The sequence below is a fragment of the Schistocerca serialis genome, chromosome 10, assembly GCF_023864345.2.
Source record: "Schistocerca serialis cubense isolate TAMUIC-IGC-003099 chromosome 10, iqSchSeri2.2, whole genome shotgun sequence".
Taxonomy (NCBI): domain Eukaryota; kingdom Metazoa; phylum Arthropoda; class Insecta; order Orthoptera; family Acrididae; genus Schistocerca; species Schistocerca serialis.
Window position 1 is genome coordinate 145,278,348 of NC_064647.1, and position 144,179 is coordinate 145,422,526.

General features: G+C 40.7%; 1 protein-coding gene across 2 annotated transcripts; it reads right to left on the bottom strand.

The window, feature by feature from the left end:
* Positions 1-20,416: 20,416 nt before the first annotated feature.
* On the bottom strand, positions 20,417-91,145 carry LOC126424809 (signal recognition particle receptor subunit alpha homolog). Of its 2 annotated transcripts, XM_050087599.1 has the most exons (13): positions 90,937-91,145; positions 90,137-90,334; positions 75,352-75,526; positions 67,253-67,306; positions 63,537-63,687; positions 52,781-52,928; positions 51,899-52,065; positions 48,576-48,720; positions 45,155-45,346; positions 39,234-39,405; positions 35,562-35,689; positions 25,429-25,605; positions 20,417-22,512 (listed from the first exon to the last, which is right to left on the bottom strand). In XM_050087599.1, exons 1-13 carry the CDS (start codon positions 91,051-91,053, stop codon positions 22,387-22,389), a joined length of 1,950 nt encoding a protein of 649 aa, XP_049943556.1. In that variant the 5' UTR covers positions 91,054-91,145; the 3' UTR covers positions 20,417-22,386. The 2 variants fall into 2 exon arrangements, with proteins under 2 accessions (XP_049943556.1, XP_049943557.1); XM_050087600.1 differs by lacking the exon at positions 67,253-67,306.
* Positions 91,146-144,179: the final 53,034 nt, after the last annotated feature.

The window sequence follows — 144,179 nt, forward strand, 5'->3', positions numbered from 1 at the left end:
CACCTAGTGAACAGCAGCCATAACTCGAGGGAGCAGCAGTGGCTCAAAATCACAGAAAGTGGTACCAGGTTCTCATGTGGTGTAGAGGTTTAGCAGTAGAGCATGTGGCTGGAAAAACAGAGATCGTAGGTTCAAATCCTGGCTGGGTCTTTTTTTTTTTTCTTTTTTCTTTTTTTTTTTTTTTTTCTCTGCCTGTTAACATAGCTTTCACCTCTCAATGGTCTGGAGATATGCATTTCAACATATGGCAACAATTTCAGACTGCCAATTTCTGCTCCCCTCAGATTTTTTGTGATCTTACGAAAGCCTTCGACTGTGTAAACCACCAAATTCTTTGGAAAAAGGCAGAATACTATGGTTTAGGTGGTACTGTTGGCTTGTGGCTGCAATCATATCTACAGGATCGGAAGCAGACTGTAATGCTAAATGGCTCTTCTGGAGAACCTGCCTCGTCTGAATGGGGCACGATAACGTGTGGTGTGCCTCAAGGCTCCGTTTTGGGCCCACTGCTTTTCCTCATCTTTATTAATGATCTTCCTCTTTGTTCTGAGACAAACAGCAAATTTACCCTGTTTGCTGATGATACCACAATTCTAATTGACGATTTGATTGATCATGATCTTGAAAAAACTACAAATACTGTTTTTAATGACATCTTAAATTGGTTCTCCTCAAATGGTCTCTCGCTCAATGCAGATAAAACTCATTATATGATGTTCCATACATCACAAAGTAATCCCGATGAAATTAACATAAAATGTAGAGATCAACCAATACAGAAAGTTGAAGACACAAAATTCCTGGGTGCTTACATAGACAGTAAATGTAATTGGTCAGTTCACATTCTTCATCTATGTAAAAAACTTAGCTCGGCAACATTTGCACTACGGGTAATTTCTTCAGTGGCTGAAGTTGACACTATTAAGGTTGCCTACTTCGGCTACTTCCACTCATTGATGTCATATGCTATCATATTCTGGGGGAACCAACCACTTGCAAAAAAAGTTTTCACCATCCAAAAAAAAGCAATCAGAATAATGTGTGGGGTCCATCAAAGACACTCTTGCAGGCACTTGTTTCGGAAGATAGGTATCCTAACAACTGCCTCACAGTATATTTTTTCCTTGCTCACCTTTGTGTGCAAAAATTATTCTATCTACCAAGACAACAGTAAATTCCATGGTTATAACACCAGAAACAAAAACAATCTACATTTAGAAATGAAACGTCTCACTCTGGTACAAAAAGGAGTTTACTACTCCAGCATTAAGCTGTTCAATGCTCTACCACTACATATCAAATGTGTTCATAAAGAACTGCCAAAATTTAAACAAGTTCTCAAAGATTACCTGACAGAGAAATCTTATTATACTGTGGATGAATACCTGAAAGAAAATGTATACCATCACTAAACGTATTATGTCTAGAAGTAGTTCAATTGATTTTATTGTGCATTTGGGCATTAGCACACTTTTTGTAACAACAGATTGACTGTACATGTATTTACTCTTGTAGGCCTAATATCTGATTTAACTTTGTGCTCTTATCTTTAACCTTTATTTGAAACTCCTTTTTCTGTCAAATGGTAGTTATGTTATCTAGCTGACATTGTATCTGTTACTGTATTTATAGTATGTCTTACTTAAACTATGTACAATTTGCCATTGAAATGCCCTTGTATTTATTGTAAGTTTAAATTGAAACCTGTACAATTTGACACGTTCCATATCCTTGTGATTGACTCACTAACTGGATCTACGGAACAAGAAATAAATAAATAAATAAATAAATAGCAATTGCAATTCATGCTTTGAATTCACTGCAAATTCTTTGAACAACAGGCAGCGAGTTACCAAGATTCAAGGGTCATAATAAATATGACCAGCAATAAAAAAATAACTGTCTCATCAACAGGGTGTTATGCGAGACTTACAGTTTGAAATAATCAAATATTTTTAACCAGTAGATTCCCTGAAATCATTTGAGAACTACATGTAAAACATTTTCTGTAAAACTACTTCAGCAGCTTTGCTTCATTTACATTCAGTATGTTCTTTCAGCAGTGCAGAAGATGACTCAACCTTTAGCTTTCTGCCTTTTCTGAATCAAACCTAGATGTGGATGCAATTCTTTGTATGGCACAGTGAAGAAGTATGCAATAAAGAGTCCACAACAAAGAATTGCGGTAATGAGTCTCAACAGTACATCATAGTGAATATTAAGCTGCACAAGAGGAGTGCTGTAACACAAACTAAACATGTACATCATGTGTTTTTCTTATTTTTTTATTTTATTTGTGCCACCTCAGTCAGCTTTAGATACATATTTAATCACTTGCACAAGTACACTCACGAAGACAACATTTATGTCAATTGCAAACATGTTACTTACATCACAATGTGCTCCCATCAGTGCCATGAAATGTCACTCCGAACACCAGTTCAATATGGAGCACATAGCATTCATCCCTCCAGACAACTTACTTGTCGTGCACAGCTTACATCATGTAATTTATATGAAAGTGGTGATGTTCAGTTATTTAATGTTGTTCTCTGAAATTTATTCGTAACTCTTGGCAGTGGCTCGCAGACAAAATGCACTATGCCACACAAGTCATCTGGCTGTAGTTACTCATTGTTATCTGTGAGAAGCTGGGCCAAGTTGCTATGTTCTGCACAAAGAACTCAGTATTTATAAATCTAAAAAATACTTTCTTTGAAACATACAATTGCAATCTAATAAATATTAAGGTGCCAATATAACTGTGGAGGCAGCATTTTTCAAAGTAGCAGCTTTCTTACTAATATATATGACTATATTTAGACAGCAAAAGTGTGAATAGCACTAAGTAATATATAATGTTAGTTCATTGTTAATACATTTCTACAGTTTTCTTGTTAATATACCTAGACTTGTGCCACATCCCTGTAGAATTTCCTTCTTCACGGGATCTATGGAACACGATGAATGAATGAATCAATTTGCATGTAAGCATACATCCACACAAGCATGCATGCACATCTTCTGCAGTGATGTACTAAACATACATGCATTGCCTAGTAAGTTGCAGTTATTAACAGTTTAGCACAGTTCGTAAGTCGGGCTACAATGTGATCCAAATCTCATCTACTGTACACAACTATAGTACCAGAGGAAAATCAAACATACATCAAAAATATCACAGAACAACCACCTATCAGAGGAGCATAATTAACATTGGTGTTATACTACACAATAAGATACCAGAGGAAATAAAAAGTGCTACTCATCCAATATTTAAAGCTAAACTAAAGGCATTTCTAATAAAGGAGTGTTTCTGTTCTGTCAGAGAATTTCTGAATACATAACAAAATTAATTGTAATAGGTACCTATTTTTAATTTGCCTATTATTTTGCTAATACTATGTATTATTGTAACTTATCTTTGACCTGTCCAATATCAATCATACAATTTGTGCTGTATGATAAAACTGGACCAATAAACAATCATATCAAATCAAATTCATTTTTAGCAATGTTATGAGACCACAAGTAAGCATAATTTTCATACTGCACATAAACTGTGTAATTTTAATATTGGACATTAGGCTGCAGAATACACCAAACTAATGAATTACTGTATCAGCAGTTCACCACACTCAAAATTATACTCATTCATAATCACATTTATTGTGAGTTGTATGCCCCATAATATTCTATCTCTATACAAGCACTACTGTGACAGTAATCATTATGCTAGTGACTGACCCTTGTGTCTGACACGGCAATCAAATAATTAACTAGCAAGCTCCCTAGCCTTGAGATTAACCTGTGAGTTTGGTGTTGGACTATAGTAGTTGTTGATGTGGATAGCTACACATTTTTGTTCATCTCTTGCTCACTGTTTGTGGAGGATGCTGTTGCACAATCACATCAGAATCATGATTAATCTGAAATTTTAGCAACACAAACATACATTTCTTATGAAATGAATTTTAAAAAACAAATAATGACAGAAAGAGCAGAAAGGATGTTGGGAAGAAGATTAAAATTATCAACATCTCAACTGACCTATAATGAGAAGTTCCAAAACAAATGAAAAATTAATGGAATTTTGCTGGAAGACTGACATCTGAGCAACAATGTTCACAAACATGGCGAATACTAACAAAGGCAAATTTTACGTCAGAACCTGAACAAAATAAAAGTGTTACAAGAATAACTCTTCAAAACAAAAGGACAACTACAAAACGATCAGCTCGACAGCATTAACTAATTTAAAAAGAACCAAACATGCCGCAAAATTAAGTCCTATAAGAAAACAAAGCACCAATCAGTTGGAAGACTAAAAAAGCATGAATAAGTGTAAACTGAAAACAATGCTGATGCTTTCCTTGTATAAATTAGTACCTCAGGACGAAATGGTTGGAATACTATATTGCAATTCGATATGAGGTGAATGAATGAGTAAACAAATGAATTTGTGGAAGGCTGAATCTTTTCACTGGAAGTAGGCACATTTTTGTGTAGAATTCTCTCCTGTTCTCTACTCTCCTTTGTACTTACCCCTCTTACTAGCTGCAACTGACGTCCTCCATAAAAACAAAAAATAGATGGAAAGCAACACATTTTCAGACTTTGGAAGATGCAAAAGTAGCAATAATAGCCCTACTGAAAGGAGTTTGTTACTTTGAACAATGTGACATGTATCGACACCTATACCCACGTTCCGCAAAGTGAAGTGCAAACCAGAGGGGACTTTCCAATGTAGCAGTTGCTAGGGCTTCTTCCCATTTCATTCATGTCTGAAGTGTGAGAATAATGAATGCTTAAATACCTATGTGCATACCACAAATAATCTAATCTTATCTTTGATATGCCATAGGGAGCAATACATAAGAAATGATGTATATTTCTTGATTCATCGTCTGTAGCTGGTTGTTGAAACTTGGGCAAATGAGCTTTCTCCATATAGTTTTTGTCTATCTTCAAGCATTTGTCAGTTCAGTTCTTTCAACATTTCTTTTACATTCTCTTATGGGTCAAACCCATGAGCATTCATGATGCCTTCTCTGTGTACATTCAGTATCCCTTGTTAGCCCTCTTTGGTATGAGTCACACACACTTGAGCGATTTATAAGAGAGATCACACAAATGTTGTGCAATCAATCAGCTTTATAGATGGATTGCATTTCCCTAGTGTTCTACCAGTGGACCGAAACCTGTCATCTCCTTTACCTAGACTGCGCCTGTACCATTTCATATTTCTCCAAATTGTTCCACTCACACCGTATGAGTTGACCAATTCCAGCTGTGATTCTTTGATATTGTAGACATAGTATGCTACAAAATTTCACACTGCTGAACATTTAAAGCAAGTTGTCAGTCTTTGCACCACTTTACAATCTTATCAAGATCTGAATGAATATTTGTGAAGCTTTCTTCAGAGAGCACTTCATTACAAATAACTGTGTCATCTGCAAAAGTTCTTTGGTTACTACTAATATCTGGTATTGTCACAGAGTATCACATATGTACAATTTGTGAGTCTCTTCTGTATGAATTGCTTTGGTGCCAAGTGTGGATATTGGAGAGGGACATGTAAATTGCAGATGTGGTTTCTGACCTGAGGCACCATTGCTAGGAGTTCTGACGAGTCTGGTGTGACAGTGCGTAATGCATATTCTGCTGGCAGTGTGAGTGTGTTGCCATACAGAATTTCCACAAGCAGTCAATGCAGGTCGCCCTTGAACACTGTGCGGATGCCCAGGAGCACCCATGGAAGGGTCTCAGCCATATGCCCCTGTGGCACATGAATGCCATCTTTGTTGTGCAGTGCCATCTTACCACCAGGCCATTGCTGTGAGGATGATATGTACAACACTTAGAGCAAGGGCCCTGTCACACATTCTTGGACCACACTTGAAATGACTTCTACATCTTCATGATGACTCTCCATCCAAGATAACATGCTGTGTCCACTCTACCAAGAAATCCTCAATCCAGTCTCAAACTCCACTTGATGTGTGGTACTCAGTCAAGTGCTTTTTGAGAGTCAAGAAATGCTACACCTACCTCTGCACTGATCGACAGGTTTCAGAATCTCATGTGAGAAAAGAGTGATTTGGTTTTCACAGGATCGACGTCTTCAAAATCCACATTAGTTGGCACAGAGAAGGTCATTCATTTGGAATACCTCACTACATTTGAGCTCAGAGTATGTTCTGCAACTCTACTACAAATGGATGTCAAGGATGTAGGTAGTTTCCTTAATGTAGTGGAAAAGAATGTACCAGTAATATGCAAACACAGACATTCTTGTACAAAACATGCACAATACAAAACAGACTAAGACCTGCATGGACTTTGTCATTGAGAATGCACAATACAAAAACATCAATCACAAAGTATCACCCAATACAACCTGCCAGTGTAAGGCACAGGCGCTCCACACATCCATTTGGCTGCAGCTGAGATATTGCACACAGGTGGTACAACATGAGTTGTAGCAGGAGGTGATGTGGTTGCTGTAGCATGAAGTGGTGGAAACCATAGTTAATTCTGCCTCTGCTGTTAACAGTGCTGGAATGCATTTGGGGAGTGTGGCGTAGCTGTGGTTGGGAGGGTGATCTTGAGCTTACTTGCCAGAGAGATTTGTGATGATACCACTATGAAATCCACTGTTGTAGTAGGTGGAAGGTCTGGACCGTACTGGTAGTGATCAGTTTTGTCATGGAGTCCAGCGCCACATGAGTAGCTTCCACTGAGTGAGAGGTCAGTGGCGACCAGTTTGACATCAACTTCATGTGGTTGAAAGTCATGGACATCAACTGTGAGCATTTCTGGTTCAGTGGATTGCAATCCAAGTTGTGTGTGAGATATCAGAATTGTTGTTGACCTGAAGGTCATTGGACCCTCCTGCCCCCCTCCCCTCCCTCCCCTCCCCCCCAATGACAAAGTCCATGCAGGTCTTAGTCTGTTAATGAAGACCATCATAGGGTTGCTGTTAATGTCAATATTGAATGTGTAGCTCCTGCATTTTAACACTCTGAATGGTCCACTGTAGGGTGGCTGTAAGGCTGGCCGTATGATATCATCGTGGAGTATCACATATGTACAATCTCTGAGTCCCTTCTGTGTGAACTGCTTTGGGGCCAAATGTACAGAGGGGAGATGTAGTTTTTGACCCGATGCATCATTGTGAGGAGTTCTGATGAGTCTGATGTGAGGGTGGGTAAGAGAATTGTGATGGCAGTTTGAGTGTCTTGCCATACAGAATTTCCATCAGCAGTGCATGTAAGTTGCCTTTGAACACTATGAGGATGTTGAGAAGAACCCATTGAATAGCCTCAGCCATGTGCCCCCATGGCACATGAGTGCTTTCTTCATTGTCCGGAGCCATCATACCAGCAGGTCATTGCTCTGGGGATGGTATGCCATTGTGTGATGGCAGAACATACCACAGAAGTTGCAGAGGGTGGTGAAGAGTGCAGATTCAAACTGATCACCCTGATCCATTGTGATTGTATATGGGCAACCAGAATGTTATATCTAGGCCATTACAAAGGCTCTGTCCATGGATTCTGCTGAGATGTCTGTAACAGCTTCTATCCAGCAGGAAATGCAGTCGATCATGGAGGGAGAGTATTCTATTCCTCCAGCTCTGACAGAGGTTCCACGAGGTCTAAGCGTACATGGTGGAAGCGCCCACATATTGGAACTGGTGAGGGTGGTTGGTATGTGTCGTCCCACCTTGCCTCCCTGGCAATCGAGGCATGCCTGAGTCCATTCACAGCAGTTGTGCCTGATGCCCAGCCAAACAAAGGATTCGGTGACAGGTCAGATCGTCAATTGAACTCTTGAATGCACAAAGTTGTGTAGGCAATCAAAGACTGTCCATCATATCAAAGTGGGTAAGGTCAGTCAAATCCTGTGCTGTGATGTGTCACAAAGGACATTGGGCTCGGAACACGGAATCGATTGCAGCTCATTTTGGAGATTGGAAGTAATGTTGCTGAATAAGGCCTCAATTGGTGAGCCCTGCTCTTTTTTGTCTTTTATTATGCTGTAATTGAGACCAAGGGACATCATCTACACTCGTGAAAGGTAATTGGCAACAGTCTGCCCCATGCAGGTGCTAGATGTTGGTAGAGTACAGGGTGCTAAGGTCAAGACGGTGGAATTGTTGTGTGTTGACAGTTGTTGAAAGAGTTGTATGGTGATAGTCAATGGTTTGTGGTCAATATATACGATGATGTTGTATCCCTATATGTCTTCTCAAAAATAGTGTATGGCTTCATATACAGCTAGCACCTTGAATACTGACCATTTTGTTTGGAAAGCTGGTAAACCTGGAGAAGAATCAGAGGGACTGCATGTCACCTGCCATCTCTTTCTGTAGAACTTCCCCCATAGCATTTGTTGTTTGGTAGAGGGCAGAGCTGCTGACAGCTGCTAGAGGTGTCGCCATACTGCACTTGATACCGACAGTGGCCACTCAGTCCAGCTCCAGCTGTCACCTGTGTCACACCTTTTATAGTTTACGTCTTCAGTTAGTCTTTTTAGGATATGTGCATGCTGCGTGTGGATGCAGAAGAAGCTGGCTGCAATTTGTGAACAGTTGGATGTGTTGTTGGCTATGGTCAGCTGCCTTCAAGCTGCTGCCTCAGGGTATAGCCGTGGAAGAGAATCTTGTGCATCACCTCAGGTGGCAATTATTTCACCCATGGGCTCTGCTGCTGAGGCACCTGATCTGGCGGATTTGCCCCCATAACAGTGTGAGTGATGGGATGTAATGTGTTTGCATCACTCGAGGCAGAGAGCCAAGGTGGAGGCTGGGCATCTGAACTTGCTTGTTCAGCCTGTGAGTGAGCAGTTGGCAAGATCCGAGCATGCACATGTAGGTAGGGGCTTGCTAGTTATTGAGAGCTCCAGTGTTAGGCATGTTATGAAGCAGATGGCATTCAGGACTGTCTTGCTTCTGCGAGTGTGCAGGGTGCAGTTGTCTGCAAGAGCACGTAGGGTGAAAGTTATCTGACGCATGTCACATGGTTTCTGAAGTTATCCTCAGTTCATACATGCAGAGGTAGTGATGGCTGCTGGCATCATGTGTGGAGTGCAAACAAGTTTGCAATTTTCAGCATCGTTCCCACAGTTGATTGAAGTCCTGTATTTTGAGCTGAGTGGAGGGTCTCAAACTAAAGGCTTCATCAACTCTGTAAGAGTCTTGGCTGGAGATTTTTAGACCTGTGTTACAGGTATGGGAACTGTAGGACTCCGCTTGTTAGGTCAGGGTTGAACTACATAAAGGAAGCAACTACTCAGGAAGCAGAGTATTTGGGGATTGCTAACGGTGGATATTTAGGCTACTTGGCAGTTTGAGGCATTCTGATGAACACTCACCAGTCGATACGCAGATAGACATCAGATCGTGTTAAGAGAAAAGACACTTTAACTGCCAAAATTTATCTGTAAATTGTCTTACTGTCCTTTGTGAAAGTTCTCGCACTAAAATTATTCTTGGGACCAAGAGGTGGCTAAACCCCAAAGTAGAAAGCTCTGAGATATTTAGTAAGTCACAGAACATTTATTACGAGGACAGATTAGACACTATACGTGGGGGAGTGTTGATTGTAGTTGACAAAAATTTTCTCTCTACTGACACTGAAACTGAGTGTGACAAGTGAAGTTATCTGATCTCATTTAACAGTCTAGGTGAAACCAAGTTAATTGTTGGATGTTTTTACTGGCCACCTGATCCCACTGTGACAGTTTTAGGGTTACTCAAAGAAAGTCTCTGGTCAGTAGTGTGTAAATACCCAAATAAGGCAACACTAGTTGATGACAATTTTAATCTACTGAGTATAGACTGGGATGTCTGTGGATTCATTGCAGGGAGTGCAGACAGGCCTTTGAAGCATCTTTGAACATGTTTTCCAAAAACTGTTTTGAGCAGCTAGTTTGGCAGCCCACACACAACGAAAATATCTTAAACCTTGGCTGGACTATAAACAGGCTGACCCTTGTCAATGGCATCAGTATAGAGATGGTAATTAGTGATCATAATGTCATCATAGTGACTACAGTTATAGAAGTTAATAAATCCATCCAAAAGGCTGAGAGACTGTTTCTGCTAAAAAGAGCAGATAAGTAGTTGTTAACATCTCACTTAGACAATGAACCGCAATCATTTAGTTCCAGTATGATGGACATAGATGAATTAATGGCAAGTTTAAGCAGACTGTAAATTGTGCTCTGGACAAGTATGTGTCTAGTAAGTGGATTAAGCATGGAAAAGACCCATCATGGTTTAGCAGCAAAATTTGGAAAATGCTAAGGAAGCAAAGCTTGTTGCACTCTCAGGTCAAAAGAGAATGTACAAATGATGACACGCCAAGATTAATAGAGATATGTGTGTCTGTGAAAAGATCTACATGCGAAGCATGCAACGACTACCACCATCATACCTTAGCAAAAGATCTGGCTGAGAACCCGAGAAGATTCTGGTCCTATGTAAAATTGGTAAATGGGTCTGAGGCCTCCTGGTGTGGCAGCTCAAGGTAGCAATACTAAAGCCAAAGTTTTAAATTCTACATTTAAGAACTCATTCATGCAGGAGAATCGTACAAACATACTGTCATTCGACCATTGGACTGAGTCCTGTATGTGGTAATAAGCATCCCTAGCATACAGAAACAACTGAAAGATTCGAAAGTAAATAACTTGGCGAGTCCAGATGGAATCCATATTTGATTTTATAAAGGGTACTATACAGCATTGGCCCCTAACTTAGCTTGCATTTATTGTGAACCTCTCACCCAGTGCAAAGTCCCAAGCAACTGGAGAAAAGCACAGATTACTGTACAGAAGAAGGGTACAAGAACATAACCACAAAATTACAGATCAATATCCTTAACATTGGTTGGCTGCAAAATTCTAGGACGTTTTCTAAGTTTGAATGTGATAAATTTTCTAAATATGGAAAAGCTTATGTCTCTGGATCAGCATGGTTTTAGAAAGCATCGCTCTTGTGAAACTCAGCTTGCCCTTCCCTCACATGATATATTGCAAAATATGAATGAAGAGCTACAGGCAGATTCCACATTTCTAGAGTATCAAAAAGCATTTGACACAGTATCCCACAGCAGACAGTTGACATAGGTACAAGGATACATAATAGATTCTCAGATATGTGAATGACTCAAAGATTTCTCAAGGGGATGTTGTCCTCGATGGCGAGTGTTCATCAGAGACGAGGGTATAGTCAGGAGTATCCCAGGGAAGTGGGATAGGACTGCTATTGTTTTTTATATACAAAAATGATCTGGCAGATAGGTTGGGCAGCAATCTGTGGTTGTTTGCTGATGATGCTTCGGTGTACAGGAACAAGTCGACCACGACTAACTATAGGATGATGCAAGACAACATGACTAAATTTCTAGTTGGTCTGATGTATTGCAGCTAGGTCTAAATGTGGAAAATGTAAGTTAATGTGGATGAGTGGGAAAAACAAACCCGTAATGTTTGGATACAGCATTAGTGGTGTCCTGCTTGACACAGTCATGTTGTTTAAATATTTGGGTATAACGATGCAAAATGATACGAAATGGAATGAGCAGGAGAGGATTATGGTAAGGAAGGTGAACAGTCAACTTCCTTTTATTGGAAAAAATTTAGGTAAGTGTGTTTCATTTGTGAATGACACCCCATATAGGATGCTAGCAAAACCTATAAACCTATTCTTGAGTACTGCTTGAGTGTTTGGGATCCACACCAGGTTGGATTAAAGAAAGACATTGAAGTAATTCTGCGGAGAGCTGCTAGATTTGTTATTGGTAGTTTGAATAACACACAAATGATACAGAGATACTGCAGGTACTCAAATGGGATTCCATGGAGGGAAGGTGGCATTCTTTCAAGAAACACTCCTGAGAAAAGCAGAGCAGAAGTTCCCAACCTTTTTCAAAAACATACATACAGCTGACATGTATAACATGTATTTCCAAGCAAAAAGTTTAATAACATTAAATTAGCTTTACCTTTAATGGTTAAAATCTAAAGCTACTATAGTTGTGGCTTAAAAGTTACACAATGTGTAGGCCTAGTTGCACTAATTAATACAAGTTTTCACTGTAATTACCCACGTCTTCCTTGGAATTCAGTGAGAAAGTTGCACTTGTTATCCGTCACACTGATCTTGAAGTCAGGAACCACAGAAGTTAAATAAAATCTCAAATCACTTTCAGCACAAAGTCTGTTTCTTTGCTTACTTTTAAGATAGGCATATGAAGAAAACAGTTTTTTGCACAGATATGTGGATTAAAGGATTAATAAAGCCATTATGACTTATTTACTAACACTGGGAAATTCTTTAAACTTAACCAAAACTTAATTTATGGCAAAGATTTATAACTTTCCGTAACTTAAAATCAGCGGAAATTTCAAGAAGTTGCTCTTTTTCATTCATACTTAATGTGGATACTAAAACTTTTGACTCTTCAAAGGGATTGCAATCCAACTGTTATTGGACATAGCAGGAAAATATTCTTCGAAGGTTTTTCAAAGCCCCTTCAAACGTTCTTTAACCATGTTCTTGACATTTTCGTCCAAAAAAGGTGATTTTCCTCCAGGAATTCGCAAAGGGTATCAAAGCACTCATTTTGATTCCTATTGAAACATGTCTTGCACAATATAAACATTTATGATTGACCCAAGAAAGATAAGTTTAAACTATTAACCTTTAAGAAAATGTCTGGCAAATAAGCAAAAGTCTCAAGTCAGATTTTATCTTCCATGGACTCTATGTTTTTCTCAACTGCCAGACCTTTTACAAAGCAAACTTCATCTTTACACTCATACAGTTTAGACATAGTTCTGCCTCGAGATAGCCACCTGACTTGGTATGAGAATGCTTCCCATTTCCTCTCAAAGACTGGAAAGGATGTGGGAATTTGTTGGCTGAGCATTAATGAAATGAATTATTTTCACTGCATTGTCCAGCACAGATTTCAATCCATCAAACATGCATTCAGAAACAAGAGCCTGTCTATGAATGCAACAATGTGCCCAAGGAGTGTTCAGTGATACCAACTTCACTTTCATAACAAAACTAGCATAACACTCTGTTATAGACTTTGCACAATATGAACAAATGCTTACACAGAGAATCCAGTCTATTGAATTTTCACCAAGGTATTCAGTGGTTATCTGAAATATATCTCCTCCTGTAGTTTTCCTCTCTTTTAAGGATCTGCAGAACAGTAACTCCTCTTCTACAGACTCCCCATTAATATAATAATAATGGCATGTGACGAGGGGCTCCAGTCGGGTAGACCGTTCGCTGGGTGCAAGTCTTTCGATTCAATGCCACTTAGGTGACTTGCGCGTCGATGGGGATGAAATGATGATGATTAGGACAACACAACACCCAGTCCCTGAGTGGAGAAAATCTCCGACCCAGCCGGGAATCAAACCCGGGCCCTTAGGATTGACAGTCTGTCGCGCTGACCACTCAGCTACCGGGGGCGGACCCCCATTAATATAATGGACGATAATTAACAAAATGGCTAAATTACCAACATCAATCAATCGATTCGTCAAATTGACAGTCTGTCGGGCTGACCACTCAGCTACCGGGGGCGGACCCCCATTAATATAATGGACGATAATTAACAAAATGGCTAAATTACCAACATCAATCAATTGATTCGTCAAGTTGAATCGCAAAAACTGGACTGGCACTTAACTCTTTCCAAAATTTTAGTTTTGATGTAATTTGACGTTTTTAATTCTGCGTTTGATTGCATTTTAGGACAATGGTACCATATTGACTTTTCTGAGAAATATTCTCCAAACATGCACTGTACTACATTATTTAGACTGCACTAAATCTTCAAATGTTGAATGAGGTTTTGCTGTTTTAGTAATTATGTAGATAACGTGACAGAACACTTGAAGAGCATCCTCATTGTGGCAGTGGATAAAGAAATAGTCAAATTATTTTTCCACTAGTTATCCTTTATGAAAAAAAAGGCTGATTTCTGAATGAGATTAACACTCTGCAGCAGACTATGCGCTGATATGAAACTTCCTGGCAGATTAAAACTGTGTGCCAGACCAAGACTTGTACTTGGGACCTCTGCCTTTCGTGGGCAAATGCTCTGTCATCTGAGCTACCCAAGCATGACTCATGCCCCTTCCTCACAGCTTTACTTCTACCACTACCTCGTCTCCTACTTTCCAAACTTTGCAGAAGCTCTACTGCGAACCTTGCAGAACTAGCAATCCTGAAAGAAAGGATATTGTGTGGATGTGGCTTAGCCACAGCCTGGGGGATGTTTCCAGAATGAGATTTTCACTCTGCAGTGGAGTGTGCGGTGATATGAAACTTCCTGGCAGATTAAAACTCTGAGACTCGATATCGGGACCTTTGCCTTTTGTGGGCAAATGCTCTATCATCTGAGCTACCCAATCATGACTCAAGAGAGGTTCGCTGGAGAGCTTCTGTAAAGTTTGGAAAGTAGGAGATGAGGTACTGTCAGAAGTAAAGCTGTGAGGGCGGGGTGTGAGTCATGCTTGGGTAGCTCAGATGATAGAGCACTTGCCCACAAAAGGCAAAGGTTCCGATTTTGAGTCTCAGTCCGGTACACAGTTTTAATCTGCCAGGAAGTTTCTGATTTGTTTATGTGGTTGGGGTGTTTAGTTTCTAAATGATGTTTAAGTAGAAAAGGTTTCAGACTACTGTTAGCAAGAATGTTGCACAAACAACACACTGTGGTCTTTGACAGTCGTTGTCACCTATATATGAAAATCCAAACCTAATTAATTTTTGTTGTACTTTCTTTTCTTTGCACACAGTTCACCTTTGTCGGAATGACACATGTCACTAGAACCTGAATGACCTGCTGACACAACACTAACTTGCAGTTTTGTTAAACCCTGTTTCCCTTTCAAACTTCCACTTTTCAACCAGTTATCCATTTTAATGTGAATGGAAATGATTCTGATACACAACTGACAACTTACTGCATTTGCACAAGGAAAGTAGAAGTAGGCTATTGTTGAAAATAAAAGGCCTGACAATGATGTAAACCACTCCATAGTGGGATCACAGTACTGTTGTTTGCATTATTACAACACAAAGAAGCTGGCAGACTAAATTTCCATTTTAGCAATAATGTTATTATGTAACTATAAATATTAATTTATTGTGGAAATAATGTGATAAATTCCTGATGTTAGACATAACAAGTGGCACTATAGGGTTAACTTAATTTTAAAATAATAATAATAATAATTATTATTATTATTATTTGTATTATTATTATTATTATTATTGTGACAATGCTGCAGAAATAAGGAAACAGTAATAGGCATAAACCCGCCATTATGGAAAATAGTTCTGGTGAACCCCTTGAAAATTTTCCGAACCCCCTGGGCATTCCCAAACTGCAGGTTGGGAAATGATTTATAGAACTGTCATTTGAAGCTGACTGCAGAACGATTCTACTGCTACCAACATACATTCTACATAAGGACTGTGAAGATAAAATACAAGAAATTAGGTCTCATACGGTGCCATGTAGACAGTTGTTTATCTCTCACTCTGTTCGCAATTGGAACAGGAAAGGAAACCGAGTGAGGTGGCGCAGTGTTTTGCACACTGGACTCGCATTCGGGAGGACGACGGTTCAATCTCACGTCCGGCCATCCTGATTTAGGTTTTCCATGATTTCCCTAAATCACTGCAGGCAAATGCCGGGATGGTTCCTTTCAAAGGACACGGCTGACTTCCTTCCCTAATCAGATGAGACCGATGACCCCGCTGTCTGGTCTACTCCTCCAAAACAACCCAACCCCAGGAAAGGAAATGACTAGTAGTCATACAGGGTACCCTCTGCCATACACCGAATGGTGGCTTCTGCAGTATGTTTGTGGCAGTAGAGGTGGTATGATCAGCTGATGTGGCATGGTAGTGTGGAGCTATATGCATTCTGTGTGCCGGTGCTCTGGAAGGGGCCCATGACATCAGTTTCGTGCGAGGTAGGGAGGCATCGAGGTTGCTCGGGGTATGTGCCTGCCAACCGAATGGCAGGGAGGGCACTCGAATTGATGTGCTGCCTGCATTGTGTAACTGACAGCCGTCTGTCCAAAAATATGAGTTTCTTGTCTAACAGTTCCATCTCATGCACAATCATTGCGAGCTGTAACTAAAGTGCGAGTTTGACAATCCAGCATCAAGAGCATGAGGAGCCTGATGGGGTTTCCACACTGTTGTTGAAGGCAAGAACAACACTGAATGGAACCCAATGTTGAATTCAGAGCAGTAGAGCTGTGTGGGATGGTGAATAAACCGTTTTGTGTACAATGGCTGCATTATTACTGCGCAATAAGGAGACTCAAGCTGAAATTTCACGATTATTGTGGTGTTTATTGCAGTTGGGGTCATCAATGTATGTAGTTTCCTCAGTATAGTGGTAAAGAATGCATCAGTAATATGCGAACACAGATGTTTTGGTATAAAACATTTATCTGATACTGCACAATACAAAAGTGTCTGTCACAGGGTCCAAGCCAAGGCACAGACACTCCATACCTCCACTTGCTTGCACTGGTCAGCAATGTCATTTCACTTTGTACTCCCAAAAGCAAATTGGATGGTTTGGATCACCTCCACATCCGTTCTTGTAGACCAGCTTGACCTATGCTTTCTCCCAAACACTGGACATGGCTTTTTGTTAAGTGGATTTATGGTATGTTAAAAGTGCAGTTAACTCAGCCACAAATGTGGTATAAATTCTGATAAGATACCATGAGGCATTGGAGCTTTGTTCAGTTTCAACAATTTGAGCTCTTTCTCAACACCACTAACGTCAATTTCACTGATTATTGCACTGATTTGAAAATTAGATTGGGGCACTACTCATGAATTATCCTTTGTAGAGGAACATTTGAAAACAGATATCATCATGTCTGCTTTTTCTTTGTTATTCTTAGTTTCAGTTTCTGTCTTCCATGAATGTCCACACACCAACTTTGGTTTCACTAACAGCCTTTATACACATCAAAAAAGTTTTACATATTCTCCGTTCCTAGAGTTCCAGAACCTGTACAGAAAATTGGAATAGAAATCAACAGAAACACCATTTGCGCCCTTTATATTGCTCATGAAAACCACACATTCCATTCAACCATACAGCAGGACCTTCAGAGGTGGTGGTCCAGATTCCTGTAAACACTGGTACCTCTAATACCCAATAGCATGTCCCCTTGCATTGATGCATGCCTGTATTCATCTTGGCATACTATTCACAAGTTCATCAAGGCAATGTTGGTCCAGATTGTCCCATTCCTCAACGGCGATTCAGCGTAGATCCCTCAGAGAGGTTGGTGTGTCACGTCGTCCATAAACAGCCCTTTTCAATGTATCCCAGGCACGTTCGACAGGGTTCATGTCTGGAGAACATGCTGGCCACTGATGTCATTATCCTGAAGGAAGTCATTCACAAGATGTGCGTGATGGGGGCTTGAATTGTCATTCATGAAGACGAATGCCTTGCCAATATGATTGCACTATCAGTCGGAGGATGCCATTCACTTATCGCACAGCTGTTACAGCGCCTTGCAGCAGCATATGTCGACCCCACACAATACCACCCCAAAACAGCAGGGAACCTCCGCCCTGCTGCACTCGCTGGACGGTGCGTCTGTGGTGTTCAGACTGACCAGGTTGCCTCCAAATAGGACTCCGACAATTGTCTGGTTGAAAGCATATGCAACACTCATTGGTGAAGGTAACATGATGCCATGTTGTTGGACCCATCTATATCGCACTGCATGGTGGTGTGGTTATAAAGATGGACCTCACCGTGGATGTCAGGAGTGAAGTTGCGCGTCATGCAGCCTATTGCGCACAGTTCGACTCTTAACACATCATCATGTAGCTGAACGAAAAGCATTATTCAACATGTTGACATTGCTGTCAGGGTTCCTCTGAGCAATAATCCACAGGTAGCAGTCATCCACTGCAGTAGTAGCCCTTGTGCGGCCTGAGCGAGGCATGTCATTGACAGTTCCCGTCTCTCTGTATCTCCTCCATGTCCGAATAACATTGTTTTGGTTCACTCTGAGACGCCTGGATACTTGCCTTGTTGAGAGCCCTTCCTGGCACAAAGGAACGATGTGGACACGATCGAACCACAGTATCGACTGTTTAGGAGCAGTTGAACTACAGACAACATGATCCGTGTATCTCCTTCCTGGTGGAATGACTGGAACTGATTAGCTGTCGGCCCCCTCCGTCTAATAGGCGCTGCTCATGCATGGTTGTTTACATCTTTGGATGGGTTTAGTGACATCTCTGAACAGTCAATGGACCTATGCCTGTGATACAATATCCACAGTCAACGTCTGTCTTCAGGAGTCCTGGGAATTGGGGTGATGCAAAACTTTTTTTGATGTGTGTATATGACCAGAATTTCTTGGGGATTTGTGAGATTTCCTTCAATAATGTTCTGCTAATGCATTCTTTGAAGGCTTCATGCAAGACCACCTTGACAGGCAAATGCATTTTGTTCAGTATTTTTCTATCAATGGCCCTATGATTTGTTTTATGCCTATTATATAGTAGCCTGTTTCTTTTTGGCCATATCCGTCCAGTGCATGATGAACTATTCTTTGAAAGGTGAATATGTTCAAGAACTAAAAAATTGGGGTCTATTCAACTTTGAGAGTCCAAATGAGAAGCTACTCAATACAAATATTAAGTAGTAAAACTGATTTGCAAGCCATTTGAGACACACCAGACTGAAAGGTTTCCACTACACTGGGAGCAATGCGAATGTTGAAAGGAAACTTTTGTAATTTCTGTATTTAACTGAGACTAAGATGATTCTGAATATAAGACAACCCTCTTCTTTTAAAGAGGCTCTTTGAGAAAATTTTATTTTGAACATATTCTGATTAAGCTTATGGCATTTATTGACTGTCTACATTTTGACAGTACAGAACATGTCAGTTTGGATTAGTTTTTACCTTCATTTCCATGTTTGCTCACTATCTAAGCCAGTCGTCTGTGGTATTACCATTTTTAATAAAAATGATATTTGCACCTAACCAATGAGATGAGAAAAGAGACAGTATAATCCTACATACAAGCGGCAATGAAATTTGTAATCTTAGTTTTCATAAATGTTAGGTTTTTCTTCTGAATATGTCACAATTTCGAAGTTGTGATTATGTTGGCACCTGAGACCACAGCTCTTTTTCCAAATACATAGCAGATTTCATATCTATACTGACATGATAATATGACTATAATTTCTTTCATTTCTTGTTTCCAAATACATCTTCTGCCCACTGCTCTCTCAGTCGGAGAGTATAAACAGCAACCGACACATTGTCGTTTGTGCCCAGCCTACCACAACACTACTGCACGTAACATGTACATACGGCACTGGCCCCTATCTAGACTTACCGTCTCCTACAGATATGCCTGCTACTGTTGAGTATTTGTCCATTTTCATGTCAATTCAGTTCCGACTACAAATGAAAACGCAGGTAACTTGCAAAAAGATGTAGTTACTATCCGTTTTTCATCGCAACTACAAAAATAGTTGCATTTTTTCCTTTTGATAATGTACAATATATATCGGTAAAATCAATGTTACAATTTTTTTCAAACAGAGCTAATTAACAAGTGTTATTAGTTTTTTGGTAACTTTCTCCGAAACAGTAGAACAAATTCTATCCTCTATGTGGCATTATGGAGCTCATCCCCTCAACATCTGTGGAATGTGCACGAGAGGTGCGACAGTGGACAGTCTATGCTATGTGGAGGATAAACGACAATTGTCTGTGGCACTCACCTGGTCTCACATGAAGTTAAATAATAATTAAAAAAGAAAATCCATGTGAATGAAAGGATTAAATAATACCCCAGTTAAACAAATCTTAGCAAAGTTAGACATTGCCAGTGACTGCACCTGCAGCAGAAGTACAAACACTAGTGTCAGCAACTTTGTGACATGCTTCAGAACCGTCCTGAATTCTTCAAAACAAATATTCTTGTCACCTCAGTTGCCAAAGTGTCAGTAAATGTGAACTGACCTCTATATTAATCTATACTGCTACATAAAAAAAGGTTAATTCGGGAAAAGTAATTTAATCTGCAAATGGAAGCTGACCAGTATATTCTGAATGACAAATTTGGGGAAAAAACCTCTTCTTATGATCGGGTGAATGTCTTAACTACATTACCACACCCTTCTTACTTATTTACACCACCTTGACTATGCAGACTACACGCAAAACAAAACGTATGACAGTGTTTCCAGACAAAGAGCTTAATTTTTAACACAAATGGGGCAATCTCTGATTTTGTTCATGAAAGGAAAAGGGAGAATTGGGAATGTTGGTGACAGAGCAAAAACAACTCAACAAAGAATGCTATTTTTGATTTATTAATGAAAAATATGCATTTTCACATGAATAAGATAACAACAGATGTACAATAACAAAACTTTTTATAGGAATCTATGTAACAAGACATCTTGCACTGAGGTTAATAAGCCACCACCTCCAACATTTGCTGAGAGAAAATTAACTTCAACCGATACGAACAGCATTGGAAGTTAGTCATGAATCTCAAACAAAGGGTCTGTTTTACACAGTACCAATAAAGTGGGTTCCAAGTTTGCAGGAGGCAACAACATAGTGAATACTAAAAATGATATTAACACACATGCACTACACATATGCTGAAGCTACCTAACAAATAAAATCTTACGACACTTGAAAAGTATATACTTATAAATATCACAGTTTGAAAATAAAATTGGATACGACAGGTAACACAATACAGGTGCACTGAAATTGCTCTCCTATACAAGAATTTAACATATGGACTGTTTCTCAGAAGCAATTTTGTAGTTATTGTCAGTTTTATACTTATAACTACCAGAAGTAGACTATTTACGTCACACCTTTATTATGTTTTGACACTGATATAGCGGAGAGGAAAACTGGAAGCAGATTTACCAGTACAATAATTTAACATAAAAACTGCCATTTCTTTACATATGCTGTGAAAAGATACACAAAATATTCTAAATAATGTTTTACACAATGTTTATATCTGCTTCACAAGCAAAAGGATACAAAGAACCATCTTTAAAGTAAGCAAATGCTCTGTTCCACTGTAATTCTTTATTTACAAATCTCTGAAGTTCTTTAATTATAGTCAATGTTGTGGCCTACAAATGAGCAAATTTGCAGTTTCTGCATGAATTAAGTGCTTTTGGCAACTGCAGAAGGTACTAAAAATTGTAAATCAACTAAGCAGTTAAAGATCCTTTGCAAGTGTAAACTGATATGAGTAAAAGCTGCAACTGATATTTACCAAGCTTGCAAACTAAAGCAGTACTTCTTTAAATTACATTTTATAATCTGTTGTATAGACAACTGTCAACCTAAGTTTAGAAGGTTAAGTATCTATATGATCAATAATATTGGTTTACATATATTCAAACAGTTCTTAACATTTCTTATCACAATCACAATTACATAACTTCAAACTCTTTATAAACCGGAACTAGAGTGCTTAACTGTGTTGGCTGATACTTATGACAGCATCACATGAGACTAGAAAAACAATACCTAAATCTGTATGCAGGATTACTGTACTCAATTATATATTTACAAAAGTTAAAGAAATTCTCTCTCTAAGGACCTTAAAATCATATATTTTTTAAAGCATCAAGTTTCTGATTATGGTTTAAGAAATGGCAGTGATTTAAGTATGGCAGCCAGTTTGTGGTTCATTTGATAATCAGGTTATTTTTCATACAAGTTTTTCGAAAGTGCTTTGCATACTTCCTAGATCAATCAATACATATGCACTTTTAAATTCATTCAAATTGCCACATAAGAGGGGAGAAGGAGAAGGACGAGGAGGAGGGAGAAATAGAGCAGACTCCTGTCAAAATTTCTTAGTCACTGAAAGTGGAGATTTAAGAGGTCATTTCATGACACATAAGAGCACCCAAAATTAAATTATAAAGTGGCTTACTATTCACTACAATAACGTGAAGGCACTGATTATATATAATAGCTCTCAAATGCTGTTAGCTCACCAGTGCACGATTTGTTTTAAAAACCACTTCAGTAAGTACTTAAAATATCACGAAATTTCAAAACAAAAGGGCAGGGACACTAAAAACCAACCTTTCAAATTTTATATAATTTCCTGTAAAAATTTAATTCAGCACCTGTGGTAGCAGAGACAGTAAAATACGGCAGAATGGCACAAATCAAACACTGGCAGCTAGAGAAATTGCTTCTGAGATACTGACAGAATAATAGACACACAGAGGCTTGCAGAGGGACAGGGAGCTGCCCAGCTGTCGGCAATCACTTCATGAGCGCGCTCACCACTACTTTTGCATTGAGTGACTTAAGGTCAGTGTAAGTCTGACCGGTACCCACGAACACTATCGGCTGTCCAGTGATGTATGTCATGGATATAGCTGCACCAACCTGCACAAAGCAAATTGTCACTATAATCTCTGTAGCAGCACATTCTTACCATCTAAGTTATAAATAACATAGGTTGGATCAGTAACTTTTTTAGAAAATATAGCAATTAACATATTTTGCTTTTTGGGAAAAACTCTCCAGTCAATCCGAAACACAATTCATCGTGTTACTTTACACTTTTTTTATACGTAACAGCGTAGGGTAAAGCAAAGGGAAAGGCTGAGTGGGAACTCGGCACTTAACCACACAGGGCATTGTTGTAATAAAATGGCAAAGGTTGCAAATTTGTGCTGCACTGGGACTCAAAACCAGATGCTTCACTTCTTTAGAAGGGATTCCACAACTGCCTAGGCCATCAGGACATGCGTTCAGTCCAGTGTAAATTCCCAACTTATCACATGCTGTCCCTTGTCCACTAATCCCCTTACTCGCAAATAATTGATTCCCGTAAGAGCTCAGAAGATATTATTGCACCCACACTGAAACAAACATCAAGGAGCCTCACACTCTTACACAACTGTATATACATGCACAACAGAGCAGAGAACACTCAGATATATGTATTTCTGTAAGAGGGCAACAGCTCCACGGTATTTGTTTCAGGGCGGGTGCAGCAATATCATCCAAATTCGTACTCGAGACAATTAGTGAGTAGGGTGGGGTAGGGTGGGGTGGGGTGTTAGAGGAGGAGTGATACTGCATTGCAGCGAGCGATAAGTTGGATCAGGTAGAACCTGAGTCCTGATGGCCGAGACGGTTAAGGTAACTGCTCTAGCAAAGTGGAGCATCCAGGGTCGAGACCAGGTCTGGCAGACATTTTCTACTTTTGTAATTGCATTACTACAATGCCCTGTGCAGTTAGAGGTCAACTGCTTCCCACCCATCCTTTCCCTCCACTTCCCCATCTTCATATAAATATATGCACCGGCCACATCATCACGAGTAGTGTCCATTCTGTCAGACATATCGGACAAATGGACACCACTCAGATATACAGCCTGCTTTCCACTCTCAATATTAACATTTTTCTGTTGGATACGATAGACATGGCATACGTGACTTATTCCGGTTCAAAAGCTACTTTGTTTAACACTGTTTATGTTCCTCTCTGTCACGCTGACTACTGCTAAATCGCACATTGTCTTTCCCCGGTCTGTTCATTATTGGTATGTGCTTCCTTCTCTTTCTCCTATTTCCTAGTTGTTTTCTCCTAAAACAAATAATCAGTTCTTAATATTTCATTTCTTTCTGTGCCTTTGTCAGCTCAGTTTCAACTTTTTGCAAGAAACACACAGGCAACGAATGATGAAAAAGAAAAAAGAAAAAAATTTCAAGGGTAGCACAAAATATGTTACACACCATCGGACAGAAAAGTGAAGCACCCAGAAGATATAGTTGGGTGTCTCTGTAACGACTGTATAGATACACACGATTGACATTTATATAAATGATTACAGTTGAAATTCTCTGTGACAGGTAGAACATCCACCAGAGCACATGAGCAATGTTCGTGTTTAGCTTGTTACAAGGCCTGATAGGATACATAAATGCTGTCAACAGTGTCCGACGTTGAAAAATGCTGGGCAGTGGCGACAGTGGTTTGATGTTGGACTGCACGGGAATACGAGGGCAGGCATATTCGCCAGCACAGTTCTGGTTGACCAGGTCTGACCACCACATGGTAGGATCGCTACATTGTGCACCAAGCACATTGTAGCCCCTTCACGTCTGTGCCTGGCATCCAAAAATGAGTAATGGACTACCTGAAACATTCTGTGTCAACCTGGACCATTGGTGGGAGAGTAGCCAGGCTAGGGAATTACTGCCCCACTTAAAACTGCTAGTAACACCATAACACCAACAGCTGCATTTGGAGCGGAGCTTTGACTGCTGATAAATAGCACTGCACTGTGTTCAGTGATGAACCGCAGTTCTGTACTAACACAGGTAAGCATCAGCAAGTATGGTGTCACCCTGAGGAAAGGTGGTGTTACTCCAGGCATTATGGCGTGGGGAGCAACATGGTGTGACTTCAGGTAACAGCTGGCAGTGATTGAGGGAACTCTGATGGCACAACCGAACATCCTGTAGCCCCATTTGCTACCCCTCACACAATTTTATTGTAGCGCTGTTTTTCAACAGGACAACGCCTGCCAACACAGGCATGGCAAGTATCTATGAACTGTGTGTGATGTGATGGTACTGCCGTGCCGACCAAGATTCTCAGTTCTGTCTCCAACTATGTCCAAGTGCCAGTACTGGCATATCACGGACAAATTACAATGGCTGTGTGCCAGCAGGAGAGGATACATCGGCATTATGACATGACAGTCTGTGCAAGCACCAGGCTATAGAATGTGCAATGTCATACTGACAAGTGGGCTAATGCTGTGAAGTTCTTTGTACATGTGACATGATATTTGCAATCACTGAAATAACATCTGATAGCCTATCAACATATGAAGTTTCATTTTGAGTTTCTACTGCTTGTCTTCGTGCCTGTGCAACCCTCTCTTGGTCAGCAATGTAATCAGATCTTTCTCCAACTGATAATATTCAGAGCATTATGGGCAGGGCCCTCCAAAGAAATGTGATTTTGAAGATATAACATGCCAATTTGGCACGTCTTCCTCAGGACAGCACGTTATTGACTTGCTCAATTTGTGAAGATTTTTCCTCTTTAATAAATCATCAGATTTCCCTGAAATTATCATAATTTGTTTGTCTGTACATGTACACAACATCTTACATTTCTGTCCCATTTGGATAATTTCTTCACAGCGTGCCCCCCTCCCCCACCCTTTTTTTTTGGAAAAAAAAAAAATTGTATTTAATATCAAGAACAAATTTATGGAAGATACCGCATCACGGATAAAATGCTAACTGGAAAGTGCACAAAAGCTCCTCTTTGCTTACCTTGTCATCAATAGTATCAAACTTGGTGAGCACTATTCCGTCGACCAGGTGGGGGTTGTCCATGGAAGAGTAGTCTGCAAGAGCCTGGTTGAATTTGACAAGCTGGTCCACAGCCTCATTTCCAACCAGCGCCTCACCCACAAACAACACCAAGTCTGGTTGGTTCACCTTGATCAGCTGCAACAACGTTAATCAGAAATGTGACATTTCTTTTGTAAAACCATAAATGCAGATGCGAGCAGCATGTTCTGGAGTATTTATCTAAAACTGATTGCTGTTTACAGTTTTCACTATAGTTTTCCCTCTTAGATAAGGTTATAAGATGAACTACAACAAAGTATAGTAAGGGTAATGGATGCTGAGGGAAATTTGTTAGGAAATGAGACACTACAAGTAATACACGAGTTTTACTATTTGGTCAGCAAAGTGATTGACAATGGCCTATGTAAAGAGGAAAAAAAAAATGTAGATTGGGAAAAACAAGAAAACCATTTCTGGAACAGGGAAATTTGTCAACTCCTGATACAAATTTAAATGTTAGAATGTTCTTTCTGGAGCTGTTTGCTTCGAGTGTAGCCTCATAAGGAAGTGAAACATCGACAGTAACCTTTTGAAACGTGCTCTTACAGAAGAATACTGAAGATTTGATGAGTAGATCAAATAACTAATGAGGCGGAACTGAATCAGCTGGGCAAGAAAGAAATCTAGTACACAATTTGACTAAAAGAAGGGCACAGTTGACAGGACACATCCTCAGGCATCAGGAAATTGTCAATCTGGCAATGGAGAGAAATAGCTAGGATGAAAACTTTAGAGGACGGCCAAGAGTTGACTACAGTAAGCAGATTCATATAGAGGTAAGTGGCAATAATTATATAGAGATGAAGAAACTTGCACACAATAAGATTCTGCACTGAGGGCCACATCAAACTAGTCTTTGGACTACAGACCACAACAATATTTTCGCACAACCTGGAAGTATAAACAGCATTTGAAGAAGCAAGAAATATAGCCAAATGAGGGGAAAAAAACCATGAAGTCAGAAGAAAGACACTTAGATTAGTGGTCAGCAACATTGCAAGATACAACTGTCTTACCATTTTTGTCAGCAATACAATGTTTGTCCCAAAAGTTTTGAGAATAAAATTCTCCAGTGAACTAGAAGGGCTAAGGTGATGGAGTCATTGGCACAGATGGTGGTGAGATGTTTTGGCTAATGAATGTGACTTGGTTCAGTTACCTATGGAAAGTGACAAGAGTGAGAACTGTGTTTTGTGCATAGAGTGTCTTCATGATACGTCAGAATACAAGATGCAGTAGTTAATTGAGGAGTAATAAACAATCAAATTTTGCATTAAACTAAAAAATCGGGTTCTGAGTTGGTGGGCCTAATTCGGGAAGCTTTCATGGAGAAAGCCTTGTCCCAGCCAAGAATTTACAAGTAGCACAAGATATTCCAGGAGGGTTGAGGAAACACTGATGGCAACTGTGTTACGAGCATCTGTCATGTCCCAAATGCACCAAAGTGTACGGAAAGCAGAAAAAGTTTTTACACGGGGATCAATATCTGAATAAAAAAAAGATTACAGCAGTAGTTTGTAATATGCCTAAATCTAATGTTTACTGGATTATGAGAAACAAAATATTAACAGAAAAATGTTCGCAACAGTGCTGACTGACGAACAGACGGAAACACGTGTTGAAGTGTCATGAGTTGTTTAAATGCAGCAGAAGTGAGCATAATTTTTTTGAACATAGTAGTGACAGGCCTTTGAGAGATGCTGCCTTTTTGATTTGTGATATTGTGATGCTTCGGGCACAAAATTGTCACTAAGTGCCTGCTGTTCAAAAAAATGGCTATTGAAAAAACTTGACACCTGAACACGAAGTGAGTCGCTTAGCAGCAGCATTGCCACATCTGCAGCGGCAGCATATTTGTTTTGTTTTGTTTTGCTTTAGGGTGCAAAAAATAACTGGAGTCAAGTCAAAACTATAGAATATGAACACAGAAAGGCGTTTAACGACTATTACATTAGTAGCAATTGACGGAAGAGAAGAAAGCCAAAAACAGGCACTTGGAAAAAGTGTTAATAAAGACACCACACAGAAACTGAGGTACAAGACTAAAAATTAAATGGCCTTCACCATATTGCTTCGGCGGATAAAAATTAAAATGCAATCGACAGCCCACATGTCATTCGCTAAAATGGCTCATAAATCAGACAGCAAACCCAAGCTGGAACATTAATGGTTTAAAAAAAAAAATAATAAAAAAATAAAAAAAAATAAAAAAAGAACGGCATTCTGTCAGGAAGTGGCAGACCGTTAAAATTTGGGCACAATGTGTACAAAGTGGTTGGGTAGCGCCACTTAGCAAATGACGATGGCTATGCAGCCAAGTTAAAATAATCTCCTCCTGGCAGGAGGGCTGAGAGGAGTTCGTCCAAGGTGCTGGGAGATGCTTAATAAGCCGGCTTATTGCCGTGAAGAGAGGACGATTGGCGATGCCAAAGGGACACCACCACCTGCCACTTGTAGACTGAGGAAAGAGGACTGCAGCCTTGGCAGCAGCGTCAGCATCATCATATCCTGGCAGACCAACATGAGCAGGAACTCGCAGAAACATCACACTGGCTCCACTAAGAGTGAGCAAGTGACAGCTTTCCTTGACCCGCTGCATTAAGGGATGGGCAGTGTACAGCGCACATAGACTTTGAAGGGCACTGAGTGAGTCTGAGCAGAGGACACAATTGAAAAGGCTGTGTCATCGGATGTCCTCCGTGGCCTGCTACAAGGCGAAGAGCTCGACGGTAAATACTGAGAAGTGTGCTGGAAGCCAATATCGAAAGACACTGGTGCCAATGACGAAGGCACACCCGACCCCATGGTCAATCTGAGAGCCTACAGTGTATACAAAGGTACTATCGCAAAGTTCCATGCGAAGGTCGTGAAACTTAAGGTGACAGACCGAGGCTGGAGTAGTGTCCTTAGGAAGCGAATGAAGGCCAAGGTTAACATACATGGGCCGTGCCATGAAGGGTTCAGACCTATGGGGAAAGTTTCACGTAGTGTGAATGTAAGCCACCATAGCAAGTGCCGAAAGTGAACTCCAGGAGGTAACTGAGAAGAGGGATGAGCCCTATACTGACGATCAGAGGAACCATCAAAGAAGGAGGCATAGGAGGGGTGGAAACGCATGGGAGACAAACGACATGCATAACTGCTGAAGAGAAAGTCACAGCGGTACGACAGTGGTAGTTCAGCAGCTTCAGCAAACAGACTCTTAACCGGGCTGGTGTAAAAGGTGTGCCTGGCCGAATGGATGCCTTGATGGTACGTAGTGGTGAGATGGCGTAAGAGGGATGAGCATGCAGACACACAAACAAATCACCCATAGTCGAGTTTCGAACGGACAAGTGACCGTTGCAAATGGAGGAGGTTGGTTTGATCGGCACCCCAGGAAGTACCACCGAGGGACTGCATACACGAGCTGCCAGGTAAGATACATGGGAGGACCAAGAGACTTTCCTATCGAGCATGGGCCCCATGAATTTCATAGTTTCAATGAACGGAAGGGCAACAGCTGCAAGATATAGAGGTGGTGGGAGAAACCATTTGTGCTGCCAGAAATTCATACAGACGGTTTTGTCAGTGGAAAAGCGAAAGCCATTGTCGATGCTCCAGGAGTAAAGACGATCGAGATAATGCTGAAGACACCACTCAGACAGGTGCATGGAGAATTGCAATAGATGGCAGAATCATCAACAAAAAGGGAGCCAGAGATGCCCGGTGGGAGACAGGCCATTAATGCGATAGCAAAGAGGACGATGCTCAGGATGTAACCTTGAGGCACACTATTTTCCAGGATAAAGGTATCCAACAAGGCAGAACCCACACACACCTTGAGAACTCGGTCTTGTAAAAACACCCGAAAAAAAAAAAAAAAACATGGCAGGTACCCACGGAAGCCCAACGTGTAAAGAGTACGGAGAATACCAGTTCTCCAGCAAGTGTGTAGGCCTACTCCAAATCAAAAAACATGGCCACAGTCTTGGATTTCTGCAGAAAACCATTCATGACATGGGTGGACAAAGCAATGAGATGGACAACTGCAGAACGCCGCGCCCAAAATCCACACCGCATTCGTCAGTAAATTGCGTGACTCGAGCCGCCACACAAGCCAGGCATGAATCATACATTCCATCACCTTGTAAACGCAGTTGGTAAGGGAGATTGGTCGGTAGCTAGAAGGAAGGTTTTTGTCCTTACCGGGCTTATGTATGGGTATCATGGTGGCTTCACACCAGTGTCCAGGATATGTGCTCTCTGCCCAGATGCGGTTGTATGTGTTAAGCAGAAAGTGTTTGCCCACAAGAGAAAGGTGCTGCAACATCTGAATGTGGATGGAACCTGGCCCTGGGGCAGAGGATCTGGATGAATTGAGAGCATGATCTAGCTCCCTCATAGTAAAGATGGCATTGTAGCACGCACAATTTGGAGAAGAGAAGGGTATCGCCCGAGCCTCCTCTGCTCGTTTCCGATGGAGTAAGGCAGGATGATAGTGGGAAGAGCTTGAAACTTCTGCAAAATGGCAGCCCAAGGTGTTGGAGATAGCAACCGTGTCCACGATGACATCGTCAGCTACTGTCAGGCCAGAAATTGGAGGATGGATCTTGGTTCCAGAGAGCCATCGGAGGTTGGTCCACACGACAGAGGAAGATGTGGAGCTGTTAAAAGAACTAGTGAATGAAATCTAGCTAGCTCTTTGGCTATCCAAAAGAACACGACAACACCTTGCAGGCATCTGTTTATAATGAATGCAGTTGGCCAGCATAGAGTGGTGGTTAAAAATGCGGAGAGCATGTCTCCATGCACGAATTGCGCTGCGGCAAGCCTCAGTTCATCAAGGGCCTGGGACATTACATGGTAAAGAGGAAGTTTGGGGGGGGGGGGGGGGGGGGATGGGGGGGATGGAACGTTCTGCAGTAGTAAGGATAACGTTTGTTAGATATTTTACATGGTGATCACAACTGGGGAAATCTTGTTCTTCAAACGTCACCAGGGAGGAGTAAAGCTACCAGTCAGCCTTAGGAAGCTCCCATTTAGGCGTGCACGCGGATTTGGTTGGAGTCAGCAAACAGAAATCGTCGCTCGAGTAGGTGTCAGAATGGACCACTCAAGACGATGGGCAAGCTGGACAGTGCAGAAGGAGAGGTCCAAATGGAAAAAGGTGTGTGAGGAGTCGGAAAAGAAAGTGGGTACCCCAATGTTACGGCAGAAGACGTTAAGTTGGTTAAGAAGGTCGGTCAAGAGGGCACACCTCCGACCGGTCCTGGGAGAACCCCAAAGGGGAGGATGTGCATTAAAGTCACCGAGTAGCAAAAATGGGGGAGGTAGCTGCCCAATAAGCTGTAGAAAGTCTGCCCTGCTGACAGTGAATGACGGAGGGACATATATGGTACAGAGGAAAAAAAGTCAGGTTGGGAAGGAAAAGGCAAACTGCAACAGCTTTAAGACTGGTAGTCAGGGAGATGGGTTGACTATGAATGTCATCCCATATGAGCAGCATGACACCCCCATGAGATGGAATGCCAACCTCAGGGGCAAGAACAAAACGAATCGGTAAGAAATGTGAAAGCTCAGAGCGGTCGTGAGGGCGCAATTTTGTTTCCTGAAGGCAGAGTACAAGAGGACGTTGTGACGCTAAAAGCAGCCGTAAATCCTCCTCCTGGGACCAAAGACCACAAACGTCCTATTGGAGGAGAGTCATGATGAGAAAAAGATGTAGGGGTGTCACCTCAGCGGCTGCCGAGTGACAGCTGAGGCAGAGGCACTAGCACAGGGCACAGAAGCAGGATCCTGCTCCATGGGACCCACAGAAGCACCAGCTTGCTTGTGCAGCCAGTCTGTGGATTACAACACTGAAAAACGGTTATTGATGTACACCGGCGACACAAAGGCTGCCTGGGCTAAGGTATCACGCGGCAACACTGTCGAAGAGGGGTATCACGCGGCGATACCATCGAAGACTATCTTCGATGTGGTGAAGGAGAGGACCGTCTGCCTGTGGTGGACATCTTCCAGCCATTCCGGTTAGATCAAGATTCGGGTGTTTGGCCGAAGGGATGGAGGAAGTCATCACGGGAGTAATCCTGTCCTTTCCAGCCTACCTGTTGTGTAGCTGCTGGCTTCGTCCCTTGAGGTGAGAGTTTGACGGCTTGTTACAGAGCTGGCTGGCGGGATGGCGAAGCTACCTTGACGCTGGGCGAATTCACAACTTCAGAGCTGAATTAGAGTTTGCATGTCTGCATGGCCATGTCCTTCATGAAGCAAGGGTAACAAGAACAGAACTATAGGTATCAGATGGGAGAACGCTGTGTTTACGACTAGCCAGTAACTTGTGAGCAACTGGATAAACCACCTTTCCCTTTACCCGGATCTCTTGAACAGCCTGCTCATCAAGATACACTGGACAATCCCGAGAGGAGGCAGCATGGCCACCATAGCAGTTGATACAGAGGGAAGAAGGAGGTGGACAATCGCCCTCTTGAGCATCCGTACCACAGGTGATACATTTGGCTGAGTGTCGACAAGACGTTCTAGTGTGGTTGAAAAGATGACACTGGTAGCAGGGCATCGGGTTCGGAACGTATGGCTGGATGGTGATAATTTCATAGACTGCTTGGAGCTTGGACGGAAGCACCACTCTATCACAGGTGAGAGAGAGTGCAAGTGGGCACTAAGGAGCAATCAACTTTTTTTCATTACACGATGGATGGCAATGACACCCTGATCAGAAAGGTAAGAATGGATTTCGGCCTTGGTTAGACCGTTCGAGCAGGCTGGTGTAAGTTACAACACAGGAAGAATTCTAAGTTCTATGGGCCTCGACATGAACAGGGTAACCGTTGAGAAGCGAGGCAGCAAGCAATTTTGCTCTAGAATCAGAAGTGGTCTCAAAAAGAAAAGTGCCATTCTGTAAACAAGAGCAGGATTTCACAGGACCAGCAATTGCATCTACACCTTTCTGAATAATGAACGGATTTACTGTGGCAAAGGACTGACTGTCTTCAGCACGTGAGACCACGAGGAACTGTGGTGCAGTGGGAATGGCTTTGAATCATTAGTCTCATTACCCTTACTTTTCTTAGACGTTGAGTGGGAAGATGATTGACTTATCATGAGGAAATCCCCAATGATTGCCAGCATCTCTGATGGTGTGCTCCTTGCAACTGGGGGGACCCCCTCGCAAGGGGGAGCACCTGCTTTAGGTGATTGTTCACACCTCATGTAACACCTTCCGAACACCTGACAGAAGGACCAATCGGCAATTTTGGAAAGTTACAGCTTCTGGGACTAGCCTGTAGCAGGGGGTACGCGCGAACCCTAACTGTCGACCTGGGCCTGGGAATTATGCATTACCCAGTCACCTGTAACATGTCAAATGTGTGAGCTGGGATTCAGGAGCACACAGGGAGGAGGAGGAAGAGGAAGAAGAAGAAGAAGAAGAAAAAGAAGAAAGAGGATCCTCAAATGCCAAAGTGGAGGAATGAGAGAAGGGAAACATAGAAAGGAAAAGAGAGTGAAAAACAAAGGGGAGACTGTTTGCACGTCAGCGACAGAATGCAGAACATTCCCAATAATACCCCAGACATGGTCCCCAAGGGAGGGGAAAAAGAATAGCAAGAGGATAGACATGCAGCATGGAAGAGAAAAAATTCTGCAAAGGCTGGGGCCCCCATGGTAGCCAAACATGAACCCACCAAAGAGTGGCGAGCCCCCTTGGAGGAATGGCAGCACTACGGCAGTGACACGTTCCTTGGCAGAACTGTCATGGGTAGTGAGGCATGAGTTGCTCACAACTGAGCAGCAGTCAATCTCTTTGATCAATTTGTAGTTCAAACAGACACTGCTGTTGCATAAAGTGGTGTGCTTGGTGTCTGGGAGAGGAAGGGCATTCTGTTCATTGGCTTCCTACCCAGAAGGAATCAGTGATGGGAAAAACCGCCTGGTGGAAACTGATACCAGTATTTTACTTCTAAAAACCAGCATTTCTCAGTATTTGTAAGATCTGTGTTATAACAGGTCTGTATTTTTTACTAATAACTGGATAGAAGCCCATTTTATCAGTGTGTCATATCAGTGGTGCCAAATTGTTTTTTAATAAAACTTTCTCTAAAAACGAGTAATGTTTATTAGTAAACTTCATTTTAGTTAAACTGCTGATATCAATGAGCTGCAAACACACAAGAATTGGCACACCACTGCTGAGGCAATAATGCAGCTGTTGCTGTGCGAGGTGGCCTCTTAGACAATGTCTGCAGCTCTTATAAATGCATGACTTAACATGGAAAGTTGAGTTTTCACCCTTTGGCACTGACTATTCATAATGCTCAAATAGCGGTATGATCCTCTAATGTAAAACGATTTCCGAGATTTAAAAAGAATACAATAGTTCTGGGGAACCACGCGACCGCTATGGTTGCAGGTTCGAATCCTGCTTCGGGCATGGATGTGTGTGATGTCCTTAGGTTAGTTAGGTTTAAGTAGTTCTAAGTTCTAGGGGACTGATGACCTCAGAAGTTAAGTCCCATAGTGCTCAGAGCCAACAATATTTCTGGTAGTATTCAAGCCCTCATTACTTTTGGAGATATGCAGCGAATGATGTACAGACTTAGGTTTTTTTATTATCTATTCTATTTGACATATCTTTAAATGTATAATGCAAAAGTGTGAGGGAGGCAAAAAAAATTTCAGTCTTTTGGTGTCTATGTTTATTACTTAAAATAATAGTAAGAAGAAGCCAAAAATTGCTTATTTCTGAAACTGGTTATTTTGTGCAGTTTTTAAAGTTGGACTGGAGATAAAAAAATAAATTACCGTAACTGAAAACTGGTTGCTTCAGTGATAACAATCACCCCTAAGGTGAACCAATGAATGTTAGACATTATTGTGAAACACTGCAGAAATTTCCACAGATCAAACAAAACTTTATGTGCTGATATAAGGCAACACTTGCCCACATATGGCTCAGTGCACAACTAATGTTCTGAACGAATTCAGCTGGGAGCTCTTATCATCCACTGAACAGTACCGACTTTGCTCCCAGTGATTTCCATTTTTTCTTGTGCCTGAAAAAAATTCCTTTTCTCCAGTCATCATTTTCACAATGCCAAAGAGCTGAAGACAACTGTTACGTGCTGGTTCCATTCCCGGTCAGCAGAAATGTACAGCACAGGAACACGCAACTCTGATCCCAAGATATGACATGTGTATCAGTTCTGATGGGGTAAAAGTCGAAAAATAGTTGATACATCACTGTACCTGTTGCCAATACAGTTTTTCATACAACTTTCTTTTAAAGGAAGCAAAGAACAGGAAAATTTAATTTCTGGGCCAATCTCATAATTCCTTTTTAAATTATGAACTTCAATGTATTATTATTAGTTCTTGGCATGCATCTCCCCACATCGAGGTATCAGATGGTCTAGTGAAACATAACAGCTAGCAGAGTCTCACCCACTTTAAATTAAGAGGATACATTGAGTCTTGTTATGGTAATTCCAAACAGAGAAGTATAATCAATAGGTCATGTTAAATATTGTACATGCATATTTCGTGAATTTACTGTGAAGAATGCTATTTTAAGTATAAGTTGACCTTGCTACCTACTGGCACTATATTTTGTGATTGACATTGTCAAAATCAAATGTATTTTGTTAATTTGTTAAAAAGAAAAGTGATTTACATTATTGCAAAACATGTATATACAGACCCTGCAAGGTCACTAACTTATGCCAGTTTTTCCAAGTGATTTCAAAGTGGTCACCATGCCACTGAGTTTTGTAAAAATAAGAGGACACTATCTTTTGGATAGAGATCTTTGGAGGTGGCAGAGGAAGACTTTCTTTTTTGTTTGGTGTGGAGTTATAATGGCCGTACAGTAGTATGATGGCTTTTCTAAAAAAAAACAATATGTGTAGCACAAATTAGTGACATGCAATTGACTGCCTGGCCAGTGGTTGTATCACCAGGAAATCTCTATCTTTTATACAGCTGCCAAAGCAGATCAACTCACAGCACCAAAGATACAGAAACAGGAGAGGAAGCTTTTCAGTAATCACATATGGTACCTTGGCTAGCGCCCTCATTAGTGGCTCATTGTCTTGCATACGCCCTGCTGTGTCCACTAGCACCACATCCAGTCCCTGGTCCCGGGCATAGCCAATAGCCTCCATTGCAATCCCAGCTGCATCTTTGCCTGTCAAGATGAAGTAATACAGTGAACAGAAGAAATGTACATGTACATAGCAACATTTACTGTCACTATGTAACACCTGTAAGAAGAAATATTTCAAAAATAAACTACTATTACACAAAATAAGTTAGCACATACTCTCACTTGTTGACAGAACCTACTGATTTTGAGAACTAGCATTTAACACATTTATACGAGCCAGCCTACACAGCTGCAACATATGTATTTTTTTTTCAATTGTAACTGAAGATAGTTTATCTTAGACAATACCACATTATGAACGTATATTCACATTTGTTTACAGCAGAATGTTTCATATATCAAAGCTACCTGTTACAATTATTGTACAACAGTAAAAATTACAAAAAGGCAGTTTAAAGAAAAACATGAGTACTATACCTTGATCAGACTACAAAATGATCGACATCTATCTGTTTACAGGGCTGCCACTGTAGGAACATCCAACCAGATAACACAATGGTCGCACCTTCTGTTCTGGTCACCATTGTCAACTGTCTTTGTGGGAATAACTACATCCAGTAGCAGAAGACTGTTGTGACTGGTAACCTAACAGTTGTGTTATATTCTGATTTCTTTGTTTCCCTCTGTGGCAAATCTGTTTTGAACAACTGAAGGCCTGAAGCCTGTAGCAGATGTACAATGCAAGTGTGGTTGTTACGCATAAAGTTCAGCGAGCTGCTCAAGTTTTGCGTGGTCGTACACGTGAGTGTGTGATCGGTGTTCTAACATTTCAAGGAGGAGAGAGATACAATGTTGCAACTATTGCCTCCAACGAAGGTAGTCAGAACTACTGCAGATGCTTTGAAGTTTCATAAAAACACAGTTGTCCAAGTCTGGAAGTAAAAATACTGTGCAGGACAGGAAAGGGTTGGTTTGTCAAAGGTAAGGATGCCTGTTAAAAAGAGGAGAGAACAATGATTAACATACTTTACTTCACTCCAACAAGGTGCAGTTTGTCACCACATATATGGATATCATGAAAGGAACGAACATCTAAGCATAAAAGACTGTGCATTACTCTTTGTTTGGCACAATTATTGTTATTATTAAACTATTTAGTGGCAGCAAGACTTCTTAACAGTTGTCAGAACCTTCCACTTCCAAACAAAAGTCTGCCCCAATAGCTGAACAGTCAGCGCGTTTGAATGCCACGCACGGGGGCCCGGGTTTGATTCCCGGCTGGAGTGGGAGATTTTCTCCCCTCAGGGTCTGGGTGTTGTGCTGTCATCATCATTTCAGCCCCACTGTTGATGCGCAAGTCACCCAATGTGGCATCACACTCAAAAAGACTTGCACTTGGCGGCCAATCTTCCTGCCTGGGAACTCCCGGCCATTGACGCCATGCAATCATTTCCATTTTTCGAAAAACAAAAAAATTAATGCATGTAAAATTATAATGGAGACAAATGATACTGTTGTGCAGCATTGTCAGTTTTTAAGAGACATTGTTAAAGTACCATCTCAAGACACTGTGTGGCTTACCTAAACATAGATAAGTGACACTAATTCTGTCAGGAATGACTGAACAGATGATAGTATATGTTGAAGCATTGCTTTTCCCTTGGGAAAGGTTGCAAGAATCACTGTCTTGATGTGCTGGAATTTCATCTGGTTTCATACCAAACTGTCATCTGGTTTGAACGCCGGGGAAAACAAATGACTATCATGGTGAGACAAACCTCAATAGTTTTCTGAAGCAGTTGAAGTGGATCAACTGTTGGAAAACTTAAATTGGTCATCTGCCATTGTAGAGGCTAATGCCCCACACCACGTTAAGCAACAAGAGTATTACGATCCTGTAAAGCGAACTCAATACTGCATGTCAACAGGAAGTGTGAGAGGTTAGTACAGAGCAGCACAGCAGTTGGGCTTATATGGCCATACAGCACATGCACACTGCAGCAATCTGACAACATTGCTCCCTTACACGTTCAACTGTGGTTCACTGTCAATCACTTTGATGTTCTGATCAGGGTATAGGCTTGGTCTTGTTGAAATAGTTACCCCACCCTCCATGTTCATGGGTTTAGAAAAACTATGGAAAACCTAAATCAATGTGACTGGAGGTGTGTGTAAATCTGGACAGCCACTGTTAAACAGATCACATGCAGAGCAGAAACAGTTCTTAAGGAATGGAGAATTACACTAACTAAAGAAACAACTGCAACAAAAAGAGAACAACAAAGTAGTTACTGCAATAATGGTACGTCCTGGGCAAAAGAGATACTTTTTTAGTAAAGATAACAACTCACCAAATAATAAAGGTGTTGAGACATTGGAATGCACAAAAAACAAAATTGAAAACTTCCCTATTTTTCAGGCAAATCCTTTTAGGCCTAGAGTACAAATGCAACAGGCTGAGGGAAAGCCTAATGCATGATGAAAGAAGAAGAAGTAGTACAAATGAAATGAAATGATCATGTGGCACTGATGGTCATGAGTCCCCACCTGGGGAAGTTCGCCTGCCAAGTTGCAAGTCCTTTCAGTTGAGGCAAGACTGGGTGACTTGCATGTCGATGATGATAACACAACCCCCAGTCCCAAAACGGATAAAACTGACCCGACTGGGAATCGAACCGGGCCCACTGCATGGCAGACGGATAGACACTGAGCTAGCTTTGCTTACTTTTATTCCAGGAAATTTTTGATGTTCTACTTAAGACTTTCCATTGCCAGACTCCTTGTAAGGAAAGAGTTCAACAACATAGTGCTGACTAACTAACAAATGGTAATATGAATTAGTTAACAATATTCTCATTTATAAAATGAGATGTTTTTCAGATGTTAAAGTGGGTGAAAGTTAAGTGTGTGTTTCAGAGAATGCACAGGTAGATGTCAAACTACGAATCTGTCAGCCTTGGCAATAGTGAATGAGGAAGGAGTACTCAAGTCCCGATTGGTACTAAGATTTTTTTCTGGCTTTCAATATTACTTAGACCAATGCGAATGGTTTATACCATGAAATTACACCGTGGTTTGGATTTCACTTTAAACTATCGGTCTCCTTATAACTGTTCCATTCTTGGTGTATCTTGCATGACATTGTCTTCCTGTGGCTTTCTGTAATTTTTTTCTTATCAGATTTACCAGTTTCTGAGAGCTCATCAATTGCATTCTGGAATTCGACTCATGGTTGTTAACTATTGATTTACCTCTACTTCTGACTCTTATCTTTACTCTCTTAAACAAGATGTCTGAGTGTTTTTTTTTTTTTTTTTTTTCTTTTTTCTACTACCTATATCTTACACTATCTTTCCACTCCTGAAATTAGTACTCCAATGTTTCCAAAACTCGAGCTTCAATATGCTTTCTGAATTCACTGGCCTATATTTGCAATAGTTCTTACTTCCTAAGAGCCCATGAAATACACACCCTTCATCTGTGTAAATATCAAATATTTCTTATCTACTGATAAGATAGTAAATACGATAAATTTCTTGCATAAAAATAATGTGAGTAAAATCACTTAATTGGGCCACAGTTGTAGGCACGAAGATAAAACTGCTTTGTGTCCAAAAATACGTACCATATCCTTTCTCATAGAGCTGCACCATTTGCTTCCCACCATGCATCTCGGGAGGATGCAGATTATTCAATGAACGAGTGTGCGTACGGAGCTGTTCGACAGCACCGGCACGGAAGGTGTCACAGGCTGCGATGAGCACTCTGAGGCCATTCTCAACGAGCCAAAAACAGATCTAGAAAGAAGGCAGTCAGTTGCACTAAGTCATACTCTCACATGCTAAAAACAAAAATGATCAGTTATTGACAATATAATGTAAATGGATAGATAAAAAATTCACTCACCAAGTGGTGGCAGGAGAAAACACACACACACAGGTTTAACTTTGGCAAGCTGTTGGAGGAACTGGCTCCTCCTGGCAGAAGAGTTGAAGGGGAAGGAAGAGGGATGAAGGAAAAGGACTGGAGAGGTTTACTCTTTCTTTCTCATCCTGTCTGGTAAGTCTCCCTGACCCGGGGCTCTGTGTAACTTTTCTAAACTGTGCCCTTTTCCTTAAACCTCTCTAGTTCACCCCTCTTCCTTCCCATTGAACTCTTCTGCCAGAAGTAGGAGTCACTGGCTCCAAAATCTTGTAAAAGTAAAATCATTTTGTGTGTGTGCACTCATTCCTGCTGCCACTTGCTGAGTAGACTTTTTATCCACCCATTTCCATTAGATATGTAGCAGTGTGTAATTTATAGAAGTACACACACTTCCTAGCTTTCAGAACTATAACTTACTTTCTCAGGGAGAAGGAAGAGATAGCTTGGGAACGTTAAAAGGGAAGGGAACATCACACAGATCCCAGGATGAGAGGGACCCACCTGTATTGAGTTGCAAGAGAGAAAGACAGTGGAGGAGGTTCCAGAGATAATAGGTCAGAAATTAATGACATGTAAATAAAGAAGTATGTATAAAAATATAATGAAAAATAATGATAATGAAAAAAGGGGGTTAGTGGAGAAAGTGTTAATGGAAATTAAGTTTAGGTGGATGTCAAGATAAGAAGATGCACTGGAGAGACAGCTCCCATCTCCAGAGTTCAGGAAAAACACAGTCGAGACGTCGCAAGAAGATCCCCGACAGCTCGCAGCACTGTCACCATCTTTCAACTAATAAGTGTTAACGGTTGCAGGCGAAAACAGCGGCCATCTACAGAGCTTCAACAACAATGAGGCACTGCCACAGAGACGTTTATAAAATCACATTATGTTATCGGTTTAAGTAACTCTGCAAAAGCTGCCGTGCCCAGCCCGCTGCAACTGCCAAGGATCAGCTTAAAATGACAACTGTAATATCTTGATGATGGCTCCAAATAGCCTACGTGGTGTAGCAGCAAGCAGGCATTCAGGTCCTTGTGCCATGCTATAAATCACATTTAACAACTGTGTGCTGGGTATCCCCAACTATAGACCTGTTACTTCTACAATGAAGGTAAGTACACAGTCCAGCCACATTGATGTGACCACTTGTTGAAAGCCTGAATAACCACATTCTGCAGCACAGCCCTGCAGGAAGAGAGAGTGAATCAGGTTCTGGAAGGTACTGATAGGGATGTGCAGCCATGCTGACTACAATGCTGTGGCCAGCTGCAACGGGTTTCTGATGGAAGTGGTCTCACAGAGTCTCGATTGAGCTTAAATAAATCTGGCTAGTTTGATGGCCAGGGGAGCACGGTAAACTCATTCTGGTGCTTTTCGAACCATGCACGTACAGTTCGAGATGTGCGACATGTTGCACTGTCCTTATGATAGATGCCATTGTGCTGAGGAAAAACAAACTGCATGTACAGGTGGACATGGACCACAAAGATTGAGGCATAACTGTGTCGATCCATTGTGTCTTCCAGAATGACAACATCACCAAGGGAACACTGAAAACTTTCCCCCAGACCATAATACTCTCTCCTCAAGCCTAGACCATTCCGACAATCGCACGGCTGTACCCACCGATGGCCTTCTGTCCAATGGAGCATAAGATGTGACTCATCTGAAAAAGGCACCCGTTGCCACCGAGTGGACGTCCAGTTGAGGTATTGGCATGCAAATTACAACCTTCGACAATGACCGACAGAAGTCAGCACATAGACATTCATACAGCGCCTGCTGTAGAGTTCAGTACTCGACATTTGTTGAACGATCGTCAAGGAGACATTGTCGATCGCCCCTTGGTTCATGTGGGTGGTCAGCTGCTCAATGGTTGCATGTTTATTCACCCATACACATCTCCACAAGTGCTGTTCACCTGATCATCTATGATCTTGGTTTTAGATGGCACCATTTCACCAAGTACGGCATACTTTAAACAAGCTTTCGCAACAAACTGTTGCCTCATCAGGAAAGAGGGAAGGAGAGGGAAACACGAAAGGATGTGGGTTTTAAGGGAGAGTTTAAGGAGTCATCCCAATCCCGGGAGTGGAAAGACTTACCTTAGGGGGATAAAAGGACGGGTACACACACACACACACACACACACACACACACACACACACACACACACACACGTGTGTGGATGGACGTGTGTGTGTGTGTGTGCGTGTGCGTGTGTGTGTGCGAGTGTATACCCGTCTTTTATCCCCCTTTCCGCTCCCGGGATTGGGATGATTCCTTAAACTCTCCCTTAAAACCCACATCCTTTCGTCTTTCCCTCTCCTTCCCTCTTTCCTGATGAGGCAACAGTTTGTTGCGAAAGCTTGAATTTTGTGTGTATGTTTGTGTGTCTGTCGACCTGCCAGCACTTTCATTTGGTAAGTCACATCATCTTTGTTTTTAGATGTATTTTTCCTACGTTGAATGTTTCCCTCTATTATATATATGATGATGATGTTGTGGTCTTCAGTCCTGAGACTGGTTTGATGCAGCTCTCCATGCTACTCTATCCTGTGCAAGCTTCTTCATCTCCCAGTACCTACTGCAATCTACATCCTTCTGAATCTGCTTAGTGTACTCATCTCTTGGTCTCCCTCTATGATTTTTACCCTCCACGCTGCCCTCCAATAGTAAATTGGTGATCCCTTGATGCCTCAGAACATGTCCTACCAACTGATCCCGTCTTCTGGTCAAGTTGTGCCACAAACTTCTCTTCTCCCCAATCCTATTCAATACTTCCTCATTAGTTATGTGATCTACCGATCTAATCTTCAGCATTCTTCTGTAGCACCACATTTCGAATGCTTCTATTCTCTTCTTGTCCAAACTATTTATCGTCCATGTTTCACTTCCATACATGGCTACACTCCATACAAATGCTTTCAGAAATGACTTCCTGACAAATCTACACTCGAGGTTAACAAATTTTTCTTCTTCAGAAAAGCTTTCCTTGCCATTGCCAGTCTACATTTTATATCCTCTCTACTTCGACCATCATCAGTTATTTTGCTCCCCAAATAGCAAAATCCCTTTACTACTTTAAGTGTCATTTCCTAATCTAATTCCCTCAGCATCGCCCGATTTAATTAGACTACATTCCATTATCTTTGTTTTGCTTTTGTTGATGTTCATCTTATATCCTCCTCTCAAGACACTGTCCATTCCATTCAACTGCTCTTCCAAGTCCTAAGCTGTCTCTGACAGAATTACAACGTCATCGGCGAACCTCAAAGTTTTTATTTCTTCTCCATGGATTTTAATACCTACTCCGAACTTTTCTTTTGTTTCCTTTACTGCTTGCTCAATATACAGATTGAACAACATCGGAGAGAGGCTACAACCCTGTCTTACTCCCTTCCCAACCACTGCTTCCCTTTCATGCCCCTCGAGTCTTATAACTGCCATCTGGTTTCTGTACACATTGTAAATAGCCTTTCGCTCCCTGTATTTTACCCCTGCCACCTTTAGAATTTGAAAGAGAGTATTCCGGTCAACATTGTCAAAAGCTTTCTCTAAGTCTACAAATGCTAGAAACGTAGGTTTGCCTTTCCTTAATCTTTCTTCTAAGATAAGTCGTAAGGTCAGTATTGCCTCACGTGTTCCAGTGTTTCTACGGAATCCAAACTGATCTTCCCCGAGGTTGGCTTCTACTAGTTTTTCCATTCGTCTGTAAAGAATTCGTGTTAGTATTTTGCAGCTGTGACTTATTAAACTGATCGTTCGATAATTTTCACATCTGTCAAAACCTGCTTTCTTTGGGATTGAATTATTATATTCTTCTTGAAGTCTGAGGGTATTTCGCCTGTTTCATACATCTTGCTCACCAGATGGTAGAGTTTTGTCAGGACTGGCTCTCCCAAGGCCGTCAGTAGTTCCAATGGAATGTTGTCTACTCCGGGGGCCTTGTTTCGACTCAGGTCTTTCAGTGCTCTGTCAAACTCTTCACGCAGTATCGTATCTCCCATTTCATCTTCATCTACATCCTCTTCCATTTCCATAATATTGTCCTCAAGTACATCGCCCTTGTATAGACCCTCTATATACTCCTTCCACCTTTCTGCTTTCCCTTCTGTGCTTAGAACTGGGTTTCCATCAAAGCTCTTGATATTCATACAAGTGGCTCTCTTTTCTCCAAAGGTCTCTCTAATTTTCCTGTAGGCAGTATCTATCTTACCCCTAGTGAGATAAGCCTCTACATCCTTACATTTGTCCTCTAGCCATCCCTGCTTAGCCATTTTGCACTTCCTGTCGATCTCATTTTTGAGACGTTTGTATTCCTTTTTGCCTGCTTCATTTACTGCATTTTTATATTTTCTCCTTTCATCAATTAAATTCAATATTTCTTCTGTTACCCAAGGATTTCTACTAACCCTCGTCTTTTTACCTACTTGATCCTCTGCTGCCTTCACTACTTCATCCCTCAAAGCTACCCATTCTTCTTCTACTGTATTTCTTTCCCCCATTCCTGTCAATTGTTCCCTTATGCTGTCCCTGAAACTCTGTACAACCTCTGGTTTAGTCAGTTTATCCAGGTCCCATCTCCTTAAATTCCCACCTTTTTGCAGTTTCTTCAGTTTTAATCTACAGATCATAACCAATAGATTGTGGTCAGAGTCCACATCTGCCCCTGGAAATGTCTTACAATTTAAAACCTGGTTCTTAAATCTCTGTCTTACCATTATATAATCTATTTGATACGTTTTAGTATCTCCAGGGTTCTTCCATGTATACAACCTTCTTTCATGATTCTTAAACCAAGTGTTAGCTATGATTATGTTGTGCTCTGTGCAAAATTCTACCAGGCGGCTTCCTCTTTCATTTCTTAGCCCCAATCCATATTCACCTACTATATTTCCTTCTCTCCCTTTTCCTACACTCGAATTCCAGTCACCCATGACTATTAAATTTTCGTCTCCCTTCACTATCTGAATAATTTCTTTTATTTCATCATACATTTCTTCAATTTCTTCGTCATCTGCAGAGCTAGTTGGCATATAAACTTGTACTACTGTAGTAGGTGTGGGCTTCGTATCTATCTTGGCCACAATAATGCATTCACTGTGCCGTTTGTAGTAGCTTACCCGCATTCCTATTTTCCTATTCATTATTAAACCTACTCCTGCATTACCCCTATTTGATTTTGTGTTTATAACCCTGTAGTCACTTGACCAGAAGTCTTGTTCCTCCTGCCACCGAACTTCACTAATTCCCACTATATCTAACTCAACCTATCCATTTCCCTTTTTAAATTTTCTAACCTACCTGCCCGATTAAGGGATCTGACATTCCACGCTCCGATCCGTAGAACGCCAGTTTTTTTTCTCCTGTTTATTTTAGTTCTGATTAACTAAAGGAACATGGCGATATTCTTGGTTGAGGTACCAACTAAATCATTTATAAACTGATGCTATAAATAATAGTTTTGTAAAAGTCAGATAATTTCCTGTCAAAACACTAGTAGTTGTGTTAAATGGCTGTCAGCTCCACTGACTTCCCTACTAAAGGCAGACTAAATTCTTCTACTACTAACTTAAAGCCAAAGTTACAGTAAACTGTATTTATGAGAGTATCTATTACCTTTGCAAGATTTGTAGATTTCCCCACACCATTGACACCACAGAAAGTGATGACAAAAGGCCGCCCCTGGCGCCGGGCCTCCAATGCATCTCGCAGCACATCGACACGACGTTTCGGGGACAGAATGCGAAGCAGAGCATCAGTAAGTGCTGCACGGACCGTTTTGGCGACGGTATCAAATGTTCCAACAACCTGCAATGTGCAGCAGACCAACAATTCTCAAACTTACAGCACAGATAAATTAACAAAGTAAAGAGAACTTACTGGAAAGGCATTTACAATGCAACTAAGAAAAACAACAGATTCTGCTGTGAACTGCAGTACCATATAAATGGAAACTGTTTAAGCTTATCAATTCCAGATATTTTACAATGGATGGCTGTAATGTAATTAAATATTTATACAGAAAGCTGCAACCAGTCACTTGCAAAATAGTTTTTTTTATTTCCATGAACTAGTTTATTAGCTTTTTCAGCATCATCTTCACATGGAGCATACAAATGTTACATACTTATTCTTGTAGGGTGATGCCTGTTACTTGCTCTGTGACAACAAGACAGCAAACACTATTGCCATGAGTGATAGTTAAATAGAAACTTATGTTAAAAGTGAATTAATTTACTAACTGCTCAATGCAAAAAGGCAATACAAATGGAAGCTACCAAGTGGATATTAATAAGTGTACTGCCCACGCTCCCACCATAAGTGAACAAATTCATTGTTCAATCACAACTTGCCATATAACTATTGCACATGACGATACATTAAAGTATTTACTGTCTTTGTGACAGTTTCTGCATTCCGCACCTGACGTTAAGTCTGAAAAGGCTCAAAAATTAGTTCGTGGAAATGATCAAATATTTCATAAATGACTGGTGGCAGTTTCTGTGTTTATATTCACTGAATATAAATTGTCAAAATGAGTTTTAATAAACAAAATTGTGTAAGTTCAGAGATGACCAAGTCTGATCTAAATTTGTGTTCAGCTCTGTTGAGTGTATGAGGTGGACACCGTGAAGAATCAAATGGTGAGTGTTTTACGCAGCGACGCTTGCAAATGTTCTAAAAATTTCTACTTTTTTTTTCCCCCTAACCAATGCTGTCTTTATGGAGAAGGTGCTGCAATTTACTGAGGAGAACCAACGATTTACAATTAGAGAACCTGGCAGCCATTATACAGTATGAAGCAACACTGATCATTACGTGAAACTGTCACAAAGCATCTGCTGTTCCAAAAATTGTGACTTCCTAAAATCATACCTTGAAATACAGTCAATGCTGTCTGAAATGTTGCCCAGTACAGCTAAATAGCTTTTCATTGCCCCCTTACTCACCTTCTGCCCCAATCTCTGTGATACCCTGTTACGACCCCAAAGTCCTCCTCCATCCATTTGCCAAGCCTATAGCTCCTACCCCTGAGCCCATTCCTGCAGTAAGGCTTGAACTATGCATGCTCCTACCACTATCTGTTCCAGCCCTGTAACTGGTGAAACATAATATTAAAGGGAGAGCCACCTGTGAAGCAACACACATTGTGTACCAGCTGTCACTTGAACAGTGTTAAACCATTTACAGTGTTATGACTACCCCCAAGTTACTAGTTAGGATAAATGAGCACAGACAGAGGGTGTATACTGCCAACACACGATACCATAATGCATAAAATGCTCAGCATCATGACAGTCATGAGTTCAGTGCCTCTCTCACCACAAGTGCCATCTGGATTCTTCCTCCTGACACCAGTTTCTCAGAATTCTGCAAGTGGGAACTGGCATTACAACATGTGCTTGGTTATCACTGCCCATGAGGTCTAAATTTACATTAATTTCTGTAGTCTCAGCATTTCCTTTCAGCTACTTTTCCTTATATATTTTTCCAATCTATTTCTCCATTCCCCTCATATATTTACCATGTAAAATGCAATTAGCTTCCCGCTCTTACATGATGTTTTTCAGTAATCTGTGTCTTGCCTATTACCTATGTTCCACATTTAAGTTCTCAGGTTTTAATATCTCATCTGGTGCAGGCACCAATGATCAATCGTTTCTTCTTATTCCATACAGAAAGTCTTCCCTGATCCCAGGTTACGGGCAACTTTTCCATAATTCTCCCATTTCCTTAACCTCGTTAGCGGTTTTCCTTCATCCTCCTTCCTTTCCTCTCAGCCCTTCTGCCAGGAGGAGCCACTGGCTCAAACCTTCCACATCTTTTGTGTGTTTTTGTCTATCCACTTATATTTCTACTGGATCTGATACCTTCTCTAAGAGAATGTCCAGGGATACGTTAAAACATTCCCACTATTTTTAAATGTGCTCTGGTACTTTATTACACTTGTTTCAATGCTTATTCTTTACATCTTCATTTTCTTTTAGTAAATGCTTATCATACTGACTTTACACATTGTTATTGCAACATTTTATTTGTTAATACAAGGTGAGTCTACAAAGTTAGGAGAACTGTCACAGAAAAAGGAAACAAGAGTTACAAATAAAATACCTTTACTGTCCTTAAAAGTAATGACCGTCAGTTACAACACATTTCTGAAATTGGTTGTAAAACTTTTGCAAACTGTCAGTGTACAGTGCTTGTTGAAGTGCTTAAAGCTCCAATGGATATTCCAGACATCTGAGAGTGTTCTTGAACAATAGTGCGTACACTGTCTTTGCTTTTCTTTAACTCTTCTACTCTCACCAACCATCCGGAAGCATCCATCACACTCATGTTATTGGAAAATGGAGCAAAAAAATGGAGTAAAACATGGACATGATGTTTTGCTTCAACTTAAGCAAATGGTGATGAAGACTCACGGAATGTTAACGTGAATATGTGGTGTTGATGCGGTGAGTAAAAAGGGTGTCTTCTGAATGGTTTAAATGCTTTAGAGGCACGAAGTATGGCGTTGTGGATGAGCCGAATTTGGGTCAACATGCACAATCCCAGGCAACAATGAATCAATGCAATAGATGTTTGTGGATGATTAATAGCTGTGTCTGACAAAGAGAGCTGAAAAGTTGAAGATAAGCAACGACAGTCTAAACACTATAGTTCATGAAATTGCAGACTTTGGAGATATCTGATAGTGTGCGACCGCGGTACTTCGAGCCATTCCACAAGATGCATTTGCTGACAGTTTCCAACTGTTTTATAAGCGATGTCAGAAGTGTGTTGTGACTGATGGTGATTACTTTGAAGCTCAGTAAAGATGTTTTGTTTGTAAATCCCGTTTCCTTCATTTTCCGAGACCATTCACCAAACTCTTCAGGTGCACCATGTATTATACACTGTTTGCTGTCTTTAAGCTTCATTCACTCTTTAGATGTAGTTTCAAAACTTGTTACTCTAAACGACAGTATCAAGTTATAAATTCCAAAAAGTTATACTGGTTGTTCTAAGGAAGACCTGCATTACAGCTGACAAGTACCTTTCCTTCGAGGCTGGTGGCTACAGAATCGCAGAGCTTCCCTGCAATGTCTGCAGCGACGTTCTTTGCTATCAAGTGGTCCTTCAACTTGTCCAGGACTGGTGCCATATCCTCTTGTGTCAGGCTCTTGCTGCCCACGAGGCCTCTGTGGAGACAGCGATTAAGGTTTAATAAACACAAATCTCAACAAAGGTAGTTGCCAACTACTGATGTCCAATACGATACCACATAGTGAGACCAATGACTATAAGCACAAAGGCCTCAAAACATCCAAGTGAAATGCAGTCAATGTAGTCATATACAATGGATAGGCATAATGTTTCAATCATTACCTTGGTAAAATAAAGTTTTGTAATTAATTTTTTGTTCATCTCTAGGTACATGTCTACAGCCTCGGTACACACTGAAATCCCATGTCACGGAATTTTATCTCTCTGCTACAGGAATCAAAACAAAATTATAAAGTTGAGTATTGTGGCATAATTGGTTTTCTGTATTTGAAGGGGTACAATTCTGCAACAATCCATAAGGAGTTAATGGAAGTGTGCAGCAACAATGCATCATCATACGACACACTTGTCAGGCGATGCAGATGATTCCAATCTGGTCAAAGAAGTCTGAATGATGAAGATCGAAATGGCATATAATCGCTCTGAAGGATTAATGGAGGCTCAGGTGTTCACAGACTGGGGTATCACAATTGAGAAACAATTATGATCAGTTTCCACATCTTGCACAACACAGGCTGCTCCCACTGGATACTGTAACTGCTTACTACCATTCAAAAAGCCCCTCGAACCTAGAAAGCAAGGAGAATATTGCAGCCATGTCAGATCATTCTATATGATCTCTTTAAATGTGTGAGTACCGAGGAAGGGTGTTTTGTGTACTACAATGATCCTGACAACAGAATAAAGCAACGAGGGGAAAACTGGACCACCAACTCCAAAGAAGTGAAGTCCCAACAACAGTTGTTGTTTTGGGCCTGCCATGGCACAGTGCTAGTAGATTATGCTCAACATTCCAGGTCATTCTGCACAGAGTGACACATGCTGCTTGTTTTGGCTATCAAACTTAGCCTCGACCTGTGTTCTCCTGACACACCTGCCAGTGACTTTTCCTGCTTCTCTCAGATGACGAAATCACTGAAAGGCAGTAATTTTCAGAATGAAGATAAGGATTTTCAAGGAGCAATGTACATACAATCAAAGTCTCCAATGAGTTTTGCACTGCCAAGGAAAATGTTTGGACTGAAGGATGAATACGTAGAGAAGAACTAACACCATCAGTAAGTTTCATGATCGTAGTTTGAGTTTTGGTAGTGATAATTACAACTTTATGACTATCCCAGGTGCATTAAAGTGTTCCCTAGACTCCCAAAAATGTTATATGGATCTTCCAACTGCTCGAGACACGAAAATGCCTATGACAAAAGTGGCAGAGAGAGAGTCCTTGTGTAGCACATCAATATTTTCCTTTTTTTTTGTTTCTTCACTGAATCTGCCTATTTGTATCCTTCCACTAGTATCGGACTATGAGAGTTCTGCAACTGATCTTTTTATCTTCAACAATTTACAACTTCAGGTCCAGTATTTAAATCTTAGGCTACAAAGGTCCTTACTTAAGTGTCCATAACAATGTGTTCTCATCAGTGTGTCCTGCCACTGGTTGGTCAACACTACTCCCTTCCTCAGTTTGGCTGTGGCCACTCATTTGGGCAGACAGCCAGTCTGTGGTTGCATAGTGGCATACGATGCTGAGCAAAATGTTCTCTATTTCAATGACTGGTTTGCAACTCTTGACATCTGGATACTTCTACGAACACAAGCTTCTCCGAATTACTTAGATTGGTGTTGTCTTCCCAACTTATCCTCCGATCCCATAATCCTTGAGGCCGCGATCTCCTCTAGCACCCTGCAACACATTTGTCTCCACCATTGACTAACTTAACTAACCCCACTTCATGCTCCTCCAAAAAAGTGTCCCTCTTCTTCTGTTCTGTCACCCCCTCTCAATCTACCTTTCAGTGTCATGTGCTGCACAAGTCTCCCTCTGCCTGTGGCTACAACAGCTGCCACATCTCTGTCCCACGCATCTGCTGGCTCTTGTTGAGCTGCAGTGCGGCACAATGTAGTCAGCTTGGACAGTGTATTCATGTAGCTGTGGAGAAGAATTTGCCCAAAAGCTAGCAATGTTTTCAGCCTCGTTATGTGGCCACCAATGACTCAACACCTTACAAGTACATTTTTATAAATGATACTTTCTCAGCTAGTAAATGGTGATCTGAGTAATATACAACTGCATTATTAGCCTGACTGTTTCAATCAATCCATGTAGTCCCCAGGAAATTTCAAGTCTTTTTCAATAGCAGAAATATTCTTTTCTAATTTTAATTATGAATTTTAAGATTCTATCACCATGTTCCCAAAAGATACAGTATGAGTTTTGAAATATGTGAAAATACTTACACGTAAATAAATGTACCTAAATACTTTCTGCTGTCCTCCAAAAATTAACACTTCCCACTAAGGCTCTAAACAATGCTTCAAGGCATATGTTCTGGACAAAAAATATGGTGGTGAAAAAAGCAGATTGTAACTGATTATTTTCAGGGAAGACTTGGCCGTATCCATTCCACAATGAGGACCATCAACTGAAATGTACATTCTGAACACCAACAGCAACTCTTTTTACAGCTGAGCATTTTTCAAAATTTTTGCCACGCACAACAAAGAAAGGACAAATGAAGAGCTACTAAAATGTAAACTTTCATGGCCGGAAATATCATGTCCAGTATAATTATCCGGGCTGTTATGCCGTGGTTGGTTGAAGAATTCTGAGGTGATTCACCTCAGAATTCATCAACCGACCACGGCATAACAGCCCGGATAATTATACTGGAAATGAAGAGATGGTAACAACAAGAGAAGACTTTTGAAAATAGACATCTTATTAGTGTGCACAATGTGCAGTTCCTCTCTGTGCTGCACAATATCTTACAATATTTCATCCAGAAAGAGACCTGTGATTATGTGAAAATAAAATTTCATTCTATTCTCTAATATTTTCTATTTATCCTAATAACTTTCATTTTTGACTGTAAACCATAATCAACAAAGAAATGTTTCAATGAGTGAGAACTACACATGCTCAACTGTATTAGCGAGTGCTTGGGGAAATTACCCACTGAGGCAGAGGAGCATGCTCCTATGTTGGTAATACTCCCTAAATTTGCATAAATTTTTTTTTCCTAATTAAGAGCTCTGAAGCACGCATAAGAATGAAGCAGGATGCTGAAACTCTTCATTTTAAGGACAACCTACCTGAACATAGAAAACACTCTCTGTGCCTTTGACGTGCCACTGGAAGATGCATTAGTTTGTCTTGTTGTCTGAATGTCTCCAATACCATCATCTTCATCATACTCTGCCTCCGAGTCACTGGATTCCACCTCCAAGTCACGTATTCCTCCACTCATTGTACCCACCATCTACAATATTAAATAACATGCTACATGGTGTTTTGAAAATGCTGTTTCTGTATAGAAATATAGTACATACTATGCATATATTACAAACTATTTTGACATCCAACATAATGGAATGTTATGATTTTTTGGGGATAAGAAAACTTTTTTTAAGTTAAGCATACAGTGACTGTGAAAGGCTGTATTATAAAAAAAATGCTACAATGTAAGCTGTCACAATTTAATGCAATATTTTTGCACGACACGTTTAAAACCATCATATTGTCACAAGATAATGAAGACAAGAATCATATAATTAAGGATTTAATGCTTAAAACACTCTCTATGAAAATATTACATTAAGTTATAATAGGCTATATGGTGCAAAATTAGTTGCTTTTAAGTAATGTCATGAATAAACTTCTTTTCATGTTGAATTATAATAACTAAAGTGTTCAAAGGGAAATTATGCACTCACTCACAGGAAGGACTGAGTTCTCTCATCTTTCTTTGTAACGCCAAGCCTAAGACTGTATTCTCTGGAAACTGAATTACAAAGTGTTCACTTTTAATCTGCTGGGAAATTCTGTCCATCACTCACTACTTAATATATATATCTTGGATGAGAAACAGATGGCCTTTGAACATTAAGATCCACTGTAAGAGGTAAGTGAGCGAGTTTTTTTGAGAAGTTAGAAAGAATTAAGACTGAACAGCAATACTGATGTTGATGAGTTACCGAAGTGTCGGGTCGTGGTGCCACAGCATCTCTGTCTTCTGGCTTATCCCTTGTCCTCTCAAGATTTGCCACATCACGTGATGTCCCTCCAAGTTCCCAAACTCTGGGTTTCTTGCCTGCCTTCTCTTTCTCAGGCTTTGGGCTTTTCCTGTGACAAGATGTGTCCATGAAGAACTTTGTTACATTTTATTATCACAAATACATTATGTCATCCTTTGTGCATATACAATTCAATGTTGGCTCTATACTTTCATTTATTCCATCAAACACAAATACAAATTACACATAATTTATGATGCAATAGTCAGAAACGGATTAACGTATCTTATGCTTGAATTGCATGTAGTTTTCCATTGACATATTAATGTGCATCACTTATTTCAGTACAATACTTCAATATACACTTTATTTCTACTATCAAGTATTAAAAGTAAATTGTCAACAAAAATATTGTTAAAGACAAGTGATACATAATTTCTTAGTTCATTGCTTTGAAATTTAGCTTACAAATATAAAAAAAAATATGGAAGACTTCAAGCACTGTTTATGTCTATTGTTACCTTTTGGAAATAACAAGAAAAACCCACCAATCCATCACATGCTCCAGATTTCACATTCAATATATTTTATATCAGAAGCCACATATGATCAGCATGGTTAATACCAAGGAGAATCTACAGCATAATGATGTAAACGGAGCCCAAGATACAAAATAAAACTCAGATTTAATTTACTTAAAATAACAAATCATTTGTCTTTATAAGAGCTCAGATGGAAACCAAACTCTTAATTCTTGGCAGACATGTGTATTAGACTCAAATACTCTTGACTAAAAAATCTAGTTGAGAATTAGGTCAAAAGTTGGTAAACATGTATGCAAATGGTTTAGAAATTATCTCTCAATGTGAAAATTAATTTACCACATCAAGTGGAGTAAAATGCATGCCAATTTTGAAGCCCATGGTTTATGCAGGAGCATTAGAAGTGTGGTAAAATAACTTAAAGTGGAATTTTAAATGGAGTAATAAAGCAAACAAACTGGAAGAATGGAAGAACAAATTGCAAAAGTGACTGTAAGCAAAAGACAGAAATATTTCTGTCACAAAGAAGTAAAAATCATAAAAGCAAAATTTGTTACTGAGTTTGTGAGAAAGGGAAATTGGGGAAAATGTATGCATTTGAGAACCTACTCACTTCAAACTGCCCTGAAATCTTCATTGAAATACATTTTTAATTTACAGGGTGTTCCAAAAGGCAGTATTGGTGTGTACAATTATGAAAGAATCATTCAACATATTTAATGAAAAAAAAAGAAAACCCCAATCATGAAAGGGAGGTATTCTTAAAAAATACTACTGCTAATCACTGCATTCTTCCAGAAAATGTGAAACTATTGTAGTCCCCAGAAAACACATCAGTTACACTGTCAATATAACATGGTGTTACCTGCAATCTTAGAACCTGCTTATTCACATCTATCTTGACAACATAGTGAGTAAAACAGTTTTTCAAAATAGAGCACAGGCTCTAATATGACAATAACAAGTCAGACCATATAGTTCCACACTTGTTATGGAAAGTACGATAGACCAAAATTTGCAATCTATATGGAGGTGCATGTTAGGATCCCAGGTACTACACACTAAAAATCACTCCTCAAAATGCTTCTTCATTTCCAAATAATAACAATAATAATAATAATAATAATAATAATGTCTGAATTTTCCATCATGCTCTAGAGCCTTAAAATTCATATAATTACCAAGAGATGTGGCGTAGTTCCTAATATGCAAAAGACCGTTGGTTTGAATCCCATCAAGTGCTATTAATTTTTTTTGTTTGTAAATCTTTATCAAAATGACTCTGATCATTATTTTTATTCAATTAATTGGTTTAAATGTATTTCTCTGACATTTTCTCATGTCATTTGAATCATTGTATCAACTTTTTCATTTGCTCTCATTTTTTATTATCAATCATTCTTTTTTCATTTGGAATATTTACGCATGTGATTTTAATTATTTTTATTTACCTATCACTCTATTTAAATGTTTGAAAATATCACATTACTGGTTAAAAAACAAAAGAAAGTACAGATTTATACTGGCTGTGCAACAGTGTCAAAAAAAGTAACATGTAAATAAGTAAAACCACATGGAGCAAGATTTATGATGAAAAAAAGTGATTATGAAGAAAAAATGAGAGCAAATGAAAAAGTTAATGCACTGATTAAAATCACATTACAAAGTATTAGAAATAAAAAATTACATTTAAAGCAATGAATTGAATAAAAACAATAAGTCATTTCAATAAAGATTTAAAAATAAAAAATTTGCTAGCATCTGAAAGGATTCAAATCAATGACTTTTGCATACGAGGAACATATGCTGCGGCTGCTGCTGCTGCTCCAGATAATGCTATTGATTTTAATGCTCTAAAGCACAACACAAAATTATGATATTTTTCACTGATTATGCACAAACAAGAGCCCGCTTTGACGAATGGCGCGAGGGTGTAGTGGTTGGCACCACAGTCTATTTCATCATATAGGCAGATTTCAAAAAGTCGCTTTCACCTCTGGGGACCTCTCCTTCTGACTAGAGAATTTCTTGGTAGGGAGTGCACACCAAGTTATGTCAGATGCAGAGACATCAATGAGAGCGTAAGTGGCTTCATGCATGCCACAGTGAAGTGTGTTGAGGACCTCATGGTTCCTGGAGTACGGAGTCTGCCAGAAAAATGTACACAAACTTTAAGGAACTAAAAGTATTACTTATGTGTGTATTTTGTGTTTAATAATTGATCAAATATGTTGTACAATCTTCAGTTTAGCACATGGTTACTTTAAATGTTCAAAATGTTCACCGTTCGCAGCTGTACAAATAACAGAACGACGAGCGGTCACTGCAGCAACGTCAGTCAATGTTACAGTGGAGATCACTGCACGTCGCTGTAATCTCCTAGCAAAGTTCCCCCAGCATGTGTGGCTACCGCCGATAAACATTATCTTTCACAGTTCTCCACAAGTAAAAGTCCATAGGTGTTAGATCTGGCGACCGTGGAGAGAACTCAATGGGCCCTCTTTGTCCAATCCAATGCCACAGAAAATAGTAATCCAGGAAAGCTCATATGGCTACGTGGTAGTTGGTGACACCCCGTCCTTTTAGTATACAACCTCTTCTTCAGCTCCATACCTTGCAAAATTGATGTTTGTAACATTTCCAACATGAGAGCTGACAAAGCAGGACTTGTAGCTGTACGCTGTCTTTCTGGTCATCCTTTGTGAATATCACAAATCGTTCCATGCAATTCGAACTTGTCAATGATGTATTTAATTGTTAGGTGGGTTGGGAGTTCTGTTTCAAACTCTTGTCTCCACTGATGTTGCACTTCAACAGCATCATCAAACTTTAAAACCATTTCACAATATATTTTCATTGCTCGAACGTCAAGCATGCTCCAGCCATCTTGTTTGCTCCATACAGAGATGAAAGTACTAACATCTGCAAGCCAACAACACACACTTAAATTGAACGACAATATCGATATCTCGATAGAGCTGACAAAGAGAGTGTACATTTTTCTGGCGGACTCTGCATAGTAACGATCTTCCAGACAATACTAACAGTAACTTCAGATTTTTTGTAGTTTATGCAGTTATCTGTAATTCCAAACTGTTTGGCAAAATCTGCAAAAATATTATGTGTATCTTGATAAGATTTCAAGATCATGTGAAGATCCAAGCTTGCTTTAAATATTCATAAAAAAGAAGAAGAAGAAGAAGAAGAAGAAGAAGAGAAAGTGTAGTATCCTGTGCCTAAAGTATCAACAGGTCACATCTGGAACCAGCCAACTTGTGGATACACCCGGTTGTAAAAGTTTGTAGGGACATGAAACTGAACAGTCACACACACTCACTCACACAGCAAGCAGGCAACAGACTTCAGTTCACTGCTAGAACATTACGGAAATGTAATCAGTCTACAAAAGAGTCAAAAAGTACTAACGGGGCGGGGGGTCACCTCTTGACTTTCTGTCCATAGAACTGATTAATGATGTACTTCAGGGTGTTTGACCTAGTTTGCACTTTCAGAAGTACAACATTACTGACAGGGGATACTGAATATATACAAAGAAGGCCAGTATAAATGGTCAAACATTTGTCTGATTCATGGAAAACATCATGGACATGCTCGAAGATAAACCACACTATCCTGTGAAAGCCTAGTGACAAAGTTTCAAGAACCAGTTTTAAGTGATGAAGCTAGGAATATGCTGCAACCACCTCTGCATCACTCTCATTGGGACTGCGTGGACAAGATGAGACTAATTACAATGCACACAGAGATATTTAAGCTATCTTTTTCCATACTCCATATGTGAATGGAAAGGAAAGAAACCCTAATAACTTGTCCAGTGGTAAGTATCCTCTTCCACACATTTCGCAATGGTTTGCAGCAGCTTTTTTTTAGGAAAGATAAAAGCCCATAATATACTGCCTGAGTGTACTGTGCCTTGTTTCACAAGTGAACTTGCTCATTATTATTTCTTTTGTACAAAGGAAAGAAGATGGGAGTTTAAGGTCTTGAAACATTGAGGTCATCAGAGTCAGTGGCTTAGGAATGATTTATTTTATTTATTTACATGTAAAGTTGCATACGACCAAATTGAGGAGTAACTACTCTCCAAGGTTATGGAACATGTCAATACATGAAATTACAACATAAAAGTAATAACAGATAAAAATAAAACATTTATGAACCCGGAAAAAAAAAAAAATCAATCCATATGTTTAAGTAAATGCAATCAACAATACAACAAGAATCAGCTTAATTTTTATAGAAACTCTGACACAGTAGAAGGAGTGATCCAAGAGGAAACTCTTCAGTTTCAAGTTGAAAGTGTGTGGATTACTGCTAAGATTTTTTAATTAAAGTGGTAGCTTATTGAAAATGAATGCAGCAGTATACTGCACACCTTTCTGCACAAGAGTTAAGAAAGTCCAGGAAGTCCACTCCAAATGCAGGTTTGATTTCTGCTGAGTATTAACAGTGCGAAAGCCGCTCATTCTTGGGAACAAGCAAATATTGTTAACAAGAAATGACATTAAGGAATATAAAAATATAATACAGTGTATTTATAAAAAGTAATGAGTACAGTTTTTTCTGACAACTGTAGGTAACAGTATGCTCAATCCAAGTGAGTTTGATGGAGTGGGACATCACTTCAAAACAAATGTAATGTCGTTTGCCAATGAGGTTCATTGCAATTCATTCTATCGTTTTAAAGTACCTCTGTCCGTAGGCTTGGCTAAAGAATGAAAATGCAACATTCTGTCGAAGAGCACTACATAAAATTCCGTACGGGACTCTGAAAAAAAAAAAATCGACTGTGGAGATGTGGGTACAATGTAGCAAGATCCACGATCCTGAGACAAAATGCCGTAGTACTGAATAGCACATAGCAGCAGCCCTTGATCAAATGAAGGCTGATATGAGCAAGTCAATTGCCAAGGTCGTGCTCATTGTATTCTTTGACACCACAGCTGTCGTCCATCACCTATCCGTGCCCGTGGAACAGACTGACTGGTACTGTCTATGTGGGACTTCTTAAAAAGCTGAAGGAAAGTGTCAACCAATCGACGACAAGCATTGGCCCCAATTAGAGACTGGGACATGACAATGCACTGAGCCACATCTACTTCGTGATCAATGACCACCTGGCCTGGAACAACAAGGCAACACTTCCTCGAGGTCCCTACAACACCAATGGGTCCTTGGCAGACTTCTTACTGCTCCCTCAAGTGAAGACAATTCCCAAAAGACTGCACTATGAGAACACAGAGGAAGTCTGGGAGAACGTGATGTGCTATTTGAAAGACATTCTGGAAATGGACTTTGAGACCACTTTCTAAATGTGGAAAGCTTGGTGACAAGTATGTCATCCATTGTTCATAACAATCCTGTCAATATATTTTTTCCCAAATAAGGACATGAAACAGGACAACACCTCAAACACATTTTCTGTACACAAGCAGAAGCATTATTTTAGAATACAACCTGATACACCTGTATCACATGAGCAATGCACAAAGTTAAACTCTCTCTGGCTGTTATTAGCACATCATTTATATTAAGCTCACACATGTATTAATATACGGGGTTCCAAAATCTTTGAAACACACTAGCACCTACTCCAATCCTCTCACAGGCATGTCCTACCCCATCAAAGGCAGGGCTACCTGTGAAATCAGCCATGTTATCTGCCAACTATGCTACAACCACTGTGCCACTTTCTATGTGGGTATGATGACTAAGCTATCTGCCCATGTGAACGGCCACTGTCAAACTGTGGCCAAGAGGCACCTGGACCATCCAGCAGCTGAGGATGTTGCCCAACTGTTATGTGCTTCACCTCAATTTGGTTTTGTTTTGCTTTAGGGTGCAAAAAACAACTGGGGTCATATGCGCCCAAGTCTAAACTATAGAACACGAAGACAGAGAGGAGTTAAAAAATGACTATACTTAAGTCCCAACTGACATAATAGAAGACAGCTACAAACAGGCATGTGGAAAAAGGGCTAAAAAGACACTGTACAGAAACGGAGGTCCAAAACTAAAAATTAAATGGCCTTCGCCATATTGCTTTGGCGGATAAAAAGTAAAATGCAGTCGACAGCCCATGCGTCATTTGCTAAAATGGCAAAGAAATCAGACGGCAAACCCAAGTGGAAAGATAAATGGTTACAAAAATGAGCATTCCATCAAGAAGTGGTGGACAGTTAAAACTTGGGAACAATGTGAACAAAGTGGTGGGGTAGCGCCACTTAGCAAACAACGATGGCTAAAAAGGCCGTGCCCAATACACAGCCAAGTTAAAATAACCATCTCTTGGCGGGAGGGTATAGAGGAGATTGTCCAAGCCACTTGTAGAGGCTTAATAAGCCAGACCTTATTCCTGTTAAGGGAGGACCATTACGATGCCAAAGAGACACCTCCTCCTGACAGACGACAACACACAGATTGCACAGACTGGAGGGAATATAGGTACTCGCAAGCTGAGGTATGAGGACTGCAGCCTTGGCACCAGCGCCAGCAGCCTCATTTCCTGGCAGACTGACATGATCAGGAACCTGCAGAAACATCACTCTGGCTCCACCAAGAGATAGTTTTCCTGGACTCGCTGCACAAATGGATGGGTAGTGTACAGCGCATATAGACTTTGAAGGGCGCCGAGTGAGTCTGAGCAAAGGACAATTGAAAAGGCTGTGTCACTGGATGTACTCCGTGGCCTGATACAAGGCGAAGAGCTCGGCTGTAAATACTGAGGAGTGTGCCAGAAGCTGGTGTCTAAAGACACAGGTGCCAATGACGAAGGCACAACCGACCCCAATGCCAGACCAAGAGCCATCAGTGTATACAAAGGTATTATTGTGAAGTTCCATGCAAAGGTTATGAAACTGAAGGCTGGAGTTGAGTTGTGTCCTTAGAAAGCAAATGAATGTCAAGGTTAACATGGGCCACTTCATGAAGCCAAGGTGGCGAAGGGTTCGAACCCACGGGGAAAGCTGCAGGTAGCGTGAAGGTAAGCCACCACAGCAAGTGCCGAAAGTGAACTCCAGGAGGTAACAGAGAAAAGGGACGAGCCCCATACTGACAATCAAAGAAGGAGGCAGTATAGGTGGGTGGCCACGCATGGCAGACAAACGGCATGCACATGTGCTGAGGAGAAAGTCACAGGGGTAGGACAGCGGTAGTTCAGCAGCTTCAGCATACGGACTCTCAAACGAGCTTGTGTAAAATGCGTCAGTGGCCAAACGGACACCATGATGGTGGAAAGTGTTGAGACGGTGTAAGAGGGATGGACATGCCGACACATAAACAACACACCCCTTGTCAAGTCTGTAACGGACAAGGGACCGATACAAACAGAGGATTGGCACCCCAGGAAGTACTATCGAGGACACATAGGACATTGAGGAACCGCATACTGCAGGCTGCCAGGTAAGATACGTGGGAGGACCAAGAGATTTTCCTTTCGAGCATGAGCCCCAGAAATTTTGTAGTTTCAATGAACGGAAGGCAACAGGCCTTAAATGTTAACATGGTGCGAGAAACCACTTGAGTCGCCAGAAAGTCATACAGACAGTTATCAGTGGAAAAGCGAAAGCCATTATTGATGCTCCAGGGGTAAAGATGATCGAGACATTGCTGAAGATGCTGCTCAGTGAGACAGGTCCGTGAAGAACTGCAACAGATGGCAAAATCGTCAACAAAAAGGGAGCCAGGATGCCCAGCAGGAGACAGGCCATTATAGGGTTAATGGTGATGCCCGGCGAGAGAGAGAACATTAAGGAGTTTTAGTGGCAATAGCAAAGAGGACGACACTCAGGATAGAACCCTGAGGCACACCGTTTGCCTGGATAAAGGTCTCCAACAAGGTAGAACCCACACGCACCTTGAAAACTTGATCTTTTAAAAATGCCTGAAGGAAACAAGGCAGAAGGCCATGGGAGCCACACGTGTAAAGAGTACAGAGGATATCAGTTCGCCAGCAGGAGTCTTAGGCCTTCTCCAATCTAAAAACACAGGCACAGTCTGGGATTTCCACAGAAAACCATTCAAAGACGAGGGTGAGCAAAGTAACAAGATGGTCAACTGCAAAGCACCAAGCCTGAAATCCACACTGTGCATTCATCAGTAAATTGCAAGACCCAAGCCACCGTACCAGCCGGGCATGAATCACACGTTCCATCACCTTGCAAACATAGATGGTAAGAGAGATAGGGTTGTAGTCAGGAGGAAGGTTTTTGTCCTTACTGAGCTTACGTAGAAAACCAGCTGGCCGACCTAAAAGTGTGAGGACACCTGAAAACATCATAGCAGTGATAACCTCAATTGAACGATATCCATTGTGTTGTTCTGCATGGAAATGTGCTGCTGCTCTTGGAATATCGTCCAGAACAGTAAGGCAGATTTTACACTCTGACCTTCATTTACACCCCTACAAGTTGATGGTTGTTGAAGAACTTAGTCCAGAAGACTGAGTGAAATGTACAGATGCTTGCAATGCAATCTTAGCCTCTGTGCAACCTGACACTATTCTGTAGTGTAGCAAAATTTTCATTACGTGCGACTGAAACCACTTTTTAATCACCAAAATGGAAGAGTGTGGTGAGAAACATGACACATACACATAATCATTCCGATTTCAACAGGATAGTGCTATGACTCATACTGCCCGTCGTTCGCACCAAAATGTTTCATGTGCCCCATGCTCCTCAGAGTTGAGCCCCTGTGACTCTTTTTGAGGGGGGGGGGGGGGGGGGGGGGATACCTCAAAGCAGAGGTTTACAAAGTTTGGCCAAGCTCTTAAGATGGCAATTACAGATGTCATCACTGGAATAACACAAGATATGCTGAGAAGAGTTTTCGAAATCTCATTTTTTGCAACTTAATATGTGCATCGCTCGCAAAGGATGATATAATGTTTACAAGTAAGCTGTCAAATAAGGGAATCCACTCTGCTCCACCTCAAACCTGGTAAGTGGCAGTGAACATTTCGTCCCTAACAAAAGTTGTTTCCCAAGACATGATCTATCACTCCTAGACATTTGTCGAAAACAGTTTAAACACTCCATGTATTAAGTGTTTGAAAATTGTGCTAGCTGTCAAATAATCACTACTCACAAAATTTTTGTGTTACATTTGTAACTGACATTATTTGATTAGTGAAATATTTAAAAATTCAAAAGTAATTAAATATTCCTCTATTTTCAATAAAAAAAGGTTTGTACTATTACCAATTGAGTCAAATATAAAACTTGTTACAGTAGACAGTAAAAACACAAAATCTAGTGCAAACTGATTAATATCCAATAAAAAGGTGTATGAAAATGTGCTTAGCTACAGTCACTCCAAGATTCATCACTATTATCCTTGTGCTCTGGCACTATACAATTTTTGTTAAGCAATAGTAAGTGTAATGAATCAGTTCAGAGATGTGTGTGAGAAGAGAGACATATGTGATTGAAGTGAGTGATAGAGCAGCGATCTTGTGTAAATTAACTGATGGAAAACGTAATAAATGATAAATGAAGAAACAAGGTCACCTGGAACAATTTATTTAAATACATACAGCAAATATGGGAACATTTTTTTGCCATAGGAATCCTCCTATTAGAGGGAATGTAAGAAGATCCCTGACAGTTGCAGTGCTCTGGGTGTGGCAGCTACATGTGCCTACATTAACCGATCACATAATGCAGTTTTGTAAACTTCTCCACGATAATGCTCAGTGCAAGCTGTTAGGGATCGTCTTACACCAACTCAATTATAGACAACTGAGCTGAACTTGACAAAAAAGAATGGTGAAGAAATCTATATGACCAGTCATAAGTAGAAGCTGAAAATTTAACTTCTCTTAAATTGGAAATCTGAAAAATTGCTGACTTGTCTGTTTCTTTTCAAAGCAATAAATACTGATCAGAAATGTGCCTGTTGAAGTCGCAATACGATGTTAGCCGACTTAATTTGAGACTTATACCTGTAAATTGTATTTAGTAATAAAGAAAAAATTAGAACCTACAGAAAATTGTGAGAATTTTAGATTTATTATTCTTAATAAACTAACTGCTGAGGAAATAGTCATTATTGCAACAACACACTGTGCTGACAAAGCAATAGGCTGGGTATTGCCAGGTATATGTTAACCTCTATTGTACGGAGCAGCGTGCGTCTCTGCAGTTTGTACTCACTGCTTGATCGCTTTGGGACTGCGAGCCATCTTCTGAGCCAGTCGCATTCTGTTCTGGGCTAGGATTTCCTCATTCAAAAAGTCATTCGATTTGGAAGAAGGCGACACAGGAATGACTGGTGCTGGTGGTAGAACTGGAGCTGGAGCTGTTACTGTGGACGAAAAAAAGAAAACCTCCATCACTGGTGGATTGGCAATTGCACTGGATTATTACAACACTGCTAATACTCTGTCTCTCGACCACCTCCCTGACTGCAGTGAAGTGCTTCCACCTCCACTGCTCTCACCAAATGGAAAAAATAGGATGGACATAATGCATAAATACAGCCTTTCCCATAACAACAAATTAAAATACTGAATATTTCAAGATACAGTATACTCTATACGCTCAATCATTTGGGGTAATGGGGGGGGGGGGTGTAAAAGACAAGATGCACAAATAATCAAGGTATTTTCAAATGTGTGTTCTTTATTTGAAAGTTTATTGAAGGTCTGTGCAGAGGTAGAGTAGGCATGTTTAATTGTTAAGATAGTGTATGACGTTTGCTTCTGAGATTAGCTGACTTTTTTTTCACATGCCATTTAGAATTTTTCTTGCAGAAATACTGTTGTACTGGCCCATACAATGTAGAGCATCAACACATCACAGTGTGGTACAGTGACTGAAACGATCATTCATTGTCTTCATTCTCACTTTCATATTCACTGTCCTCTTCATTGTTTTGTTGTGAAGCTGTGGTCATAATTTCGGCATCACTCATGTACTGGAAGCCAGGTTTATGTGTGTCACTCTCTAACCACTCATTCAAGTTTTCTTCAGAGACATCTTCACAACTATTTAAAGTTATTGCCAGATTCATTATTTGTGCAGTTATTTCTTCATTCCTGAAGCTTTGAAAATCACTTTCTTCTATATTCGGAAGGATTTTCCTCTATTACTGAACTAGTGCATGTGGCCTGACTTCCTTCCACCCAACATAAATTCTGCATATGGCACCTAGAATTGTAAACTTCTTCCAGAATGCCACCAAATCATTCCCATCAACTAGCAGTAGACCAGTATGGGAGTGCAGTTTTACCAATGTAATTACACCTTGGTCCATTGGGTGTATAATGGCAGTCATGTTAAGAGGTAAAAACTTAGTTATGGTGAGACTATCATCAGATACAAGAACCCTCTGATTGGGATGTTAAGCGGAGTTATCAGGCAATAGAAAAACCTTCTGTGGCAATCCTTTCTGTTCTAGAAATCACTGAATTTGTGCTACAAAATTTGTGTGGAATCTTTTTTTGGAAGTTTCATTATCCACCTATACTCTTTTAGTTGTAATAGGAGCTCTGTGTTCAAAAAATTCCGGAACTTTGTCCTCAAAATTTTTCTACACTTACCTACTGTGCATGGTCTCCTTCGAAACAGTCTCCTGCAAAATTAATACACCATTCACAATGCTGTTTCTACTTCTGGAAGAACTATGCCTCTTACTGAATTGCATGAAGCGTCATTTGCAAATTTTCTTTTATCTCGTCTAGCGTTGCACATCTTCGTCCTTTTAATGGGGTTTCCAATGTTGGAAATAAAATAAAGTCTGCAGAGGCCAGGTCTGGATAGTGAGGAGGATGAGACAGCATAGTGATTTCGTTTTTTGTCCAATAGTCATGCACTAACAGGGATGAATGTGTGGGTGCGTTATCGTGATGCCATGGAATTTCTCACCACATTTCAGTCCTTTTACATCTCACATTTTCTCACAGGTGTCGCAGCACGTCCCGATGGAACCATCGATTAAAATGTTGTCCCTGTGGTGCGAATTCATGATTAACTAATCCTTCAAAGTCAAAGGCAACTATCACCATGGCTTTGACATCTGACCGGACCTGGCGAGCATTTTTTGGTCTTGGAGACCCTTCTCAATCCACTGTGAAGATTGAAACTTGGTCGCAGCATCATAACTGTAGACCCACGTTTCATCAACGGTTATAATTCTCTTCCAGAACATATTGTTCTCATTTGTGAGATCCAAAAACTCTTCACAGATTGCGAAGTGAAGGTCTTTCTGATCTTGACTCATGAGCTGTGGGACGAACTTGGTGGGAACACAAAACATTCCAAGATGCTGCATCAGGATTTCATGAAATGATCCAACTGTAATGTTACATTCTTCTGGAATCTCTCAGACAATCAGTCTTTGATTGGAATGCACAGTTTTGTTGACATTCTTGATGTGAGCATTATTCGTGGATGTTTTAGGGTGTCCTGAACGAGAGTCATCTAACTTCCTTCTGGCCATTTTTAAACCCCAAGAACAGATTAAGCACTAATCATTGAAGGCATCCAGCATCATTTGGTGTGTCTCTGGGAAAGGTTTTCTTGAGTTTCAAGCAAAATTTAATGCAGACACATTGCCCCTCTAACTTTGCCATCTCAAAATTCACAAGCTGTGAGACACCATTCCTTCAATACTGCACTGAACAATAACTAGCAGACATACAATGAAACTTCCATCAGTTAAACATTAAATGCAGATGTGTGCAGGGATGCCAACCACATTTTGCTGCAACACACCACTGGTGTGAAATTACGTATCTTCCGGAATTTTTCGAACAGACCTTGTAATGCACAGTAAAACCCTTAGCTGCATTGCGCCTCAAAGCTAGTTTTTTTTTAATTTTTATTTTCCAATCACTAGTAATTCCATTTTGTAGTTGCTAGAAGCATTAGCAGTGGACAAAGTTTTAACGCGTTCTTTAGGTGACATATCCAGGACACATGGTCCAACCTCACAGTTTTAAATCTGTCAGTATCTCGCTTCATACATACCTTTTAATGTCAACATGTTTCTTTCATTTATCCTTCATCATTTCTCCTTAACTAGCTTTGTTGGTTATACACCAAGTAACATAAGAAAACAGATTCTTTTTTATTCATGTGGAACAGGGCGCCCAATAGCAATGGAAATGCAGTTTGCTAGAGAATTTTTTGAGGCACCAATAATCTGCAAACAGGATAATTTGCATATGAATAATCAGGAGTACACTGTACCAAACTACAAATCTTTTGCTTCAGAACCTGCTGTTTGCCATGGCTGGTTAGCTAGAGTGTTTGCTACTTAAGAGGAAAGGCTTTGTTGGTTATACACCAAGTAACATAAGAAAACCCCCCAGGGAAGAGAGTAACTTTTTGAAACCATTTACATGGTGATGTGTGTCAGAATTTCTAACTGCCTATCTAAATTTTTAAACAGACACCTCCCTAATATTCTTGTGTGTTTCTGTGTAGTTAAGTGCTTTATTTGTTGATTCAGTGTCCCCTCAATTCAAACTGTTATGGAGATTCTCACATCATCAAATATACCTCCCATATAACCTAAAGAAATCACATATTTACAACACCACCACTTTGCAAGCAGTTAATCATTAAGTAAACAGATTTTTAACATAGCCTCATGCTACTTAAATGCCATCTAACCTTGACCAGATCCAAATGAAGCATGCCCTCCTACCCATAAATTCATGCATGGGTTCTTATAGAAAAAACTCCAAGCAAATTCTGTTAGTCTCTCTCTCTCTCTCTCTCTCTCTCTCTCTCTCTCTCTCACACACACACACACACACACACACACACACACACACACACACACACACACACACACACACACACACACACACACACTGTACGTTAATCTCTATTACTTCTACTGTTAGTTGCAAATTACTCACTGTTATTAGGGCCTTCACCATTTACCATTCCAGCACCTTTCTTCTTTGCTTTCCCTGAAAGTAGTGATGTATCATTAGATATGTGTCAGTCGTATCAAATGACATTGGAGTAAAGATTTCCAATAACAGCTTGCTGCAAACAGGACAATTTATACAGTATGCACAGAGCATTCTTTGGACATATGCTGCTCAGCTGCTAAAACAGAATAGATCTTTCTGACTGTCAGGTAGACAACATGATACATAAATAGACAAATAAGAAATGAAGAATGTACAAGTAGATTTTTATTATTTTATTTTATTTTGGATGGGAATCCCCAAGTCACAATAAGCATCTCTATAATTTTGTGATGTACCATCTGTAAGACTGGATTTGCGACATTATACTGAAGTGGGCTATGTCATGATTATTTCTCGTTCTTGACGGGCGACTTACAAGCCAGTCAAACACAATCAGTATCTGTGGGGAAAAATGACAATCTGGCCATGAAGATCAAGTGGTTCATTCACTGATTATGTTCTCTCTCCCACCATCCCTCCTCCAATCCTTTTTGCTGAAATTTAAATATATGATAATTTTTTAAGCTTGAAAAACTGTCCTAAAATTATGTCACAGTACTCTAATGAACATAGTTATAAAATCTGATGAAGTTGCTCTGTCCACACACTGGTGCTAATGCTAGTGCCAACATTGGACATATTTATGTGACAGTTCCCACAAATTGGAGCCAACATTCAGTTGAACTCAAACAGAGGCAACATAAACATACCTGATGAACAGAACCTGACCTTTGCTTTTGCAGTCTTGAGTGTAAATAATATTGCTTCACTGTTCGTGAGACAATTTGAAAAACTTAAATTTGAAATAAATATGACAACAATGATGAACAAACAAACAAGTTCAGTTTTTAAATGGTAAAGACAGAAACAGACAACACAGGTGCCAATGTGTGGTTGGCGTATTGGTAGTGGCCGAACAACCTTTGATGTTTAGTTGGAATATCAAGCAAAATAGTTGTAACAAGAGTGGTGCCATCATTGGTTCCAATCCTGTTTCATCAATCCACACATTGGATGAACACTGTTGACACCAATGCTGGACATAGTCCCTGAATCATTGACAAAATAATGGAAATCAACTTTAGCATATGCTTTAAGATACAATTTATTCTTTGTATCATTATGTAGACATCACTTTTACTCAATTATAAGACAAAGATCTTTTCCAAACTCATCATTCGAAAATTATGAGGTTGTCCTATATTTGCATATTAAACTCTTGCTGCTAAGTTCAACATTTTTACATCAATTAATAGGTTGAATATGTGTCATCTTTCACTTACTGATGAAGCTTGGGCTATCAAGGTCAAGAGCAGATTTATTTTGAAGGAGTGGGAAGGGTATGTACGGCAAATGATACTTGCACTCCGACAGCTTCAAGACTACCTGATAAGCCGAAGCATCGATCTTGCTTGGACAATCATATGACGTTTGACTCGCACTGTATCTCGCAATGGATATGCGAGAAACTACGAACTAGCCACCTCAATGGTCTATCGCTCTGTTTAAAATCTGACAATTTTGTGAAGCACAGGAGGACATAGAATCTAATACTATAATCTTACAAACTCTTGTTGTATTTGAACAGACTTGTAATAGAAGTCCTTGTACATGCGTGGATACCGTATACAAACATTTATGGATACCATATACAAACATTTATAGTGCTTGTTAGGTGAAGTTAACATTGAAAGGCAAAAATGTTGCCTTTCAAAAAACATTACTCAATTCTGAATGCAAGTCAGCAGTTTATTTGATTATGAGATACTGTAATGATTTACCAAGTGGGTTGCAAATGAGAAATTTGGTTATTGTTCAAGTATTAGAATACCAGATAAAATCATCACCACGTTTTAATCAGCTTTGACACAATATGGTGACATTCAGATGAAATAAGAACAAGAAAGAAAATTAATGCAGAATTAAATGTTTGACAGGGTTCATGTCTGGAGAACATCCTGGCCACTCTAGTCAAGCGATGTCATTATTAAACTGTCTATAATCACCATTATAGACTATAGCAGCAAGAACCATCATAGAGACAGTACCAACAAAAATCACTGGATCACAGGACGAGCAAAAGTTTGAGAATTATACTAATTGTGTCTGTGACCTTTTATACGTACCAGTACATCAAAAAAGTTTTGCATCACCTCAGTTCCGTAACATGTACAGAAAATGGTGTGTGTGTGTGTGAGAGAGAGAGAGAGAGAGAGAGAGAGAGAGAGAGAGAGAGAGAGAGAGAGAGAGAGAGATATCAACATAAACATCACTTCTGCCCTTTTTATTGCTCATTAAAACCACACATTGCATGTTGTACCACCATACAGCGAGGCCTTCAGAGATGGTGGTCCAGACTGCTGTACACACCGGTACCTCTAATACCCTATAGTACGTCCTCTTGCACTGATGCATGCCTGTATTTGTCATGGCATACTATCCGTAAGCTCACAAGGCACTGTTGGTCCAGATTGTATCACTCCTCAATGGTGATTCAGTGTACATACCTCAGCGTTGTTGGTGGGTCATGTCGTCCATAAAAGCCCTTTTCAATCTACCTCAGGCATGTTTGACAGGGTTCATGTCTGGAGAACATCCTGGCCACTCTAGTCAAGCGATGTCATTATCCTGAAGGAAGTCATTCACAAGATGTGCACGATGGGGACACGAGTTGTCATTCATGAAGACAAATGCCTCACTAATAACCTGCCGATATTGTTGCACTATCGGTCAGAGGATGGCATTCACGTATCATGCAGCCATTACGGCGCCTTCCATGGCCAACAGCAGCATACGTCGGCCCCACATAATGCCACTCCAAAATAGCAGGGAATCTCCACCTTGCTGCACTCGTTGGACAGTGTGCCTAAGGCATTCAGCCTGACTGGGTTGCCTCCAACCACGTCTCCGACGTTTGTCTAGTTGAAGGCACATGTGACACTCGTCAGTGAAGAGAAAGTGATGCCAATCCTCAGTGGTCCATTCAACACGTTGTTGGGTTCATCCGTACCGTGCTGCACAGTGTCATGGTTGCAAACATGGACCTCGCCATGGACGTCCGGAGTGAAGTTGTGCATCATGCAGCTTATTGCGCACGGTTTGAGTCTCAACACAACGTCCTGTAGCTGGGTGGAAAGCATTAGTCAACGTGGTGGTGTTGCTGTCAGGGTTCCTCTGAGCCATAATCCATAGGTAGCGGTCATCCACTGCAGTCGTAGCTCTTGGGCGGCCTGAGCAAGGCATGTCGTCAACAGTTCCTGTCTCTCTGTATCTCCTCCATGTCCGAATAACATCACTTTGGTTTACTCCGAGATGCCTGGACACTTGGCTTGTTGAGAGCCCTTCCTGGCACAAAGTAACAATGCGGGCACGATCAAACTTCAGTATTGACTGTCTAGGCATGGTTGAACTATGGACAACACGATCCGTGTACCTCCTTCCTGGTGGAATGACTGGAACTGATTAGCTGTCAGACCCCCTCTGTCTAATAGGCACTGCTCATGCATGGTTGTTTACATCTTTGGGCAGTTTTAGTGACATCTTGGAACAGTCAAAGGGACTGTGTCTGTGACACAATATCCACAGTCAACGTCTGTCTTCAAGAGTTCTGGGAACTGGGGTAATGCAAAACTTTTTTTGATGTATGTGTATTTATTAGTTGATGTTCTTACATATGCCTTGCACCCAAGAAGATACTGAAGTCCGTGTTTCACAGTTGCTCAGCACAGCATTACAGATGGTTTGGAGGAGGAACAGTGGTACCGACTTAGCTGAGAACCGCCATGTGTGCGGGGAGGGAAGGGGAGTAGTGAATAGGCAGAAAATTACAACTTGATGTTAACCATGAGAATCCATACCGCTGCAGTCTGCCTGAATCCATTTGAATTGCTATTAAAACTGGACAAATACACAACAATGGTATACATTTCTGCAGGATACATTGAAAGTCTATATATTGCTGTAACAATGTTATTGACGCTCACTGTGAGGTGTAATGGGAACAAAAGGGGGTGTGTCAGCCACCAGATCTGCACAGCCAATGAGAGAGCAGCAGGCATACAATACATTTGAAAGCAAGAAACATAGTAACAATCTCACACCAATGCAGAAGTGAAATCTGATATTTAATTGACAAAAAACAACTGCGTTCTCAAGTTCCACTATAACCACAACCTCAGACATTGCAATTTATTCAGAAGAAATCATGAAATGTTTGTTAGGACAAAGATTTAAATGTCTTAACTCTGCCATTAGGATGATGGTGACGTTTAAAAACAGTGATACCAGGGACAACAGGATTAGTAAGCATTAAAGGCAGTGAAGTTAAAAATTAATGTAAACCATTTCTTTTTATTTTATTTCTTTTTGTATTATCAAAATGCAGACAATCAATAAATGGCCAAAGTTTAATTAAGTGGAACTTCGATTTTATGTTTTTCACGATTCTACACCACAAATTCGTATCCCCTGCAAAAAAAACCCACAAGAACAACACTAGAAATTCCCTGATTTTACATTTATTCCTAGTAAGGTTTACGTTGATTCTAAGTTCTTACTCAACGTCTCGCTTCACTTCGTCCCATTTTCTTCCTACTGACATTTGATGTGACTGAACATGATATAAGTGGCTCGAAAGGCAGATGGTTTGCCCACGGGCAGTGGCAGAATTAAGGGAATATTTTAGGCTGTTGTGGAGAGAGGAAATGCTGATGTAATCCATGGCAGAAATTCCTCCAGCTGTATTTAAGGAGTCGATTTTATTTTGGCAAGTTTGTATGGGCCTGAAGATGACGTGTTGTTACAACGTTGAAACTAGTTGCCAAAATAAAATCGACACCTTAAATACAGCTGTAGGAATTTCTTCATTTTTAATATAAATTTATACCAGCTGACACCCCACTGTCCTCCATTTCAACTATGGCTGTACGAAGATTAATCCATGATAGGTGTTGCCAACACAACTTGCAACATTTAGCTTCGCCGCACAATTATGTTACAACTACTGCTAGGTTGCAGTGGTAATAGAAAAACAAGGCACTCAACACAAAGTGCTCTGGACCAAGGCAATATGTAATGAAGTGGGCCAGCCACCACCTTTTCTTGTGCCACTTATAACTCAGCCTCATCTTTTTACCTGTATTTCCAATGTCAACCTTTTAAATTCAAACATTGAGTCTCAAAGGACATGCTCGGTCATAATAAAGAAAATGTTGTCCATTTACGGCTAGTGAACTCTTATTGGCTGGCAATTTGTTAAGTCACTCAATAGACAGTTGAGTGACTGCACCACACTACCATATGTAAAACGAGCTCAGCCACTGGATCTGTGAAGAGAGGGAATGGCCCTTTAGTGACAGGAGTGCAATTAGGGGTGAAATTTAGCGAAGTGCTGAAAATATACTTTTCATGCAGATGATGTGCTATGACAGAGATGTCACACGGAAATAGAACAAAGGTTTTGTGATAGCACATTTTATAGAGCTTCATGTTCAAATCTGACATGATACAATTACAACAACTACATACATTACTTATGTATACATTTTGCACCACACACACCACACGCTGTAGATCTTAAAGATTGACAGCAGTGATAGAGGGCATGAAGCAAAACTGTAGTACCTGAGCTTTCTTTCAAATTAACTTTTTGCACAGTCTACAGAAATTCACTGGTGGGGAAGTAAATCATTTTTTCCATGAGTCTGTTTCTCTCATCAAGCCTAAAATAACACTAACTGTGATGAGCATATGAAGTGCGGCTCATGAGAAAAGCATTAAACAATAACAGCAATGGTGACAAGGTATGTCATTAAGCAGCTGTCTGCATTTATGCTTATGGTTTAAAGACTTAGATGCTGTGATGCTTTTGTTTAATTCTACATGATCATCAATTTTTGCTTTTTTTCTGGGTGAGTACTAAGCATGATCTCTCAAAAATGCATATTTCAAATGTATAGTTTGTAGTCACAGCATGTCTGAAAACTGCTCGATTACCTTGTACCCAGATAGAATTTCACTTTTTTGATGAGTTTTTGCTTGCTGTTACACATGTGTAATTTTTAAGAACTGATGAAAATCGTTACCACAAATTATCGTATAAACATTGTATTGTACATTTAATTACTTCACTTAGGCAGGTTTTATACAAAGTATTGGAGAGGATAGCTATTTTTAATCATATATGACAATTACATGAGTTTTTGCTCGTATTTAGGGGGTTTTAACATTTTCCTCAATTTTGTATTTTTTAAGTCTGCATCACACGAAAACGTAAAAAAGGGTTTCATTGGAGTTATAATGCCACCATTTAAGGCAGACATATACTGCCACTAAAACAATTTGTAATTTTCATTAGTCTGAAAATGTTATTTAAAATATTTCTCAAGGAGACTCTTACAAAAGAAAGGGGGGTCGTCTTTTACTGTGGTAAATATCAACACTGTAGGAAAAGAGATTGCTACTTACCATAAAGAAGACACTTCAAGTTGCAGACAGGCACAATTAAAAGACACTTACATAAAGCTTTCAGCTACAGACTTACACACACGCGGAGAGGTGGGAAGCATCACGTGGGACGTCCCTCATTTCACGCCACGATGACAGGTAATTAAAGCCCTAGTGAAGGATGTGGTTCAATTGTTCCAGTCTGGAGTGGTAACTGGATGATGAAGGGGGGACACCTGTGTGGGAGGTTCTTCGTGGTTGTGGTGGTGGGAGGATTAGGAGTGTGAGGGGAAATGGCATGCGAGATCTGTCTGCAGACTAGTTCTGGAGGATAGAGCCCACCTGTGAAGGCCTTGGTGAGACACTCTGCTTACTGAGCAAGGGAGTTCTTGCTACTGCAGATACGCAAGCCCCATGTGGCCAGGCTGCATGGGAGGGATGTTTTGGTGTGAAAGGGATGACAGCTGTCAATATGCAGGTTGTTGGTGGGTTTAACCTGGACAGAGACGTGAACGGAGCCACCAGAGAGGAGGAGGGGGAGGAGGTGGTAAACACTCTGGTAAATATGGTAGTTACCTGGTAGATTTTACAGAGTATATAATGATCCTTTCACTTCTCTCTATCAATTGACAGACTGATGATGACTACTGGTTGGTCAAAGCCAGTTACTTGTGACTGTTGCACCGTGTGTGTGTGTGTGTGTGTGTGTGTGTGTGTGTGTGTGTGTGTGTGTGTTTTATGCAGGAAGGGGGTGGCACTTAGAATGGACTGGGGGAGGGGGGGGGGAGAGTTAGTGGTGGATACATAAAACAGTTGGCTTTGTTCTGTAACATAATGAAAATGTGGCCTATGTTATTATGTGCGCCCACACACACACACACACACACACACACACACACACACACACACACACACACACAAAGAGCAGAACATGGAGAATATTTCTTTTGCGTCTATCTGTTTTTTAGCTGTAAGCTATGGTGACTGATCTGTAGCTTAGGCTGAATTATAGGTTAGTTTGAAAGGTGATAGGTTGTGAGGCGGTGAAGCCAAAAAATGTGAATGTGAAATCTGAGTTGTGGTAATATACTCATCTGTTCAGCATCCTGAGGTCTAGGTTGGAAAGTGACAATTAGGTCGTCAGTTGGCAAAGTGGTATCAAACATTTCAGTTAATCCCACAAAATAACAAAACTATCCCAATCAAGATCTATTCTCATCACAAAATTGTTCAAGTTGGAAAGCTGACCACTTCTGCAGTGTTCTGTGCATCCACCTCCACCAGTTGCTGGCAGCCAAGAAGATTAAGTCTCTTTCCACATATCATCTTATGAGTGACATTGGTGGGTACCTGTTCTCTTCCAACCTGCACTGTTGCCACACTTTAGTGGTGACACAGTCATTCATTGTTGTTCACAGCAATGTTTTGTAAGAACTTACAGTGTGGAATTATCTCCACATCTCTTCCAGTTTACATAAGCAAACTCAATCCCCTCCATGTTAGCCTGCCTCTCTCTCTGCATGAAATACCTTCGTAACATGACATACACTGTAATATGAATTAATATAAAAGGACTCATTAAAAAAATTGCAGACCTGCTTTCTTGTTTTCCTTCTCCTCTCCCTTCCTCTCAATCATGGAGGCAACGGTCTTCTTGGATTTTTGTGATTCCTCAAAAGTTCTCATCTGTTTGGGGAGTTTTGCTTGCTGCTTCCCCCACTGCTCAGCAGCAGCAAGAACTGCTCGGTACGTGTCACTGAAGTCAAAGTCCTGCAAACGTGAAAAGTAATTAAGTAAATTATCTTCTGTGGTACACTAAACAAATTAGATTTATTTCCAGACATAGATCTAACTTTGCAGATATCTGAATAAATTTTTGCATTTACGGTTCAAGTAGACTACATCCACATAAAATACCACTGCTGTCAAGGTAGAATTATTATATAGTTCTCTTTTGAGATAGCTTCTTACATCTATGCAAAATGAAATCCTTGACAGAGGGCAAACTTGTGCCATCATCAGTAAAGGTGGTGACACAGATAAAGAACTCTGCTTGTATTCCGAATATTGTTGTTCAAATCCACATCAAGGCATCTTTCCAGGTTTTCCTAAAACACTTAAATTGAATCATGCTATTATAACTTCAACATGCCACAGCCTATTCCTATCCCATTCTTTCATCAAGTTGGCCAGCATATCAGATAAAATGACACTTATGTGAATTTGACTTACGGCTATTAGTTTTTAAACAGACTAGGACTCAAATGGCAATTTGCCATATTAATTGACATTACTTCACAAAAGGAGCTATTTGGGCACAACTAGTTGGCTGATACAAAACTCTGGTGTGTTGCTTCTTCTATTCTACCTAGACTGTGAGCCTTTTGTTTCCAGTCTCCACCCAACAAAGCAACATGTAGTTTAAAAAGCTTGAGTTTCTTTCATAACTCTAGTGTAGCTGTTTAACAACTGCATATGTATAGAAAGGAGAAGTCACCTCAGGAAACTAAAATTACAAGGAAACAAACTCTGTCCAGTACTTACCAGTAGCTTCAGGAAATGAAATTTCAAGTACTGCTAACAGACATTTAAAAGCAGGAAAAGGTATACTTATATTTTGGAACAGTTAGTTTCTTCCTTAAAGATAATGGAGTTGTAAGTATAGGAAAATTGGGCTAGAAGGATAGGTCACTCAGGTTGTAGAGAACCTACCTACTGCACAGATAAAGGAAGAGAGAGTAAGAGATCAAAGACACCACATTAGAAAACACTATTCCAATGATGACAAGACCGTATGGCGAGGACAATATAAAAATATCCTAGCAACATTAGAAAACACAGGTTAAGATTCAATGGATACATTAAAAGAACAAACCCAAACAGATCACAAAATAAATAGTCTAATTATTTAAGAACAGGAGGAAGGTCAAAATGGGCAATGGATCAGCAAGACCAAAAGTAATCTGAAATTGGCCGAAATTACACTAGAAGACATCCACAACTGCAAAATTTCCAGGTCCAAAAGCCACAAAAGGTGAGCTGACCAAGAGGAAAAAGCCAAAGGAGAATACTTGAACAACATAATCTGACAATGAGAAAGGAAACCCACAGAAAGAGAATGAAAGAAATATGGGCTCAAAGTAAGGCAAAAGACCACCTCTAAGTACTTTCTGTCGTCCTACAGAGACCATTCACAAATCATAGTAGTGATGATGCCACAACACATAAGAGGCTGCTACTCAGGTAGACGACTGTACATGGGACGCACACAAGTTGTTGTTTTTTTTTTTAAAAAAAAAAAGATTAGATGACTCTCAATCCAATTCAGACAACGAAAGCTGTAGGAAACACAGAAGAATCAGTGTAAGATCAAAAGCAATGCCTCCCACAGGTCAGAGTATTAAAATTCTAATTTCTGAATCGTTTGTAACAAAGTGCCAGAGTTTGGAGCACTCATGAAAATTGGCAAAGTTCACATAATACTAGGTACAGAAATCGATAACAGTGAGATTTATTGGGAAAATTTAAGTGTATATTGAAAGGATAGGCAAATGGGAAATGGAGGTGGTGCATTTGTCGCAGTAGACAAGTAACTCAAATCCACTGAGGTTGAAATTGAAGCTGCATGTGAGACTGTTCGGACAAGATCCAGTATCGGGACGGGTATACAATTATTATTGGATCCTTCTATCACCCACCAGACTCATCTCCTGATGTACCTGAAAATTTTAGAGAAAACCTCAGTTCAGTAGTAAGTAAGTTCCCCAAACACACTGTAATCGCCAGTGGAAGTTGTAATCATCCAACAACTGGGAGATTTACAATTTTGCTATTGGTGGGTGGGATAAGAGACTCTGTGAAACTATACTAAATGCTCTCTCTGAAAACTACCTAGAACAGATAGATAGGAGTCCCACTCCTGATGCAAATATATTGGATCTGATGGCAACCAACAGATGTGACATCTTTGAGGATGTCCACATTGAAACTTATCAGCGACCATGAGGCAGTTGTGGCAACAATGATTACCAAAGTACAAAGGACAACTAAAACAAGTAGAAAGATACGTATTTTCACATAACTAGATAAAACCAATAGTGTCATATCTCAATGAGAATCTTTAAACTTTCGGCACAGGGCAGAAATATATAGAGGAACTCTGCCTCAAGTTTAAAAGAGTAGTTGATCATGCAGTGGATAGATATGTTCCCAGTAGAAGAGTTCGGAATGGCAGGGAATCTCCACGGTATACAGCCACTGTAAAGAAACTTCTAAGGAAACAGAGATTACAGGATAACAGGTTTAAAACAATGTGTAGGCTACAGATAAAGAGGCTGGTTGAAACACGTTTGACTGTCAAGAGAGCAATATGTGATGCCTTCAATAACTAACATAGCAGAACACCGTTAAGTGGCCTTTCACAGCGCCAAAAAAAAATTCTAGTTGTACGTAAAGACTGTCAGTGGCACCAAAGTCAATGTCCAGAACCTAGCAAAAGAGACAGGAACTGAAATTGAGGGTAGCAAAGCAAAAGCTGAAATGCTTAACTCAATTTTCAAATGTTCCTTTATAAAGGCAAACCCAGAGAAGTCCCCCAAATTAATCCTTATACCACTGAAAAGATTAATGAAATAAATATTAGTGTCAGTGGTGTTGAGAAACATCTGATATCAACAAAATTGAACAAAGCTCCAGGGCCCAATGGAATCCTTGTCAGATTCTATACTGAATTTGCAGTTGAATTAGCCACTCTTCCAACTGTGATTTATTTTAGGTCCTTCAAAGAAAAAAAACTAGGCTTAGTTCTTGGAAAAAAGCACAGGTCACACCCATCTACAAGAAGGGTAATAGAGGTGATACACAAAACTACATTCCACTATCCTTGACATCAATTTGTTGCAGAATCTTAGAACATATCCTGAGCTCAAACGTAATGAGGCATCTCGAATGGAATGATCTCCTCAGTGCCAGCCAGCACAGATTCCAAAAACATCGACCACGTGAAACCCAACTAGCACTTTTCTCAAAAGACATACTGACAGCTTCAGATCATGGCAATCAGGTGGATGCAGTATTTATCGACTTCCAATAAGCCTTGGACTCTGTACCACACCTACACTTATTGTCAAGAATACAATCATATGGGGCATCAAGTGAAATTTGTGACTGGATTGAGGACTTTTTGGTAGGGAGGATGCAGCCTGTTATCACTGTCAGATGTAGAAGTAACTTCAGTTGTGCCCCCGGGAAGTGTGATGGAATCCTTGCTATTAATTTTGTTTATTAATGACCTCGCAGAAAATAATAGTAACCTTAGACTTTTTGCAAATGATGCAGTTGTCTATAAAGAAGCATTGTCTGAGAGAAGCTGAATAAATATGCAGTCGATCTGTATAAGATTTCAAAGTGGTGTGGCGATTAGCAACTTGCTTTAAATGTTCAGACATGTAAAACTGTACACTTCACAAAAAAAAATAGTAACCTACGACTAGAATATCAATATGTCACTGTTCGAATTAGCCAACTCATACAAATACTTGGATGTAAAATACTGTAGGGACATGAAATGGAATGATCACATAGGTACAGTTGTGGTAAAAAGCATGTGGTAGACATCGGTTGAGTGGTAGAACATTGGGGAAGCACAATCAGTCTACACAGGAGATTGCTTACAAATCACTCGCACAACCAGTTCTAGAATATTGCTGAAATGTGAGGGATCCATACCAGCCAGGACTAACAGGAGAAACTGAATGTTTACAAAGAAGGGCAGCTCGAATAGTCACAGATATGTTTAATCTGTAGAAGTGTGTCACAGAGGTACTGAAGGAATTGAACTGTCAGACTCCTGAGGATAAGAGGTCACCCATCCCGAGAAAGGCTTTTAAAGTTTCAAGAACCGGTTTTAAATGATGACTCTTAGAAATATACTAGGCCTCCTGCGAATTGCTCACACAGAGGCATTCAAACAATCATTATTCCCGTGTTCCACAAGTGAATGAAACAGGAAGAAACCCTAATAACTGGTATAATGGGACGTTCCTTCTGCCATGCACCTCACAATAGTTAGCAGAGTATTGGAGAGAGTGTTTATCTTATACTGCAGGCATCATTTAAGAAGATATTTTTCTTAATTCCGCCCCCTAAGCAAGTGAAACGGTAGATGAAATGTTTTGAAAATATATCTGTGTTAAGACAATTTTGAACCTGGAACAATGAAAATCAGTATTTGGTTTCTTGGTCAGAAAAAAATAAAATAAAAATGTGTTTCTATGTTTTTGGAAATTTTTTGGGAAAAAAAAATCTTTTTTAAAGGACTACTACAGTATTTTTAAAGCTACATTTATGAAAACTGGTATTGACTTCTCGGTAAGTGATAAAAATAATACCTGTTTCAGTGTTTTTGGAACTCCTAAGTGGGTGAAATAGTGGATGAAAATATGCTGTTGTATGAGGACTGTTCAAAAAATTCCGAAACTTTGTCCACAAAATTTTTCTGTGCTTAGCTTCTACTTCGAAATACTCTCCTCCACCATTGGTGCACCACTGACAATGCCGTTTCCACTTCCTGAAGCACTCTTTCTATGCCACTTGCTGGATCGCCTCAAGCACTGTCTGCGAATTTTCTTTTATCTGGTCTATCATTGCAGATCATCCTTCAATGGCGTTTTCAACTTTGGAAATAAATAAAAAAAAAAGTCTGCAGAGGCCAGGCAGGTGTGGGGAGTACACAGGATGAGGCAGCACAGTGATTTCATTTTGTGTGCAATAGTTGTGCACCTGCAGGGATGAACATGCGAGTGCATTATTGTGATGCAAGAACCACGAGTTGTTTTACCATGTTTCAGGCTATTTCCTTTTCACCTTTTTTCGCAGGCATTGCAACACGTCCCGATAGTACCTTTGATTAACATTTTGTCTCTGTAGCATGAATTCATGATGAACTAGTTCTTCAAAGCCAAAGAAAACTATCAGCACGGGTTTGACATTTCACCTGAGTTGACGAGCTTTTTTGGTCTTTGAGAACTTTCCCAACCCATTGTGAAGATTGAACCTTTGTCTCAACATCATAACTGAAGCTCCACATTTCATCACCATTTATGATTCTCTTAGGGAACATCTCATTCTTATTTGCATGATCCCAAAGCTCTTCATACAGTGTTAGGTAAAGGTCTTTCTGGTCTTGACTCATGAACCGTGGAACAAACTTGACGGCAACACGATGCATAACAAGATGCTGTAATCAGGATATCGTGATATGATCCAACTTAAATGTTACATTCTTCTGCAATCTCTCAGACAGTCAGTCTATGATTGGCATGCACAATTTCATTGCCGTTCCTGATGTGAGCATTGTTGGTAAATGTTGAAGGGCGTCCAGAATGAGGATCATCTTTAACTTCTCTCCAGCTATTTTTTAGCTATCACTGTAGGCTTCCTGCAAAATTTGGTGTGCCTCTGTAAAGGTTTTTTTGAGTCATATGCAAAATTTTATGCAGCCACATTGCTCCTCTAACTCTGCCATCTAGAAAGTCGCGAACTGCGTGACACAACGTCCTACTGAATACAACACTGAACAAGAACAGACATACTGTAATGTAATGGACCGTCAGAAATAAGATTTATCTAAAGCATAGATTACGATACCCATAGCAAAGAACTGAAGTAATTTCATGACTGTACTATGTTGCCAGAAAACGTGCTTAATTTATTAATTTAATTATGAATATGTTCTTTTGTAACAACTAATGAACTTGTTTAAGATGATTACATATCTTTGGAGTGTATAAGGTAAGTAGACCGAAGATGCTAAGAAGCAGGAATATTTGTAACTTCTGAACACATGTTGGCTTGCCCGTCAGTTCTTTTTCAATCTTGGAGGAAGACAGTCGTGCCTTTGTAACCAGTGATGTATAACAGAGTTAGATAATCAATGTTGATAGTAAAAATGTTAGGAAGTGCAAACTTACATTGTAAATAGTGTAGTTCAGAACAAAAAGTTTGAATAAATATAATGTTTAGCAAAAAATATTTCCAGTCCGGTGGAGTTTGTTTAAAGAGAAGAAAAACCAGGTCATGCTTGATGTTGGAATGATTGTTCTGCAGACAAAGAAAATTATGAAACCCCCTAAACGAACAAGATGTGCAGTTATTGGGTATGTAATCTTTCAGCGACTACTAGCAAATTTGCGCTGGGACTGGACTTATTTTCATTCAAATAGTTTATTGAATGGAAACCAATAAAACGTGGTGAGAGTGCTGTCCTACCACACTAAACCATGTAAGTTTCTATAAACAATTCTTCAGTTATTTAAGAAACCAGTAAGGTAACAACCAGTACAATACGACAATGAAACTTCTGGCAGTTACACTTCGAACACAGGTATGTGGAGGAATGTTAACGACATTTTGCTCCAACACATCACTGATGTGAAATTACAAATGTTCCAGAACTTTTTGAACAGACCTTGTATTAAAACATTTTTAAAGCTAAATCTATGACAACTGATGCAATTTGTGAACTAAGTCAAAGAAAGCTTGTCAGAACTGCATAGAAAAAGAAACGGCTCTTTAATACATTTATTTTCAGTAGGCCTAATCCATGTTTATAAAATAATTTCTGTTGTGATTACTATGGAACTGCGAGCAAACCAGTTGGCACTAAGGTAATAAACAATAACAACAATAATAATAGAAACAATAATAATAAAAAATTGAATTAATAATGAAACATTAAAAGAAGGGGACAGGGGGAAATGAGCACCCATCAGACCCTGTCTAGAACAGTGCCAATGTAAATCCCAAAGTGATCCTCCTCTTCTTTCGACTCAATATATGCCAAGAGTTCCAAACTTCCAGTATAATTTCCACATGCTTCATTGAACCTTACTCAAATGGAGTAAGGAACTATCTGTGGCCAGAATGCAGACCACTTTATCATCATTGGCCCTGCACACAAAGGCTTCACTACTCCGGTATTTGACCACAGGGATTATGTAGCAGAGGGCTTCTTCAGTTTTCTGCAACCTCAAGATACTGAACTGTTCTTAATGACACCATTACTTCCACTCAGACAGAATGACAAAAATCGCTTAAGATTATAGGACCGTCATAAAGACTCAAATGCTCCTTTGAGCTCCTGACCCCTCCTGAATCACACCCCCTCTTTCTACCTATTTCCCAAAATTCATAAAAACAACTATCCCCTCCCTGTTCCACTACAGCAGTCTTCAAACCCCTACCAAATGCATACCAGGCCCTATAAACTGACACTTCCTGAAAGTCTCAAATCCATTTCCATACCTCTCCCAATCTAAACCTTCCTTGTCAATGCAATCTAATGTTCCTCCCCCTTCATTCCACTGAACATATGTCACTAGTTGTGATGAATTTGCTCACAGAAGATTTTGACGAGAAGGCCATGGAGGAAGCCCAGCTAAAGCCAAACTGTTTCTACCACTATGTGAATTGACTAGTGCCATCATGTAGTCACATGAACGGGCCAGTATTAGGTTGATTTCTCCATCACGTCAACTTGTTTCAGTCCGACATATAGTTTACCATGGAGGTGGAACAGGATAGTGACCTCCATTTCTTGACATTCTGGTCAAACAGAAACCAGATGGCAAATTGGGACAGTTTGTGCACTGATCTGTAGCTACATGCCTTCAATCATCAGCACAACTCCCAGCACGGTGTCTTACACACTCCTGTTCACAGGGCATAACCCACCTACAATTAATACAGTCTCCCAACCAAGCTGAAGCACCTGGAGACCACATTCCAAACCAATGATTACTGCAGCGAGCTGATAAAGTATATATTCAACCAGGTTGTACCTGGACAACACCAGGAAGAAAAGGAGCACAAATCAATAATATGCATCCCATCTGTCAACAATAACTCCAAGAAAGGTAAGCAGAATCTTTGAGCAATGCAATGTGAAATCTGTATTTCACCCAACTCCTATGACCTCGCCACTACTAATTTTAACAAAGGACGAATGAGGCCTTTGCAAACCAGGGGCCTACCAAATTCCCTGCCTACACTGCAAGGCATGTATTGGGGAAACTGCATGGTAGATTAGAGATGCTGTGAACATAAGCACCACACTGCATTAAGCCAGACCACCAAATTGGACATAGTAGAAAAACTGGCAATGCTGAAGACTGCAACAAAATCAAGACACTTGGGCAATCCTACTTTCCCAGAACCCTGTAGTACCGAGTTGAGAAAAAGCAAAGCATTCTCATACAGTGAGTCCACACCGGCCGACAATTCCCGGACACTGGCAACTGCTGTACCCTGCCAAGTGCTGTTACGACCCCCCCTTCCCCTCCCCAATCCGCCACCAACCACTACTGTTGCTGCAGAGATAGCAACAGAAGTGGAGTGGTGGGAGGGGTAATGGTCAACATATGCAGGACACTGACATGGCCAGAGAACAGTTTTCAGGAAGCACCTGAAGATTAGAAGAAATCTGTCTGCCAAAATATCATGGAAAAATCTGAAACTTCCTTGTCAATAGTAATGGAACTCCAAGCTGCAATAAAATCTTACATACACGTGGTCTCTCAGCCTTATACCACCACCCTTCCCAACACTCACACGAGAGTCTTTCACTTACTGTCACTCTTGGCCAATTTCTCCCCTAACCATTATACAGTCAAAAGTACTTTATATTGTGATCAAAGACTGGAATAAAAAAAAACATTTAGAAAAAAAATGTCATTATACAGTACTCCACATTCCATTAGTTGTCTGAGTGAATGCCAGGAAGTGTTTTGACATTTATTCCATCAACTGTGAATTGGCTTTAATCCATCTTTAGTTCTAATGTTGTCCTACCATATCTGGGTTGAATCTAGTACTATACTATCTTTAACCTTTACTCTGTTTGATTTTGGGAATTCCCTCTCCTGAAGATAAGTAGTGGCCAGCCATCCTCTCTCAGTATCTGTAATTTATGTTTATTCATGCATCAACGGGATTGTTATGAATCACTCGAGTGAAATTATCAAAGGAGATGAAATTTAAACTGTAACAACTATGATGAAACTAACAAAAGGGGAGGGGGAGAAAGACAAACCGAAATTTTGTTGCAGTGGGTACAATGATATTAACTGTGGCATTCAGTATGCAGTGTACATATCTCATTTCAAATATTACTACATCATGTTGCTCCTTTTTCTGCATTTTCATTACATTAGTTGACAAAGGTGTAACTGGTAATGGAATTTGAAATTTTGTATTTACATTATTTCACTCACTCTGGGTATTGCCTTACTGGTATCGTATATTATTACGTCTCAGCAGTCTGTCGCGAGTGTAAACAAATGAGAACTTAAGACTGTCTGAGGACGGAGGAATGGTGCAGGAGTACAAGCTCTGCTTCCTTTTCACAGGGCTGGCAGGCATCACATGTCCTCTGTGCTATCAGGAATACCAAACTGGCACATGGTCATAGGGATTGCCAATCCCTACTGACATTGTGAGAGTCAGACTCAAAACCCGCGATACCAGAATTAGTCAAACTTCCTGGTAGATTAAAACTGTGTGCCGGACCGAGACTCGAGCTCGGGACCTTTGCCTTTTGCGGGCAAGTGCTCTACCATCTGAGCTACCCAAGCAGGGCTCGTGCCCTGTCCTCACAACTTTACTTCTGGCAGTACCTCGCCTCCTACCTTCCAAACTTTACAGAAGCTCTCCTGCGAACCTTGCAGAACTATCACTCCTGAAAGAAAGGATACTGCAGAGACATGGCTTAGCGAAAGCCTGGGGGATGTTTCCTGAATGATATTTTCACTCTGCAGCAGAGTGTGCGCCGATATGAAACTTCCTTTAAAACTGTGTGCCGCACCGAGACTCGAACTTCGGACCTTCGCCTTTCGCAGGCAACTGCTCTACCAGGAGAGCTTCTGTAAAGTTTGGAAGGTAGGAGACGAGGAACCGGCAGAAGTAAAGTTGTGAGGATGGGGCGTGAGTCGTGCTTGGGTAGCTGAGGCGATGGAGCACTTGCCCGCGAAAGGCAAAGGTCTTGAGTTCGAGTCTCGGGCTGGCACACAGTTTTATTTTGCCAGGAAGTTTCACATCAGAGCACACTCTGCTGCAGAGTGAAAATCTCATCCTGGCAGAATTAGTCTCTTCACTCATTCCGAAATAAGAAGAAAAATAAATAAGCAATACATACATTAAACAAAGTGAAGTACACAAAGAATTCTGTAATGGCTACTGTGCAATTGTTCACTGAAGTTGGCAGTGCTGTAAAAGTGGTAGTTTAGGTTCAACTTCCACCTGTTCCTTACACAACCGTAATTCAACCCCCCTCTCTCCCTCCCCCATAAAAGTAGCAACTGGCCAGAGTACAGAAAGACAAGTAGCAGGGAGCCCAGAGAATGATGAAAAAAAAGGCAGCAGGATTTTGGGGTTTAGTGACTGAACCATTGGTGTATTCTTTTATTTGTGACATTATGTTATGTAGCTGGCACTCCATGATGTTTTGCTTGTATGTTTTAATCGTAAAGTCATTCATGTTCCTTAACAATATGTTGTTGAGTTAATATGGATGGTAGCTTTGACTGTACTGTAAAGTAAACCCACATAAACCTAGTGGAAATGACAGGTGTGAAACTGTTGTTCCATTTCCTGGGACCTAAGTTAGGTTGGAAACCGAGTTTGGATGACAGTTGGCAAAGCCAACAAATGTGTTACGATAAAAAGCAATTTTTTGTGAAGACAGTGGTGGATGACTGATTTAAATCCAAGACTTGGGTTATATTTGAAGGTGAAAATGTGTCTTTTAAATGTTGCATATTCCTTGTTTACAATTATGTCCCGTGTGAAATCTGCTTTTCTACTGTGGTCTGAAATAAAGTTTTTAATATGTTTCAAGGCCTTAACAACACCATTCCCTTCCCCCTAGTTTGCCAGTTCATGCTTTCCTAACATTTTGTGTTCTTAGATACACAGCACCTTTGGTGTAGGGGGTAGTGTCTTTGATTAGTAATCAAAATGTCTTCGGTCCCGGGATCAAAACCCGCCACTGCTTAAATTTTGATTAATAATCAGCACTGGCGGCCGAAGACTTCTGACATAAGAAGTCACCCTCATTCTGCCAACAGCCTTGTCAAAGAGGGAGAAGAGCGGACAGAGGTTCAGGGCACACACTTGTCCTAAGTGTGGGAAACTGCCCCAAAAGGTGGAAGGATCAGCAATGATCAACGGCATGAGAATGCAGAAGGCAATGGGAACCACTGCATTAAAGACACGTAATGTATATCCACAGGACATGTGGCCTGTAACTGAAAAAGTGTCATGATGATCTCTATATTGCTAAAAGATTTTGGAATAGTTCCCCATTCAGATCTCCTAGAGGGGGCTGCCAAGGAGGAGGTGACCATGAGAGAAAGATTCAATAATCAACGAAAGGATAACGTTCTACGAGTTGGGGTGTAGAATGTCAGAAGCTTGAACGTGATAAGGAAACTAGAAAATCTGAAAAGGGAAGTGCAAAGGCTCAATATAGATACAGTAGGGGGTCAGTGAAGTTAAACGGAAAGAAGACAAGGGTTTTTGGACACATGAGCATAGGGTATTGTCAACAGCAGCCGAAAATTGTACAATGGGAGTACGATTCATTACGAACGGGAAGGTAGGGCAAAGAGAGTGTTACTGTGAACTGTTCTTATCAGAACCGACAACAAACCAATACCGGCAACGATAGTTCAGATGTACACGTTGAAGTCGCAAGCTGAAGATGAAGAAAGAGAGAAAGTGTAGGAGAATATATATATAGGGTAATACAATACATAAAGGGAGATGAAACTAATAGTCATGGAGGCTGGAATGCATTTGTAGAGGAAGGAGTAGAAGAAAAGGTTACAGGAGAATATGGGCTTGGGACAAGGAATGAGAGAGGAGAAAGACTAATTGGGTTCTGTAATAAATTTCAGCTAATAAAAGAGAATACGCTGTTCAAGAATTACAAGAAGAGGAGGTGCACTTGGAAAAGGCTGAGTAATATGGGAAGATTTCAGTTAGATTACATCATGAACAGACAGAGATCTGATATCATTTACTGGATTGTAAGGTGTACCATGGGTAACAGAAGATATACTTCAGTTGATTGATGAAAGGAGGAAGCATAAAAATTTTCCAGGAAACTCAGGAATACAGAAATACAAGTTGCTGAGGAATCAGATAAATAGGAAGTACAGGAAGCTAAGATGAAATGGCTGCATAAAAAATATGAAGAAATCAAAAAAGAAATTATGTTGGAAGGACAGACTCACTGTACAGGAAAATCATAACATTCAGTGACATTAAAAGCAAGGGTGGTAACATGAAGAGTGCAATGGGAATTCCAGTGTTAAATACAGAGGACATAACAGACAGGTTGAAAGAATACACTGAAAGCTTCTACGAGGAGGAAGATTTGTTTGATATGATAGAACAAGAAACAGGAGTCGATTTAGAAGAGGTAGAGAATTCACTATCATGATCAAAATTTAAAAGAGCTTTGGAGGACTTAAGGCCAAATAAGGCAGAAGGGATAAGATAACATTCCATCAGAATTTTTAATATCACAAGACTAGCAACATACCATATGAATTTTGGAGAAATATCATCCACACTATTCCAAAGATTGCAAGAGCTGACAAGTGCAAGAATTATCGCACAATCAGTTAACAGCTCATGCATCCAAGTTGCTGACAAGAATAACATGCAGAAGAATGGAAAAGAAAATTGAGGATGTGCTAGATGATAAGTTTGGCTTTAGAAAAGGTAAAGGCACCAGAGAGGCAATTCTAATAATGCAGTTGATAATGTAAGCAAGACTAAAGAAAAATCAAGACATGTTCACAGGATTTGTCGACCCGGAAAAGCATTAGACAATGAAAAATGGTGCAAAATGTTTGAAATTATGATAAAAATTTGGGTAAGCTATAGGGAGAGACAGGTAATACACAATATGAACAAGAGGCAAGTGGGAATAATAAGAATGGAGCACCAAGAATTAAGTGCTCAGATTAAAAAGGGTTCAATCTGTTCATCGAAGAACCAATGATTGAGGGGAGGGGGGAGGGGGGGGGGGCAATTCGGAGTGGAATTAAAATTCAACGTGAAAGGATATCAATGATACAATTTACTGATGATAATATTGTTATCCTGAGTGAAAATGAAGAAGAACTACATTATTTGCTGAATGGGATAAACAATCTAACGAGTACGGAGTATGGATTGAGATTAGATTGATGGAAGACAAAAAGTAATGATAAGTAGCAGAAATGAGAACAGCGAAAAACTTAACATAAATGATGTTTGGTTTGTGGGGCACTCAACTGCGCGGTCATCAGCACGCATACAAAGTCCCAATTTTTTCACAGTCCAATTGAGCCACAGTCACAAATGATGATGATGCCAGTCCCCAGGCAGAGAAAAAACCCCACCTGGCCGGGAATCGAACCCAGGACCCTGTGATAACTTCAAGATTGATGGTCACGAAGTAGTTGAAGTTAAGGAATTCTACTAAATAGGCAGCAAAGTAACCAATGATGGCTGGAGCAAGGAGGACATCAAAGGCAGACTAGTACTGGCAAAAAGGGTATTCCTCACCAAAAGTAGTCAACTAGTATCAAACACAAGCCTTATTTCGAGGAAGAAATTTCTGAGAATGTACATTTGGAGCACAGCATTGTATGTTAGTGAAACATGGACTGTGGGAAAACCGGAACAGAAGAGAATCAAAGCACTTAAGATGTGGTGCTGCAGACAAGTGTTCAAAATTAGGGGCCTGATAAGGTAAGGAATGAGGAGGTTCACGCAAAATTGCAGGGGAAAGGAATATGTGGAAAACAATGACAAGGAGATGGGACAGGACGATAGGACATCTGTTAACACATCATCAGGAAATGACTTCCATGGTACTAGAGGGAGCTGTACAGCGCAGAAACTGTTGAGGAACGCAGAGATTGGAATACACGGGGCAAATAATTAAGGTCGTAGGTTGCAAGTACTCTACTCGGAGATCATTACTCATTTCTTGAAGCTCTTATCTCTTCCAGGTGAACGATTTCATCAGCCGGTTGACCTGATATGGTATTATTAATTCTAGCTGCAGATTTTAGACAGTAAAAGAGGTATTAGCAGGACTAAGGATGGCAATAAAGGCAGCAGCAGAAGGGAGGAAGGAAACTGCAGTGTAGACAATGATGATGATGACAACACTAACAGCAATGAGAAAAGTGAAATTACCTGCAATATCCTAAATATATTACATTCTCTATACACATAAAAGAGTATTAAGTGCTGCATCTACTGCAAAACTCTAGACAGCAATACATGTAATATTAATCTGAGATATCCATGTGTTGTACAAACCTGAAAATATTTTCTTTGTTGCAGGTCATTCTTGTATTTGTCACGAAATTCCAAGTGTATGTCATTCAGAAATTTGTCTACATATGACAACTGTAGAATTTTTTGGTAAGCGACAACGAAGAGCAATTCAAATTCATTGTCTAATTTATATTTTAATGTGACAGTATTATGGTCAAAGCTATTACTCCCTGTCCTTTCCTGAAAAAGAAAAGAAAAGCTATATTAATACTTAAAACCCAGATGTGCACAACCTCTGTACCTCAAGCTATCAACATTCTAAAGTAAAACGTCTGACGAACACTCTTGCAAGTCGTATTAAACTCAGCTGATATACCAGACAAACATATTCTATAATTTTACTCAAATGGAAATTTTCAGCTTCACGAGCGAAGCGTATATATCGTTTACTTTCGTCTCATCTGATAAACATGTAGTCTATTAATATTAACCTTAGGCCTACACAAATGACAGTCTGTTGCAAGATACGAAATGTCGGCTAATAACAGCGACGAAAAAACACGCGAAAACAAAGTAATCAACAGTAACACGAATGTTGCTCCTTAAGTGCCTGCTGTAACATCATAACAACAGCGGTTTTAAAAACTGCTAAAACGCAATAGGAATAATACACTGAACACCCTCGAGCCAAAATGCGTGTGTTTGACTTTTAGTTTTGACAGCACTGCGCTTACCTAAGGTTAGTTAGCAACAATTTTTAATTGCTTTAGTTACGTATACAAATACACACAAGTAGAAAAGTGACGCTGTACGAAACATGTATACAAATTTTGGCTACTTACCTGCAACACGACGCTTCGTATAAGCGCATTTACAGATGGTGTAAAAATCTGACTCGTACTTTGAAAATACCAAAGTACGATACCCCCCTTACTGAATATTGTAAACAGATCCAACATTTTACGCTCTACTGAGACCCTAAAACGCTGCGTTAACAGCTGTTATATATTTATATGTCTTTGGCACACGTCAACTTGTTTCGGAACCGGAAATGACACTGTATGTTGTGTGAGCCTTCATATTGTCTATGCTTCATATTCGCCGCCCCACCTGCTCTATTATCTTTGACGCAATTGGTAGAGAATTATTACGTGAAGTAGCACGTGCAGAGGAATACGGAATCTTTCTTTCAATAACAAGAAAGTGCAATGACTAAAGATGAAATCAGCGAAATGAATTTGTAGATAGCTTTATAAAGATACCCCAAAAAACATGTTTTGTAGAGCTAGTAACGTAAGTTACTTAAATCACGTAATGAACTAACATGTGTCGCACAATAAATTAGACAATATGACACCACGTTGAGGTTGGGGCTGTATTACTGCAATGAACGAGATAATATAATATTAAACACAGTGTTTGTGTTTTCCAAAGAGCTGTTTTCAAGTTCAGACGCTGTTAGACGATCATACCACCCTTGATGTGAGTGGTTATTTCAGTGGTGTTTGTTGGACGGGAAAAGTACAATGTAGGTGAAACTCCAATCTTATTTGAACAGAGTTCTACGCGTTTTTAACCTGATTTTCCCCTAAAAGAAAGTTGAAACAGGCCACAGGCAAGAATAAGGTTGGATACGGCCTGAGATAAAGTATCTTGCACAAGGAGGAGAAAGAGAGGGCTTGGGGGAGAACTCACTTTCGTGGTGAATAAAGGAACAGTTTTGGCTCATAACCTAAATACCTTCTAACCATAATGTTTGCATTTGACTTATAACTTCGACACCACTAAGCTTACTTAAGGTTTTATACTTGATACTAATAAATACTTATTACATGTTACAGCTTTTTTCAAAGAGATACTGAATTGATACATGTCTGGCACAGCATGGTACAAGTTTGATTAGCATATATTGTGGATTTTGATTTTAGTGTTCCTGTGGAAAGCTGTAGTAAAGTATTGTCTAATTCCAAGTCTGTTTTTAAAACAGTGAAACACATGCATTAACCAAAAAAAATTGAACATGCACAGAACTCAAAAGATAAAATATGCCAAGAATAAGAAAACAATTTGGAACACTTTTAAACAAGAAGCTAGCAACAATATAGGAGTAAATGTAACAAACTAGCAACTCTCAAAATAGACATGAGATGGGGAAGTGTGGCTGACAGCTCGGAGGGAGGCAGCTGGTATACAGGATAGGAATTCGACAAATAAGCACCGGAACTGGTGAGTTTGCTCACTGTATGATGATGATGGTGTGGTGGGGAGGATTGGGAGGAGCTGACAGAACAGAGGAAGGGGAGACTGTGGGAAAGAGGATGTGGGTACAGCACGATTGGAGTTAAGGTTCTGGGGCAGGGGGTTAGCGGAGATCGAGGCCCTGAGAATTATGTGAATGAAGGATGAGTTGCAAGGACAACTTCTATCTACACAAATAAGAGACACTGGTGTTGACAGAAGGATCCATATGTTACAGATTGCAAAGAAGCAATTGAAATAGAACATGCGGTCGGCAGCATATTCCACCACTGGGCAATTAACTCGCCTCCTGACCACAGTTTAGCATTGGTCATTCATCCACGTGGACAGAAAGTTGGCAGTTGTGCCCACATACACTGAGGTGACAAAAAGTCGTGGGTTGCCTCCTAATATCGTCTCGGACCTCCTTTTGCCTGGCGTAGCATGGACTCAACAAGTTTGTGTAAAACTCCTGCAGAAATACTGAGTCATGCTGTCCATGATTACAGAAGTGTTGCAGGGCACGATAATGTGTATGAACTGACCTCTCAATTATGTCTCGTAAATGTTTGATGGGTTTCATGCAAACACTGGATGGCTGAATCATTTGCTTGAACTGTCCAGAATGTTCTTTAAACCAATCACACCAAGTCCATGAATGACTGCAAATGGCCTCCAAGTATCTGAACAGTGAATGATTGGTTCAGTTTGACAAGAGACCCAGTCCATTCCATGTAAACACAGCCTATACCATTATGGAGCCATCACCAGCTTGCACAGTGCCTTGTTAACAACTTGGTCCATGGCTTTGTGGGGTCTGCACCACTCTCTAACTCTACCATCGGCTCTTACCACCCGAAATTGGGACTCATCTAACCAAGTCATGATTTACCAGTCGTCTAGGGACCAACTAATATGGTCACAAGCCTGGGAGAGGACTGCAGCCAATGTCATGCTGTTAGCAAAGTGTCGGTCATCTACTTCCATAGCGCATTAACACCAAAAATTGCTGCATTGGCCTAACGGATACATTCATCACACATCCCACATTGATTTCTATGGTTATTTCATACAGTGTTGCTTCTTTATTAGCACTAACAATTATAAGGAAATGCAGTTGCCCTTGCTCATTAAATGAAGACCATCAGCCACTGTGTTGTCCGTGATGGGAGGCAAAGCCCAAAATTTGGTATTCTTGACACACTATTGACACTGTGGATCTCAGAATACTGAATTCCCTAACGATTTCCGAAATGGAATGTCCCATACTTCTAGCTCCAACTATCATTCCACATTCAAAGTCTGTTAATTCCCATTGTGTGGCCATAATCACATTGGAAACCTTTTAAATCAATCACAAATGACGGCTCTGCCAATGCACAGCCATTTTATAACTTGTGTACATGATACTACTGCCAGCTGTATATGTGCATATCGCTATCCCATGACTTGTCACCTCAGTGTAAAGTGCTGTGCAGGAATTGGAGCAGAGTTGGTAAATGCCATGGTTGCTTTCATAGGTGCCCCTCCCTCAGATGGATAGGATAAGCCTGTGATGAGATTGTAGTAAGATGTGCTGAGGGTGTGAATCGGACAGGTAACTAATACTGTTCTGTGTAAAGTTACATAAATGCCTAATAGAATTTAACTCACTCCACATTCCTGCAGGCTCTCCTTTGTGACGAGATGTACACAAACCAATTTTTGAATTAATGAATGCCTCCTCAAGGATTTCATCATGATGGGTCTGAAAAAGACATTGTAACTAAGCCAGTCTTTGACAATATCATAGGAATCCTCACCTCAAGATATCATTTTCTATCAGTGAATAAAATAATATAATAAACTGTCCAGGGAAACGAAAAAGATTACTAAATACATCTGTTTAAAAAGGCAGCTAATTCATTCTTCATACATCTTGTTGCATTTCAAGATGTTATCAGGGTTTATTCCTTTCACAAGGAAATCATGTATCAAGATGTAAAGTGCTTGATAGTAATTTCTTATCATTCTCCAGAGTTTAAGATCTCTCTCATCATAAGGGGGTGCTGACTCAGTTTTGTAGGTGGACTGAGGAGTGAATGTGAGTGAGCATGGAGTCTGCTTTCTCCACAGATTGGAGTTTGTGTGAGGGGCACTTTCACAGTACAGGAGCCACCAAATGGTATCCTTAGTGTGTGCAGTGATGAAGAATGGAACTATGTTTCATATTACGAGTTATTTGAAATGAATTGTGCATAAATCAAACAATATTGCACAGTAGTGACCAACCAAACGACGCAGTGCAGCTGTTATGGCACTGACCTCATGTTTGGAAGGAGCGAATCTGCTCTGTCCAGCCATACTGATTAAGGTTTTCTGTACTTTTCCTAAATCCTTCAGCAATGCCACTTCTGACCACCTACCCTGTCTTCATAAAGTCAGCCGGCCGGTGTGGCCGAGCGGTTCTAGGCATAAAGTCATACAAACATATTATGTGTATGTATATTTTGAGGGGTATTCAGTAAGTACTGTAAATCTTTTTTTGTGGATCAGTTTTGGGTGAAAATATGTGGAATTTGTTGGGGGACATCGTGGGATTTTACCGCTTCACCCCATAGAGTTTCATGATGTTCTGATAGGTGGTGGCACTATATGTAACCTTCAAACTGGTATTTGTGTTCTAAGTAGACAGATGTCACTGAGTCTTTTGGCAGAAAACCAGATATTCTTAAGCACTTGCAGAATCTCTACAGTGAACAACAGCATGGTGAGTTATTGGGTGAGGTGTCTGTCACCATTGCAAGATAGTGCAAACCTGTCCGATCTCCCATGTGCCGGCCGGCTGCACACAGCTCTGACTCCTGCAACATTGGAATATGCAGACACTCTCATTCGAGGTGATCAACAGACTGCAATGAAACAGCTTGCTACTCAACTGGATATCTCTGTTGGTAGTGCTGACACCTGGCCACCAGTAGGGGTACTCAAATGTGTATGCCCCTGAGTTCCTTGCTGCCTAACAGAAGACCATAAAGAGCTTTTATCTCTTTGGCCCAACGGAGGATGCACTTTTTGAGAAGCAGTATAAGGAAGATGGAGAGGTTACTGATGCAGCAAGATGTGGGCTTCAACGTCGATCAGTAGAGTGGTATCGTGTGGACACGTAGGCCTACTCAGTAAGATGGTGTAAGACCGTCACACTCAATGAAGATTACATTCAAAAATAGGGTTTTGTAGCCAGAAGAGTGGGGAATAATATGGTGTAAAGAGTCCTGAATATAACCAACCTGCTTCCAGAAAAAAAGTGTTGCATTACATATTGAACACCTCTCATATCATGACGACAAATCCTATTTCATTGTGAGATGATCTGTGGATGAATGGATGGATGAATGAATAAATAAATACTTCAAGATTTGCTTCTTGACTCGATTTGTTTTGTTTTCACTTCCAGTAGCCCTGTCTCATCCTTCTCCCTTAAAAAGTGTTGTGTAAGAACTTTATTCAATTGGGTTAGTGCTATACATTTTGATTCAGTAAGTAATGAAACACATTTTTTTTCTGAAAGCAGCTTTGTTTTATTCAGAATTTCAGTTCACCATATTATTCCCCACTCTTTTAGCTACATAACCCCATACATCTTCCACGTACTGCTCCCCGTTGACTTGGTCACAGATTAAAACAGTGATCCAGGAAGTGTAGAATGAATTAATTTTTTTTCCGCCACTGATCAAAAAACTTATGATCTTTGGCTTACTGGTTTCAGCGGGCAATGATCATCTTCCAATCTGTTTTATAACTTACTGTAAATTAATAAAGCCATAGTGGCAGCATATGTATTTTCTGTTGATACCATTATAGCTTTATTATTTTAGAGCAGGATATAAAACAGATCTGAAAATGGTCATCCCTCACTGAAACTGGTAATCTAAAGACCGAAAATTCCGCATTTTTTCAGCTGAAATTGGCTGAAGAAAAAATGTGTTTCATTACTTATTGGCTGCCCCTCGCACAACAGACAAGAAATAATAACTTCGTGCCTTGCGTATTTTGAGAGTATGATCCCATTTCAGTATTGGTAAATGAATTTTCTGTTGCTTCCTGGAGATTGTCTTCACTGTACCGCATAATATTTTTATTTTATTCTGGAATTTGTGCATCATAAAGTTTTCTTCATCTCTCTAACAATATTTCTCAAAACACTAACAATACTTTAATGAGCAACTGCAGGTGACTCCTGCTAGTGCTGAAAGGTTTGAAACAATTTCTGTTTTCCGTTATGCAAAATTCTTATGCTTTTTGTTATACACACTCGTTGCTTGTTATTGCTGTGATTGTATAAGCTGTTCTGATAAGCTTTATGGAGAATACTTATTATCCTATTTTTTCATAGTACTGTTTGGATAACCAAAATTCACTGATCAAAAATACCTATGTTTTACTTGGAACTGCTATTTACTATAATTATATAGATCATACTATATGTCATGTGTGAAAGCCCACTGCATTATTTAAGCATTATTCGCCAGAAACTAACCACTTATTTACAAAGTTAGACTGAAAAATACACTGTAGTTTGTATCATTATTAGGAAATAACTATCCATTATTCATTCACTTTTTTGTTGATGATGATTCTCATTTTCTGAATAGCCAAAATATTGGTATATTCCACCAACAGAAATTTCACTTGACAAAACTAATAAATTATCTTCCCTCTTCCACAATACAGATTGGCCCTTTTCATTCTTGGAACCGAGTGACCTGCTCTTTCTTTTTAACACATACATGACTCCTCATTCACCCTGGATGGAGCAGCCAGACTGCTGTTCTTAACAAATTTTTAAAAAATCATAGGTTTGTAACCATGATTTAAAATAAATTTGCATGACAGTTTATCTGTTCTTAAAAATCTTATTATGAAATATTAAAATTAGCAGATATACAAAATGTTTTACTGGATCATATTTTTATTCTAAAACAAATTTGTACACTCCATTTTTACACATAATTTACCTGGGTGTTGTATGTTTTTGAAACACTCAGGCATTCAAAGAGCTACATTACAATTTAGACACCACCAGGACATTTCCTTTTGGCAGGCTTTCCCCTTCGAGCTCTTTCTGACATCAGAACACACTCTGCAGATGTAATTTTCTTTTTCATTAGGTGATATCTTTTCAGTAAAATGTCTCCCATTAAGTCTACTCGATCCAAGAAGTGGAGAAAGACTCATGCACCATATGCTTGACACACTGCTACTGCATGAGTCCTACTTTATTTGCATCCACAGTGTGTTAACTTTCCCCCACACTACCTCCCAACAAAATTAGTAGTTCCGTAAGCTATATAATGTTACCCTTTGACATTCATTTGTGTGTATTTGTGGCAGAATTACACATTTCATCTTCTGAAGTAAGCAGTGGCCACAAATTCTATCTCACAATTTATTAAAACACTAGCATAGTCAAACACATTTTGTCCTTAATACTATAACAACAGATCAACACATTTCAGTGCATCAGTGTGCATGATAATGGGTTCTTAGGTCCCTCACCTCTGTTCTCTTCTTCCACTGAGCAAATATTTTCAGTGTGACTGCACTGCTTAGTTCTTCCAGCAGTAAAATGCAAGTAACATGCCTTATAGCATATTATAAGTGCCCAGAAGACATGACCAAATGACAATGTAACTTCATACACATATGCACCGTCTGTGGGTGTCAGCGGGTGTCTAAATGATTAGAGTTGCAATTCTTTGTGACAGGTTGAACAACCATCAGAAAACATTAATGTTGTTTGTATTTAGTTTTGTTACCGGGCTTGTAGAGTATAAGAGGTGTAATCAAAAAGTACCAGGAACTTTTTAATTTCACAGGCTTTTTGTGTCCAAGTTTCAATTTATTTTTTTATTTTGTTGTTGCACATATTCCTGATTTACGTTTGCATTTTCAGCTGTTTTGAACAGTTAGTTTATTGTTGAAACTCGAAGGGGTTATAAGTGTTTTCAAGGGCTTGTGGAATTTTTACTTTAGAAAAAGATGGATCAAAGAATTTGCTTTAAATTGTGCTTGAAAAATGGAATAAAGCGCAACAGCACATTATAAATGTTGGCCGTGGGTTTTGATAAAGACACTGAAGATTATGATCATCCTGGGTGCCCTAGCACATCTATTACTGACAACACTGGGGAAGAAGTAATGAAAATGGTTCTGGAATATCACCAAATCACCATCAGAGAGCATACTGATGATGTTGACATATCATTTGGCTGAAACGTATAACAGCAAAGTTTGTTCTGACTTTGCAGAATTTCAACCAGAAACAACATAACACAGACATCGTTCAGGAATTTCTGAACGAAGTTGACAATTGTCCAGAACTCCTAAAGAATGTTGTAACAACATATGAAAAAACATGGGTATATGGATATCACAAAATCAATGTCCTTTCATACCAATGGAAACTACCTGATGAGCCAAGACCGAAAAAAATTCTACAAGGTCCATCACATGTAAAGGTTCTTCTCACTGTTTTCTTCGATTACAATGGGATACTGCATCGTGAGTTCCTGCCTTATTATCTTGTAGTCAATATGGAATACTACCTAGCAGTTATGCACTGTTTTTTTTTTTTTAAACAATCGAAAGAAAATGACTGGAATTGTGGCAAAACCTCTCATGGAAAGTGTCACAATAATGCTCCCAATCTCACCTGGTCACGATTATTTGGCAGAAAGCAAAACAATTACATTGCCGCAGCTACCATATTCACAGAATATGGACCCCTGCAACTTTTTTCTATTCCCAAAGCTGAGGGAAACCATGAAAGGATGTCATTTTGCCACCACTAATGATATAAAAACAAAATCGCTGAAGTCTCTATAACAAAAAGTGAAATCCAGAAGTGCTTCCAAGATTGTAAAAAATGCTAGCAAAAGTGTATTATATCTAAGGGGGATTACTTTGAGGGAAACAAAGGTGATGTTGAGTAAATAAAGACTGAAAAATTGTCTGTTGGCTTCTGTCTCGGGTTCTTTGACCGACACTTGTTTGATGATTTTTTTGACGTCTTCAGCTTCATCCTCCATTGCTGACAGTGGACTGAAGTCAAGCTCGCAGTGGCAGATTGTGTGTACCTGGTGCACCAATGTCCAAGGGCTTTTCCATGGTCATTTCTAGTGCGGTTCTCCTCTTGCTACCTGCAATGGTCATTCGCTGCAGCATGGGAGTCCAGGATCAGTTCACCTTGAGGCTTTTTTCCTTCTTGTTTAAGCTATTCTCATGTTTGTGTATATGTATAGCTCCTCTGAACAAGTGGGTGTGATAGCTCTTCTCTGCAGCCAGAGCTTCTGTGTCGGTGAATTTTACAGTTGTCGGCCTCACACAACGTGTGCTCTGCCATGACTGATTTCTCCACCTGGCCCAACCTGCAGTCTGATACTGGTGTTGACTGATTGTCCAATTATTCCACATAAACTATTCTGCATGTGCATTGCATGTGGTATATTCCCAACATTCTAAATGGGTCCCTATCAATTTTTGCTGATCTGAGACACTCTTTGATCTTCTTCATTAGTTTATAAATAGTCTCTATGCTGTATATGCATATTATACAACTGATAATGTCCATTACTCTGGGAATGTATGGCAGAGAGGCCAACTTAACAAGAAATGTCTTGTACACACTATGTGAGGCTGACAACTCAGTAAAATTTGACGACATGGAAGTTCTGGCTGTAGAGAAGAGCTATCACTCCTGCTTGTTCAGAGAAGATATAGAAATACCAAGAGTAGTTTCAACAAGAAAGAAGAAAGCCTCAAGGTGAACAGATCCTGGCTTTCCATGCTCCTGTGCTGCAGAAAATGACCGTTGCAAGTAGCACAAGGAGAATCACTCTGGACATGACCACAGAAAAGCCCTTGGACGTTGGTGCACCATGCACATATAATCTGTTGGCACGAGCTTGACTCCAGTCCACCACCAGCAATAGACAGTGAAGCTTTGACAATGCCAGCCACTTGTGATAGTGAAACATCAGAAAAATCATCAAATAAATGTCAATCGAAGAACCCGAGGCAGAAGCCGACAGACAGTTTGTCGACAAGTGGTCACAAATGTCTTAACAATTTTGTAAATAAAGATTCTTTAAGAAGCACAAAAAATTTCATTACTTTTTCATCATACCTCGTGTAACAGGCATGGACAGTGTCAGATGTCGAGCGATCACTTTGAAGGACATCGAGCTGCCGCATACTCATATGAGGCAGTGGTCTCAGCACCTAACAACTTTGAAAGAGGCCTTATTGTAGTTCTTCATTTGGCAAGCTGATTGAATTGTGCAATACCTTGATTTGTAGGTCATTTCAATATGTCAGTGGCCTGATGTTGGGCTGCACAGGAATGTGAGTGCAGATGTACTTGTCGTCAAGGTGCCATTTGATGACGTCTGAACACTACAAGGGATGATCACTGTACTGTGCACTGAGCACAGTGTAACCCCTTCACATGTGTGCCTGCCATCTAAGAACAAGTAATGGCCTCCCTGCAGCGTTCTGTGTAATCCCACATCATTAGTCTGAGACTAGCAGCAGTCAGACTAGGAAATTATCATACTATGATTCCCAAGTTCGAGTCTCAGTCCGGCACACAGTTTTAATCTGCCAGGAAGTTTCATCATACTATGTGTAGGCTGCCATTGACACCACAGCTCAGACAGATGTGTTTGGAGTGTTGCTGTGACCAGAATCAAGGACTGCTGAATGCTGTCACACTGTGTTCACTGGTGAATCGCAGTTCTGCACTGCCCCAGATGAACATCACAGTGGAGTATGGCGCAAACTGGGAAGAAGTCCCACTCTTCCAGTGTTTTGGAGAGGCACAGTTGTGTTACTCCTGGTACTTTGTTGTGGGAGCCACCAGATATGACACCATATGGCTGGTAGTGATTCTACATCTACATTTATACTCCACAAGCCACCCAATGGTGTGTGGCAGAGGGCACTTTATGTGCCACTGTCATTACCTCCCTTTCCTGTTCCAGTCAAATATGGTTCGCGGGAAGAATGACTGCCAGAAAGCCTCCATGCACACTCGAATCTCTCTAATTTTACATTCGTGATCTCATCAGGTGGTATAAGTAGGGGGAAGCAATATATTCGATACCTCATCCAGAAACGAACCCTCTCGAAACCTGGACAGCAAACTACACTGCAAAGCAGAGTGCCTCTCTTGCAGAGTCTGCCACTTGAGTTTGCTAAATGTCTCCGTAACGCAATCACGCTTACCAAATAACCATGCGACGAAACAGTCATTCTTCTTTGGATCTTCTCTATCTCCTCTGTCAACCCGACCTGGTACAGATCCCACACTGATGAGCAATACTCAAGTATAGGTCGAACGAGTGTTTTGTAAGCCAACGCTTTTGTTGATAGACTACATTTTCTAAGGACTCTCCCAATGAATCTCAACCTGGCACCCGCCTTACCAACAATTAATTTTATATGATCATTCCACTTCGAATCGTCCTGTATGCATACTCCCAGATATTTTACAGAAGTAACTGCTACCAGTGTTTATTCCACTATCACATAATCATACAATAAAGGATCCTTTTTTCTATGTATTCGTAATAAATTACATTTGTCTATGTTAAGGGTCAGTTGCCACTCCCTGCACCAAGTGCCTATCTGCTGCAGATCTTCCTGCATTTCACTGCAATTTTCTAATGCTGCAACTTCTCTGTATACTACAGCATCATCCGCGAAAAGCCGCATGGAACTTCCGACACTATCTACTAGGTCATTTATATATACTGTGAAAAGCAATGGTCCCATAACACTCCCCTGTGGCATGCCAGATGTTACTTTAACGTCTGTATATGTCTCTCCATTGAGAACAAGATGCTGTGTTCTGTTTGCTAAAAACTCTTCAATCCAGCCACACAGCTGGTCTGATATTCTGTAGGCTCTTACTTTGTTTATCAGGTGACAGTGCAGAACTGTATCGAACGCCTTCCGGAAGTCAAGGAAAATGGCATCTACCTGGGAGCCAGTATCTAATATTTTCTGGGTCTCATGAACAAATAAAGCGAGTTCGGTCTGACAGCACAATGGTACATCATGGACTCCTACATCCTCATGTGTTATCTATCATGCAACAGTAGTGTGGTGACAATCTTCAACAGGACTGTTTGCCCAAACATGGAATGTGTGTCTAAGAACTGTTTGTGTGATATTGACGTACTCACGCGGCCAGCAAGGTCCACCATTATCACACGGCCAGCAAGGTCCACCATTATCTGTCATTGGTAGAATATATGTGGGATCAACTTGGATATCAACTCCATTTCAGTTCCAGTACACAGGATATCAAGGACCTATTACAACAGTTGTGGACCAGTTTCGACAGGAGAGGATACAATGGCTTTATGACACTGTTTCCCAACCAAATCAGTGCACGCGTCCAGTTGAGAGGGCGTGCAGCACCACACTGATAAGTGGGCTTATATTGCCACGTTCTTTGTAAACTAGACTCATTTTGTAATCACTGAAATAACATAAAATACATCTACATTTATACTCTGCAAAACACTGTCAGGTGCACAGCAGCGGCACACCACACTGCACCAGTTGTTATGATGACTTCCCATTCCATACATGTACGGAGTGCAGGAAGCGTGGTTGTTTAAATGCCTCTGTGCGTGCAGTAATTATTATAATCTTACCCTCACAATCCTTATGTGAGTGATACGTAGGGAGTTGTAGTATATTCATAGAGTCATCATTTGAAGCTGGTTCTTGAAACTTTGTTAATGGTATTTATTGGGATATTTTTCAGCTGTCATCAAGAGTCTTCCAGTTCAGATCCTTCTGTATCTCTGTGACACTCTCTCATGGACCAAACACACCCATAACCATTTGTGATGCCCTTCTCTGTATACATTCAATATCCCTTGTTAGTCTTATTTGGTATGGGTCCAACACACTTCAGCATTATTCTAGAACCACTGACAAGTGATTTATAAGCAATCTCCCTTGTAGACTGATTGCACTTCCCCAGTATTCTACCAATAAGCTGAAGTCTACCACGTGTTTTACCCACAGCTGAACCTATGTGATTGTTCCATTTCATATCCCTACACAGTGCTACACCCAGGTATTTGTATGAGTTGGCCAATTCGAATAGTGGCATATTGGTATTACAGTCATAGGATACTATGGTTTTTGTTTCGTGAAGTGCACAATTTTACATTTCCAAACATTTAAAGAAAGTTGCCAATCTTCATACCATTTTGAAATCTTATCAAGGTCGACTGCACATTTATGCAGCTTCTTTTAGACAATGCTTCTTTATAGATAACTGCATCACCTGTAAAAAGTTTAAGGTTACTATTAACAGTTTCTGCAAGGCCATTAATAAACAAAATGAACAGCAAGGGTCCCATACACTTCCCTGGGGCAGAACCGAAGTTATTTCTACATCTGACGATGATTCCCTATCCAAGATAACATGCTACATCCTCTCTACCAAAAAGTCCTCCATCCAGACACAAATTTCACTTGATATCCCATATGACCACACTCTTGACAAGAAACGTAGGTGTGGTACTGAGTCCAATACTTTTTGGAAATCAGTAAATACTGCATCTACCTGAATGCTATGATCTGTAGCTTTCAGTATGTCATTTGAGAAAAGTGTGAGTTGGGTTTCACATGGTTGATGTTGTTGGAATCCACGCTGGCTGGTACTGAGATCATTCCATTCAAGATACTCCATTATGTTTGAGCTCAGAATATGTTCTACAATTCTGCAATAAATCAATGTCAGTGATATTGGAAGGCAGTTTTGTGTATTATCTCTACTCCCCTTCTTGTACCCATGTGTGACCTGTGCTTTTTTCTAAGAAATGGACATGGTTTTTTCTTTGTAGAATCTATGATAAATAATAGAAGAGTGACTAATCAAACTGCAAATTCATTATAAAATCTGACATGGATTCTACTGCGTCCTGGAGCTTTTTTCAACTTTAATGATTTCAGCTTTCTCTCAACACCACTTACACTAATACTTTTCAGTGGTATGAGAACTAATTTGGAGGAGATCTCTGGGTTTTCCTTTATAAAGGAATATCTGAAAATGGTGCTAAGGATTTCAGCTTTTGCTTTGCTACTCTTAATTTCAGTTCCTGTCTCATTTACAAGGGATTGGACACTAACAGCCTTTACATATGACCAGAATTTCTTTGGATTTTGTGAAATATCATTTGACAATACTCTGCTACGATAATCACTAAAGGCTTCACACATTGCTCTCTTGACAGCCAAGCATGGTTTCATTCAGCACCTCTCTATCCACAGCCCTGCTTTTTGTTTCACACCTATTATGCAGTAACCTCTGTTTCTTTCAAAGTTTCTTTACAGTGACTGTGTACCATGGGGGTTCCCTCTCATTATGAACTGTTCTATTGGGTACATATGTATCCAGTGCATCATCAACTATTCTTTTAAACTTGAGCTATAGTTCCTCTCCATGCTCCTGATCTGTGCTGAAAATTCAAGTTCCCCTCTGAGATACGACAGTACTGATCTTTCATGTAGTTTACCGAACATAAACATTGATCAGCCAGAACGTTATGACCACCTACCTAATAGCTGGTATATCCACCTTTGGCACACATACCAGTGGCAATGCGTTGTGGCATGGAAGTAATGAGGGCTTGGGAGGTCACTCCCACACCTGCACACAAAAGTCACCTAATTCACGTAAATTCCGGCGAGGGAACGATGAGCTCTGACGCAATGTCCAAACACATTCCAGATGTGTTCAGTCAGGTTTAGATCTGGCGAGTTGGGGGCCAGCAATCGATTGGAACTCACCACTGTATTCCTCAAATCACTCCACCTCACTCCTGGCCTTCTGCATGATGCATTATCCTGCTGAAACATGACACTTCTATAGGAAACATTATCGTCATGGAGGGGTGTAAGTGGTCTGCAACCAGTTTACGATACTCCTTGGCTATCATGGTGCCTTGCATGAGCTCCACTAGACCCGTGGATGGCCACGTAAATGTTCCTCATAGCATAATGGAGCCGTTGCCAGCTTGTCTCTGTCCCGCAGTACAGGTATCAAGGAGCTGTTGCCCTGGAAGATGACGCATTTGCACCCTCCCATCAGCGTGATGAAGAAGGTATCAGGATTCATCAGAACATGCAACACTCTGGCACTGCACCAATATCCAGTGCTAATGGTCACATGCCAATTGCAGCCACAGTTGCTGATGTAATGGCACATTCACAGGTTGTCGGCTGCGGAGGCCCACTGTCAGGAGTGTTTGGTGCACTGTGTGTTCAGACACATTTGCACTCTGCCCTGCATTAAAGTCTGATATTAGTTCCGTCACAGTTCATTGCCTGTTCTGATTTAGCAGTCTGCCCATCCTTTGACGTTCGACACTTGTAATGAAGGGTGGCCGCCAAACCCATGATGCTGCTATCACCTGGATGGGTTTATACAAATAGCACGTCAGTGGTCATAATGTTCTGGCTGATCAGTGTATATTTTTATGTTTGTTTTAGTTGTCCATTATACTTGTTTATCATTTTTGCCACAACTGTGTCACACTCACAGATACCAGTTTCGATGTGGACATCCTCAAATAGGTCAAGCCTATTTGCTGCCACTAGATCAAAAGTATTTCCATCATGAGTGAGGTTCTTAACTATCTCTTCTAGGTAGTTTTCGTAGAAGGCATTTAGTAATGTTCATAGAATATCTTATCACACCCACCACTAACAAAACTGTAATTTTTCCAATTAATTGTAGGGTGATTAAAGTCTCCACTAATTATTACAGTGTGATTGATGAATTTACATACAACTGAGCAGAGATTTTCTCTAAAATTTTCAGTTACATCAAGAGAAAGTCTGATGGGCAATAGAAGGATCCAATTATCATTTTATACTCACCCCTCATAATGAATCTTGCCCAAATAATATTTCATACAGCTTCAATTTCTATGTCAGTGGATCATACATTCTTGTCTACTGTAATAAATACACCAGCTCCATTTCCCATTAGGCATTGCTTTTGATATATGATTAAATTTTCCTCAAAAACCTCACTGCTATCAATTTCAGGTTTCAACCAGCTTACTGTACCTAGTATTATGTTAGCTTCACTGCTTTTCAGGAGCACTTCAAACTCTGGCAATTTGTTGCAAATGCTTCCGCAGTTTACCATTAGGACTTTAACACTCTAACCTGTGGGAGGCATTTATTTCGATCTTACACGAATACTTCTGCATTTCCTATAGCTATCATTATTTGCATTGCCTGGAGAGTCACATAATCTAAGAAAAACCCTTGTATGTATGTGCACCCCACACACAGTCAGCTATCTTTGTAGAGGCCTCTGGTGTGTAGTGCACACCTAGCTCATTCAGGGGTGCCCTACAGTTCTCAACCCTATGGCACAACTCCAAGAAGTCGCAGCCTAGCTTGTCACAGAGCCTTCGAAGTCTCTGGTTCAGTAATTCCATTCAGCTCGGAACCAAAGGCCCACTATTAGTTCTGGGGACAATGCTGCAAATTGTGAGCTTCTCAGTTCATGAAGTTGCATTTCATTTTCTCATCCCCTTCTGGGAGCTTCACTTTTTTGTCCACTGATGTACTTGCTATAACTATAATATTATACTTCAGGCTTCAATTTTTACTTTTTCAGAAATATTTGAACTATGTATGGATAATCTGCAAACTGGATACTCCATATCCAGATAATTATGAGTGTGCTGTATTATGTAGGAGGTCTACACATTGCTATATGGAAGTCTCAGAAGAACTTAACAGAAAAAAAGGTGCAAAGAAGCTGATCAACTTAGACTGGAAAATCAGAGCTTTATTGCTTACAATAGTTATTTACTTTAAATGGCTATTGCAAATGGAACCTTTAGGATAGCACAATGCTCAAGAAGGGTTATCAAAGTATAAGCTGGATTATTCATGGATTAAATAAGTAATTTATTCAGGTCACTAGGCCCCTAACACACATCAACTGATGAGGCTATGGGATGATGGAAGTGATAGTGATTTTCTGTGGGGACCCTTTGAGCATTTCTACATCTACATCACATTCATAATGTGATGTGCACTGTGAAGTGAACTGCAGGGGGTACTTTACTGTACCACCTATTAGTGCCTCTTCGTGCTCATTTCACATATGGAGTGTGGGATGAATGACACCTCCATGCATGCTGTAATTAATCTAATCTTGTCTTCATGATCCCTACGAGAGTGATGGTCGTAGTATATCATTACATTCGTCACTTAAAGCTGGTTCTTCAAACTTTTTAAGTAGGCTTTTTCAGGATGGGTAAAACAAGAGAAAGGGAACCACTAACCTATAGCAGATCAATGCATGGTGCACAGGCACAAGCAACAGGAAACAGCAGTTCCACTAGCTTTTGATCTATTTATCTTTTTTCTAGCAAAAGTACACACATTCACATGCAAAATCACACAGACATCCAAACTCACATCCCCATGGCTACTGCCACTACAAGAACAAAAGCTTGTGCGAATACTGCTTCCTGTAATGTGTTTCTGTACCCCATGCATCGGTCCACTATAGGTGACTGTTTGCCCTTCCCTTATTTCATGTATTTCTCCATCCAGGGATTTCCATTATTGTTACACTTTATCAATATAATTTGTATCTGTCTTCCAGTATCTGCCAGCTCTGTTTCTTCAGCACCTCCATGAGACACTCCAACTAGTCAAACAAACCTGTGAACATTTATTCTAGGACATGTCGTACAAGTGATTTATCAACAATCTTCTTTATAGTCTGATTGCATTTCTCTAGTATTCTAGTGATGGACTGAAGTCGGCCATCGGCCACCTGCTTCAACACACTTCCCTGTGGCACACTTGAAGTTATTGCACCTGTTGAGGACTCTCCACCCTAGATAATATGCTGCGTCCTCCCTACCAAGAAAACCACAGTCCAGTCACGAATTTTGCTTAATACCCCATATGATATTACTTCTGATAGTAAGTGTAGGTATGGTACTTAGATGATTTCAGAAATCTTTAAATACTGTATCTGCCTGAATGCCTTCCTCTATAGCTTTCACGTGTCATTGGGGGGACACTGGTGTGCGAAGTGACATTGCTGGCAGTTGACCTGGGTCCCGTGCAGTAAACCCTTTGACTGGTAGTCAGTCTTATGACTTTCTCATGTTTGGTTGCTTGTACAGTGTATATTATATCATCAGTAAACTTGGTGTACAGAGTATACGGATCAGGTGATTATTCATTGCAACTGTCCCCTATACCCTGTGGATCTACATTGGTGACTCCCAATGATCATGATCACACACAAACTTCAACATTCCGGACTGTTGCGCAACAACAATGTCCCCATTCTACTGTGCAATTTTCGCTTGTGGACAAGCCGCATCAGTCATTATGAATAACACCCTTCATGCAGCTAGTGTGATCAAAGGTAATGGTGCCACTCTCCAGGACAGTGCTATGCTAAAGTGTAGCACCACTGAACAGTGGTACATAATGAATAATGTATTTTGCAATATCATATGTGGCCCTGTTCCCTTTGCAAATCAGACTACATTCGAGCCACAGCAGTCCAACCAGTCAGACTCCTAATTAATTACTTTTGAAGAGAGCCACACTGCACACAAAAGTGATCACTCTGGAACTCACACAGCCAGCAGAATTGCCTCCTGTGCCACATCCCACGCATCATGTTGTTTTGTGTATGGGTAGTACTTCCCTAGCTATTCTACCACTACATACATCATCCTGGTGGTCTTCTGGCCTCAGGACACACCTCAAACTGCAGCCTTTCTGACCAGACCAAACTACTTTGTGGTTTACCATCATGGGCAATATCTTCGTGTCAAGGGATATCATCAGTGATGCCACTAAATTCATCATTTTGTTAAGCAACTTGGGGGGACATGCATACACAATAAATAATATAATCCTCAATCCCTACCCCCTTCCCCCTTCCACAACAGCCGAAAAATATAAAGTCGTGAAAACTGCTCTTTTCAGCCATGAAACTACGTACAAAAGGGCAACTGGCAATAGTCGCCCACAAGCATGAACCCTTTAACGTATGCCTTAAGCTTGCCGATCGAATATATTCAATCACACAGCACAGACAAATGGTTCAAATGGCTCTGAGCACTATGGGACTCAACTGCTGAGGTCATTAGTCCCCTAGAACTTAGAACTACTTAAACCTAACTAACCTAAGGACATCACACACATCCATGCCCGAGGCAGGATTCAAACCTGCGACCATAGCGGTCGTGCGGTTCCAGACTGTAGCGCCTAGAACCGCTCGGCCACTCCGGCCGGCCAGCACAGACACTACATTAGTAATACCAGCAACAAGGGCAGTGAGCGTGACTTGCAGCTTCAATGCCAGTACGAGTGACAGACCACCAACTATGAGCCAAGCCGGCTATCATTGATGCTTAAATCACCGCAGCCACGGAGAATACGATCAGCCACCTCATTTTCATGACACCGCAACACACAGCTGTATGCACATACCGTTTTTGTTGGCATCATGCACCATATGCCGCTTCTGCCTGCACCTACCATCCTTCATAGAATTTCCCAAACTACACGTACGATTCACCAGAGGCACACCGGCCGAGCAAGATTTTTAAGTTGCCAACCGACTGCTCCCACAATGACCAGCTTTTTGTACGTAGTTAATTCAGCAGCTAATAATACCTCGACAATACAAGCTCATAGGTCAGCAATTCGCCACCCTTCTCACCGGGTCAAATTCCATCCCCCGCATTCGTCGAACTCTTTGCAGCAAATGCTCTGCCCAACAAAATTAAAGCATCACTTTTTCGAAACCCCATACTTGTCTCCCATTCTAACGCATAACTTTGAAATTTGGCTATAAAGTGCCTACAACTTTCTTCTGCAATGATGCGAAAATGTGGCACCCTGTGATGTCACCCTCTGGCTCAAGGTCTCGACAAAAGCGAAAAAAAATGCCACATTTCAGAAGTTCACGTGAGCTCTAAGGTGGGGTAACGATGTCACATTGGCACCAAATTTCATCACAATTCCGCCCAATGCCATCGTGAATGTGTTCCGCAATGGGAAGTCCGTCATGCACCCTCTTATCCACATTTCACCAATTCTTTTGCTGCCTCTGCGACATTCTTTCGCTGCCTCTGCGACAGAGGTCAGGACCGGTGCAGCCAGCACTGAAATCACGCGGTTCTCTTATGGGTGGCCGAGAGAAACATTTCAGACACACTGCCGCTCAGAATCTACATGAAGAGGCCTCAGGGGACGGCACAAAGAGCGTCAATGAAACCACCTCTTCCCTAAGGTTGTTGATTCCCACACATTTTGCTGTCGAAAACGACAGTCTGCAGTACAATGAGCAACAGAATTATATTCTTCACAACGATCGACATTTTTGCGACCCCCCATGGCATTTCAACCCTACTTTAACACTTTCGCTGCGGCTGACGCTTATAAGTGTCACAACAAGCCATGAGCCAGTGCAGCTGGCGCTTATAAGCGTCCGCGCTCACTGTCGGATTACCCAGTCTAGTTGCAGCGCCTAAAGGCCTGGCCAGACAGAATCCGGCCTGCCGCTGCGACGGACGGCGCGGCGGTAGGCTGGGCCAGGGACGCCACACAGGCAACGGCCGGCCGCAGCGACTCTTGATGCGTCAGCTGTTACACTGTGGAAGGGGCCGAAATCCATTATTAAGCTTGCATGCGTAACGCGATTGTCTTGCGTTAGACGATTTGGAATCTGCACGCGGGACACGTTATCTTTGTGCAAGGTTTTTTTTATTTTTTTTTAAATTTTTTATTGCAGAAATGAGTAGCTTGCTTTAGCGATACGAAATGGCACCAAGAAGAGGAGATGTTGGGTGCACGACATTGATAGCAAGAGAGAAAGCTTAGGAGAATACCATCGCCTGTATATTGATCTAGAGTCTGACGAAGATAGGTTCTTCAAATATTTTCGTATGTCGCGAGAATGTTTCGAGGAAATGCATCGCTTGATAAAAAGGTAGCACCGAGAAATGCACAACGAACTGGAGAAAGCCAATTGATACAAGGCACAGACAAGCCGTTTGTTTGAGGTAAGTTTTACCGTTTGTGGCCTCTTTGTGCTTGAAATAGAAGTCATATAAATTATTCCATTTCAGTTTTGCTGTATCATATGAAAGGTTCGGCGGAAGAAAGTGCTATCCCACAACGTAGTTACGAGTGGAGTGATGAATTTATCTGCGGTGTTTACGAATACAGCAAACGATAGTAACATCTAGTTTCGAATGTCCCGCTAGAGAGAACTTTGTACTTAATACACTCCTGGAAATTGAAATAAGAACACCGTGAATTCATTGTCCCAGGAAGGGGAAACTTTATTGACACATTCCTGGGGCCAGATACATCACATGATCACACTGACAGAACCACAGGCACATAGACACAGGCAACAGAGCATGCACCATGTCGGCACTAGTACAGTGTATATCCAGCTTTCGCAGCAATGCAGGCTGCTATTCTCCCATGGAGACGATCGTAGAGATGCTGGGTGTAGTCCTGTGGAACGGCATGCCATGCCATTTCCACCTGGCGCCTCAGTTGGACCAGCGTTCGTGCTGGACGTGCAGACCGCGTGAGACGACGCTTCATCCAGTCCCAAACATGCTCAATGGGGGACAGATCCGGAGATCTTGCTGGCCAGGGTAGTTGACTTACACCTTCTAGAGCACGTTGGGTGGCACGGGATACATGCGGACGTGCATTGTCCTGTTGGAACAGCAAGTTCCCTTGCCGGTCTAGGAATGGTAGAACGATGGGTTCGATGACGGTTTGGATGTACCGTGCACTATTCAGTGTCCCCTCGACGATCACCAGTGGTGTACGGCCAGTGTAGGAGATCGCTCCCCACACCATGATGCCAGGTGTTGGCCCTGTGTGCCTCGGTCGTATGCAGTCCTGATTGTGGCGCTCACCTGCACGGCGCCAAACACGCATACGACCATCTTTGGCACCAAGGCAGAAGCGACTCTCATCGCTGAAGACGACACGTCTCCATTCGTCCCTCCATTCACGCCTGTCGCGACACCACTGGAGGCGGGCTGCACGATGTTGGGGCGTGAGCGAAAGACGGCCTAACGGTGTGCGGGACCGTAGCCCAGCTTCATGTAGACGGTTACGAATGGTCCTCGCCGATACCCCAGGAGCACCAGTGTCCCTAATTTGCTGGGAAGTGGCGGTGCGGTCCCCTACGGCACTGCGTAGGATCCTACGGTCTTGGCGTACATCCGTGCGTCGCTGCGGTCCGGTCCCAGGTCGACGGGCACGTGCACCTTCCGCCGACCACTGGCGACAACATCGATGTACTGTGGAGACCTCACGCCCCACGTGTTGAGCAATTCGGCGGTTCGTCCACCCGGCCTCCCGCATGCCCACCATACGCCCTCGCTCAAAGTCCGTCAACTGCACATACGGTTCACGTCCACGCTGTCGCGGCATGCTACCAGTGTTAAAGACTGCGATGGAGCTCCGTATGCCACGGCAAACTGGCTGACACTGACGGCGGCGGTGCACAAATGCTGCGCAGCTAGCGCCATTCGACGGCCAACACCGCGGTTCCTGGTGTGTCCGCTGTGCCGTGCGTGTGATCATTGCTTGTACAGCCCTCTCGCTGTGTCCGGAGCAAGTATGGTGGGTCTGACACACCGGTGTCAATGTGTTCTTTTTTCCATTTCCAGGAGTGTAGATTGTATTCATTGAATTTAAACAAACATATCTTTGGTCGTTAACTTATCTATTCGTTCTATCATAATTGATTTTAATCTTTTCCAGATACTTGACTACAGGCGACAGTCACCAGAGCATAGCTTTTTCTTTTCGGTTAGGACGTTCAACAGTCTCAGATAATGTGAAACAAGTGTGCCAGGCAATATGGACTGTTCTACAGCCCAAGTATTTTACTACTACAACAGAGATGTGGAAGAAACCTGAAGAAGGATTTACAGAACTAGGGGTTTCCGAACTGCCTTGGAAGCATAGATGGACAGGCTATCAGGTTAAAATGCCCGAAGGATAGTGGATCCCAGTTCTGTTACAAACAGTTCTTTTCGCTAGTTCTCCTGGCGATCGTTGATCCATACTACTGAGTTTACAGTAGTTGATATTGGAAGTTATGGACGTCACAGTGACACTATTTAGCTTTCTATCAAGAGTATATCGAGGACAAATGTATTCTACCTCCAAATCAGGATCGCGTGTATCATACAAAAAGTTGTACTCTCTAACCTCCGCTACAAGTCTTTCTGTGTGCATGCACTACGAGCTGCAAGACAAAAACCGCCTCAAGCCGCTGCTTCTAGTGTGACAGCAGAGCAGTTGAATGCTCCAACAGAGGCAAGCAGCCGCTCCGGCTTGCGGCGAATCTGTGACAACTCGGCGGCGGCCGGTGCGGCAGTCCGGCTGCCGGTGCGTCAAAGCCGCACTCTGTGACCGCCGCCGCACAATAACGAGTGATTCAACAGTGCGGCCTGCCGGCTGCGGTTCAAGGCCACAGGCCGGACGGTCAGGCCGCATTCTGTCTGGCCAGGCCTTTAAGCCAACATCAAAGCGTGTAAACTTTTGTTTTGTGTGGTCTGTTATCACACGTATATTGTTCGTAATGGCGGCTAATGAACCGACATCTGGACCTTCCAATGTGGAAAGGAGCAGGAAAAGTGTTAAACAGACAGAGGAACAGTTACTTGTGTACTAGACGACAGTGATTTTCTGTGTAGTGAGGACTTCGCATACCACGGAGATTGTCATTTAGAGGCTGCAGAAGAATTGCAGAGTGATGATAGCGTGGAAGCACAGCTTTCGAATCTGTTTCGTGACAGTTCCGAATCCGACGATACGGATCACGACGTTTGTGCAGGTGAGTCCTGGCATAAAGAACCACATAATATGCAGTATCACCCATTTACGAAGGAAGAAGTTTTGCAAATTCATCCTGCTGGCAATTCTCCTATGGATTTCTTCAGATTATTGGTAACAGACGAATTGTTGCAACTTGTAGTTGACGAAACGAACGATAACGCAGTCAACATATTGCTGAGCGAAAATACAAAAGAGGGATCTAGGATCTGTAAATCGAAACCTCTAAGTATAGACGAATTACTAGTTTTCCTGGGAGTTTCGTTACATATGGGTAACGTTAAATATCCGCGATTACAAGACTACTGGAAGAAAGAACCGCTGTTTGAGAATAGAGGAATAGCGATGAGTATCAGCAGAGACCGGTATTTGCTCATATTACGTTCTCTGCATTTTGCAAAAAATCCACTTCCAGGAAACCCGAAACCAGACGATAGTTGATATAAGATACGATCTACATCCGATTATTTTAACACGAGAATGTCTCAAGTGTATTACCCGGGAAGAGATTTATCAATAGACGAATCAATGATTCTTTGGAGGGGAAGATTGTCATTTGGACAATACATAAAAAGCAAACGTACCTAATAAATATGGCATTAAGATGCACACGCTCAACAATCCAGTCGGTTTCACAAACAGGTGCGCTGTGTACACGGGAAGTAGTGGAGATATGGGGGGGGGGGGGGGGGGAAGGTCACACTAAAAGGTCGTTTGTATTTGATGGCAGAAAAGCTACATGTTGGGCATCACATTTATTTGGACAATTATTATAACAGTTTTCATTTAGCTGCAACTATGTTGAACCTAAAAACACTTTCCACAGGAACTCTGAAATTAAATAGCAAGTATACCCCCGAAGACGTTGTATCGGCAAACCTTGGGAGAGCAGAGACAATTGCGCGGTATTCTAACGGAGTTATGATTGGAAAATGGAAGGATCAACGAGAGGTTTCCTACATTTTCATATAAAACATATAAATGTTATGGAGCAAGTGACGAAAGCGCGCCAGCAAATAGTCACGAAACATTTGCGTATGATTAGGTACAATCCATGTATGTCTGAGATTGATAAACAAGATCAGATGTTATCGTATTATTTATGTGAACGAAAGACTATCCGCTGGCTGAAAAAAACTATTCTTTCCTGTCATTGACATGCTAGTTTTCAATTCTCAATATCTACACAACAAATACTCAGGAAATAAAATGACGTTGTGCGATTACAGAATGAACATTATAAAGGGCTTCCTTCCACCAATGGACGTTCCACGAAATGTGAGCAAGAAACATCACAAACAAACACACGTTGTGCAAAAGCGGGAAGCTACTGCAGGGAAGGCCGGCCGGTGTGGCCGTGCGGTTAAAGGCGCTTCAGTCTGAAACCGCGTGACCGCTGCGGTCGCAGGTTCGAATCCTGCCTCGGGCATGGATGTGTGTGATGTCCTTAGGTTAGTTAGATTTAATTAGTTCTAAGTTCTAGGCGACTGATGACCCCAGAAGTTAAGTCGCATAGTGCTCAGAGCCATTTGAACCTACTGCAGTGAAGAAGCAAGTTATGAAGAAGCGGTGTTTAATAAGTGCACGCGGAACAAGGCAAGCGCACTGATACACCATACGAGTGTACAACCTGCCCAGACAAACCTGGATATTGCTTGAACTGCTGTATAATTTCCCAGAAGTAGCAAAAACGTGATAATAGCGGGGAAATTCCGATTATCAAAGACAACTTCTTTTATTTCTTTTGACATTGCATGGTTTCTTTTTATGACGTGAAAGGTTAGAACTTTTTTCACGAGTACTCAGAAAATGAGGTTTTCTTTTGTGTTAAGTCGACTTCATTCTTATTGTGTTGTAAAGCGTTCACTTCAGTTTTTTGCGAAACAATTTTGTTGTGCTAAATTTGTTTTAATAGCACCGCAATTGAAGTGATGGGAGACACGAGAGAAGCCTCCACGTAGGGTGTGTTTCGCTTACTATTTTCTACACATCTGGGCGTCCCCTGGGTGTCTATGATAAATGTAGGTGGCTAATTCTCTCATACCAGGTGCAAACATGCTACTAAATAGAACAACTCCATCAGAGTCAATCTTAAACATGCGCATTTGAATTAAATATAATTTCAAATGAATCCAGTTTCCTTTTTTTCCTTCTTAAGAATTTGCGTTTTGGAATCCAAATTTTTCCTGAATGCAGTGGATTTGTTACTTGTTTGAACTGTATTTTTTGTTACATTATCAACAAATCTCGAACATTTGAATGACTCCCGTGACCCCTAAAGGAGTCAGACAGCAAACAGGCTTTAAAACATGACCACAATACAGTCTAAGCTTATTTGAAGTAAAGCATCTAAGATGTCATCATTAAGTCAGTATAGAATATTATCCTACAGATCTTACAAGGTCTGGACGTCAGCCTGTAGCTCAGGTGTGCTTAGGAGCGTCGTCTCCGAGCGGTGCCTGCCGTTTCAGAGTGTTACCGGCCCGCACTCGAGAATTGTAGGGTTGCACAACCCCACTGAACATGATCTGATCCCTGTGGGTAGTAGTGGGACCGCAATTTTTGCTCTGTTATATTGGGTAGAAACATTAGGGATCGTTCAAAACCGTTCAACGAAATGTGAACGTGATACAAAGCAGCAAAGAGGTTTTATGCTTTTTCAGCTTCTGTTTTACACCCTCCTGTGGACGGGCGGAGGTTTTGAATGGTCCCTAGTGGTTCTACCTTGTATACCAGAACAGAAACTGTGGTCGCACTACACTCCAAAGGAGTCAAGATCACTTTCAGTGGATTGCAGCCCCACGATGTCCTTACAGAAAGGGCCAGGGGCTGGCAGCGGTGTCAAACGCTGTCAAGAACGTCCTCTTGTTGATCGTCACACTGCAAACTGTCGTTCTTGAGTAGGGTTATCAAATTTTTTGAGGGAAAAAACGGATCATTCTCGGTGCTTCACCGTTTTTTAAAGAAAAAAGACGAAGTATTTTCGAATTTTCTAATTTTTTAGAGACGATAATGAATATATAGTTATTGTTTCTGCATATTATAATAATGAGATTTAGTTACATATACCGGTACGAAAAAAAAAATTATAAAACTTCATCCAACGTTTACAGGTATTTTGTAGATGCTTTCACATCTTTCAATAATGTAAGATCTTGTTTTACATATTCAAAAAATTCTTTACATTAACTGATTAAAATTAACCATAACTTGGAGCTCTGCTTCTGTGCCACATCTGTTTTTTGTCTCATTCCGTTTGTTATTCATTAATGAGAACACTCTTTCCACAAAAGCATTAGCGAACCTAGTATGCTGAACAAGAATCCCACTACCTTATAAATATTTGGCGCTTTATGTAATGATATAGCGGAAAAGAAACATAACCGCTTCGCTAAATCGCTACTGTCCTTGTTCGCACTTTCTAGTCAGTCAGTCTTGAATTCAGAGAATTCTTCATATAAAAACAAAAGTTAGAACATAAAAAAATCGCCAGAAAGTGAAAACAGTGAACAACTGGTGCTTAAAAACAAATTTCAAGCTCTTTCCATGAGTGAAGAAACTGAACCAATACTGGTAAGTGGAAATGAACATTCAAAACCACCGTGTTGGCAGAATGGAGAAACATTGTCTAAATTTAGTATTAGGAAAAACAATGGCAGTGAGAAGCTGTGCAATGCACGCAATAATGAAATGAATGTGAAAGACACAGTTAACAAAAAACGTACATCACACAAATCGCGCACATACCGATGTACCGAAGAAATATAGTAAAAAACATGTTATTGCAGATAGCCATGGTAAAGGATTCGCCACAATTTGAAGTAATGCTCACCAAAGACTTGATGTAACTGGCGTTGTCAAACCAGAAGCGCCTTTATCTGAAATTCCAAAAAACTGTGGAAGCTCCTTACAGTCTAGAAGCAAGTGTATTGTGATGGGAGGCGCCAACGGCATCTACTGTAAGAGTAATGAAAGTACGTGGGCAATGAGAGTTTTGAAAGACAGACTTCACAATAGCCCACGAATTAACTTTTTTGTTCTTGTTATTCCATAAGGCATGATTTTATAGAAAAACCGTGTGTTAATATTGAAATCGCGAAAACTAATAGGAAACTATGAAAAATTTGTAAATCATTTCCCAATGCTAGTTTCATACCAGTTAACAGCTCTGTGAGAGAGCACTTTATAAAACATGGTCTGCACCGAAATAGTAGGGGTAAAGATGCCCTGTGTGCTGAGATAATGAAAGCTGTTCTATCAACAAGTAAAGTAAACATTATCTCAGTTCCCCTGTTAGCTGTGAGAAGTACTGTAGATCCAATCATACCTGTGCAAATAACAGATTGCACAGCAGGAGCGTTATCACAAACTTCAGGTGCAGCAACAGTGGAATCTCAAAACACAGTCATCAAACCTGCATTCACCAGCTGCAGCGGTAGAAATTTCATCTACTGTTGACCTTCCTTTAGTGACTCAAGACACTTCATCAGTCTTAGTCCCTCCACAATCTATAGCAGTACAAGACTCTGCTCCACCTGATGTGTCTCCACCATCATCAGCAGTAGGCCTAACAGAGGTAAGCAGAAGAAGCACAAGAACCAGGAAACGCACTACTCTACAGGATTTTTGGTACCCAGCCTCAGTTCCAGGACTAATTTAAGGATGATGATGATGATCATGATCATGATATCGTTGTTGTAGTCTTCAATCCAAAGATTGGTTTGATGCAGCTCTCCATGCTACTGTATCCTGCGTGAGCCTCTTCATCTCTGAATAAATACTGCAACTACTGCAACTAATTTAAGTCAAAAATTTGCACGTACATTGCCTATAATCTCGAATTTCAATTTACAACAAAACAGTGACATCAGACCAAAGTGTTTAAGAAATGACAAATTTTGTATTTTTCATCAGAATATAATGGGTCTAAGAAACAAACAGGACCAGTTGTTTGTTTGCATTAATGACAGAAATGCAATAAACAATACCCTGTATATCATGTGTTACTGAACAGCATTTGACAGAAAGGACTGCAATGGTGCAACTATATAAGTACAACTTAGCAGCTTGTTATACTAGAACTACAATGGATAAAGGTGGAGCAATAATATATGTTAAAAATAATATAGTGTACAAGTCTGTAGATGTAAAAAAAATTTTGTGTTGATCAACATTTTGAGGCTTGTTGCATTGAGATCCACATTAATACTTTGCCTCTTTATGTGATGATACTTTGCCTGTTTATGTGATTACTGTTTATAGAGCACCCTTAGGAAAGCTTACTATAGTCCTTAAGCAAACAGAATCACTTTTAACTCACCTGTTCTAAACAACTAAATAATCATGCTTGGCGGTTTTAGTGTAAATTACCTTACCCATAATAATGGTAGAACAGATTTTGAGAATGTAATTAGCTGTTTTACTCTAAGGACAGTTGTTCACTTTCTGACGAGGGTGACTAAGAACTGCACAAGTCTGACTGACAATACATTTGTAGACAATAACAGAATTGATAACATATATGTAACACAAATTTAAATGGACTTTCCGACCATGATGGGCAGTTGTTAAAAATACATGATATAAGCCCAGGTAACAAGAGTAGTTTTATCAATAGAGCTTTTAGACTATTCAATAGTGACAATCTGAAAACTTTCAGCAGACATTTGCAGCAGTTGTAATGGAACACAGTAGGCCCTATGTCAGGCTAAAGATGTCAATGCTAAATTTAATTTATTCCCGAATAAATTTGTTACCATTTTTGAAGTGGTATTTCCCAAGAGAATTTAGAAAAACTCCAATCTAAGTGACTACAGAAGACAATGGTTCAGTAAAGGGATCAAAACATCTTGTAAAACAAAGAGAATACTTTATGCCTCCCTCAGAAATTCTAACAAACATCAGGATAGGGAGCACTAAAAATTATACTGTAGCATCCCGAAGAGTGTCATTACAAAATCTAAGATCATGTGTATTAAATCTGAAATTAACAATTCAGATAATAAAATAAAAACTATTTGGAATGTGGTCATAAGGGAGACAGGAAAATATACAGAAGATATCGACAGTATCGGAGTGTGTCATAATTGAAGCATGGTAGATGAAGGTGATAGAGTTGCCAATATCTTCAACAACCATTTTTTGACAATAGCAGATCAAATTTGTTGTAAAGGGTCTAGAGTTGAAGCCACGAATCTTCTACAAAAAACAGTGCAGAACAAAATTAGTCAGATGCATGTACCCTATATTACAACCAAAGAGACTGAGAAGGTAATAAGGCAAATGAAAAATAAAATTTCTACTGGTCTTGATAATATATCTATCAAAGTACTGAAGCACTGCTGAAAATATATTCTTGAAGTTCTATGTCACATATTTAATGAGTCGATAAATCAAAGTACTGTCCATAATAAGACTCAAATATGCAACTGTGATAAAGCTGATGTTTCCAACTACCGGCCAATTTCACTGTTAACAAGGCTCTCCAAAATCCTAGATAAACTAATATTCAAGAGACTCATGGATCATCTTAATAAAAATAAAATCGTTAATAAAAATCAATTTGGACTCTAAAAGGGTACTTCAACTGAACATGCCGTTTTATCATTTGTCACTCAAATCCTTGAAGCCATAAACTATAAAATGTCACCAGCTGGAATCTTCAATTATCTGTCTAAAGTATTTGACTGTGTAGGTCACAAAATTACAAAGGCTAAGCACTATGGATTAAGTGGTAAAGTAAGGATGTGGCTCGAGTCATATCTAGACGGCATAAGGTAGTATTGAACAATTCTGCAATGGCACCTGCCTGCTCTGACTGAGACACAGTAAAATGTAGAGTGCCACAGGGCTCAGTTCTGGACCCCTTACTCTTCCTCATCTTTATCAATGATCTGCCATGCTGTATGTCACAAAAAGCACACTTCACCCTGTTTGCTCATGACACAACCATTATGATTGACAAAACACCCATTGCAGTCTAGAGAACACTGCTACCACTGTATTCATATAAGTTCTAGATTGTTTCACTTCAAATACTCAGTCACTCAATGTGCACAAGACTCAATTCATACAGTTTCAAATAGCAAATAAAAAACAGGAAGACACTGAAATAAAATATGGTGGCAAAGAAATATTGAGAGTTGAGTCTTCCAAACTACTGGGATTACAAATAAACAACCATCTAAACTGGTCAGTTCACATCAACAACCTAGGTAAAAGACTGAATTCAGCAGCATTTGCTATTCGCTCAATTTCAGCTGTGTGGCTTGGAAACAAAGCTGCATACTTAGGATATTTCCATTTACATATAGCATCATATTTTGAAGTAACCAGTCACAAACAAAGTCTTTATTTCACAGAGAAGAGTCACTAGAATTATGGATAGAGTGCATCCCTGATGCTCTTGCAGAAACCTTTTCAAACAGCTTGAGATCCTCACAAACATACAATTTACAAAACAAACAGTGAATATCATGATCATGATACAAGAAGTAAACATGATAAATAAATAAATAAAAGCTATCAATACAAACATGAGCAACCTTCTAATGTTCTGTTAGCTATACCCAACAGATTTCCAATGTTGCTCATACAATGGAGGTATAATTCTGGCATGATGTCTCACTCAGGGTTTTCATTAAAAAAAACTGACCTCAAAAATTTTGGATACTCATCAATAATTTGGAAAGAGTTCTTGATGGCATCCCTGTTCAGAAGAATCCTGTTTAGGCCTACAGCTGTAGTCAAAGTAAGTCAACTTTTTTTGTTTTTTGTATATTGACTTCTAGCATACAAACTTTTTACCATCACAAATAAATAAGTTTACACACATAACAAGGTCACATTTTTTCTTCGTAATACATACCGTTTCATACATTCATGTTTTCGATCAAAATTATTGTAATCAGATTACAAAGCACGGTTGACTGCTAAAAATTTATTTGTTAATTAAGTTCTTTAGTTAAGAAAGTCGTCTTGTACGAACATGTCTCGGTAATATATATCACAGCCAATCTGTGATATATATATCTCTGTCCATTTCAGTTCCACGAACAGGAAAATTGATTTCAGTTCACTTTCCACATCGATATCTGACTTATCAGTCGCATTCTCAACTGTATTGTGGAGTATATAAGTGGTGCAATTCGCCTTTATATTGTTTTTAGTATTATTGAGAAGTGAATGAAAAACTTATGTATTCGTGCCAAAATTAACGTTTGCATTATCAGCACTCTATGAAGAAACCCTTATTTACATTCAACTTCGCAGTAGCAAATCAGTCGCTCCAGAAGAGGTTTCATCAGCATTTTCAATTTGTCAAAGTAGCGAATGCAAGTTACAGGAAATATCTTTCTGTTACCCTTATTCGACGCATCTGTTGCGAATGCAAAAAAACAAGTCATTCACACTTTGAGGAGCCAACACGTTCTGCATCAACATTTCCGCTTTTGTTCGTCCACAATAAATCTTTGAAGACGTCGCAGAATCTTCAAAAATGTGTTAAACGAGCTTATTTCCGCAGACCAAACTGGAGTAACTGTGGTTGTGCTTCACTGCATGATACACTAAAGCCAGTTTACTTGAAGCGACATTGTGATGTCCCGTTGTATTCTGTTTTACGTACGAAATAATTCTGCAATTTCTTTAAAGCAGCACTACATTTTTCTTTTAATGCATGTACCTCACATCTGCGTGTTGGCGCGTCGTTTTGGCAGCCGTGAGAAATGTTAAGTTCCTTTCTGCATAAAACACATAACGCCAGATATTCGTTCGGTCCCGGTTTAACCCAAGAAAACGTATTTTCTCAAATCTTCAGTTACACTTGAGTGCGTCTAGATTTAAGTTTTTTCCTTGGGGTGAATCTTGTGCGAATCTTCAATTCCATATCCACTTATTCTAAAATTAGTTAAAACAGCCATTTTACTACACTGGTACGTAAATTGCCTTTTTTAATACGAGAATGCCTACTTACTAGTTGGTCTCGCAAGAAGAGCTGTGAGTCGGAAATGCATCCCGCTGTGTTTACTGGTGAAGAGATGCTGGTAATACTGACAATAACCCCTAATAGTAATAAGAAGCTACGCAACAATCATGTGTGCTCTCTCTCAACAACGTTTTCCGAAAGTGCATTATAGGGACGTGTTATGTTCACGTGTGGTAGTTATGTGTGGTAAGGAATATGATTAAATGAAAGCTTTTGTAATACCATAATGTCAGATCGTTATGGACGTCAGCAGTTGGACACAATACGTTGTATTCTAGAAGCAAACCAGATTGTACCAGTAAGATTCAAACAGAATAAGGGCAAAACGCTTAGTAGCAGCAGTAGCAGTGGCTGCTATGCATAAATTCTCAAGAAATAATTGGTTGTGCTACCAACTCATATCTTAACCACCATGAACATTTATTATGCAGTACTTATATCCATGCAAACAAACATGCTATGGTGCCACAACGTTTAAAGTTCTTCCGAAATTCGGGAAAGTATTTGCACAAAAATGAACCTTTTAAAAAAGAAAAACAATGAGTAGTAAGGATTCTGGAGAAAGAGAAAACGAAGTACCAAAAATAGTCGAAAAAAGTCTATAAATCCGAAAAAACGCAATATCTGCCAACCCTAATTTTTGACAGCGAAATGTATGGGAATTAAAACCCCTAGGCAAGGCGTGGTTTCACTGACGCCCTTGTCATCCCCTGAGGCGTTTTCGTGCCGATTCTGACAGGCGGCGTGGCTAAAATTCCCTCGGCCATCCATAAGAAAACCATGTGATTTCGGAGTCGGGTGTCGCGGCCCTGACCTCCACCGCAGAGACGCCAAAAGAAGTGGTGAAATGTAGGTAAGATGAGGTGTGACGACCTTTGCATCGTGTGACACGTCCACGGTGGCTTTGGGCCTTCGACCATAAATATAATAGACAGGCCCTGATGTCGTTTTCGTGGCTCCAACATCTCTGGGCTGAAGTCACGTGGATGTTGGCAAAACATGGTTGTTTCGTGTTGCGCTTATGGCTGAACTCAGCGTTTTGTCGGGGGAAATGGCATTACATTTCACGTGTGTTTCTATGATAGTGCAGATGCGTTTATTGAAATCTGCTGAAGTGACTTTTATATGTTTTTTACAATTGAAATAGAGTATCACATAAATTAAAGTAACTTATATTACATTTTGGAAAGTATCTGTGATAATTCGGTTACAGAAGTAAGTATAATCGTTTCTCGTTCCTACTTATAGGCTCCCTAAGGATGAAAACCGAAGGCAGCTTTGGATACAGGCCCTGAAAAGGAAAAATTTTAAGCCATTTGCACATACGCGCAAGGTTAGTTATTATTTACAATGTATATCTATAATTTGTATTTACAGTGTCTGTCTTTTTAAACTTACCCTCCAAAATTATTTTCTGAAACAGCAAAGTCTCACCTTTCATCCAAAATATCATTTTTTTAAAACTGATAGTTTAAACTTTTGTAAAAATAGTGGGAACTGAACCTTTGAAGTGCACCTAAAATTGATACTCTAAAATGGACCTGCTCCTAAAGTCAACAATTTTGACACCTATAGTTGACACAATTCCCATATCCCATTTTCTTTTATAAGTGACTGGAGCTCAAAACGTGGCGAATCCAATGTTTGGTTGGTTGGGTTAAAGATTAAAGGGACCAAACTACAAAGGTCATCAGTCCCTTGTTTCATAAAAACACAGAGCAGAGTGAAACTATCAACCAGGCAGGCGAAGCACTAAAAGAAAAACTCCAGGGGAAGAAAAGCCCCATGGTCCATTGTAAGACAACACGGAAAACAGAGCACAGCAACAAAAACAACATAGAGAACAAAGGCAGAAGGAACGAAAGCTGCACAGCAGAGGACTGTGGCTGGCTGATCACGAAAATAATAGGATGAGCCAGCCACACTGCAACACGTTAAAACCTCCAGCCTAACAGTGTAGGGTGGAGTCGAATTACAACACAAAACTAATTAAAAGAGACAGCTCAAAAGAGGGTGATGTTACAAAAGTTAAATGGACCTATAAAAGCCACTTGCGCGAATAAAACTTAAAACCCGATCTGCCATAGAGACATTGTCACCTAAAAGAGATGATAAAGCACCCTGGAGATTAAAAGTTCGCCTGAGGGCTGTTAAAAGAGGACAGTCCAACAATATATGGGCCACCGTCATATTCGCACCACAGCGGCAATGAGGGGGGTCCTCTCGACGCAGCAGATGACCATGCGTCAGCCAAGAGTGGCCAATGCGGAGCCTACACAGAACAACAGAATCCCTGCGAGAGGCCCGCATGGAGGAACCCCACACAGTCGTTGTCTCCTTTACCTGCCGCAGCTTGTTGGGTGCAAACAGAGTGCGCCATTCATCTCCCCACAACCCAAAGACCCGACGGTGCAAAACGGTTCTGAGATCAGTTTCCGGGAGGCCGATCTCCAACGGCAGTTTGCGGGTAGCCTCTTTGGCTAACTTGTCGGCGAGTTCGTTTCCCGCGATCCCAACGTGTCCCGGGGTCCATATGAACACCACCGAACGACCACGCTGTTCAAGAGCGTGGATGGACCCCTGGATGGCACCAACAATGGGATGGCGTGGGTAGCACTGGTCAAGAGCCTGTAGACTGCTGAGCGAGTCACTGCAAATGACGAAGGACGTTCCAGTGCTGGTACGAATATGCTCAAGGGCACGAAAAATGGCTGTCAGTTCTGCGGTGTAAACACTGCAGCCGTCCGGCAAGGAGCGCTGGTCGACATAGTCCGCATGAGCATAAGCGTACCCCACACGGCCATCAACCATCGAGCCATCGGTATAGATAACCTCCGAGTCACGGGATGCGTCGAGAAGAGCAAGAAATTGGCGGCGCAAGACTGCAGGAGGAACTGAATCCTTTTGCCATTGGGAGAGGTCCAGCTGAAGCTGCGGCCGACGGATACACCAAGGTGGTGTATGTGGGCGGACCTGAAAAGCAGATGGAAGAGGCAAAGACTCGAGTTCACTAAGGAGTGACCGAACACGGATCCCAATTGCGTGGCCTGATCGCGGCCGCCGGCGTGGAAGATGGACTGCCGCATCGGCGAAAAGGAGACGGTAGTTAGGGTGACGGGGAGAACAACGGACATGGGCAGCATAGGTGGCTAAGAGTTGTTGACGCCGAATGTGGAGTGGAAGAACCCCAGCCTCAGCAAGTAGGCTATTAACAGGACTGGTGCGGAATGCTCCTGTCGCCTGTCGAACCCCACAGTGGTGAACGGGGTCCAGCAGTTGCAACGCTGAGGGCGACGCTGAGCCATATGCCACACTCCCATAATCCAGTCGGGACAGCACAAGGGCTTTGTAGAGCTGCAGCAGCATGTTACGGTCTGCACCCCAAGTTGTGTTGCTGAGGCAGCGGAGGGCATTCAGATGCTGCCAGCACTGACGCTTGAGCTCACGAATATGTGGAAGCCAAGTAAGCCGGGCATCGAACAGCAATCCCAGAAATCCAATGTTTAAAGTCTTGACACGATCCCACTCTTACTGTTTAAAAGAATTTTAACGACATTTTACTTTAATTGATAGTTTATAGTAATTTCGTCTCGCTACCCACCAGAGTGGCGTCCGATGTATTTGTTAGATTTTATAAATGGTACTGTGAACAAATCCAGGTCAAATGTAGTTCTGGCATAATTTTCGCAAATAAAAAACTAATTTTTGTTGGAAGCTGATGAAAAATATTATTTAAAGGCAAGAAAACATTTTATTAGCTTTGTAGTTACACCCTGGATACGAAAAAAACAAAACACATTTACTGTAAGAAAAAAACACACAGAAGTTACACACAAGCCAAGAATAAAGATATTGACAGCAGAGTCGTGGAGCAGCACATAAATATAGACGTCAAGGTATTTTTTCTTTTCTTTTAACACTTCCTCCAAAAGAAAAAATCATGAAATTATTGCTTTGTCTCTTGCATGCCAATTTCTGAACATAGAAAATTAAATCGAACTCGTTCAAGAGGTTTCGTCAAAATATCTGCCAACTGATTGTGTCCATCAATGTGTTCCAAGAAAATCTCACCGTTCAGATATCTTTCACGAACATAGAAATGTCGGACCTCTATATGTTTAGAACGTCGATGATATTCTGGATTTTTTGCCAACTTCAATGCACTAGCATTGTCAATGTAAAGAACTGGAAGCTGCCCTGGCATTTCCACTAATTCTGATAGCAGACGACGTAACCAAACTAACTCTTTTGCTCCTTCACTAGCTGCAATTATTTCCGCCTCGGTTGTGGATGTCTGGACGAGTTACTGTTGAAAGGTACATGAGACAACCAATTGCTTCACGTTTTGATTATTGTCCTCACGTCCAATAGGAGTTGAGATTGTATTGCATTCTGCCATTCGAAATCTTTGCAGAATTTCTTCTGCGTATTTCTCTTGACTTATCATTATTGCTCCATCTTCATATTGCTTTATTTTTATGCCAAGAAAATTGTCAAGACTGCCAGTTGCTATTTCGAATTCATGTTGTAAAACATCCATAAAAACAGCAATTTCTTTCTTGTTACTGCCGACAATCAGGCCATCATCAACGTAGATTGCCACATAAAGGCTATTTCCATTTTGTCTACGATAAAATAGGCATGGGTCTGCATCACTGTTTGAAAAACCAGCTTTCTTCATGAACTCAACAAAACGTTTGTTCCAGCAACGTGGCGCTTGCTTCAACCCATAAAGACCTTTTTTTAAGAAACATACTCGGCCTGTACCATCTTCGAAACCTTCTGGTTGTTCCATATATACTTCATCTTCAAGTATTCCATTCAAAAAAGCTGTCTTTACATCGAATTGTTCTAGCAGCATTTTCTTTGAAGCAGCTACAGCCAACAGAGTTCGTATGGTGTCATAACGTGCCACAGGGCTAAAGGCGTCTTCATAATCAATTCCTGCTTTCTGAATACAGCCTTTTGCAACCAATCTGGCTTTAAAGCGAGTACCTCCATTGACTGCGACCTTTCGCCGTAGAACCCAGCGGTTTTGCAATACTTTGGCATTCTTCGGACGGTCAACCAGCACCCAGGTATTGTTTTCCTTAAGTGATTGAAGTTCTTCACTAATAGCTTGCATCCATTCTTCCTTCTCGTTTGACTGCAATATTTCTGAAAAACAGTTGGGATCTTTGTATCCAAGTGCATCAACTTTTGTTGCCATACAAAATTCACCACTTTCCATCCAGGTTGGTTTTCTTCGTTGTCTTTTATTCTTCTGTTTCTCTTCATTAGAAGATTCAGCAGCTTCTGCTTTTAGAAGTTCTGTTAATTCTTTATTTTCTTCAGATTCACTCGACTCTTGACTTTCTCTAGAATCGAGAGTGCCAATTTTTTCTTGAGTTTGGCTTCCTCCAGAAGTGTACAGCCTAGGAGATTTACATTGGTCATCTTTAGATGAATTCGGATCATTAAATTCTTCCCGAGGGACTTCAAATTCAACATGATCACTATGTAAATCACAAACAATTTCTGGCTTAAATTTTACATCGTGAGTCAACACCACTTTTCTTTTAGGTGGAATCCAAACTCTGAACCCATCTTTGTCATTAACATATCCAACAAGTCGTCCAAACACTGCCTTATCATCAAACTTGGAACGGAATTGTTTGTTAATGTGAACATAGCAGCCTGTACCAAAAATTCTGAGATGATCAAGTCGTCCTACAGGTCGATTAAACCATAGTTCATAAGGGGTTTTATTTTCAACTGAAGATTTTCCAGTACGATTTATTAGGTAGACTGCTGTGTTACATGCCTCTGCCCACAACCCTTTAGGTAATTTACTCGGATTTAGCATTGACCGGGCAGCTTCAACAATGGTTCTATTTTCCCGTTCAGCCACACCATTTTGTTCAGGAGTGTAAGGAGGAGGAATCAGTAGCTCTATTCCCCTGTCTGCAAGCAGTTCACTGTCATTCTTATTGTTAAATTCTTTGCCACCATCACATCTAAATTGTTTGACAACATGTCCATTAGTTCGTGCTTCATTTAAAAACTGCTTAAGCACAGTACACACTTCACTTTTGTGTCTTAAAAAGAAAATTCGACGAAATTTACTAAAATCGTCTTTGAAACATACATAATAATGCTTGCCTCCAAAAGATTTCGTGCTCATTGGTCCATTTACATCCGCGTGGATTAATTCACCAGTACTGGTAGCGCGTATTGTTCGTGTTTGAATGGCAGCCTATGCATCTTTCCAACCGCACAGCCGTCACAAAATTCACTCTTGGCATCTTCCACATTAATGTTCATTCCTTTTAAAATATTCTTCACATGTTGTTTATTCTGATGACCAAACCTTTCATGGTACACTTGCAATGTTTCGGATGAAGTCATCAAGCTCATACGATTCATTTTTGCATTTCTAACAACACGCATGTTCAACACATAAAGTCCATTTTTCACATAACCTGTCATAACAATATTACCACTGACTTGTTTTCGAACACAGACATTATTATAACTAAAATTAGTACTGTAGCCTCTGCAGGCAATGGCTCTCACAGAGAACAGATTAGCACTTGCATCAGGGACGTATAAAACATTGTCCATTCTAGCATTGTACCATTTATTGTTTCGTCGGATTTGGATGTAAACTGTTCCTTGACCGTACGCACACATTTTCACATCTTGTTTTCCCAATGAAATTACTTGAGGAACATCAAATTCACTATACGAAACAAAATACTGTTTGTTGTGAGTGATATGATTTGTAGCGCCACTGTCGCAATACCATTTATTTGGGTCACTGTGATTACTGGTACCCACACCCATAGCGTATGAAGTAAATGCAGCGTGTTCACTGTCTCGCTTCTTCTCTTTTCTTTTATTGCTGTCACGAGTGTTCTGTGGACACTGCTGCCCAGTGACCTAATTGTTTGCATTTATTACACGGAAACTTTTGTTTTAATTGTGACTTCGTCATCTTTACTTGCTGATTACTTGTTTGCCGTTTTCTTGTTTTAGAAACGACAAAAGCTGCACTTCCATTAACGTCTTGTTCACGCAGTTCAATAGTACAGAGTTTTTCAATCAATAAATTCAAGCGTTGCTTTTCTGTCGGTATCGTATCCCAGAGATCCTTAAAATTGTCGTAGTCTTTTCCCAGTGTAGACAAAATTCGACCATTTAAGATTCTTTCAGATAGCGTATTTTCTTCATGTTTTGATAATTCATCGTTCAGGTCCACAAATAACTTTTGCAGTTTGGCCACATGTGCACTAATATCTTCCGATTCATCACGTTTAACACGGAAAAATGTTTCAATCAACATATTCAAACGCTGAGTACTGCTACGTTCAAATCGGGCGCGTAATTTGTCCCAGATTTCTTTAGCATTCTTGCACGTTAAGACGAGTTCTGCAACAGGTTTACTTAGCGCACTTGCTATAAGACTTGCTGCCTTTGCGTCGTCCTTGAGCCATTCCACATACGCTTCTTTTTGTTCACTTGTCGCATCTTGCGGCAACTCTACACGTTCACGTGTACCGTTAATAATATCTTCTAGTCCATATGCACGTAGCACCATAGAAATATGCCATTTCCATTTAGCCCAGTCGTCAGGTCCTTCAAGCTTATCAATGCTGACCTTATAATCGCTGCTAGCAGTCATGTTTCTTTACAGACATACGCTCATTTCAAATATTGTTTTAATTAAACTGTGTTGTTTGCCTTTACACGTGTACTGGGCCCATAACCTGATGAAAAATATTATTTAAAGGCAAGAAAACATTTTATTAGCTTTGTAGTTACACCCTGGATACGAAAAAAACAAAACACATTTACTGTAAGAAAAAAACACACAGAAGTTACACACAAGCCAAGAATAAAGATATTGACAGCAGAGTCGTGGAGCAGCACATAAATATAGACGTCAAGGAATTTCTTCTTTTCTTTTAACAGAAGCGTTTGGCAGTCAATTGAGAAATGTGGGTAAAATACGATACAAACATAGGATGGCAGGCCGCTGATTTGAAATCCCGCCACGTTTTGCCAACAGTCACGTGGTTTATGTTGGGACTACACTAGCCCCATAACTTCTGCACAGCAAGGCCAGTCTTCTAGTATCTATGGTCGAAGCTTTGGGCGTAATTGTCGTGAAATATGGTGCCAATGTGACATATCAACACACACGAACTTCTGAGCTGTGGCCTTTTCTTCGCACTTGTCGACACCTCGCTGTATGAAACATCGCTGAGCCCGAGAGCGATGTTGCAGGACGCCACGTTTCTGCGTCATTACAGAGGGAGTTTGTACACGTACCTTTGAGCCAAATTTCAAAGTTGTGGGTCAGAATGGTAGACAAGTATGGGGCTTCGAAAAAGTGTTCCTTTAATTTTATTGTGCAGTGTAATTGCACAATCCAAGTCCATGGCTTGCAAGTCTGCACACCAGACCTCAGCCCCAATGAAAAATTCACCTGAACATTTATCATCGTGGATGCAGCAGAACCAGTTACCAGCACGGGCTTTCTGGTACTTCCACTTGGTTCTGGACCTGACTAACTGCATGCTTATTTATTTATTTATTTCGTGCTCCATAGATCCATATGGGAACATATCCCTGGATATAGAATGAGTCAAAGTTTTTTACAGATTATTGTTTTGTGCACAGATACATTGATCTTATCATTAGATTAAAGAAACTGTGAAGTTTAGCATATACCCTTACATATTAGTTAAGATACAGGACATCTGAAAGAATATACAGTCATACATAAATTTGGGTATTGTTTTTAAGTTATACAGGCATCATATACAGACATACATGAATTTGGGTATTGTTAAGTTACACTGTACTTACAGAGTAAGATTAATCAATTGTAGAGGTCACACAGTAAGGTTTAAGCACAAACAAGAGATTCTATGCATTTTTGCTAAGAAATTCATCAATACTGTAACAAGATTCATCTAAAAGGAACTGCTTCAGATTTTCTTTAAACTTTGGCATGTTTCCAACCAGTTCTTTAATGTGCAGTGGGAGGGCATTAAAAATCTTGGTGCCACTGTATAAAACCCCCTTCTGGACCATTTCGTTTTTAGCTCATAATGGATATCCAGTTTCCTTTGGGTGTTATAACTGTGGTATGAGCTATTGATTATGAATAAGTTGCTATTTTTTGAAACAAAGCACATCGGGGAAAAGATATATTTGGCAGGTGTTGTAAGGATTTGTAGAGCTCTAAACAGATCCCTGCACGAGTGCCTAGGATGTACTCGACACATAATTCTTATTGCTCGCTTCTGTGCATGGAACACTTTTTTTGCTATTGGTTGATTTTCCCAAAATATTATACCATAGGCCATAAGTTGGTGAAAATAGCCAAAATACGCTATTTTTATTGTGCTCATTTACCTAGTGTCTGAAATTATTCTTAAGGCAAACGTTGCTGAGCTTAGCGTTTTGCACAGATCTTGAATATGGTGGTGCCACTTCATTTTGCTATCTATATGCAGATCCAAGAATTTGGAGGACTCACCCTTCAAAATCTCGTGCTCACCCATTTTTAGGTTCATTTCATTAGTAACATTTGTGTTAGAAGAGAAATGAATGTAATTTGTCTTTTTTAGGTTGACTGTAAGGCCATTGTCACATGACAAGAGCTTGCTATGTTACAGTTGCTGTCGGCAATGCGCCTTCCGTGGCTTGACAGAACTGCACAGCTTAATTCTCACACCAATCCCCCACCTCCCTCCAGACACATCCAATGGTCACTGGCTCCTTCAGGAGTGCCTCCACACCATTGACTGTATTCAGTATTTTCAACAAACCTGCTCTGACATACATGATACGAACTTTCACCTGGGACATGGTGATGTCATCCAACAAAAAATCTGATACTCTGAGCAAGAATTCTGCGCAACATAACAATACCTTGACCAACTACGTTGATCACCTACACCTGTTATCACTACCTTACCGACATCTTTACCACTATCCATAGAGATGCCTACAGCACTGCTTCCAGATACCCCTGCAGAGGTAAGCAGGTCACTGCTCGCTTGGCTGCCCACTACGGAGCCTTCACGCATCCTGCCACTACAATGATTCAGACAATGTGCCATTATGAACAGAACAGTCCACCAGGTCACCACCACCCTCTGTCTCCCGGTGCACCACAGACCGTGTTGGCTACTGCTGGATCCGCTAAGGGCTGCCAAAGTGTCTTCAGACAGGCTCTTACAAGCAGTGATAGTCCACCCCTCCAACAGTTCCTGCCATTCTCCCATTAGTTCCCAAAAAGAATGGATCTCTCAGGTTGTGCAGTAATTACAGAAACCTCAATGATTGTATCATTAGCGACAGCTATTTGGTACCAAATATCCAGAATTTCATCCATTATTTAGTGGATGCCTCTTTTTTCAGTGTACCAATGACATTGACAAAACAGCCATTATCAAGCCTTTTGATTTGTTTCAATTTATATTCATGCCATACAGACTTACAAAAGCGGCACAAATATGGCAATACTTTATTGATGGTTTCCTCTTCATGTTCCCATTCTGTTATACTTATTTTGATGATATTTTAATTTCCTCACTGGACAAGTGATCTAACAATAACCATGTCAAACAAGTTTTCGACACCCTCTCCCACAATGGTGTCATATCAACATACATGAATGTAGACTTCAACTCAAAGAAGTCATCGCCACAATGGTGTCATATCAACAGAGATGAATGTAGACTTCAAATCAAGGAAGTCATCTTCCTCAGACACATTGTCAGTGTACTGGGCATCTGTCCCACACCACAGCGTATAGAGACTATCCGACAACTGCCTCCACCACAAGACTGTCAAGAACTATGTCGGCTCTTAGCCTTGATAAATTTCTACAGAAGCCATCTTCCACAGGCAACCTTCCTGCAAGCACCTTTAACACAGGCCCTTGCCAGCAGGAATGCCACTGACAAATGCAAACTCTTGTGGATGAACAAGATGCAGCCCACTTTTGCAAGCATTAAGGACTGCCTTACCCAGATCACCATCTTGGCACCCCTCTGTCTCAAGCATATCTCATCACAACAGCAGATGTGAGTGACACTGCTCTCAGAGCTGTGCTATGACAAGAGATGGGCATTGTGCGACAGCCACTCTGTTTCTTCTCACACAAGCTCAGGTTGTCACAAAGCAAGTACTCTGCCAGGGAGTTACTGGCACTATTCAAGTAGTATACAACTGCAGACAGGACATAGAAGGATGCCTCCTGATCATCTACATGATAATCTCCCACTTAGCAACTCTATTCAAAACCCACCCAAGGACACCTGCCTGATTGTTTTGGCATTTAGACAACATTGCCCATTTTACCATATATGTCCACCGCCTCAAAGGTGGGGAGAAAATTGTGATAGATTATTTTTCACATATCAGTGCAGTGTCATCTACCCTCCACTGTGATCAGTTTGCTGAGGCCCAACAAGCTGGAGAACAGCTACAAGCCCCCATTCAAGGCCCATCCACAAACCTATGGACTGAATCTTGTCCTATCCTGGGGGACATGTCCTCTTGTATCTCAAAAATTCCAAAGTGTCATATTTGATCAGCTCCACAATTTGTTACACTTGAGCATTTGCCCAGACACCCATCCGAAGACAGACAAGTTCGTGTAGCCTAACGTGTGAAGAGAGACTGTAAACTTTGGGCTCATGTATGTGTCCCATGTCAGAATAGCAAAGTCTCAATTCATGCACAGCCACCCATAGGCCTTGGAAATCTTCACTGGACACTTTCAATATGCACATATTGACCTTGTTGGCCCACCCCACCACTTGTCTCTGACGGTCACCACTATGTTTTACTGTTGATCAATCGGGCTACACAATGGTTTGAAATAACACCACTAAGAAGGATAACTGCTGAATCCACCATTGAAGCAATCACTGAAATTTGGGGTTCCCACTTCAGCTGTCTCATGTCCACCACAACAGAACAGGGCAGGCAGTTCGAATCTGCTCTCTTCCTTGAACTTTGCAACATGACAGGCTCTAAGCCCTTCAGGACTACAGCATACCAACCTCAAAGCAGTGGTCTGGCTGAGTGGTGGCACCACATGTTAAAAGCAGTCCTCATGTGCCATGGAAGCCTATGGATTGATGCACTCCCATGGGTTCTCCTGGGAGTTTGCACAGCACAAGAATGTGACCTCAGAGCATCACTGGTCAAAATTCTGTATTGTGAGACACTATCCCTCACAGCAGACTTCGTGCTGCAAGAACTGTCACCTACATCCCCTGATCTACTGCATTTAGTCATAAGTGTTAAGAGTCAAATGTTTGTCACCTAAAGTCTTTGCTCACCGTCTGTGACTTTGTAATGATAAGAGATGACATGGTATGACCTGCCCTACCCTCCATGCCCCCTCCCCTCAGGCCCTCACAAAGGGCTACCTTCCACAACACCTACAGATGTGTCTGTCAACTCACCCAAACCCGTGTGGACACTTCCAGATAACTCATTGGACAACAGCACATGCCCAGTACCTCATCTCTGACACTTGCCATTAGCGACACCGTATCATCAACCTTCATATTATGACTGGACTTCCATAACCTCCTTCCCAAGCACCTCCATGTCAAGCTCATAAACAGTGATCTTCTATTAAAGGTCTGCATGCTGACTGTCAGGCATTAGATGTTTTGTGTGGCGTCTCATTGTTATGTAGGCTTGTACTGCGGGTAGCAAGAAGAGGATTGGTGGCCGGTCTCCTCCTCTATAACACAAACTGCGTGCATGTATTAACAAGGTTCTTTATCCATAAGAATGAGAAGTTACTTAACTTAAGACAGTCCAGGTGTTGTGGTACAAGCTCTTCTGCAATAGTCCACATTAGACTACTCCAGTCACTATGTGCTGGTTGAGTCTGAGCTAAAGGCTGAGCTAACTGTGACTCTGACTCAGTGACTCACAGGATGACCGATTGGTTGGGCCCTCTGGTCCACGGTGGCGATGTACGAACAGGCTGCCAAGAGGGTGTTGGCAGCATGTTTCTTGCGAGTCTCTCTTTGGCCTTTATTGATCTCCTCACAAACTCTGTGCCACCTGGTGTGCTGGTGACAACTCACGCCATCGCAAGATGGCTCCATCAAATGGCATTTTTGCAACATCACCAAACCGTCACACAACATCGAGACTGCTGTGCTCACATTGCACATTTCCATCATAAGTATGCTCATAATCACAGCACAACATTTATTTCTGATGAAACTGAGACTGCCGCAGGTGCCACACACCTCTGGTGACATACCCTCCACTCTTCCACCCCTCAACGTCACCACACACTCACGCCACACTCGGCCCCATCTGGCTCGCCTCCACAGTTATCACCTGTACGCCATCCAGTGTATGTCACCGCCTGACATCCTCGATGCTACAGATAATGACATAACTGGGAGACTTACCAGGGTCCACACAATCTCTCTATCTCCACACTTCATGCAGCCTCCGTCACCATGCTGTGTTCCCTGTGGGGACACTGCTCCGTAAAGTAACATTGCTGGTGGTCGACCTGGGTCCCATGCATTAAAATCTTTGACTGGGAGTCTGTCTCACGCCTGTGTAATGTTCAGTTTCTTGTACAATGTATGTTTATATTGCCAGTAAATGTGTTATACAGAATATATGAAGTGAGTGATTATTCATCCTGTCTCCTACGCCCTGTGGATCTAAATTGTGTGAGAAAGGTGTGAGTTTGGTTTCAATGGTCACTGTTTTCTGAGTCTATGCTGGTTGTCATAGAGAAAGTCAGTCTCCTCAAGTTTGAGCTCAGAGTATGTTCTATGATTCGACAATAAATTGATGTCAATGATGTTGCACAGTGTTTCTGTCTACCCTTCTCGTAGACAGTTGTGACCTGTGCTTTCTCCCAAATACTCAATCCAGTTTTTGTTTGCGGGATCTAGAGGAGAGGGTCTAACTCAGCTACAAATTGAGTGTAGAATCCAATAGGGATTCTATATGGCCCTGGAGCTTCATTACATTTTAGCTGTTTCAGGTGTTTCTTGACAGCACTGACACTAATATCTATATCACTCATCTTTGCAGTGATGCAAGAATTAAACTGGTGCAATGCCTGCGAATTTACATATGCAAAGGAACCTTTGAAAATGGGGTTCAACATTCCTGCTTTTGCTTTGCAACCCTCAATTTCACTTCTTGTCTTGTCCATGAGTGTGTGGACGCTAACTTTGGTAACACTAACGCCCTTTACATATGATCAGAATTGTTTTGGGTTTTGTAAGACATGCTTTGATAATATTCTGCTACGGTAATAGCTGAAGACCTCACAAATTGTCCTTTTCACTTCCAATGTGTTTCATTCAGTGTCTCTCCATCTATATCCATACTTTTTTTTACACCTGTTATGCAGTAGGCCCTGTCCTCTTAGAATTACAGTGACTGTATATCATGGAGGGTCCCTCCCCATCATTAATGTTCTAGTGGGTACATATCTATCAGATGCATTGTCAACTATTCTTCAAAACCTGAGTCACAGTTCTTCTACATGCTCCTCTGTAGTGCTAAACATTTGAAGTCCTTTATTGAAATGGAACATAACTGCATCCTTATCCAGTGTGCTGAATCTGTAACTCCTCCTACAAGTTCTAGTTGGCCTTTATACTTTGGTGGTCATTGTTGCTACAGCTGCCTCTTAGTCAGTAATACTACAGGGTTATTACAAATGATTGAAGCGGTTTCACAGCTCTACAATAACTTTATTATTTGAGGTATTTTCACAATGCTTTGCACACACATACAAAAACTCAAAAAGTTTTTTTAGGCATTCACAAATGTTTGATATGTGCCCCTTTAGTGATTCGGCAGACATCAAGCCGATAATCAAGTTCCTCCTACACTCGGCGCAGCATGTCCCCATCAATGAGTTCGAAAGCATCGTTGATGCGACTTCGCAGTTCTGGCACGTTTCTTGGTAGAGGAGGTTTAAACACTGAATCTTTCACATAACCCCACAGAAAGAAATTGCATGGGGTTAAGTCGGGAGAGCGTGGAGGCCATGACATGAATTGTTGATCATGATCTCCACCACGACCGATCCATCGGTTTTCCAATCTCCTGTTTAAGAAATGCTTCTGCTTTAGCCTTTTCCGTAAGATTTTCCAAACCGTCGGCTGTGGTACGTTTAGCTCCCTGCTTGCTTTATTCGTCGACTTCCTTGGCTACGCGTGAAACTTGCCCGCACGCGTTCAACCGTTTCTTCGCTCACTGCAGGCCGACCCGTTGATTTCCCCTTACAGAGGCATCCAGAAGCTTTAAACTGCGCATACCATCACCGAATGGAGTTAGCAGTTGGTGGATCTTTGTTGAACTTCGTCCTGAAGTGTCGTTGCACTATTATGACTGACTGATGTGAGTGCATTTCAAGCACGACATACGCTTTCTCGGCTCCTGTCGCCATTTTGTCTCACTGCCCTCTCGAGCGCTCTGGCAGCAGAAACCTGAAGTGCAGCTTCAGCCGAACAAAACTTTATGAGTTTTTCTACGTATCTGTAGTGTGTCGTGACCATATGTCAATGAATTTATGAAATCGCTTCAATCATTTGTAATAGCCCTGTAGTTTCAGTCGGCACTTCCTCAAAGAGGCCATGCATGTTTGTTGTTAATAGATCCAATATATTTCCATGATGAGTGGGTTTCTGAACAATCTGTTCTAGGTAATTCTCAGAGATGACTTTTAGTAATTTTTCACAGGACACCTTGCCACACCCACTTCTTACAAAACTTTAACTTCCCCATCCATTGTTAAATGGTTAATGTCATCTCTGAAAATGACAGTGAGTGGAGAACTTACTACTGATGGACTTATGTTTCCTCTAAAGTTTTTGATTACATCTAGAGCTGAGTCTGGTTGTCAATAGAAAGGTCCAATTATCAGTTTATCCCTGTCCTTCATATTGGTCTTGCCTAGATAATCTCACGTGCAGTTTAAAATCATACCTCAGTGGATTTGAGTGTCCTGTGTACAGCAAAAAGTACAGCACCTCTGCTTAACATTAGCCAATGCTTTCAATATTCTTTATGTTTTCCCCAAAAATCCCACTGCTTTCAATTTTGAGTTTTAATCAGTTCTCTGTACTTAGCTTAGCTATTTTTTAGGAATGCTTCAAGCTCTGCCACTTTGTTGTAAATGCTTTGGCAGTTAATCACTGCGATTTTAATACTCTTGCCTGTAGAGGTCATTTTCTTGGATCTTATACTTACCTGTCTGTGCCCCCAACTGCTACCATTATTTGCACTGAACGGAGAGTCACCTAATCTTAAAAAAAATTTGTGTGCAACACACACACACACACACACACACACACACACACACACACACACACACAAAATCAACTCTGATGTGACCAATTTGGGGACATCATACAGTTCTCAATGCTATGGTGCAAGTCTGTGAAGTCACAACATAGGTTGTCAGACAAGCTTCTAAGTCTGTGGATGAATCTACATCTACATACATACTCTACAAGCCACTGTATGGTACATGACTGAGGGTACCTTGGACCACTACCAGTCATTTTATTTCCTGTTCCACTCTCAAGCAGAGCGACGCAGAAATGGCTGTCTATATGCCTCCGTACAAGCCCTAATTTTTCTTACATTTGTGACCCTTATTTGAAATGTATGTTGACCACATTAGAACTGTTCCACAGCCAGCTTCAAATGTCAGTTATCTAACTTTTCTAAACAGTGTTCTGAAGAAAGAACTTCATCTTACCTCCAAGGTTTCCCACTAGAATTCATGAAGCATCTCCGTAATACTCGCTTGTTGATCATACCTACTGGTAACAAATCTAGCAGCATATATTTCTGAATTGCTTCAATGTCTTCCTTTAATCCAAACTGCTGTACTTCCCAAAATACTTCCCAAACACTCAAGCAGTACTCAAGAATGGATTGTACTGGTGTTCTATATGTGGTTTCCATACAGATGAGCCACACTTTCCTAAAATTCTCACAATAAACAGAAGTTGGCCATTTGTCTTCCCTAGTACCACCCTTATGTGCCTGTTCCATTTCATATCACTTTGCAGTGTTATGCCTAGGTATTTAACTGACATTGCAGTGTCAAGCAGTATATTACTAAGTTGTATTCAAACATAATGGAATTTTTCCCTACTCACCTGCATTAACTTAATTTCTTTTCATTTAGAACAAGCTGCCATTCATTATATCATTTTGAAATTTTTTCGAAGTCATATTGTATCCTCCCTGCAGTCACACAATGATGATATCTTCCCATACACCACAGCATCATAACAAACAGCTGCAGATTGATGCTCACCGTGACAGTCAGATCATTTATGAACATAGGGAATAAGAGTGGCCACATCACACTTCCCTGGCGCACTCTTGATGATACTCTTGTCTCTGACAAACACTCACCATTGAGGACAATGTACTGTGTTCTACTACCCAAGAAGTCTTTGAACCACTCACATGTATGGGAACCTATTCAGTATGCATGTACCTTAGTTAGTAGCCAGCAAGGGAGCACCATGTTAAATGGTTTCCAGAAGTCTAGGAATATGGAAGCTGCCTGCTGCCCTTCATCTATGGTTCACAAAATATCATGAGAAAAGGGCAAGCTGGGTTTTTCACAGGCAGTGCTTTCTAAAACCATGCTGATTTGTGGACAGAAGCTGTTACACCTCAGGAAAATTTATTGTATTTGAACTGAGAATATGCTTAAGAATTCTGCAGCAAACCAATGTTAAGGATATTGGTCTGTGATTTTGGGATCTGTTATTCTACCCTTCTTATATAGAGAAGTCATCTGTGATGTTTTCCAGTTACTTGGGACTTTAAGCTTTGTGAGAGATCCTCAATAAATGCAAGCTACATAAGGAGTCAATACTATAGATTAATTTCTGTAAAACCAAATTGGAATTACATCCAGACCTGGAGACTTATCTGTTTTCAACTCTTCTAGCTGTTTCTGTAGGCCGGGGGTACCTATTACTATGTCCTCCATATGGGAGTCTGTATGCTGGTCCAATGATGGTATGTTTTTCTGATGCTACTGTGTGAATAATTTCTTAAATTCTAGGTTTAAAACTTCAGTTTTCGTTTTGCTACCTTCTATTGCCATATCCGACCAATCAACAAGGGACTTGGGCTGTCTTAGCAAATTTATGTTGGACCAGAATTTTCTTGGGTTCAAAGCAAGACCTTTTGTTAAGGTACGATGGTGGTAGTTGTTGTATGCTTCACGTATCACTCTTTTTACAGGTGTTGGGAGAGGGGGTATTCAGAAATTCCTACGAACACCAGCTTTTCTGTGTTGCACAGGTGGAAACTGTCCCTGAGATGTATCCTACATTTCCACAACCCGCCTGGCCTCAACCTTCTTTAGTCCCTGTCCTTCACTCAGTTGTGTCCTTCCCTGCTCCCATGTGAGCAGTACACAGTCCCTTATTCTATCAGCACAACCACTAGTCTTTTTTCTCTACTTATCTCCTCTTCTGCTCTCCCCCACTCCCCACCCCCTGTCTAGTCTCCTAACAGCACCTAGCTGCCCTACCCTGTCTCACCACATTCTTGCATGGTTCCACAAGCAACATTTTACCATAAACCCCCCCCCCCCCCCCCCCACACACACACACACCAGCCTCGTCCTTACTCCCGCCACCCAGATTGCTTGCAATCTGACCTCAGTCGCCAGAGACAGTGGTCAAGTGTATGTTAATAGCATTTGTGTAAATGTGTGACTCTCTCTGTGTGTGTGTGTGTGTGTGTGTGTGTGTGTGTGTGTGTGTGTGTGTGTGTGTTTTAGTGTCATCTACTTTAGATAAGTAGATGAAGGCCTTTTGGCTGAATGCTCACGTGTTTAGCAGTCTTTTTGTTGTGGCAGTCTGCAATCAAGATATCCTCCATGTGGTGAGTGGTGATCTATCCTTCACATAATATTGTCACGTTCTAGCTGGCATAACCATAGTCACTACAGTGACATCATTACTAATTCCTGTCTCCATAATTGTGCCACTGATAAGATCAGCCCTGTTTGAAGCTACAAGGCTGTCGAACTAGCTCCTGCATTACAGATTGTAGTGATACTTCAAATGGTCAACAATTTTCTTCTTTCCACTGAAGACAAAAGTTGCTTGGTCTCTAATTGCATAGTCACATACAGCCATTAACTGCTTGTTAAGAAGTAATGCATATTCAGGAAAGTCATTTAAAAAGTTTCTTGTAACATTGATTGATTTTCCTTTCAGATGGATAATGTGATTATATCTAGTCTTGCTAATCCAATTCTGATACTTTTGTTTTGTTTTAGAGAGCAAAAACAGCTGAGATCATAAGTGTCTATGTTATAACCTTAGAATGCTATAAAGTAAAAGAATTAAAAGTGACTACAAGCTAAGCCCTATCACAGGAAGGAAAGAAAGTTAAAAACAAGGACATCCCTTTGGAGAAAGGTAAGCGAAATACAATACAGAGACAGTGAAGGTCCCTAACCAGAGATTAAATGTCCTTCACCATATTGCTACAACAGATAAAAAGTAAAACACAATCAACAGCCTGCACATCAGTCACTAAAATAGCTGATCACTCAGATAGCAAACATACACCGAAATGTAAGTAGTTAAAAAAAGGGCATAGGGGCAGGAAATGATAAACCATCAAAGGCTGATGACAATGAGCGCAAAGTGGTGGGGTATCACCACTTAACAACTGGCAGTGGCTACAATGACATTGCCCAATACACAACCTAGCTAAAATGATATCTTCACGTGGAGAGGGCCGAGAGGTGGTTAGCCAAGCCACTGGGAGAGATTTAATTGTATAGAGATTGTTCCCTTGAAGAGAACACTAGTGGTGACGCCAAAGTGACACCACCTGCCAACAGATGGCAATGTGGAAACCATCCAAAGAAGGGGAAAACTAGCAGGTCGAGATAGGATGACTGCAGCCTTGGCAGCAGTGTCAGCAGCCACATTTCCCGTCAGACCAATGTGACCATTAACCCACATAACACCATGGTGGCTCCTTCAAATGCAAGCAAGTGGAAGCTTTCTTGGACCCATTGCACTGAGGGATGGACTGTATACAGCACACTGATGGTTTGAAGGGCACTGAGTGAATGAGAGCCAATGACACAATTAAAAAGCCCATGTTGCCAGATGTAGTGTGTGGCTTGATAGAGGGTAAAATGATCTGCTGTAAAAATCAAACAGTGCTCTGGAAGCCCATACCAAAAGTGGTCTGTTCCAATGAAAAAGGCACATCAGACACCACAGTTGGTCTTAGAGCCATCAGTGGACACGAAGGTGCTATCGCTTAGTTGCATGTGAAACTGGAGAAACTTACAGCAATAGATCAGATCAGAGTAGTGTCCTTGAGAAGCAAATGAAGTCCCAAGATGAACACGGACTGCCACACAAAGCCAAGGTGGTGAAGGGTTCACATCCATCAGGAACATGGCAGGTAGCATGAAGTTAGCTACTGGAGCAGCAGCTGAAAGTGAACTCCAGGAGATAACAGAGAAGGATATTCCCCATACTGTCAGTCAAGAGAGTCATCAAAAAGGGGGCACAGACTGGTGGCTGGGAATGGAAGACAAACGACATGTGTATCCGCTGTGGAGGACATCATGCCGGTAGAACAGTGGTAGTTCAGCAGCTCCTGCATAGAGTCTCAGCCAGGCTACTGTGAAAGGTACATAGTCTAGTTTTGAATAGACAAGGGATCAGAACAAATTGAGGAGGTTGGTCCTATCCGCTCCCCAGGAAGTACTGCTTAAAATACATAGAACATTGAGGGAGCAGGTACAGCTTGAGGCCAGGTAAGACACGTGGGAGGATCTAGAAAGTTTCCTATCAAGCCTAAGTCCCA

What these genes read in the sequence shown, in the direction of transcription:
- LOC126424809 (XM_050087599.1), bottom strand. Translation starts at nt 91,053, where the DNA reads ATGTTGGATCTGTTTACAATATTCAGTAAGGGGGGTATCGTACTTTGG. An exon ending in CACCACGACCCGACACTTCG is followed by an intron (nt 52,066 to 52,780) that starts GTAACTCATCAA and finishes TTAATATTGTAG; the next exon opens with ATGGTGGGTACAATGAGTGG. An exon ending in AATCTACAAATCTTGCAAAG is followed by an intron (nt 39,406 to 45,154) that starts GTAATAGATACT and finishes CCTTCTTTCTAG; the next exon opens with ATCTGTTTTTGGCTCGTTGA.